Genomic DNA, 102,874 nt, shown 5'->3' with positions numbered 1-102,874 from the left:
ATATTACATGACTCCGATCAACAATACCATTGCATAAACCAGCAAAAATTCTTCATTGCTCACCTCTTTCTTTCTTCTTTTCTTCAATAACAGATTTATGGAAAATTACATTACGGCACTATTATGACCGTTAATAACAATAAAAATTAAATCTGCCAGTATGTACTCATCATCATAAACATTTCAGGCTCTCTTCATCGTTCAGCTTAATGACGAGTTGATGGAAATTTATACTTTCGATTCTATGACCATTCAATCTGCCAGTGAGTTATCAGACTCATCATCAAGACATTCCATATCCATTATAATATAATTATAATACAATATTATTATAATATGATAATAATAATGAGTGGAGGGTGAAGCAACTTTACCTAGACATTCTTCCAGTGCCCATTGGACTGACAATATTATACTTGAGATTTATACTCTCCCGTGTTAATTAAGTTTCACATGTTTGAAGTGCAGAATTAACAATTTAGTATTTCACTTGAATTATTAAAAGTAGTTTACTTACTGAATTATTTGATATCTTAATTAAATGAGGTAATATAGTTTTGTTTGCACGATATCGCTGGTTCCCATTTATATCATTCGCTGATTCCTGCTTCAGGTATGGGATTACAAATTGTTTTTTTTTATGGAGATTTTATATTATCCTTTTTTTTCAAACTATTAATTTGTATGATTACCTCCTGGTCCGTTCTTCAGGTAATTCATCCGTTAGTGCGTGTCTAACATTAATCGAGTTTTCATATTAGATTGACTACTTTTTCCGAACGCTCTTTTGTATTACGGCATTATGTAGCGGAAAAGCTTTTCTATGAATTTATGAACAATCAGCTACATTTCCAGCCTGCTCCAAAATACGATTATTATCCTTTCCTGTTTGTTATTTCTCACGAGTTGATTTAAAATTGTCTTCATTGAACAGTTAGAAGATTCATCCACACTAGATCACCCTACCGACTCGCCACTTTCAGAACTATAATAACCCTAATTGTAGGAAAGTTATCGATTATATCAAGTATGCTTTGAATTAATGAAAATTCGAACAATTTACGTTCCCTGAAATACAATTGATTATATTTCCTATTAATCAAATTACATGGAGAAAACTGAGGCCAATACTCTGGCTCGAAGGACCACCTTTGTTAACGATAGCGTTTTATACCGGAATTCACATTCCTTCGTTCGAATGTCGTTTATTATCGATTATGGGAAATTTTCCGGGAATATTTCTAGACGATATGGTGCAGAAATTTTCTATTTTTGATTTTTCCATTCGGAAATTTCAAGGATTGATCAATTGAGCATTTTGCTCGAAATAATCCTCATATTCATACATTTCTAGCCAAAGTTCCGTCGACTTCAGTTTTAATGCATTAATTTTCAGTATTTTTCCTGCAGAAAGTGTATCTAACGTTCTTGATATATATACATATATACATATGTAGATAAATATATATACCGTGTAACGATTTCATCAATTATCACGATAATGTCTTCTGCCGATACAGAGGTGCAACAAAGCGGTGCGTCCGTTCCAATCGGTGCGAAAACTGCGAAGAAATCCGAGAAAAAGACTGCGACCGCGAAACAGGCCAAACCCAACCATCCTCCGACTTCAGAGATGGTTAATAACGCCATCAAAGATTTGAAAGAAAGAAGTGGATCGTCATTGCAGGCCATCAAGAAATTTATAGCTTCCAACTATAAAGTAGATTCGGAAAAGTTGGCTCCTTTCATTAAGAAATACCTCAAATCAGCTGTGCAATCTGGATCTTTAGTTCAGACAAAAGGAAAAGGCGCATCTGGTTCGTTCAAATTGGCAGCTGGTGGTTCGACATCGGGATCCCAGAAGAAAGTGATTAAAAAAGCCACCTCCAAGTCCAAAGATGATCTTAAAAAATCCACTTCGGCATCAGCTGTGGTGACCGACAAGAAGAAAAAGAAGTCTACTGTTGCCAAAAAACAAGCCGCTGTAACGAAAACGAAGAAAGCAGTTGCAACAACCGAGAAGAAGAGCCCCAAAGCCGCCAAATCCCCTTCTAAAGCTAAGAAGATTGCGAAATCGCCAACTAAGAAACCGAAAGCTCCAAAACCCAAATCAGTCAAGTCTGTGGCAACTCCGAAAAAAGCAGCACCTTTGAAGAAGAAGAAGTGAATATAAAAATTACTGTTGTGATGAGAATGGTTCGTCTAACTAATCGGTCCTTCTCAGGACCTTCAGAAATTATCGATCAAATTTGAAATATTCATCTTGTTCTCCAATTTTTCTGATTCCCCATTTCTCTGTCCACCTTGAAACCGAAAGGCCTTACCGTATTGATTGTTGTCCTTCAATTTATTTTAGAATGAGACTACAAAAATTTTTTTTACAAATTTTGCCTTGAAAATGTTCTTCATTTCATTTCAGGGATCTTAGGGCTTGATGTGCTCTGAGGAAGATGAAAGACTCTGGCATTCTTGTATCGTCAAGTTCTGCGTGCCGACCAGATCTGTCCCCTATTAATTGTACTTGACTTCTCTCTTCGCCTGAACCACGGCACATTCATCTTTCCCCGGCTTCATTCCGATAGCCTCAAAGAACGCTACCACATTTCCCAATTGCTCGTCGTTAGCGGAGTAGAGCTTGAGGTCGTCGATGTATCTAACTGGCTTCTCAGTAGGTTTAGCGCCAAACAAAACCAGAAGAGACTCTGCGTGTCCCCCTGAAAAATATCTATCCTGATTTTGATTTCGACAGTTTTAACATAGATCTTGTTCTTATCCAAAAACATGTGGACAAGAGGTGGCGGGTCAGGTTTTTTTACCTTTAAAACAAAGTCAGTACTTACAATCAATCATTACCGAATACATATAGGTACTTCAAATAAATATATAATTCAAGCGGAATATCGAAAAAATGCCAATATTCACGTAACAATAAATCGGACAAATGCAGGTACCGAATGAATAATATAAGGCTGCTAATTTCACACATACTTTCTGAAGGACTAATTGATACGTAAGTATCTATCACTTTGCAATCACAAATAAACGTTTCAGAAACTATAATTGATCATTTCAATGAGCGATTAATATTTGTTATTCATATTTAATACCTATATATGTGTGCTCGTTAAATCGCTCTTTGAAATGATCAATTATAGTTTCTGAAAGGTTCTGTGTTTGCAAAATGAAAGGTACCTACGTGTTCATTAGTCCTTTAGGATGTCTGTGTAAAATTAGAAGGTTTTTTCTTATTCCTGCATTTCAAACAGCTGAAAATAGAAAACATGAAATTCGAGCGATTCTTGGGTGTTATTGGTGGTAATAACCTATTGATGGCGGAGCTTATCAGAGAGAAGCACTCTAGCTCAACGATAGAGTCAACCCAGCAAACACTGGGAGGTAACTGTGAAGTACCATGGAAGTAACTTTGCAACTAAAAGCTCGCATGCGATGTATTAAAAACATTGCCTCCCGCTCGCATTTGCAGCGAAATGTCCGCGACATCATGTACGCATTTCAAGTCGTTGTGTTGTTCAAATTGAGACATGAAAAAATATCCCCAAAAAAACATCCATTTGTTGTCACTTTTATGGAAGTTTTTGAGTCAATAAATCTCTTTTTAATAACCACATTGGGTCGTTTCATGCGAGGTCTCTTTGATATCTCTATATTCCATTCCCTTTTTTTCACCACACATAGAGAACATTATATCAATTTCAATAGGAAGTTCGATTATGATTTCATTATTAGACTTCTCAATTCTATTTTTTTTTTCACTACACATAGAGTACACATACTGACTTCCATATAAGATAAAATTTTGAACTTTATTAAATAAAACTTTTGGGACAGCGTGACGACTTGGTCGATGGTGGGGTTTATTCAGACCTTAATCTGCCTACTCCTGATTAACCTCGGGATAACTATAACGGGACATGCGCTAACTAGGTCTCAATCTGCCTACTCCTAGTTAACGGGAAAAATAAATGGTTATCTAACTAGGCCTCTATATGCCTACTCCTAGTTAGACGGTTATAAAACATTAAAAATAAAATATAGAACAGACACAAAATGCTCGGCTTATCTCCGTTTAAGATGCTTACTTCGAGGCTTAAGTAGATTGTTGCGCCCTCTGTTGGGGGAAGCGTTAACCTTGTTGGCAACGCCACCATGACCGTAACGCAGGAATCTGTAATCCCCACAAAACATTACTTTTGTGATATTCATAAAAAAGTCCCTTTGGCACTATACAGTGTGTTTCCAAATTGTATGTATGACTTTGTACAAGATATTCTACCCATTGAATAAATGATATTTGATATAGGTCAAATGCCTTGTATTGTTCAAATTCGGACAAGGATTCCTATATAGAATATCATTTATTTAATGTGTAGAATATCTTGTACAAAGTCATACATACAATTTGGAAACACACTGTATAGTGCCAAAGGGACTATTTTATGAATATCACAAAAGTAATCCTGTAGAAATTTGTACATACAATTTGGAAATGGGAAATGAAGTAATGAAACATCCATATAATAAATAATTATTCAATCAAATTTAAAAAAACAAACGTCACAAAAAAGTGAAATTATCTCTCATAAAATAATAAAATTAACAAACAGAGCCGGTCTTCATTTGACCACTTATAAAAAAATACTATATATATTTTAATTTATTGGTTTTTTGGTGATATAGCTATATCACCAGCCACATGGCAGACACCAACGCACAAATAAAACTGAAAAAACGGGAAGCCTATAGCTATTGTAGTTTTCGAAATATCGCTCGATCAGCCAGAAAACGGACCAAGTGAATACGTAATCTGTATTTTGTTGCAAAAATGCTTCTATTAGGATCACGTTCTGGTCTCACCGACGACCTCTCGGATTGCTCTGAATCGTTTGTTTTTGTTTATTACATCCAGATGAAGGAGAATAAATAAATATTCGTCGGACTCTTTGAGGGCTGGATATTTCAGTGCCACAGATGGATAATTGAAAATAATAATGTGCAAAGTATTACTATTACATTCACCAGAATAAACAGCCACATTGGGAACATAAAGTGACCCACTCAAAAAGGATTTGGAATATCATCCAATTCATGTTAACATTGTGTAGTTCTCAAAAAGACTTCGTTGCGAAGTCGCTCGATGGTAAACTTTTTAACTACTAATTTACCACTTTCTATGGGGATGGCATTGTGGTTATTTATTAATATCCTCAAATTATTATCACTGCATCTTCGAATTGTTGTTAACAAAGCAATGTCGCAAAATAAATATGTTTAGAACAAGTATGCGTAATCGCAATGAAGATATCTGTCAATGTGCAATTTGAGACTTCGCGAAACTGCCAAGTGATGTAACGTGTTTGCTGGGAAGGAGGCTCTCAGAAAGGTCCGGAATGATAGTTGGGAAGAGAAACTACTTTCTCTTTCCACAGAAGACAACAGTGTTTGGCGGATGGCCAAAGCACTGCACTCAGATAGGAAACCAACCCCGCCGATTCACGGTTTACGAGGAATGGTATACAGTCCAGAAGAAAAGTCTGAAGCTTTCGCAGATAACCTCCAACGCCAATGCAGCTGTAGTTACAACTATGCGGAATTGGACCACATTGAGGACGTCAACCGCAAAGTGAAAAATGAATCAACGGAAGCTATTGGTTTCGAACCGTTCAGGAAATCCAGAACACTATTATGTCGAGTAAAGTGAGAACGGCACCAGGACCGGACGGCATTACTAACTTGACGTTGCGGAACCTCCCTCGAAAAGCTTTAGTAGCACTGACGAATATAGTCAATGCTAAAGATTCAACACAATAACGAAAGAAAAGAATATCATACAGTAGGAACAGTTCGGTTTTTAAAGCCAACATTCCACTGTGCAACAAGTGCTCCGAGTAGTGGAACCAATCACGGATGGATATAACCGGAAACAAGTCACAGGAGCTGTGTTTTTGGATGTAGCCAAATCGTTTGATAAAGTACGGCCCAAAGGACTGCTATACAAACTGCTTACGGCAGGTTTCCCACTCTCCATGGTCCAACTTTTAGCTTCTTACCTGCATTCTCGCAAGTTTAGAGCCAGATTTGACGGAGTATTGTCTTCAGAGAGGTCTCTTTTAGCCGGAGTTCCGCAAGGATTTCTGCTGTCTCCAATATTTTTCACAATATATGTATCCGAAATGCCAAAAACGGTGAAAAACTCCATGGCACTTTACGCTGACGATACCGCCTTTCTTGCCAGTTCTTGGTGTCCCAAAATGGCAACGAAGTACCTACAAGAAACCCTGAGAAGATCAAAGCAGTTTTTTTTAGCCGAAAGAAAATAGATCCCATCGGACTCGTCGTAATGTTCGGTAGGAGGATTGTAATGGAAAAACGAGGCCAAGTATCTGGGAGTGATACTTGACAAAAAACTCACTTGGAACCAACACGTCACATCAGCTGTGACGAAGGGGAAAGACAACAGCGGCAGCGTTGCAACCGCTACTTTGCAAAAGCACAAAAATGTCTCTTTCCAACAAGCTTCTTCTTTATAAGTCCACCATCCGGCCGGTCATGTGTTACGCATGTTCGGCTCCTAGGAAACACAAACGACCGAAGATGGCACTTCTCTAGGAAGTGTGCATTAGAGCCAAACCCTTACTGGCACAGAGATTGTGTAATGATTACACAAACTTTGCCACCTGCTAGAGCAGATCAAAATAGCTCACCAGAGGTGAATTATATTGAGATGGAGCAGTAAAAGGCTAATTTATAGCCTGACTGCAAAAGAGAAAGAAGTTGTTAGCTCTTCACTGTATTTAATAAGTAGAGCGAGTATGGACTGTATTTTTATTATAGATGTTGCGATGGCAAAAACAATTCACAGATTTTCCGCTAATGAGAAACTGAATATAAAAGCTCTTACCAACTCCAAAAGGGCCGTGATGATTTTTGGGGCTTCCTTTTCTTTCGTAGGCCAGGAGGGATCCCTCAATGATGGCACACCAGTTGTCATGCACTTGATATTCTTGAACCTTATAACTAATTACTGTCTCTATCAGTTACTAACACTTGAATTAATTTGCCACACACAGCGAAGTTAATAAACTTATCGAAATTAGCGATAATGCGAATACTATTGTTTATAGCGACGAAATATGCGGAGAACAAGAAAGTAACATTAACAGTTCCAATTAATAATAATGTTTTTGCTGTTATAAAAAACCGCTCGTTCCATATTGGCTCATATTGCCAATATTTTCAAAGCATTTTATGAGTCAGCAACCCACAATACAGAAAAGTGCAATTGTGTGCTGCCGACACAACAGAAGTTGTAAGTTAAAAAAATTCATACTAACTTTTGTTCTCAAAAATAAAGGGGGAATTCATTTGTTTCAAATTTGATTCATAATGCATTGGGGAGAAGACACAGTAATAACACTAAGAAGTTTTAACACATGATTTATTACAATTTCGATAAGTATGACAGCTTCATAATTTTTCTTTTTGGGTTGAAGGAATCAATAAGGTCAATTGGCTTGAAAAACAATTATGTATGATAATCAAAAAAACAGTTCCTCTGTCCGAAATGATCAATGAGCCTCTCCTTCAACGGAATCGTTCTTCTAATTCTTTCTTTCTACTGATTACTGGTTTTGGAGTTATCTACTAAAAATCTACCATCATCGTTCAGAAATCTATCAAAAATCTACTGACATACTTTTTAGAAAAAATTCCACAGTTGGCACTGCATTACAATTTCACATTATTCAGATTACACTTCATTCTAGTGTCTCTTATGGTTAAATTTTACTTCATGAATAGGATAGATATTAGAGATGCGTATAGATTCGCACATAAAACAAGAAAATTTTTAGGAAATCGTTAAAGAATGGATCGAATTTTTTAGACGAGATATATTCTACGCCTATGGACTCAAAACGTGAACTTACCTATGATAGGTTAGGTTTTCATTTCCGGATGTTTTACACACTATACATGTTTTTCGAGGTTTTACCATGATTAAAATTAACAATATGTAACTTTAAATTCACAAACTTGTATAAAATAACGACGATTACAAACGTGAAATTAAAATGAACAGTTAACCCTTAACGTCCCTCTAGTTGTCACGTGCAATAACAACAACAGAACCGTGTTGCCAAATCCCCACAATATTCGCAAAACATCTATGCCACAGAACGGAGAAAAGTTTACTTCTTCCTCAGAATGGCAACGCAGTACATTATAAGTGTTTGTAAACAAAAATGTTATAGCGATGTCAACAAATGCTATAAGGCACCTCTATATTTTCTTTCCTCTGACGTATTCACCATAAAATCGTACTCAACTTATTATATTTTTCTGTTTATCAATAAGAATTTTCCTTTTATTTACTGTTTTGAACTTGTGACCAATAAATTTTATGTAATGTTGTCTTTGATTTATTGAAATTCAGATGCTTTTTGGTCAAATTTTATCCAGACTGATATATTGGTTGCTTTTGGTAACGATCAAATCATTCAATGATTCTTTGAAGGTGAAATCGTATTGCACAGATTTTCTTCCTCTAATAATCCAGGCTGTAATGACTTGCCTTCTTTTTTCAAACAGTACTGTGAGAAATACTCAAATAAACTAATCAATGTGTGTTTGAAATTGATACAACTTTTTAGTTTCAAAATTTCTTGGATCAAAACCAATAATACAAACAAACTGAATAATCTAACCTCCTGTCAATGACATTTCCAATGCCAACCCGAAATCTGCAATTCAAAATGTTACTGATCGAATGAGCCATTACCAACTTAATTTCGATTTTCCACCAGCCACCCGGGATGTCAATAATTCCTGAACGGACTATATTCTAAAACAAGTTGCAGAATGGGCTTCTATTCTAACACGAATGCGAAATTCGAACGCATGAGTGTTGGAATTGCCTTCTGCAACGAGTATTAGACGATATTTTCTCTATTTCAGTCAAGTTTTGTGAATTATTGTCGAAATTAAATGAAAAATTTAGATTGAATATCCTAGTGACATTTGTATTGTATCATTGCAGTTGGTGTGACTGTTACGAACATTGACAGATTACGGAATTTGGATATGAATCGTACGTTTAGAATTTTGAAATAATTTACAATTACTCATTAAATTCGTTAGTTATGTCTGACGAAATCGATTTAACACCACCAGAATTAAGAGAAATTGCGATTAATGTTGCAAATCATTTCACTATATCCGAATTACTGTCTCCAATGAGTAACGTCATAAAATTCGTACACTCGCTCATAGATGTCCCTAGCAGTATTAAAAATACGATATATCAAATATGATAATTAATGCAGTTAAGAGTTAACTCGTATTACTCGAAACACCACGGGAGCAAGATTTTTCGTTGAGTTACGTATAGTTCGACATAGGCGTAGTTCGAGTTATACAATTCATTCTTGATTAAATTCGACTTACGGGAGAGTTGGATAATACCGAGCCCCTAAGGACTTGGACCTATAATTAGGAAACTATTTGATATTGAAAGAAACAACATTGAGTAATTAGTAGGACATTTATTCAGGTACAATAACCGCATAACAAAAACTTCTGAAATTTAATCAAAAAGTATTTATTGTCAATTTATAAAAAAAAATAGAGGCGCGGTATTATCGAACTGATTCGATATTATCGTGCCCAGGTTTGACAAAATCGTGCCCACATTATTTGCTCGCGAATGGGTAAGTAACAAAAGTATCTAATAATAAAAAAATTGATATCTTTCTGAGTAATTTTCCTGCGTGAAGATAGGGAGAGCCGAATCTTCTTCTCAAAATTAAATCAGTATATAAAATATCACGCAATAAGTATTGATGGAAACTTAAAGTCTATATGACAACAAAACGTAAATATTTTTTTATAACATGAAGTCTAAGTAAATTTTCGTCTGAAGTTTCTAGCAGATGTCTTTATTTTATTTCCGTTTCGAATAGCCTCAAGTACAGACTTCATATTTTACGGATTGATAATATCGCGCCCCGGCGCGGAATAATCAAACTTGATAATTTTATTTTTTAAGCTCAAAATTTTATGGGAAATATTATAGTACGTAAAAAAGTATTCGGTCAATAATTCTACAGTGTACAAGCATTAGAAATTTATAGTATCAAAGTATTACAATATAAATACAGTATTACTTACCTCTTACTGAAAGTACGCGAAAAATTATAAGGAGTGACGAAAAAAACTTCTACAGGGCGTGCTATTTTCGTCGTTTCAGGGACCGTGATGGCATTGCGCGGAGAAGGATGTAGGCATGTCCAGCTTTGATGTATACACACTACATCAAAGAAAAAGTGAATAGTTTTTGAATAATACTGAAGCGCGGAATTATCAACCCCGCGGTATTATCCAACTCTCCCCTACAAGATGATATAGACCTAAACCGCTTTATAGAGGTAAAGAATAGTGATATTTATTCCCTATAATAGGAGTAGATCGTACATATTTGATGAATTTACTGAAAAATGAATTGACAGTGAAAAATTTTATAATGAGATAGACCAATATGTCTCTCTGTGTTGACAAATTCTGAACATTTTAAGAGTTTGTCTGATGGAGGAGTCTGATTTAGACTCTAAAACAAAGGTTAATTAATTCAAAGTGTAAGTATTCCATTTTTTCGTCAACATTTTTTTCAATCCAAGAGCGTAGAAATGGGGAGGTACTGGGTGTGATTACCCCACCCCAAGATTTTCAAAATATAAAATTCTAGAAATATCGCGAATACGAATAACGAAAATTTCTCCATCAAATGAACCAATAATAATAATCATTTTTCTTTCCTTTGAAATCGACACGTCAGTAAAAAATCGGACCCCTTTACCGTTTATGAGTTTATTATCGCTTTCAAAATGAGTACATTAATTGCATTTCAGCTCGTCTTTGTCCGAGGTTTATTATTTTCCTTCATCTATCCGTTTTCTCGGCATCGCCCCTTTTTTGTTACCTGTGATTTTTGCATTCGTCATCGGTATACACTTACCTACCCGTTGTTTTCAGTTTTTTGTATAATTTTCGTCACAATACTGTAGTTGTCAAAGAACTGAACTGAGTAATTCCCATCTGAAAATTGTCTGGGCTGTGTTATATAATTTATTGTGGATCATTCAAATTGCAATTTTTTTTGTGAATATATCAGTTTTGAATTGATTATATCTGAACGGTGTTCCTAAATTGGAGGTACAAATGAAAATGACAGATTTCTCGGATCCTTTTAGGAAAAAAAGTCCTAACACGATTACGCAAACGCTTTGTTTTTGAGATGCCGGTGTTAAAGTTCAAGTTTTTTTCTCATATCACCTATCCTTCACAAGATATTCAATTTTAATTGGCATAGATCTTCCGATTTAAAGTTTTCAGCTTGTGATATGCTTATTTTGTATGCAAATCTGCAGTGTGATATTTTTTGTGGAAGGGTACCTGCTTCTTTCCACCAGAACTATTTTTTGGTGAAGCACTGGTTCTATAGAAAAATGTGGAAAGAAACTCTTGTCTTGTACAACACTTTTTGTTTTGTTATAGTTTTGTCGTTTCTGCTATCGATTTCGAAAAAAAAATTCAAACAGCTCTCTGGTAATCCTCAGGAAAATCCAAATTATTATAAAAATCCAGTTAGTAAGCTGTGATGAATAAATTGATTATAACTTCTGGTACTTATCAACAAATTCTGTAGCGAAGATTAATAAAGATTCGATAAACTAATAAATATAAGCATCACTAAAAATTATGACTATACAAGAAACACCCTGTATCTCGAAAACAAAGCGTTTGCGGTCTCATGTTTATAGGACTTTTTTTTCTTAAAATTATCCTAAGGAATATTTTCCTTCGTAAATCCTTTTTAGGAAAACCCAGTATAAGGTGAGAACAATCGAATTGGTAATAAAAAAAAATATTGAGTAATTAAGATTCAACTTCGTTATCAAACTTTTTTCCCACATTACAGATATGAGTAAACGTTGTTGTAAAAAAAAATTTTGTTCGAGAATCCCCCCCCCCAAGAAAAAGAAAGATCTCCGTCCTTGGTTTCCAGATTCCTCGTCATTGCTCGTTGCGAGGCGTATACTTGAAAACCGAGTTGTGATCTTTCGAATTATTATGTGTGCTCCAATTATTTTTTCTCTTGATATTTTTGGGCGCCCCTGCAGACCTTGCGCCCGTGACAAGTGCACCTTTGCCACGCCCTAGATACGGCACTGGTATTGCCTATTACCCTAACTGAATCAGGGATGTAATGTATTTCACAAAGACGAAAAACAACACTTCGAATTACGTGTGTTAAAGTTGTTTACACATTTAACATATGGAAATTTCCTACGATTCTGCGTTCGAAACTAGTTACTGACAAAGGCTAAGTGTTTTCAGCGGAACAGATGTTTTTAATCTCATTTAGTTTTCGAAGCTTTGCATGCCTTACCGCCCTTTGTATCAAGGCACTTAAACATGAGCCCGCAAACGCTTTGGTTTCGAGATACAGGGTGTTTCTTGTAGTGCTACTTTTTGTGATGCTTAACCAGTTTATCGAATCTTTATTAATCTTCGCTACACAGTTGGTAAATAAGTATCAAAACTTATAATTAATTTATTCATCACAGCTACCTAACTGGATCTTTATAATCATTTGGATTTTCCTGAGAATTGCTATAGAGAGCTGTTTGAATTTTTTTCTCGAAATCGATTGCAAATACGACAAAACTATAACAAACCAAAGTGTAGTACTGAACAAGAGTTTCTTTTTATTTTTTTTAAACTTCCAGTGGTTCACAAAATAGCCTAATTTACATTTTCTTGATATCTCTTTTTGTTAAAAAGTTATTACCATCGGAACACCTTACCCCGGGAACTTCCAGCCCCACTCTCCCCTAATCTCATACCGCCAGTACGTGAAAAATGCAAATCGAATATGAATTCTAACATATGAGTTTAGCAATAAAGAGTTCTAATAATAATAACATAAGATTCTACGGATAGAAAATACATTCGGAAAGATGAGTATGATATGGGTTCTTTGGTTTTTTCAATGAAATAAATTCTACGAAAGTAAAAAAGATAATGGAAAATAAAAAATATATACCTGTATAGCTATAATGGGTTCATATACCTGTATACCTGTAATGGGTCTATGTAGATTGTAGTGTCCCAGCGCAGGTTTTACTGCGTCTACTTAAAGATCTATTGTATTTTGTACGTTGTCATGGAATAGAACTAATTGCTGGATTTTCCAAACGACAATTTGATTATAAAAATATAAGTAACCATTTTTTCGGTAAAACCAGGGTACTCTCGACTTTCCAAGAATAACGAACATTTTTACATTTATCCATCAGATAACAGTAAACTGTGTTCAGTATTACCTGTTCATTCAATAAATCTGTTGAATAATTATGCATATTTTTCTGCTATGGAAATTGATGTGACACGCGCAACAAAAACCGCGACTGTAAAAAGGGTTATTCTTACAAATGAGGGGTTTGGCAAAGTTACACGACAGCCTTTAGAGCAGGGGGGTGAAACCGCTAGTGCTAACACTGGCAACGGATGTGACGTCACAGTCACTCAGCATTACACGGTATACGTATCACGATGTAAAAATTTTATTCTCATAACAAGCCAATCAGCGTTCGAGGTTTCCAATAAATAGGTATTTGATTGAACAGCCAACAATTAATTGTGTTTGTAATGCATGTATGGTATTTCACTTTTATATGGGTATCTTCGATTCTGAGAAGCTACCAACTTTATCTATTCAAAATATCTGCTCATTAATAACGAATTTTCCTTCTGAAAGACAGGACCTACAAATCCTTTTGTTCGAGTAATAACCAGAGGGCCAAGGGCGTAGAAATGAGAGGATACTCGGGGTAATTACTTCCCCCCCCCAAGATTTACAAAATATAGAATTTCAGTTTATTATCGCTTTCAAGATGATTACTTTTATTGCACTGCGAGCACGTCTATGTCCGAAATTTATTATTTTCCTTTATCTACCCGCTTTCGTCGGCGTCCCCTCAGAGGAATATAAATGACTTATCATATTTCAAAATGAAAACAATCTTAACGCGTGACACCACATTTTGCTAAATTCACTATTTGAAGGAAACCTATAAATGTAAGCATTGAATTGAGTTTTACGATATCGCGCAAATACTACACCATAGACGAGATATATTCTATATGTAGAATTACAAGGAACACCCTGTATCTTGAAAACAAAGCGATTGCGGTACCTCCAATTTAGGAACACCCTGTATAAGGGTTGATGATCGAATCGGTAATCAAAAAATTGCTATTATTTTGAGTAATGTTTGCTTCGAACTTCGTTATCGAACCTTTCTTTCTCACATTACAGGTATGAGTAAACGTTGTCGTCAAAAAATGTTTTCGATTTTTTTTCGGTCTATCATATCAGTTCATTTACATATATGTATTATTTCGCGTTATGAACTATTTTGTGTTATCGTTCGAGAAAAACAGACAAATCTGCAACATAAAAATTCCTTTTTTTTTCATTTCGCAAGCTTATAATTATGATGATAATTTTGAGCAAATTTTTGTGATATAAATAAAAATTTTTTTTTATCAAACACGAAAAGCACGGAAGTTCGTTAGGAAAGATATACCTACAGGAGGTATATTTACCCCTAATATCCAGAGGGAAAGGTCATAAAAAAAGGTTATTTTTGAAAACATTTCTTCCCAGAAAAGGCGAGCGGCATTTTCAAAGAAGTGAATAACAACAATCGTAAAACCCACTAGAGTATTAGACCAGATGTAACCATTCACCAAATATTTTGCAGCAGAAAACGGTTCATTTCAATTATGTGCGTTGAGCTGATAAGTGAGTTTTAGGTGCGTCGTTATGTGAATATAATAATTCTTCATTCTACGCAGTGTTCGGAAAATAATACATAGGTTATTTTAATAAAACTGTATGAATCATTCGATGACGCTATTGAAGGTGAATAGGTAAGTCATGTAATCTGTATGTACCTATTTATCGATTAAATATTAATTTCATCAGATTTGTGGTCGATTCTAGATTTATAAAACTAGCAAACTAGAATTCTGTTCGAATCTGAAGGAATCGTTATAAGGATATAACGATCCCCCAAGATGACTCATCATTCGAAGCACTCATTGAAAAGTACATTGTTAGTGGATATCAGACGATTCATTAATAATGAAATTCCATAACATGAAGCAATATCTATATGACATATTTAATTATCAATTGCTCCACTGATCATATTTTTGTACAGTATCGTCACAGTTATTACATCAACCCATAGAAGTACAGTGACTGTCTCTGCAGTGTGCAAACAAATATGCTCCGATAACGTTTCTGATTATTTTTCATTCAAATTAATTCAATCGTCATATTTCAAGCGCCATAAATTTTTTCAATTTTGAATCCGTTTTCTCTTCTTCATATCGCCAAATTGTACATATAACAAACTTTTGATGATGACCTTTATTGTTATCTTCATTCACTTCTGAAGATGTATAATTATTTTCTCTACAAATCTATTTTAGGACCTCAAAGTATCAACTTAGGTACATGTGTGCTCTAGCTTAATATTCTAACAGTTATCAATCCATTTGATATCTGAAATTCATAAAAATTAACTTTCATATTGAATATTTGATATGATGCACCTCCAGCCCATAAACGTGTTGATGAACATCTAGAAGACAATACATATTTATTTTCTTTCCATAACAAACTATTCTCGTCATTTCAGGTAAAATGACGAGAAATTGAAGGCTCAATTTTAATTAATATTTCATATTGTAAACTATCAGATGAGTCATTTTAGCTATTATTAGCAGTTAGCTATAGCTTTCCGCGTGGTGATGTCGGTTGTTGCCCGAAAACACATTGGGTCTTCCTGCTGAAACCACAAATGGATTGCTGGCTTCTGTTGTTGACTCTGTTTGTTTGTTGTTTCTTTCAAGTGTTGCACATCCTAACACTTGTTCACCGTACTGATGAGGGCCGAAAGCCCGAAACACGTGTCTACGGTTGGTATTTCTCTGAGAGGGACTGTCCTTATCCTTATGATTTATTATATATATATATATATATATATATATATATATATATATATATATATATATATATATATATATATATATATATATATATATATATATATATATATATATATATATATATATATATATATATATATATATATATATATATATATATATATATATATATATATATATATATATATATATATATATATATATATATAATATATACTATATAAGGGATATCGATCAGCAATTAACGAGATATATTTACTCTTTATTCATGTAAAGCCTAGCTTTCGAAGCTTATTTTGCTTCTTCCTCAGGGCAACTGTAAAATACAACAAAACACATCATCAACAATAAAACAAAAAACAGAGTACAACAACTTACTGAATGCGAGGTTAATCTCTAAGTCTAAGAATTGTACAAAATCAGACACAAGCATCAAACAGGGTAATATCAAATGATTATCAATTAAGAAACGCAATATCATAATACGCAATAAACAAAGTTAGGTTAAATGTCATCCATCAACTGGACCATCGAAAAATGGTCTGTTAGAAAATTCTATGAGATATGCATATATTGGACTTAATCTCTGCGTGTCCGTTTTCTTGTTAATTTTACTTTTTTGAGTTTGTATGTGGATCATTTCTAGTATACATCTTTTTTTATAATTTACATTTACATCTAAAATTTTTACGTTATTAAAATCAACACTGTGTGAGTACTTATTAGCATGAACAGATAATGCACATCTCAGGTTATTTGTTCTAATATCACTTTTATGTAAGTTCATGCGATTTCTAAGCCACTGAGAGGTTTGACCTACGTAGGTTTCATGACAGTCAGTACATTCCAGTTCGTACACCACATTCGATCTTATTTCTTTTGGTATAGGGTCCTTCAGTTTTGAATATAAATTTGCCACTTTCTTTTTGCACTGTGCTACTATTTTCACTTTTTTATTATAATCTTTAAAACAATTTTTAATTTTGTAGGTAAGGTAAGGGATGTTAGGGATGCTTCTATACTTCACAACTTCTGTTTCTCCCACCATATCAGGTTGTGTCTGACTTTCAGTCGAAGGCAACATTGAAGTAGAATATAGAAGTTTTTTCAACATTGTTTTAGGATAGGCATTCTCAACTAAAAGATCAAACAGTCCTTTCATGCTTCCATCTCTGAATGTTGGATCACAGATTTTATAAATCCTGTTTTTTTGTTCTTTAATGAAATTTAATTTTATGCTCATTGGATGGTCAGATAAAAAATGTATAAACTTTCCTGCAGAAGTCGTCTTTCTATACCAATTTAATTTTACTTTATTATCCACTCGGTATACCTTGGTATCTAAGAACGGAACAGAGTTGTAACAATCTTCTGTTTCAATCGTGAACTTTAATTTAGGGTCGAAGCTGTTGAAAACTTGCAATATCTCCTCAGTTCCCGTTGATGGTAGGGATATTATTAGGTCGTCTACATATTTTTTTATAAATGCAAGTGTGAATGTTAATCTAGGTATACAGGAGTCGAGCACATAGTCCATCACATACAACGACAAAATCGGGCTAAGTTTGGATCCCATAATGCACCCAAACATCTGCAAATAGAAACTGCCATCGAACATGAAGTAACCTGATTCTAGGAGGAAGGTGATAATCTCCTTGAAGTATTCTTTTGATATGTTGCAGACTGCCTCAATCTTGTTCCAATGGAATTCCATTGCTCTCAGTACCAACTCCTTTGATATGTTGCCAAATAGGTTGACTACGTCAAGTGATATCACCACATAATCTGGGGGTAATTCAAAATTGTTAATCTTACTGGAAAAGTCAAACGAATCTTTCACATAATATGCATTATCCTGGTCATAGGCTTCTGTTAGGATTTGTGCAATATAATTTTTCACACAGTGTTGATTTTAATAACGTAAAAATTTTAGATGTAAATGTAAATTATAAAAAAAGATGTATACTAGAAATGATCCACATACAAACTCAAAAAAGTAAAATTAACAAGAAAACGGACACGCAGAGATTAAGTCCAATATATGCATATCTCATAGAATTTTCTAACAGACCATTTTTCGATGGTCCAGTTGATGGATGACATTTAACCTAACTTTGTTTATTGCGTATTATGATATTGCGTTTCTTAATTGATAATCATTTGATATTACCCTGTTTGATGCTTGTGTCTGATTTTGTACAATTCTTAGACTTAGAGATTAACCTCGCATTCAGTAAGTTGTTGTACTCTGTTTTTTGTTTTATTGTTGATGATGTGTTTTGTTGTATTTTACAGTTGCCCTGAGGAAGAAGCAAAATAAGCTTCGAAAGCTAGGCTTTACATGAATAAAGAGTAAATATATCTCGTTAATTGCTGATCGATATCCCTTATATAGTATATATTATCATTTTCAACGATCATTATCTTGAACATTAAATTAAGATGGGATTTTATCGGACGATGACATCACGTTATGGCATTCGAACATCAGATATCATGAAGGAATGGAGTAACAACAACCGAAAGATAGCGAACCTCTTGAACAGGAGGATATTCCTACTCGAATGTAAAAGACTGGGATTAACACCTAATCATATAGGAACAGGAGTCAAGAATGTTCTGAATTTGGTTGAATTTCACACAGGAAGTAGATTCAATAAAAAGATTAGTGGATTTAACAAAAACTTAGTTAATAGATTACTTTCCTTAGAGATTGAACACACTCACTTAAAGATTTCACACATTTGCAAGTACAATAGCACCATAAAAAGAGAGTTGAGGCAGACAATACCAACAGAGATACATAGAGAATTTTTCAGACGCCAGAAGACTACATACAACAAAATATTTCATAAAGTAAAAGCCACAAACCTCAGAAAAATTAAAGCACTACAAAGAAGAATACATAAAGCAGATTATAAAGTTCCAGAGAAATGGTTCAAGAATTTGTCCCAGACAACAGTACCTGAAGAGGTTAGAACAGTCCTTGGTTTGGGTTCTAAATTTAACGTCCCTTTAGACCACAAAGAAATAAACATCAAAGACCTAATAGCAGACGTTGAGAGCATTTTGGACTTGGTGGAGGAAGATAGAAGAGACACTTTGAGAGCTAAGATAGCAAGCATTATAACCGGTCATCTACATAAAGGTAAAAATAATATTTGTGCGACAGACAACATAAGAAAGCTATATAAAACAACGAAAAACTTTTTAAGAACTAATGATCACCTTGTAGTTCTCGACAGTGACAAAGGTTCAGTGACTGTACTTATGGATAGGGCGGATTATCTTCAGAAGATGTACTCAATTGTTGACACTGAAGATTTCAAAAAGATTTCTAGAGACCCAACTACCACTATCCAGAATAAAACCAACAAGATCATATCCACACTTGTAAACCAAAATATACTAAGTAAAGAAGCTGCAAGATCAATGAAATCATATAATTCAGTGAGCCCTAGAATGTACGGAAATCCCAAAATACATAAGGAAAATATCCCAATGCGACCAATCGTATCTGATGTACAGGGTCCCACATGTAAATTTTCAAATTATATTGCACAAATCCTAACAGAAGCCTATGACCAGGATAATGCATATTATGTGAAAGATTCGTTTGACTTTTCCAGTAAGATTAACAATTTTGAATTACCCCCAGATTATGTGGTGATATCACTTGACGTAGTCAACCTATTTGGCAACATATCAAAGGAGTTGGTACTGAGAGCAATGGAATTCCATTGGAACAAGATTGAGGCAGTCTGCAACATATCAAAAGAATACTTCAAGGAGATTATCACCTTCCTCCTAGAATCAGGTTACTTCATGTTCGATGGCAGTTTCTATTTGCAGATGTTTGGGTGCATTATGGGATCCAAACTTAGCCCGATTTTGTCGTTGTATGTGATGGACTATGTGCTCGACTCCTGTATACCTAGATTAACATTCACACTTGCATTTATAAAAAAATATGTAGACGACCTAATAATATCCCTACCATCAACGGGAACTGAGGAGATATTGCAAGTTTTCAACAGCTTCGACCCTAAATTAAAGTTCACGATTGAAACAGAAGATTGTTACAACTCTGTTCCGTTCTTAGATACCAAGGTATACCGAGTGGATAATAAAGTAAAATTAAATTGGTATAGAAAGACGACTTCTGCAGGAAAGTTTATACATTTTTTATCTGACCATCCAATGAGCATAAAATTAAATTTCATTAAAGAACAAAAAAACAGGATTTATAAAATCTGTGATCCAACATTCAGAGATGGAAGCATGAAAGGACTGTTTGATCTTTTAGTTGAGAATGCCTATCCTAAAACAATGTTGAAAAAACTTCTATATTCTACTTCAATGTTGCCTTCGACTGAAAGTCAGACACAACCTGATATGGTGGGAGAAACAGAAGTTGTGAAGTATAGAAGCATCCCTAACATCCCTTACCTTACCTACAAAATTAAAAATTGTTTTAAAGATTATAATAAAAAAGTGAAAATAGTAGCACAGTGCAAAAAGAAAGTGGCAAATTTATATTCAAAACTGAAGGACCCTATACCAAAAGAAATAAGATCGAATGTGGTGTACGAACTGGAATGTACTGACTGTCATGAAACCTACGTAGGTCAAACCTCTCAGTGGCTTAGAAATCGCATGAACTTACATAAAAGTGATATTAGAACAAATAACCTGAGATGTGCATTATCTGTTCATGCTAATAAGTACTCACACAGTGTTGATTTTAATAACGTAAAAAATTTTAGATGTAAATGTAAATTATAAAAAAAGATGTATACTAGAAATGATCCACATACAAACTCAAAAAAGTAAAATTAACAAGAAAACGGACACGCAGAGATTAAGTCCAATATATGCATATCTCATAGAATTTTCTAACAGACCATTTTTCGATGGTCCAGTTGATGGATGACATTTAACCTAACTTTGTTTATTGCGTATTATGATATTGCGTTTCTTAATTGATAATCATTTGATATTACCCTGTTTGATGCTTGTGTCTGATTTTGTACAATTCTTAGACTTAGAGATTAACCTCGCATTCAGTAAGTTGTTGTACTCTGTTTTTTGTTTTATTGTTGATGATGTGTTTTGTTGTATTTTACAGTTGCCCTGAGGAAGAAGCAAAATAAGCTTCGAAAGCTAGGCTTTACATGAATAAAGAGTAAATATATCTCGTTAATTGCTGATCGATATCCCTTATATAGTATATATTATCATTTTCAACGATCATTATCTTGAACATTATATATATATATATATATATATATATATATATATATATATATATATATATGATAGTTCTGGATCACGGATATGGTTATTGTTAAAATCATTAATATTTTCCATACAAGAAACATTTGGGGAAGTTCTGGAATCATAGGGATGATGATAATTAATTTGATATTTCAGTAAAGGCCGAGGAACAGAATTTAACTTAAATCCAGTTGATTTTGAAGGAATATTATAATCGCAAGTAAGAGGGCTTTCAGATATATTAGTACATTGAAATACGATATGAGGAAAAACCCAGTCTAATTATGTTCTAAATTTAGTTTCTCATGGATTACCTGAAACCTAAAACAGAACTTGTAATAAGCGACAATAAAAACTACTTGATCTGTTCATTGCTACCATACATGCATTACAAACACAATTAATTGTTGGCTGTTCAATCAAATACCTATTTATTGGAAACCTCGAACGCTGATTGGCTTGTTATGAGAATAAAATTTTTACATCGTGATACGTATACCGTGTAATGCTGAGTGACTGTGACGTCACATCCGTTGCCAGTGTTAGCACTAGCGGTTTCACCCCCCTGCTCTAAAGGCTGTCGTGTAACTTTGCCAAACCCCTCATTTGTAAGAATAACCCTTTTTACAGTCGCGGTTTTTGTTGCGCGTGTCACAGTATTGTTTCGCTATTTTGATCCACTCTGCTTGTGTAATTGAAAGATTTGCGCGAGAATAAGTTATTATGATTCGATTTTCTAACGTTTCCATATCACATTCATTCTCAATTTCAGAAGTTCATCGCACCTGCGCCAACTCAGGAGATGGCAATAATCAAAGCAACCTGTTTTAATATGCACTGAAGGAATTCAGAAGTTACCTCACTAGGGAGACATTCTACAGGAGCATCGTTCAGAAATTTTTATTGCTCCGGAAGGAACACTTGACTTATTCGCTTTGTATCCAACATTCTGCCTTTTCAAGTATCTATGCTCGCTATTTAGCATAATGCACTGGACTTATTTCATCTTCACTCGCACACCAGTTTATAAAAGCTTCGTACGCTTTTCGGATAGCTACTCGAAGTTCTGGTGGCGTGGATTCAAATTCACAGTCGAACATTATCCGTTGAAATCGGCGATAATTTAATTAATGACTCAACTGTCGTCAGTATTATCAAAACTTGATTATTGGTGTGATAGATCGTTAAAACTGTTCAAGTATTCTAATGAAAAGTGTTTTTGGCCACAATGGAACGTATGTTCAAAGGGAAAATTAACAATCCGCTGAAGTTTACGGTTCTTAGTGACAAATTGTAGTTTAGTTATAAGTAGATTATAACGATATACTGTGATTGGTAGGTGTTACGATTAACCTATAATGTGGTAGGTAGTGGAGGTAGTTTGAGCCCCCCTCCCCAGGGACATGTTTTGCTATATATAGTTAGTAGCCTAACGTTTCTGAAGATCACATCGTTGGCGAAACGATTCGAGTGTGGTTCTACATAATTCATCAATCGTGAAACATTTTCATCATTCTCTACCTCGTTGAATTTTTCATATCGGGATGATATAAAATCATCCCGCGTGCTTTCAATTCCCGGATCCCAATTAACCGTAAAAAAATTTCCTTTTGTAGGTAAGATATCATTCACTTTACGCATTTTCAATTAGGTGTTCATGTTGTTAAGTTACGACTTTTATTCCTAGATTGTCGAACTTGTCGGATTGTCGGATTCTTCAGCAAGTAGAATTTTTGCAGCTTTTCGTCGATACATTTTCCTTACTACAACACGAACCCTAGCATTTTTCAAACCACGGGAGCGTTATTGATAGGTGTAGCATTCCTACCTGTTTGTGTGAGTTCGAGGTATAGCGAAAGATGGTAAGTTCGCGAGTGAACAAGTGAACAATTGGTGGCTTCATTCGGAAACTCCCGCATTATTCGTCGATTTTATATTCGCTCGAACGCATTATGTTAGAGCTTTTCTACACCGCCCTTGAAAACCGAAAGTTGGAGCTGAAATACAGGGTGTTTCCTAAACATGCGGCAAAAATTCAGGGAACCTATTTGTTTCGAAGATATAGGGGAAACAAAATTTCAGATAATAACATTTTATTATGAAAAATTACATGAAAATTCAACTCAACCTACAAAAACTGTTGAAAATGACCACCTCTAGCCAGCATACAAGCATCCAATCTTCTCCTCATTGACTGTCGAACCCTTTCAAAAACACCAGGATCATTTCTTATTAAGTTACACCCAGCAATGATCCGATTTCGCAAGTCTTCCACATTTTCTACTGGAGTGGTATAAACTATAAGTCCACCATTCGGCCGGTCATGTCTTACGCATGCCCGGCTTGGGGATACGCCGCAAAGACGCATCTGCAGGGACTTCAAGTCGTGCAGAGTACGATCCTGAGATCATGCACCATGGTTTGTCAGCAACGTACGGATACATGAAGACCTGCATATACCATTCTTAGACGACCATTTAATAGATCTGAGCGTGAAGACCTTCAACAAAATGAAAAATCACGCAAACCCTCTTATAAGGAAGGCTTGCGACTATGATGAAAAAGCCCCTAGGAAACACAAAAGACCGAAGATGGCACTTCCCTAGGAAGTGTGTATAAGAGCCAAACCCTTACTGGCACAGAGATAATTACACAAACCTTCTGAAGTGGCATATTGCCACCTGCTAGAGCAGACCAAATTAGCTCACCAGAGGTAAATCATATTGAGACTGAGCAGTAAAAGGCTAATAGCCTGACTGCAAAAGAGAACGAAGTTCCAAGATTCGAGGAATTATCAAAGCCCAACAATCGTTTTACTCTCCGATATTCCCGTATTATATTACAATGTCTGGTCGCGGTAAAGGTGGAAAAGTTAAGGGTAAGGCAAAGTCTCGTTCCAACCGAGCTGGATTACAATTTCCAGTTGGTCGTATTCATCGTTTATTACGCAAAGGAAATTATGCTGAACGAGTTGGAGCTGGAGCACCCGTCTATCTAGCCGCTGTTATGGAATATCTAGCCGCCGAAGTTTTGGAATTGGCCGGTAACGCAGCACGTGACAACAAGAAAACCAGAATTATTCCCAGACATCTTCAGCTGGCAATCAGAAACGACGAGTAGTTGAACAAATTGCTATCGGGAGTAACTATCGCTCAAGGTGGTGTTTTACCGAATATCCAAGCCGTCCTCTTGCCAAAGAAGACAGAAAAGAAATCATAAATACAATCTGTATGTGAAACGGCCCTTTTCAGGGCCACAATATTTCCTCATTGAAAAGATTTTTTTATCATCTGATCACTTTGGGTATAATAAAATTGCGACAATTTCACGGTCCTACTGACATTCGTAAGTAGGGTAAATGCTCTGATTTTCGACCAAATTAACAAAAACATCGATTTCGGGTACGACTTTTTCACACATAAACTAATCAAATTTTAAAGGTGTTGATGTTCATCGATTCTTTGGCTAGTTTTAAATAATTTGTCATATAATTTTAAACGTTCTCTTCGCATTCAACCTTCGAAATGTGAAAACAGAGAAAATCTGAATAACATTCGGGTCACGACCATGCCGCAGAGTTCTCGACCATTTTTTTGTTTGTTTTCGACCACTAATAATAGTGGCTGCTCACTTCTCGTCTTCACTTAAAAATTTTATATTTATATCAATCAGATGGATTTCAGATGAGGTAATTGAGTAAGAAACACTGGGAACGTAAAAAAATTATTCTGCAAAAGTTTTCATTTTCTATAAGTATTTCAAAATAGGAACTCATATTAAATAATATTATTTGGTTATTTTGTTCTTAATATCTTTTCAGAAACTAATGAGTATATAAAACACCGACCACAAGTGGTCGAGAATTAAGTATAGTATATCCAAAGTCACTTGGAGGAAGCCAGAATATTTCAATTATATGTTCAAGGGTTGTCCAAGTTTCCAGAAATTCCTTTGGGGCCAGTGAATTTATTACCTAACAATACTTTCGAATAAACCCCCGGTATTTAGCGGATCGCGGTTTCCATTTCAAAGAGACATCTGGCCGAGCGTTTTTATGGACTAGTTCAAGTGGCTTTGTATATACTATACAATCAAATTGGTTCTCGACCGAGAATAAATGAAAGGTAGAATAAGTATGTTTCAACGTTAATTCAGTGGTCGCAAACTAATATTCAAAAAAAAAAACGAACATGATCCAACAGAAATATATCGGTTGAAATAAACAATTATTGAAATTACATATTGGTTGTCGACCACTTTGGTCGAGAAATAAAAGGTAAAAATTTTCCAATACCAGTTCGCGACTGTCGAATAATATACATTTTCCCACAACTGCTATGAAAAGTAGCGTATTCTTCATAGCTTACTCAATTTCAAAACTATGTATTGCTCATACTGTGGGAAATATTATTTCTCACAGCACTTTGCCCACACCTCGCTTGGTAGACCAATGTAATTGGGCTTTTGAGTCGTTTCTATGGAAACGCAATAAATTCGCGCATACTGTCAACGAAGGCCATTTTAATTTGAATCAAGTCCATTACTTGAATTATTGAAATTTGTGCAGTTGTAGGAAAAGTACAGTGTGCAACATGTGGAGAAAGTCCTTTTCTCGCTCGTGTGAACTCGCGAGAAAAGTTGGAATTTCCCCACTTGTTGCACAATATACTATTTCAGCGCGAAAACTTTGACCTATACCCCTACTATGCAAACTATCTTGAAAGGGTAGCAATGGTCGAGAAAACACGTACGGCGGAAATATTTTACACTACAAGATATATTTTATTATTATTTTATCTCAAATCACGGAATGGTCGAGTCGAGAGACACTGACGGTCGGCTAACCAGTGCATTTACCCTATATACAGTGGCTTAGGTAGCTATTAGACCCGGGTCGATCGCAACCCACCGACGAGATAATCGGGTCGAAAGACATAATATAATACAGTGGGAGATCAGGTAAGAAATTTACGAAATCGGTTGTTCTGAATAATGGTCTATTTTCGAATAAAAATGAACAAATTTGTAAAACAGTCCCCCACTATGAACAGTAGGAAAGGACTTATTCTAGTTAACTAGACCTTCAAACTTCGATTTATCGAATCGAATAAATTATCGTATAATTCGATAATTATCGTACCGGTGGCAACGATGGATTTCGGAGTTACTTTCGAGCTACAATTTATTTATTTTGTATTATTCAATAGTTATGTCAACTAATGGGGCTATGTTAATTGGTGCTTTTATCTTTTGAAAATGAAATAAAACAAAAGTAAAAGATAATGAAATCAAACTCAATAAAAAATAACTATACTACGAGGTTGCAACAGGTAAGTCGAGTCCGATTGTTCATTAAATTAGTGGAGAAATGGTGGACTGTATAAGCGACAGCGAAACATATGAAAATGATACTAAAGTCTAAAATTGTGGTTAACATTATAACTTACCTGATGGGCGTCAGGTTAGAAAACATAGCCTCTCCACAGGGCCCTTGGTGCGGGATATACAGGGTGTTTCCTAAACATACGGCAAAAATTCAGGGGGTTGTTCCTTGGACTATTTTAAGCATGTTTTGTCCTTGGATGATTTTTGAAAAACCTCTTTGTTTCGAAGATACAGGGCGAACAACATTTTTCATATTTTTAAAATTAATAATAGTTCAATAATTAATAATAATTTGGATTGGAAGAGGTGGACCTCATTTATGGCCTGCTCGTTCCCCGGACTTAAACCCCTTAGATTATTTCCTATGGGGCCATCTAAAATCATTAGTTTATACCACTCCAGTAGAAAATGTGGAAGACTTGCGAAATCGGATCATTGCTGGGTGTAACTTAATAAGAAATGATCCTGGTGTTTTTGAAAGGGTTCGACAGTCAATGAGGAGAAGATTGGATGCTTGTATGCTGGCTAGAGGTGGTCATTTTCAACAGTTTTTGTAGGTTGAGTTGAATTTTCATGTAATTTTTCATAATAAAATGTTATTATCTGAAATTTTGTTTCCCCTATATCTTCGAAACAAATAGGTTCCCTGAATTTTTGCCGCATGTTTAGGAAACACCCTGTATTTCAGCTCCAACTTTCGGTTTTCAAGGGCGGTGTAGAAAAGCTCTAACATAATGCGTTCGAGCGAATATAAAATCGACGAATAATGCGGGAGTTTCCGAATGAAGCCACCAATTGTTCACTTGTTCACTCGCGAACTTACCATCTTTCGCTATACCTCGAACTCACACAAACAGGTAGGAATGCTACACCTATCAATAACGCTCCCGTGGTTTGAAAAATGCTAGGGTTCGTGTTGTAGTAAGGAAAATGTATCGACGAAAAGCTGCAAAAATTCTACTTGCTGAAGAATCCGACAATCCGACAAGTTCGACAATCTAGGAATAAAAGTCGTAACTTAACAACATGAACACCTAATTGAAAATGCGTAAAGTGAATGATATCTTACCTACACAAGGAAATTTTTTTACGGTTAATTGGGATCCGGGAATTGAAAGCACGCGGGATGATTTTATATCATCCCGATATGAAAAATTCAACGAGGTAGAGAATGATGAAAATGTTTCACGATTGATGAATTATGTAGAACCACACTCGAATCGTTTCGCCAACGATGTGATCTTCAGAAACGTTAGGCTACTAACTATATATAGCAAAACATGTCCCTGGGGAGGGGGGCTCAAACTACCTCCACTACCTACCACATTATAGGTTAATCGTAACACCTACCAATCACAGTATATCGTTATAATCTACTTATAACTAAACTACAATTTGTCACTAAGAACCGTAAACTTCAGCGGATTGTTAATTTTCCCTTTGAACATACGTTCCATTGTGGCCAAAAACACTTTTCATTAGAATACTTGAACAGTTTTAACGATCTATCACACCAATAATCAAGTTTTGATAATACTGACGACAGTTGAGTCATTAATTAAATTATCGCCGATTTCAACGGATAATGTTCGACTGTGAATTTGAATCCACGCCACCAGAACTTCGAGTAGCTATCCGAAAAGCGTACGAAGCTTTTATAAACTGGTGTGCGAGTGAAGATGAAATAAGTCCAGTGCATTATGCTAAATAGCGAGCATAGATACTTGAAAAGGCAGAATGTTGGATACAAAACGAATAAGTCAAGTGTTCCTTCCGGAGCAATAAAAATTTCTGAACGATGCTCCTGTAGAATGTCTCCCTAGTGAGGTAACTTCTGAATTCCTTCAGTGCATATTAAAACAGGTTGCTTTGATTATTGCCATCTCCTGAGTTGGCGCAGGTGCGATGAACTTCTGAAATTGAGAATGAATGTGATATGGAAACGTTAGAAAATCGAATCATAATAACTTATTCTCGCGCAAATCTTTCAATTACACAAGCAGAGTGGATCAAAATAGCGAAACAATACTGTGACACGCGCAACAAAAACCGCGACTGTAAAAAGGGTTATTCTTACAAATGAGGGGTTTGGCAAAGTTACACGACAGCCTTTAGAGCAGGGGGGTGAAACCGCTAGTGCTAACACTGGCAACGGATGTGACGTCACAGTCACTCAGCATTACACGGTATACGTATCACGATGTAAAAATTTTATTCTCATAACAAGCCAATCAGCGTTCGAGGTTTCCAATAAATAGGTATTTGATTGAACAGCCAACAATTAATTGTGTTTGTAATGCATGTATGGTAGCAATGAACAGATCAAGTAGTTTTTATTGTCGCTTATTACAAGTTCTGTTTTAGGTTTCAGGTAATCCATGAGAAACTAAATTTAGAACATAATTAGACTGGGTTTTTCCTCATATCGTATTTCAATGTACTAATATATCTGAAAGCCCTCTTACTTGCGATTATAATATTCCTTCAAAATCAACTGGATTTAAGTTAAATTCTGTTCCTCGGCCTTTACTGAAATATCAAATTAATTATCATCATCCCTATGATTCCAGAACTTCCCCAAATGTTTCTTGTATGGAAAATATTAATGATTTTAACAATAACCATATCCGTGATCCAGAACTATCATATATATATATATATATATATAATAAATCATAAGGATAAGGACAGTCCCTCTCAGAGAAATACCAACCGTAGACACGTGTTTCGGGCTTTCGGCCCTCATCAGTACGGTGAACAAGTGTTAGGATGTGCAACACTTGAAAGAAACAACAAACAAACAGAGTCAACAACAGAAGCCAGCAATCCATTTGTGGTTTCAGCAGGAAGACCCAATGTGTTTTCGGGCAACAACCGACATCACCACGCGGAAAGCTATAGCTAACTGCTAATAATAGCTAAAATGACTCATCTGATAGTTTACAATATGAAATATTAATTAAAATTGAGCCTTCAATTTCTCGTCATTTTACCTGAAATGACGAGAATAGTTTGTTATGGAAAGAAAATAAATATGTATTGTCTTCTAGATGTTCATCAACACGTTTATGGGCATATCAAATATTCAATATGAAAGTTAATTTTTATGAATTTCAGATATCAAATGGATTGATAACTGTTAGAATATTAAGCTAGAGCACACATGTACCTAAGTTGATACTTTGAGGTCCTAAAATAGATTTGTAGAGAAAATAATTATACATCTTCAGAAGTGAATGAAGATAACAATAAAGGTCATCATCAAAAGTTTGTTATATGTACAATTTGGCGATATGAAGAAGAGAAAACGGATTCAAAATTGAAAAAATTTATGGCGCTTGAAATATGACGATTGAATTAATTTGAATGAAAAATAATCAGAAACGTTATCGGAGCATATTTGTTTGCACACTGCAGAGACAGTCACTGTACTTCTATGGGTTGATGTAATAACTGTGACGATACTGTACAAAAATATGATCAGTGGAGCAATTGATAATTAAATATGTCATATAGATATTGCTTCATGTTATGGAATTTCATTATTAATGAATCGTCTGATATCCACTAACAATGTACTTTTCAATGAGTGCTTCGAATGATGAGTCATCTTGGGGGATCGTTATATCCTTATAACGATTCCTTCAGATTCGAACAGAATTCTAGTTTGCTAGTTTTATAAATCTAGAATCGACCACAAATCTGATGAAATTAATATTTAATCGATAAATAGGTACATACAGATTACATGACTTACCTATTCACCTTCAATAGCGTCATCGAATGATTCATACAGTTTTATTAAAATAACCTATGTATTATTTTCCGAACACTGCGTAGAATGAAGAATTATTATATTCACATAACGACGCACCTAAAACTCACTTATCAGCTCAACGCACATAATTGAAATGAACCGTTTTCTGCTGCAAAATATTTGGTGAATGGTTACATCTGGTCTAATACTCTAGTGGGTTTTACGATTGTTGTTATTCACTTCTTTGAAAATGCCGCTCGCCTTTTCTGGGAAGAAATGTTTTCAAAAATAACCTTTTTTTATGACCTTTCCCTCTGGATATTAGGGGTAAATATACCTCCTGTAGGTATATCTTTCCTAACGAACTTCCGTGCTTTTCGTGTTTGATAAAAAAAAATTTTTATTTATATCACAAAAATTTGCTCAAAATTATCATCATAATTATAAGCTTGCGAAATGAAAAAAAAAGGAATTTTTATGTTGCAGATTTGTCTGTTTTTCTCGAACGATAACACAAAATAGTTCATAACGCGAAATAATACATATATGTAAATGAACTGATATGATAGACCGAAAAAAAATCGAAAACATTTTTTGACGACAACGTTTACTCATACCTGTAATGTGAGAAAGAAAGGTTCGATAACGAAGTTCGAAGCAAACATTACTCAAAATAATAGCAATTTTTTGATTACCGATTCGATCATCAACCCTTATACAGGGTGTTCCTAAATTGGAGGTACCGCAATCGCTTTGTTTTCAAGATACAGGGTGTTCCTTGTAATTCTACATATAGAATATATCTCGTCTATGGTGTAGTATTTGCGCGATATCGTAAAACTCAATTCAATGCTTACATTTATAGGTTTCCTTCAAATAGTGAATTTAGCAAAATGTGATGTCACGCGTTAAGATTGTTTTCATTTTGAAATATGATAAGTCATTTATATTCCTCTGAGGGGACGCCGACGAAAGCGGGTAGATAAAGGAAAATAATAAATTTCGGACATAGACGTGCTCGCAGTGCAATAAAAGTAATCATCTTGAAAGCGATAATAAACTGAAATTCTATATTTTGTAAATCTTGGGGGGGGGGAAGTAATTACCCCGAGTATCCTCTCATTTCTACGCCCTTGGCCCTCTGGTTATTACTCGAACAAAAGGATTTGTAGGTCCTGTCTTTCAGAAGGAAAATTCGTTATTAATGAGCAGATATTTTGAATAGATAAAGTTGGTAGCTTCTCAGAATCGAAGATACCCATATAAAAGTGAAATCAACCTTTCCTATGTATATAATAAAACATGTCTGAAATCCTTTGAATGCAATAATAAACGCTACCTATACAATAGCTAAATAACCATCTTTTTCTTTGAAAGTTGACATTAACAATATTACAAATAGTTCCCATAGAATTTCCGAGAAAAGGTCCTTTTTCACATAATCGAAAATCAGGGGTAGGAATATTAATAATGACTCAGATGTTCATTTTAGGTATAAGGACTGGAATTTTATTCCCTACGCCTCTACTTTAATTTCTCCGATTTCCTACTAATGTCTAATTGTGAGACTTTTCTCCCTAATATTAATACTGTTTGACAATCGGTTTTTAATTTATACCAACTTTGATACGAATCGTGAGAACGGTGTACGGAAGTATCATTATTATTTATCTATTGAGTAGGGGAGAACGGGGGAATTTCGCGCACCTAACGGAAAAGGTTTCAAAAATGTTTCCTATGTAAATGCAAACTTTCACAATTTAACTTCGAAATTTTGCATTTATTTGACGAATCGCTTTGAGAATATATTAAAAATCTGAAATAATAATGTCATTGCGCGAAATTCCCCATGTGCTGGGATAATATCGCGCATGGGATGGGGTAATTCTGCGCAAGTATATATTGAATGAAGCGGGTACTGTTCCAGCATTATTATGCTCCCAAATTCAATAATTTAAAAGTCATTCGAGATTTTATCAATCAATGTTATCTATTTATTTATACGTAGGGTTAATTCCATCTAATGTGTTTTTAGGGTGCGTTTCAAATAAATATTCTATAGCATAGAAATTAAACTATGTAATTTTTTCACAAGTGACAGGTGTATTCATTATTGAAAGTAGTGCAATATAATTTCACGAACTGAATCTCCGCTATTCAATTAATGAAATTTTGGATCTTGTCGAACATTTAATTAAAAATATCCACATTCAACTCCGATGAGGGAGAAGATATTTTGGAAGTATGTCGCAAACTTTCTAAGTTTTGGAACAGTTAAAGCATCTAGAAATTCTGAAAAGGATATATTTGAAGTTCTAGATAACCAGACAAATGTGCGTATCAAAAAAAAATTGTTGACGACGACGTTTACTCATATCTGTAATGTGAGAAAAAGTTCGATAATGAAGTTTGAAGCAAAAATTAAAATAGAATTTTTCTAATTCGATTGTTCATACCATTCGATTGTTCCTAAATTGGAGGTGCGAAGAAAAATGATAAATTCCCTGAATAATTTTAAGGAGCAAATGTACTATACATGGGCCCGCAAATGCTATGTTTTCTGGATACAGGGTACCTACGTTTCTTGTAGTCCTACTTTTTTGTGATGCATATAACATTTTATCGAATCTCTTATTGATCCTCTCTACAGATTGGATAAATAAATACCAAAAATTATAATTAATTATTTATCACTGGATCCTATAATAATTTGAATTTTCCTTGGGATTTCTGAAAATTTGTTTGACAAGAAACCGTTAAGTGTAGTTCTGGACCAGAGATTCTTTTCACATTTTTCTAAACAACCAGTGGTTCATCCAAAAGGTCTGGTGAAAAGAAGCGGGCACTCTTCCAGAAAAAATATCACAAAAACTTTAAATTGGAATATCTATGCCAAATTCAAGTTAAATATCTTGTGGGGAGAAGGTGCACCCTCGTTAAGCTAGCAGAAAGACTTTCGAATTTTTGATTTTTATTTTGATTTTGTAGGCTTATTTATTATTACCTTATTCAAAAATTTTTTTTTCTTGAATTGTCGGAGAAATCGCGGGTTCTGCGAGCTTTACGGTTGAGCTAGCGGAACCCAATCTTAACTATACTCCTCAGAATAATTTAAATAACATAATAATTTTAGGCTCTATTCAAACTAATTTATCACCCTATTCCGGCGTTTTGATAAGTAAATACACCTTTGACGACTTGGTATAATCGTTTTGGTGTTTCGCCTCCTGTCAGATTGTGATTATTTCCATAGTAACGTACTTGGACGTTCGCCCAAAAAAAAAAAGTCAAGCTCACTGAAATGTCATTGAATTTTTTAAAAGGCAGCGCTTTGGTTATAGGTCCATTAATAAATAAGAAATTGAAATTATTTTTCGTGATATAATCATAACGAATACCAGAGTGTAGACTATATATTTCGATTATGCGGACCTTTTCATCTCGTCGTATTTCGGGAAACACCACACGAGTTGCACTCTCGTGTCTCAGTGTTTAATCGAATATTATATATGCTCTTATGACATAATAACTGATCATTCAATGAATATTAAGTGAATATTCAATGATTATTTAGTTAATACTTATTCGAATATTCCAGATTCCACTCAAAAAACCTAGCCACCTATGACTGGAACTTTGTTGATATCTTTAAATAAATAAATATATTTCCGGTGGTTTAAAAAATAATGAGCATTTCACAATTGAAAAAAGATGGAATTGTCATAAATAATATTTTGCTATTAAAGTCATCTAGACTTTCTTCCTCCAATCCATGTTTGAATGCCATTAAAACTGGCACAGAATCTCCATCGATATCACGATATTCCAACATAGCCACCATGCCATCAATTTCCATAGCAGAAAAATATGCATAATTATTCAACAGATTTATTGAATGAACAGGTAATACTGAACACAGTTTACTGTTATCTGATGGATAAATGTAAAAATGTTCGTTATTCTTGGAAAGTCGAGAGTACCCTGGTTTTACCGAAAAAATGGTTACTTATATTTTTATAATCAAATTGTCGTTTGGAAAATCCAGCAATTAGTTCTATTCCATGACAACGTACAAAATACAATAGATCTTTAAGTAGACGCAGTAAAACCTGCGCTGGGACACTACAATCTACATAGACCCATTACAGGTATACAGGTATATGAACCCATTAGTTGATTTGAATGATCAATACTATTATTTAAGTCGATTCGTTTCCCGAGGCTAGTTCGCAAAAATTTCGTTCCTCAAAATTTTTTGAAGTCGAAGCGTCGCCAATTACGAATTTCGTGGGAAATTGTTTTGATTTATTTGAATTCGAGGTTTTCCAACGACCTCTATCATTTTGTTCATAATAATTCTTTTTATTCTGACTCGAATCTAATTGGGTTAATTCCTCAAATGTATAATTGGGAGTTTGTTCATTGGAATAAAATTTCTTATTTGGATTTGTTGGGAATTGCGTCGAATAATTTGGACGTTTTTGTGCAAAGTTTCTAGTTTGGACTGACATTTTTTCTGGTGGTGTATTAATTCGTTGGTTGGGATTTGGTTTAAAAACATTTTGATTGTTATATCGTTCCGTCTTTGGATATCCGAACACTTGTTTGTTTGTAGGATAATAATTATTATTTACTGCTCTCTGAGTATACTGAATAGGTTGTGAAGGAAAGTTAGGAACGGAGTTAGAATTATAATTATTTCTGTAACTATTATTTGAATAAAAATTTCTATAATTATTTGGAATATAGTTTCTTTTATTGTTATTATTATTTTGAAAATTATTTTTCGTCCTTCGCGATTGAAAATTATGTTTTCTACTTTTATCTAATAAATCATATTGCTCCATGTTTGACAAATAATCTTTAATTGCATTTATGGTTTGATCAAACGTTAAGGCATTATTCGCGATTAAATAAGTTCTAAGTTCCGTTGGTGCATTCGAAATTAACACCGTTTTACAAATTTTCAATATATTAGTCTTATACAATTGTTTTTCTTGAGCTGGCATCGTGTCAGCATCTATTCTGTAGTTAATTCTTATTTTCATCGAAATTATTTCATCTATAAAGCTAATCATATCTGATTTCTTTTCTAAGAATTGTAATTGGTGAATCAACACATCTAAATTGATTTGATCGCCAAATTTATTATTCAAAAATCTTTTCAGATGATCCCAATTATCGGGGATATCTGAGGTAGAAACTTCAGCAAGTGCTCTACCGACTAATTTTGATTTAACTGAAGCTAAACAGTATTTTTCAATAAGTTCATTTTCGTTACTGAACATACTTAAATAACTTTCTACGTTTTTAATAAAAGAATGGAGTTCGTTCTCCATTCCTGAAAATTTAGGAAGGAGTGATCCAAACTTTTCTGCAGTTGATAAATCCATTTTAACTCTAGCTACTTTCTTTTCTTTCTTACCGTGGAACTGTTTAAAGGAAGTAATATTGATGATTTTAATGATCGGTTTTTATAATAAGAAACCTAGGAAAAACTTTGTGATCGGTTTTTTTATGATAAGAAACCTAGGAAAAACTTTATGATCGGTTTTTTTATAAGAAACCTAGAAAAAACTTTTATACAAGTTTTACGCTCAAAACTTGGGAAAAGGTTGACTATTTTTGGGCCAGAATAGGTAAACTGGGAGTCAGTTAGAAAGGATTGCTCACCTCGTTGATATTCCTTGTTTGAAGTTGAAACTGTCCTGGGCGCTACTCCAGTGATCGAGCCTCTGGTTTTCTTCTTAGGGGTTGCTTCTCACCTTAACAGTTGAAACTGATAGTCGAAAGAAAGTTTTTATTTTTCACTTCTACGACTGGCACAATATTTCAGATAATACGTCGCGAGATTCTCGTCGCGCTATTATTTCCGAAATATTTAAAGAGATCCCATCCTCGTCGCCAATTATGTTTTTCGTTGAGAAAACCACGTTTTTAAAAACGAATTTATTTACAAGGAAATATGGAAATGAACAATAGGATGAATCTAAGATGATTCTAAAGCTGATTATCTATCTGACTGACTGACTGACAATAACATATTGTCTCCTATTTATAACATTATATTTTCTTATCTTAATTGACGCCACGTGTCGAACCACCTGCATTATGCTGGTGTAAGCAAAATGCAGCACATTGATATGTGAATCTAAATGAACAATACAATATTACGTCAATTGATCAGAACGGGATGGAATCCTGTAATTATATATATATATATATATATATATATATAGTAACAATTGAAAAGCAGGTAAATAACATTGAACCGAATATATATACATATATATAATTATGTTTTTGTGGTGGAAAACCTCGTTTTTAAAAACAAAACGATTTATTTCGAATACAACAGTTCTTAGTGAGTTCACAATCAATTCTTAAAGAATGACCAATCAGTTCTTAATGAGTACACAGATTCAGTCCCCTTTATAGATTTTCTTATCTAAATTCCTAGGTGAATAACAATTCAATAACAAGTGAAACAAAGGGCTATTCATAAAGATGAAATGCTGAATCTGCAATTAGATACATTGTAATATTTAGTTCTTATGGGATTGAAGGAAAGGATCTATTTATTTAGTAAGGGTTCATATTATGTAATTCCTCCCCTTCTTGGAAAAAGGTATCACCTGGCTGAGGTGTAGCTTTTAAAAATACATTTCTTTTGAAATATCTAAAAGCAAAAGCAATAATAATTATTATTATAAATATTATTAAAATAAATGTAAAAGTTATTCCTATGGGTTGAAGATTCCACTGGTCTAAGTCTTCTAAGACGATGTCTGGAATATCTTCATTCTCGATATTTTCTTCTTTGGAATTATTCTTCATAAAATGGGTCTGCTTGGGTAGAATAATGTATTTTTCTTCATTTATGGTGGTTAGAGGGAAAATCTCTTTCTGTAGGTTGCTTATTTCACATTTTGAATGGAGGAGTGCCATCGAAGGAGTAAAATAATATTTAATTTGTTGAGGGCATTTCTCTTGAACTTTCACGTTGTCTATCGATAGAATACTTCCATCTTCTAACAATCTGATGTCTGAATGTGAAGTAGTTTTAATTCTAGGACAATTTTCTGTATGATTTTTCAATATGTTCCTGAGACATTCTGGGGGTTTATTTAATGATTCTTGATCACATAAAAAATCTTCTTCCACGGGATGACAATTATTTGTTGAAGTTGACCATTCCAATAATTCTTCTTGAGAGAGCATATAGGGATTGGTATGGGAAATGGTTAAATTATTCTGAGGTAGGAAGTAAAACTTGTATAGATCATAGCCTTTCTGATAAACAGTGGGAATTGAAATCAAAAAGAGTAATATTTTGTTTTGAAAAATAATCTTAGTATGACATAATTGATAATAATCTTTAAGGTGATGAACAGGTATTATTGTGACATTCTTGATTAATTCGACAAATTTAGCATAAGGTAAAATAGATTCGTGTAAAAGGTGTAATCTTGCAAAACTTATAGCTGTTTGAATTTCATCAAGGGTATTTTTAATATCTTTAATTTCAAATGTCATGAGATGCATTTGCTCTACCTCACGTAACTCTGGAACAATTTGTAATAGTTTCAGATTTTCATTCATATTTTTGAATTTAGTGATATACTTATTTTTCAGATCGTTTACAACAGTAGCTATTTGCTTCTGATTTTTCATGAGCGTTTTCTCATTTTTCTGTATGCTATTAAAATAGTTTCGATATAATTCTTCATCGTCTGAATCTAACGTTCCGAATAATATTTTTGAAATTTTACCACCAAGATTAACTAATCCTCTTTTAGTTTTAATACTCTTATTAAGAATCTCTTCAAGGGCTTTAAAGTTTATATCATTTGAATGTTGTAAATATTTATAATTTGCTGTCTGAGCAAAACCTAATTTTTGGTCTTTCAGATTTTCAATTTCCTTTTGATATTTGAAAATTATTTCCTCTATCCTATTCAAATCAATGTGATAAATCAATTGTAGATTCTTATTCGTAACATAGGCTTTTCCTAATAAAACGGGTAATATATTATTTTCTAAGGGAATGATTTCGAGTGCGTTTATTATGATACTTATTTTTGTCCATAGGATTATCATTATTAGAGTAAGTAGTATACCATTTGTTTGGTCCATTTTTGAATCTGCAAATAAAATTTAAAACTTATTTTTTTCGTTGTTTCAATATTTTTTTATGATAAATATGTTTATTTTTATCGTCTTGAATACGATGAGAATCAATTTCTTTCGCATCTATCTTTTTGAATGCAGGATCAAGTTTTCGTGTGATTGGGGCTTTGATATAAGTCGGGTTTTTATTAAGAGGGTGATCTTCTTTCGCACGTCTCTTATAATTCGTTTTTTCTAATCGATTTAATTGTTTATCTCGTTGTTTTTCTATTTGTTTCGTGATGTCATTCAAATTTTCAATATAATTTTCTACATAATTTTGAACTTGTTCGTTATGCGTACGTTCAATAGGTAATGAGTAATTTAAGTCTGCCTTAATAATTTGCATGGGGGTCATTTCTAAACTTGAGTGATTTGAATTATTATAGCTTAATAAAGCTTGAGCTAATTTATTTTGAAAAGTACTGTTTTTACCTTCAATAGTTCGTAATTGTTCTATAAGTGTTGAATGAAATCGTTCCACTAAAGCATTCGAATTTGGGTTGTAATTTGTAATGTAATGAATTTCGATTTTATGCACTTTACAAAGATCTTGTACAACATTATTTTTAAATTTAATTCCGTTGTCACATGTTATTCTATTAGGTATACCATAATGGCTGAAATAAATTATTAATTTGTCTACAATTTCTAATCCGTTCTTTTGAAGTAATGGATAACATTGTCCAAATCTAGAAAATGAATCTATTATACTTAAACAGTATGTTTGACCAAATCGTATTGTATCACAATAAAGATGAGAAAAGGGTTTAGAACCAACAGGATTAGGTTTATATTGTAATTGAATTGGAGTTCTTTCATATTTGCTTTTCTGGCAATATTCACACGAATTTATATAATTCTGAACATCTTTATTCATATTCGGCCAATAAAATTTCCGTTTCAAACTAATAAGATTTTCTCTTAATCCTCGATGTATCGTTTTAGTTTCATGATACTGAGTGATTCTAAGTTGTCTTTCATCTATGTCTTCAACGTCTTCTAACAGGATTCTTGAAATTTTTAAATCAAAACTCTTATAGTCGAATTTCTCTTGCAAAATTCGTATAAGCGGTTTTTCTAATTCTGGTGATTTAAAAAATAATGTATAGGAACTTTTTGGTCTAATATATTCTTTAATAAATTTATATAAATCGCTTTCAATTGAATTTATGGAAACAATAAATCTGAGTTTTTCTCCGAATAGTTTAATTTTTATAACATTATAATTAGATGCAGTTTTGAATATTATTTGTAAATTAGATGAGTTAATACTTCTTTCTGTATAAGGTATTTCGAAAATTGGATTTTCAATATTGCTATGAATAGTTATATTGTCGTGAACAATAACATTTTGAGTTTCGAAGTCAATTATATCATCTTCAATTTCATTAGTAAATTCATTATTATCATTATTTTCGTATTCACTCGCATTTAATAATTCTAAGCATTCATCAAGTTCTTCGTCAGTAACTTGATTAATCACTGAAACTAAATCATCTTCAATACCATTTAAATCTTCAATACCATTAAAATCATTCATTTGGGAATTCAATGTTTCAATTTGATTTATTTCATTATTATCTTCTCTGGGTAAATAATATACAATCACTTTCATATTTGAATTGAAAAAAATATACTTTATCATATTGAATATCGTTGACCATTTTAATCGGTCCAAGCCGCTGGCAATGCGCGGTAATGCTAAACATTTTTCATTATTTTGTGTACATAATCTTTCGAGATTCAAAATCGCTTGAAATACATCTTCATACTTAGGTTTATCATAGTAAAATTCTTTTGTGATTAAATAGTAAATATTCCGATTATTTTTTCGGATCGCGACAACTTCGCCTATAGATTTATTTTGAGATTTTAAATTTTCAATTTCGCCATATTTATTTTTGAAACTTAAAGCTATTCCTTTATTCATATGGAAATTCTGTGAAACACAATGTGCTAATGCAAAATTCTTTTGAGAATTGAATAAATTTCCTTCCTTTCCTTTAATGTTCGGTGAATCTTTTATATCGTTATTTTCTTGCGCCTTTATAAAATTTTCGTAAGTTAGGTCATCTTCCATAACTATTCTACTTAATGCATCTGCATTGTTCTGCGAGCCTTTTCTATATTTTATTTCATAATCAAATTCTTCAAGTTTTATTCGCCATCTCATTAGTCTCGAATTAGGTTCTTTTAGAGAAAATAGCCAAATTAAAGGTTTATGATCTGTATAAATTGTAAATTTTCTTCCGTATAAATATGGCCTGAAATGTTTACACGACCATACAATCGATAATAATTCTTTTTCGATCACACTGTATCGAGATTCAGCTTCATTTAAAGTTCTACTCGCGAAAGCAATCGGAAGATCATTGGGCGGTTGACCTTGAGATAATACTGAACCTACTGCATATCCGGATGCATCTGTAGTTAAAACAAAGGGTTCTTTGAAATCAGGATATCGCAATATAGGATGGTTTAATAAATTTTGTTTACATACTTCAAAGGCTTCAACATATTTTGGATCATTTATATTGATTTTAGAATTTTTCTTCAAGCAATTTGTAAGGGGTTTGGTAATTTTTGCAAAGTTAGGTATAAATTTCCTATAATATCCGACTAAACCAAGAAATGATTTGATTTCTTTTTGAGTTTTTGGAATTGGGAATTTATTCACAGCAGTTAATTTATTAGGGTTAGGTTTAATTCCTTCTGGAGTTATAATATGACCTAGAAATTCTATTTCAGTTTTGAAAAAATGTCATTTGTCCAATTGTATTCTCAAATTATCTTCTTTAAATACTTCAAGAATACTATGGATGTCTGCTAAGTGTTGTTCTATTGAATCTGAGAAAATAACAACATCATCCATATAAACATAACAATTTTTTCCAATATAATTTCTCAATACTATATTCATTAATCTTTGAAAAGAAGCAGGGGCATTTTTCAATCCGAATGGCATTCGCAAAAATTCATAATGACCATTTTCAATTGTAAAGGGGCGGTCTTTTCTATAGAGTCACTATCTAATTCAATTTGATGGAAATCGAGCGTTGTAAAATATTTCTTTTTTCCTAACTTATCTAAAATTGCATCTATTTGCGGTAAAGGGTATTTATCATCAATAGTTTTTTCATTTAATTTTCTGTAGTCAATTGCTATACGCCATTTTTGTTTTTGTGATAAATCTTGTTTCTTTGGAACTACAACAACAGGAAAAGACCATGGTGAAATACTTGGTCTAATAATTTTCTTTTCTAACATTTCATCGATTTGTTTCTTAATTTCCTCTCTATGTACTTCTGGGTATCGATAAATTTTACAATGAACGGGAACTTCATCTATCGTTCGAATTCTATGTTTAATTTTATTAGAAAAATTCAAGGGTTGACCCGGCAATTGAATTGCATCCTTGTTAGTTTGTAAAATTTTCATTAATTGATTACTTATTTTGGATTCCAGATGGCTAAGGTCCACTGGTATTTTGATAGGATTTTGACAAACTTGTTGATATTCAAAAGGAACTTGACAAAATTCATTTTTTAAAATTTGATTTTTGAAATCTAACATTAATCCATACTTATTCAAGAAATCTGCTCCTATAAGTCCGTCATAATTCTTATGAAATTTATAAAGAATGAAAGGATGAAAATCGTTTATTCTAAATTCAGAAAACAATGGTAACGATACTTTTTCATTCGAAGTTTCTTGTCTCATGCAAGCAGTTAATGTAGTTGATTCATTGAAAATATTTTCAGGGAAATAATTGTATGCAAATTTAGGATCAATCAAACAAACTGAGCAACCACTATCAATTAATAACTTACATCTAGGGTTTTTAAATTCAATAAATGGTAGCTGATTAGTATTATCTAAAGTAGAATTTGAGTCAATTCGTTTTCTAAGGTTGTTTCTTGAAAATTTTGTTTATTTGAGAAGTTACTTTTCGATGTAGAAGGTTGTGAGAAAGAATTTCTCCTATTAGGATTTATATCAATATTAGTTAATTCTTCTACGAGAAAATCAGGGCTTCGATCATTATTATTATAGAATTTTCTCTGGGGATTATTTTGATATTGGGTTGAATAATTAGGTCTTTTTTGTGGATAAACTCGTGTCTGTACTGACATTCTTTCAGGTGGGGTAGTTATTCTTTGATTTGGATTCGGTTTAAAAACGTTTTGATTTCTCGACGTACTTGGAACACCAAACGTTTCACGTTGCGTAGGATAATGAGTATTTACTTGACTTTGCGTAAATTGTATCGGTCTCGAAGGGAATCTATGCTGCGTTTCATAATGCTGCGTTCGATAATTATTATTTGAAAAATGATTGTATTTGTTTGTATTATTGCGATGATCGGAATAATTATTTCTCGATACATTTTTATGTATAGGATTTTTATTTCGACTTCTGTCTAATAATTCATACTGAGCCATATTACATAAATAATCTTTCACGGCGTTTACGGTATTATCAAAGTTGAATGCATTGTTAGTAATCAAATAAGTTCGTAATTCTGTTGGGGAATTCGATATCAATACTGTTTTACATATTTTTAAAATATTCGATTTATAAATTAATTTCTCTGGATCAGGCATAGGATCTGAATCTATTCTATAATTAATTCGAATTTTCAACGATATTATTTTATCAATGAAATTTAACATGTCTTCATGTGGCTTCTTTGCTAAAAATTGCAATTGATGAATTAATACATCTAAATTTATTTGATCTCCGAATTTCGTATTTAAGAATCGTTTAAGAACGTCCCAATTGTTAGGTTGTAACGCCCTTTTTGGCGTCACTGGCGCCTCTGCCAATTGCCCTTCAGCACTTTGCAGTAGTATCTCGAGCGCCAGCCAATTTTAGGGAGAAATTGACAAACCTTACCAGGGCAGCTTAGTGAAGACAGGATTCGGTGTCACCTAGGATGGTAGCGGTGACCAAGTAACAAACAACGCAACAAAATTAATAGGTTTATTGATTCAATTCTACAATACAGACAATCTCAGCAAAAACGGGAAATCAGAAAAAGCATAAATTATATCAATCTGTATACTTTAATTCGGTTACTGAGATAATTTGTACTGTCTACAACTACTGTGTCCTTACCTCACCAATTTATTGTCAGTCAGAACCGTTGAACAAGTTAGTCGGATCCGGGAGCCGGGAAATTATGATATTTGGAGATTGAGAATCGTGGATTTTGTAGAGTCGGGAAGGAATGAAAACTAATCCTAGCGCGTTGAAAAACTCCACCGGTACACCACCCTCTCGTTGTCTCTATCAAATGAAACCCTTGAATATTCACTCGTAAGAAAGTCACAAGTAAAAATTAGCAAACTCCCCAGAAAAAGACTAACAAGTAAGTTTACTGATGAAAATGGCGATTTTCGACCTCAGAAACGGATTTGTAATTATTGGCGTTCAATTACCAATTTTACTATTTTCCGGTCACCTGGTAACCACTTAACCAAAATGTCTTTTCTAAAACTAAAACTACTGCCTAAACTTCTAAATCTAACTAACTAACTACTGAACTATCTACTACCTAAATCTATCTGAATAACTAACTTTACTATACTACTGAATCTGAAAATCTCTACTATCTAAACTACTGAAAACTAACTATCTGAATGCCTGAACATCAATTCCCGATTTTGGGTCGGTTACCCCCTTTTATAACTTCGGTGCGGGACGGTGAAGGAATTCGGCCCACGTGACTCTTCATGTCGACAAAAACCTCGTTTTTCGAGAAAATTCTCTTGGCGGAACGTAATCTGACATATGGAAAAAAATATATCAGCGGTAAAAACGCCGAAATAAATAATTTCTTATATTATTTCCCTCGGATTATTCGAGGCCCTGGTCGGTTGAAAAACATGAAGCATGGACTTTTTCATCATCGCGGTGAACAATTAATAAATTATTTCCAATATTTACGGAATATATCAGAATGATTAATTTGAACGGAAAACAATAAAAATATTCTTTAGACGGAGCCTGATCATTCCTATGGGAATAATCAGACTTCGTTACATCCCCCCTGGTTCGGAAAAATTCAAGTTACGGTGAAACAGAAATTTGAATTCTAAAAACAAACAAAAAATAACCGAATACTATCCTGTCTTATTACGCGGGATATATGGGAAGTACGGGTCTGACTGTTACGTTACGCTATCAAAGACTATAATGTTGTTGTAGACAGTATGACATATAAAAATAAAACTTTGCTCTATGAATCGATGTCAATTCAAACGTCGTCTTCTTTCTTCTGTCATCCGGGGTGATTTGAATGTTTGGAAATTTCTTCATCTCGGGGTTGTGGAGTAGAACTCATTCCCATTTCCATGAAGTTTCCAAGTGTCGGTGAAAAATTCAAACGCCGTCTTCCTTCTTCGGTCATCCGGGGTGATTTGAATGTGTACATGTTTGGGGAATTTCTTCATCTCGGGGTTGTGGAGTAGAACTCATTCCCATTTCCATGAAGTTTCCAAGTGTCGGTGAAAAATTCTGATGTCAGGTGTGGATTATCCCATTCTCCGGTGAGTAGTTCTGTTATTTCCATATCTCGATGAATCATGCCATATTATTTCAGAGGGACGTCGAAGTTCCCAGTCAGATGAGTCGAAACCATTCCAAACCCATTGAATATATGGAATATACTGGTTGATTTACCTGTGGATATTACAAAGAATCAGTGACTGTATGGTGAAATTTTCAGAACGGTGAAAATTCTTCCAGTTATACAGTTTAAATTGTCTATATGAAAATTGAAATAGGATCCAAATATCCACCAGAGTAATAATTGACAGGTCATGATGTCCAATTCTTCAAGTACTTCTTTCTTGGATGATGACATGAATAAATCTTCAGGAATCATGTCTTCGGTGGAATTGGGCCTACAGCTGATCATCCGATGAAAGGTGTGTTGCCTATCTCCAGCATTCATTCTCATCGGTGAGTATCTAGCCTCTTAGAAAACTTCATCTGTAACACTGCGGAATATTTCAGTAATTTATCAGAACAGTAAGAGATTAGAAATGGCATTCTTCAAATAGATTACACAGTGAAACTACTAATTTATATCTGATGGCCTTTGAAATTCGGGGCAAGTGACTGGAATTGTTTTTATTGTATAATATTCACTGACTTATTATGTACTATTCAGTTTCATCAACATTTACAGATTAAAAATCAGTCTACTAGTCTTGAATATAATGTTATCAGATATTGGGTTAGGCCCTATATGGTTTTATACAGTTTTACAGGATTATGGAACAAAAACAACAGTATCTTCTTTGCAATTCTATTTTTTTCCATCATTCTTTTTGTTCTATCTCATCTTCCGCTGCATGGCCTCCCTTTCTGTGCATCTTGCACATGGATGTCTGGCTGGTTGTTCCGACCTAGTTGCTGGCGGTCGTGGGGCCAGTTTCCTGGGTACGCACTCGCAGTACCTGGTCTGCGTACCTATCAAACCACATCTGCTGCAAAATAGGAGTGGTGGACCTCGACACTCCTGCCGCGAGGGGCATGTCTTGCCGCACTTCCAGCACGTGTTGGATCTCACCTCCAGATAAACCTTAGATCCTGTCGTACCGACTGTACGAACACTCTTGGGGGCCGGTGTGGTTTGATCTGAAACATATGGTTTAGTTATACCGGTGTTGTCTTCCACACTCGTCCTGAATGGAATTTTAGAACCGGTATCTTGCTTACTGGCACGCAGCTGGCACAAAGGGGGGGTCTGTGTGGACTGCGTAGTGGTCCTCTTCATCACTCTCTCTACTCCGGCTAGGTAATTTCTCCCTCTAACGGACGACACCGAGCTCTGGGGGGCTCTAGACATCCTCACCTCTGTCACCGTTCTTCTCCTCAACACCGGTACTTCCTTGAGCGGCGCATCCACCATCTTTCGAGGTTGCATCTTTCCTGCCAGTTGCTGTTGGGGTACTTTGAACTTTTGGCACAAAGTGCAGTTCCGGACATATTTCGCAATGTCCCTAAACATACCTGGCCAGTAATAATTCCGCGAGATCTTCGCAATCATCTTAGCTATTCCCAGATGTCCAGCCAAGGCAGAGTCGTGGTTTTCTTTCAGTACTTTGGTCCTCTGTTCGGTGGGTATACACAACTTCCAGGGATGGCCTGTTCCAGCTTCCCTGACGTCTGATGAATCCCAAAAGTGTCGGTGCAATCTTCCATTGATGATGGAATACTCGGGGCAGTGCTCTGGTCCTTTCTCTACTTCCTGAAACTTATTTTTGTACCACTTACATTGCATACCTGTTTCTTTCAGTTGTACACAGTTGAGTGTCGGCAATGGATTTCTTGACAGGCTGTCAGCAAGTCTGTTGTGGGATCCTCTTCGATTCTGGAGGTGTTTTTCGGGAGTCTGCACCTCTATGACCTCTTGGCAAACCTGTTTAGCTCTGGGGATCCGTCGTCCTTCTAGATAACATTCTGTATTCTTGATATCCAGGGAGAAGTTGTATGTCTTCAGCATCTCTATTCCCAGGATTAAGTCGACTGGTAAGTTGGGTACAAGTAAGAATTCTATGTTCTTCAGGGCATAATCGGCTATCACCATTCCAAGGTGATACATCTTCGGTATGGCTGTAGTTTGTCCATTTGCTACCATGACAGCTTCAGTCGTTGATTTTTCTCCCTTGATTCCATTTCTTTCACACAGCTGGGCCACCCTCTGACTACAGCAGCTCTTTGCCGCGCCAGTGTCTATCAATGCATGGAATAACTTTCCCTCAATGTGCACTTCTACCAGAGGCCAGCTGTCGTTGCTAACGATAGGAATTACTGTAGTTAGGAGTCCCGCTGAAGTTGACGGTGTCGTTCCTCTCCGGTTTTGAGGACATGGGCAGTCTCGTGAGAGGATATTTTCTCGTTGACATCGGGAGCAAAACATTTTCGGTGTCCCTCGGCAGTCTCGACGTAGGTGGCCATATCCCCCGCATCTGAAGCATTGTGTCTGGGAGGACACTCTTCGCTCCGGTGGTGATCCATTCCGATCCTGGGCGGTGTTGGCATTTCCTGTTCTGTTGGTCGAGTATTCCGGTGGCCTCGAGGGCAGATGGGGACGATCTGGTCCAGGGGATACTGAGCAATTCCAGTCTTCTATCCTTCTGGCGGTGGTTAGCGGTCTTGACGGGCCTTTCTTCGGAGATGGAGCGGGAGCTTCCTGACGAGTACTGTGGTTTCGTTGTCTAGTATTCTCCGAAATTGCAGAGAGGTTGGCCGGGTAGTCCTGTTGACGACGTTGATGATATGTTAGATGTGGTTCATCGATGAGGCTGGGTTTAACCGGTGGTTTGGTATAATGTCCCATCTGCCATTGAACCATTTCAAAAACTTTTCCCTTTTTCAGGAGTTCATCATACGTGGTGGTCTCTTGAAAGGCCAAAGCCTGTTGCAGTGATGGCAATAACCTCTGTCTTATCAGTCGAATCTGTTCACTCTCAGTGGGACGATTGCAAGTCAGCTTCTGGAACAGATTTTGCATCCGGGTGACATACAGTAGTAACTTCTCATCAGGACCTTGCATCCTCTTCTTGATTTCATCCAGTAGGTTCTCTTCATAGTTGACTGGTAAGAATGCCTCTTTTAATTGAGTCTTGAAGTCGTCCCAGTTTCTGAAGAGTCCCCTCCGGGGGATGAACCAATCTTTGGCATCCTTTCGCAGAAGTTCGTAAATCGATTCGAACACATGTTCTAAGGATGTCTTTCGGGATTCAGCAAGTCTTTCTATCTCTTCTATAAATCCAATCACACTATCAGTCCCATCAAAGTAAATATTCCATTTATGGATGGGTATAGTCGAGGTTGGCATCGGTCGTGGTTCAGATTCTTGTTGGGCAGCAGTCGGTGTCATCAGCTGGTTCAGATTCATCATGGGTTCATTCAAATCGGGAAATGACACCTTTCTCATAGAGCTGGTCCATCGACTATGAGTTGGTGCCTCTGGTTGATTCATATTCGGCTGTTGTGGTTGAGGAATAGGCATCGTTGGTAAATTCTGTAATAACTTCTCACATTCCTGTCTTGTTTCATTCAAAACTTGAACTAATCTTGACTTATTTGCAGGTGTTGCAGTATGGGAGACCTGGGCAGTTGGCATTGGGTGTTCATCATCTTCCAAATCTATCAGTGATGTCTTCAGTTGCGCAACCTTGGTTGGTTGAATGGGAGACATCTCAGGCGACTGTGGAATCTCTGCCTCCAAAAGCGATCCATCCGGTCGGGTTGATGGTTGCTGTCTGTCAGCAGTCAACGTTGCCTCCAATGAACTCAAGGCCCGAGCTGCAGTCTCCTTTAAGTGTTCTATCATCTGTGACTCGGTTTCATTTTTAGTGATAATAAAATTCAGTCTTCTCTGAATGTGTATTAATCTTGTTGAAATCCGAGTATATTCATTTGTGGTGTTCCCAGTGTCAAAGTGTTTAATGGCTTCCAGCAAGTCGGTGAGTTTGTTCTGACATGACTCCATGTCCAGTGTCGGGTTCATTCCTGTCGGCTGTAGAGGCAAATTCAATTTCAATACCTGTCGTAATAAACTCCTCTTTAGCATTACTGTGCTGGGTATTAATTGTCCTCTCAGCTGTAACTCATAAGTCAGCTCATCATTCAATAGTCGATTCACATCCATGTTGAGGTTAAGTGATGGAATCGTTGAAGTCCAAACTCAAACAATCGATTTGAAATCTATCGAAGTTATTCGACACTGTCCTCTTCTTATTAATCTTTGAAGTCCGAACACTTTCCCCAACTTCACTATTCCCGGTAACAGTCCTTATTTTTCCCTTATCCCTCGCACAAAAATAACACTAATAGACAATAATGCTGAAAAATTACAAGTTGACAACAGAATTTATTCAAGTTTGAATTATTGTTTGATACAGTCAAAGAAAATCAAAAATGAGAAAACCTTCAGAAAACAAGTTGGTTTAAATTTATTATGATTCTCAAAAAATTTTCAATGTCAGACAGTTGACAATTTCCAAAAGAAAAAAAAAATATTCAATGTCAAACGCAGTTGACAACTTCAAAATAATTCACAAACCCAGAAAAGAAAAGTAGGGTTAACCGAGTAGTTCAAATAATGTTCACTGTCAAACACAGTTGACAGTTCTAGCAATCAGATAATCTCAAAAATAACAAATTGTCAATTTTATTCACAGTCAAAATATATTTCAAATAAATCAAAAACAATTCAGCAATCCTGGAATATCAGACAAAGAAAATCAATGCAAGTCTTTATTCAAATCAATAACGATAATCACTTGTTTCAAAAATTCTTCAGCAATTCAACACAAAATAAAAATGTTTCAGGCAATCAGTAAACTCAGAAATAAGGAACACACAGCAACAAAAACTTATATTCACTGTTGCAGCAATAATAAAAACAAGTCAACTTTATTTATCAGAAATCAGCTATTATGGTTCAAAAGCAAATAAAATCACAGTAAATATCTCCAAGTCCTTATGACTTTTATATCCCTACCTTGTTTCAACCTGGAATAAAGTTGCTCAGGATAATAGTGTGTAAGGGAAAAAAAATAACAAATCTTTCTTTATTCAAACGATGATCAGTAAATAGTAGCAGTGAACAATACCCTATTATATGAAGGCGGTATGATATCACTATATTAGCTGCAGTGATTGTACAATGAAACAATCGGTAGCAGTATCTCAATTATACTCACTGGTTTTCTGTCCGAGTTGAACCAACCACTCAACGTTAAACAGTATTCAACGCGCACAAAGATAGTCACTGAGTGTCACCCCAAAGTCACTTTCCGTAACCCTTCACGTAACCGAAAAAGTCACAAAGAAATCCGGCGGTCGATTGTTCTAGTCCTGCAATACACAAAACAAAAAAAAGTTATTCAGATTTAAATGTCCACACTGTCAATGCTATGTCGGTTTCCTGCTAATAAAGGAAATTATTGTCAAACGCGGAAATGTTTATAGCACTTTAATATAGTCCACTGATACTTAGGTACCAGTAACAAATCAATTCAATATACGGATCTTCCTCCAACAGGAGAAGATAATCTCTTCCACTCAGAAAGAAAAAAAAATGGTTGCACTGACCTTCGGTTCCTCTTCAGTCCTTACACCCTTAAGCGTCGTTTTCTGAAGATCGGGAGCTATTCTGTCCTTTTGTAGCGTTGTCTTCTCAAGTCCCTCGCTAGGGCGCTATTTGTCACGTCCTTTTTGCGTCACTGGCGCCTCTGCCAATTGCCCTTCAGCACTTTGCAGTAGTATCTCGAGCGCCAGCCAATTTTAGGGAGAAATTGACAAACCTTACCAGGGCAGCTTAGTGAAGACAGGATTCGGTGTCACCTAGGATGGTAGCGGTGACCAAGTAACAAACAACGCAACAAAATTAATAGGTTTATTGATTCAATTCTACAATACAGACAATCTCAGCAAAAACGGGAAATCAGAAAAAGCATAAATTATATCAATCTGTATACTTTAATTCGGTTACTGAGATAATTTGTACTGTCTACAACTACTGTGTCCTTACCTCACCAATTTATTGTCAGTCAGAACCGTTGAACAAGTTAGTCGGATCCGGGAGCCGGGAAATTATGATATTTGGAGATTGAGAATCGTGGATTTTGTAGAGTCGGGAAGGAATGAAAACTAATCCTAGCGCGTTGAAAAACTCCACCGGTACACCACCCTCTCGTTGTCTCTATCAAATGAAACCCTTGAATATTCACTCGTAAGAAAGTCACAAGTAAAAATTAGCAAACTCCCCAGAAAAAGACTAACAAGTAAGTTTACTGATGAAAATGGCGATTTTCGACCTCAGAAACGGATTTGTAATTATTGGCGTTCAATTACCAATTTTACTATTTTCCGGTCACCTGGTAACCACTTAACCAAAATGTCTTTTCTAAAACTAAAACTACTGCCTAAACTTCTAAATCTAACTAACTAACTACTGAACTATCTACTACCTAAATCTATCTGAATAACTAACTTTACTATACTACTGAATCTGAAAATCTCTACTATCTAAACTACTGAAAACTAACTATCTGAATGCCTGAACATCAATTCCCGATTTTGGGTCGGTTACCCCCTTTTATAACTTCGGTGCGGGACGGTGAAGGAATTCGGCCCACGTGACTCTTCATGTCGACAAAAACCTCGTTTTTCGAGAAAATTCTCTTGGCGGAACGTAATCTGACATATGGAAAAAATATATCAGCGGTAAAAACGCCGAAATAAATAATTTCTTATATTATTTCCCTCGGATTATTCGAGGCCCTGGTCGGTTGAAAAACATGAAGCATGGACTTTTTCATCATCGCGGTGAACAATTAATAAATTATTTCCAATATTTACGGAATATATCAGAATGATTAATTTGAACGGAAAACAATAAAAATATTCTTTAGACGGAGCCTGATCATTCCTATGGGAATAATCAGACTTCGTTACAAGGTATATCAGAAGTAGATACCTCTGCTAATGCACGATCAGTAAGTTTCGATTTTACAACTGCGAAACAATAATCTTTAATTATTTGGGCTTCATTTGTAAACATGAATAAAAATTGTTCTGCGCTACGTAAGAACGAATGCAACTCATTTTCTTTTCCTGAAAATCTAGGTAATAACATTCCAAATTTTTCTGGCAATGTTAAATCTATTCTTTCTTGAGCCATATTTTTATTTTCTTTACGCTCTTTTTTACCTTTAAAATGCTTTACTGACGTAATCTTGATTAATTATTAATACAATAAAGTAAAATATAGTAATCGGTTTTTTAAATGAGTAACCTAGGGAAAACTCTTATGTCGGTTTTTTAAAGAAACCTAGGAAAAACTATGATACAGTTTTACACACAAAACTATTAAAAAGGATGACTCTTTTTGTCCAGAATAAGTAAACTGGGAAGAAAGGATTGGAAAGGATTTTGCTCACCAAATTGTATTCTGTGAAGTCGTCACGGGGCGCTACTCAGGTGATCAGGGCTTCTGGGTGGTTTTCTACTCTCTGTCCGGTTCTGCTGAACGGTTGAAACCGACGTCCTGGGAAGATCGATGTTGATTGAGTTGGATTCTTGGATCACTGCAGGAACTTCTTCTTCTGGCAGGAAAGAATGGCACAATCAATGTCACCAAATTTTCTTCTTTAATAGGAACGGCACAATCCCATCCTCGTCGCCAATTATGTTTTTGTGGTGGAAAACCTCGTTTTTAAAAACAAAACGATTTATTTCGAATACAAAGCGAGACAATCTTTTCTTAATGGATACACAATCAATTCTTAAAGAATGACCAATCAATTCTTAATGAGTACACAGATTCAGTCCCCTTTATAGATTTTCTTATCTAAATTCCTAGGTGAATAACAATTCAATAACAAGTGAAACAAAGGGCTATTCATAAAGATGAAATGCTGAATCTGCAATTAGATACATTGTAATATGTAGTTCTTATGGGATTGAAGGAAAGGATCTATTTATTTAGTAAGGGTTCATATTATGTAATTATATATATATATGATATTGGTGTGCAAAATTATCAGACATGGTATAGGAAGTTGACGAACATATTCGAATTATATTAGTATGGATTATTTCAAATTGATAAATCTACATGTCGTTAACGGTGAAATTAGAGATCAGACTATAATTATGAGTTTTAAAAATTTGTGGTTCTGAAAAGAACCGTTTGATATGCAACAACAATTCCTGCTTTATTTGGAACTGGTGTATTTTGTTACTGCTTTAGTTCCTTCGCTGACGGCGTGTTTTGCCAACTCACCGGGCAAGAGAAGGCGCACTGCTGTTTGAATTTCCCTGCTGGTTATTGTCGAACGTTTGTTGTAGTGAGCAAGTCTACTCGCCTCGGCGGCGATGCGTTCGAAAATATCATTAACGAAACTGTTCATGATGCTCATAGCCTTGCTTGAAATACCCGTATCCGGATGGACTTGTTTCAATACTTTATAAATGTAGATAGCGTAACTTTCCTTCCTCTTGCGTTTCTTCTTCTTGTCGCTTTTAGAAATGTTTTTTTGGGCCTTGCCAGCTTTCTTGGCAGCTTTTCCGCTAGTTTTAGGAGGCATCTTCAATCGATCAATCTGACGATAAGTGAAAACTAAAAAATTGGCTTCTCAGTGTAAACTTTTTATTTGAGATCGTACCACCTAAATTGACTCCACCTATTTAAGTTCGGGTATATACCCGAACCTACAAACTTCAAAAGAAAATAGAAGTTGGTCCCGGGTCATCTCCGACAAAACCATTTAGGAACCATAGCACTGCCTTTCACAACACTGCTGACGCATCACCTGAATAATCAACTGATGGACATTTCATCAAACCCGAAGAATTAAAGCTTAGCACAGAGTTCGATGGACTCTAGCAATGGTGAGTGTCTGCAAAAACTACCGCCATCTCATCGTCTATGGTATTCCAAACATGTCGCAAGCTAGATTGTTGTACATTAACCCTTACTGGTGATGGGATGTTATTTACAACTTGTATGCTCATTATCCTCTTCAAAATGTTATGAAACAGTCGGTGGAATGCTGATTAGAGAAGAGCGATATTTCACGAACTGTGATTTAATCACTGAGATCAGAATGTCACAGGTAGTCACGGTTCCGAAAAACGAATACAGAGCGTGACGGGATCACAGTTTGAACATTTCACAGATCTTTTCAGGGCATATCATCGTCCGTTGCAATCGTAAATTATGAAGGCAGCCTGATGTTTTTATTGCTTCGGAACCTTTTTCGACTAACATAATTGCATATTTTTATGACAATCCCAGCATCGTAGGCAACTTTGCATGCTGTAGGAAGTATTTTTGTAGAACTAGTTAAACAATAAATACTTGCTGCAAACTAATAACTACTGCATTACTGCATAATTGGTGGTGGCAATAAAATTCTAATTTTATGCTTATCTTTGATAAACAACCCCAAAGAAATTCTTTCTATATTGAAGTTGTCGACCGAAGCAATAAATGGTACTCTGTATTATAAAAAATAAACGAAAACACGTCAGCGACATAATAATAATAGGCGAAAGAATAATAACAGGCGAAAGACCAGCAATCTTTGGGCTTTCTTCACAAAAGTTGATGTAAATTATGCTACTTGTAATTTATGCAAGTTGAAATTATCTTTCAAAATCACCTCTTCAAATTTGAGGAAACATTTGAAAAGTCGATATCCTTCTGTTACGTTCCTAACTAAATCTGAAATAAGGAAAAGAGTTGAATATGTAAGAAAAATGGATGTTTTCATAACAATTTTGCTTTGAATGAGTGACCAATTCGAGTTGCAAATATAATCGAACCCAGGTTTGGGTGATTCATACAAATATTATTAACAAGCAACCTAAACAGTGATCACGTCACGCTTTAATTTCACTGATATCATAAAGTAACGTTCACGTTTCACAACGTGATCTAGAAATCACGGTATCGCTTCTCTCTAATGCTGGTCATCAGAATCTTTTGCAGTTGAATGATCGAATTGGAAATAAGACGGCATAATTTGCTTCCAGCTTAAAATAAGCTATTGCGCCAAGATATAGAGGATATCAAAAGACTGATATCCATAATCAAAATTGAAATTCGTAACGCATTTTGTTGGAAGAAATTAAGTAAGGTTATATTGCACTATTGATATCGGATCTTTAATTTGGGATACCTTATAAGAAAGCAATCAATTGTATAAATGTAAAAAAAAAGTTGTGGTTCTGAAAAGAACCGATTTTAAACTTTGTGAAAAAGATGCTTAAGCACGTTCGCCACGGATACGTCGAGCAAGTTGAATGTCCTTCGGCATAATGGTTACTCTCTTGGCGTGAATGGCACATAAATTTGTATCTTCGAATAGACCGACCAGATAAGCTTCGCTAGCTTCTTGAAGGGCCATCACGGCGGAGCTCTGGAAACGGAGATCGGTCTTGAAGTCTTGGGCAATTTCGCGCACTAACCTTTGGAAAGGAAGTTTGCGAATCAACAGCTCGGTACTTTTCTGATAACGACGGATCTCACGAAGAGCTACGGTACCTGGACGGTAACGATGAGGTTTTTTTACGCCACCAGTAGCGGGTGCACTTTTACGTGCCGCTTTTGTGGCAAGTTGCTTACGCGGTGCCTTTCCGCCAGTGGATTTTCTTGCCGTTTGCTTCGTACGGGCCATTTCGAGTATGGGTATAAACTAGTTGAGGTAAATCTTAGATTCATCTATTTATAGCGGAATAGGTAGGCGGTTCCACTGCACATTCTCGCAATATCATTGGTTGGTCGTGTAGATCTAGTGGTGGGGAAAACTGTGATGGTATAAAAGCCGTATTTTACGGTAAAACCTTTAGTAAATTCTTGTTATTGTAATCGTTAACAGAAAAATGACTGGCAGAGGCAAAGGTGGTAAGGGTTTGGGAAAAGGTGGCGCTAAGCGTCACAGGAAAGTTCTACGAGACAATATCCAAGGAATCACAAAGCCCGCTATCAGAAGATTGGCCCGCCGCGGAGGGGTGAAACGTATCTCTGGTTAGATTTACGAAGAAACTAGAGGTGTACTTAAGGTATTCCTAGAAAACGTTATTAGAGACGCTGTAACTTACACCGAACACGCAAAAAGGAAGACTGTAACAGCAATGGACGTCGTATATGCTTTGAAACGCCAAGGTCGTACGTTGTACGGTTTCGGAGGTTAAATTTCACCATCGAAATATTGCTATCGGTCCTTTTCAGGACCACAAAGTCTTCGTTTCTTCGTTTTTTCCATTACACAAATATCATACAATCCGAAAGCAAACAAAATTCCCACAAAGGCTAAACCTGTCCGTGAGATGGGCAACCAAATTACAATGACGAGATAATTCTTTTGGAATTCACCGTTAAGGGTAAACAGCTAACATTTTCATTCACCCAACTATAAATATTATTTATTAATTTTTTTTTACTTGGAATTGCTGTGACCATACGATCACAAAATATATAAATATTCCGAGGACAAACAAAAGTGTTGTCTATTCAAGTTTATAAGCATTTAGTTAGTAGTGCTCTAGGAGGAACATTTCTTATCCAAATTTTATTGCCACCTTATTTTATCAATTTGAACAAATTAAGAAATGGGCATATATAAATTATTCCATAAAATATTTTCACAGAATCGATGACGGTAGGCGGCGATAAGATATATAATTATTTCTTCTGCGCGTTCCGTTCATCAACTTTACATCGACAACAGAATGGTAGAGAGTCGAAACAATTTCGTACCTCGGCATGGGATCATTCAAGGGAAATCCGCTGTAGGATTGAAAAGGCAAGAGCAGCTTTCATTAAAATGAAAAAACTTTTCACGATTCACGACCTGAACAAGAAGACCAAAATACGACTTCTTATTAAATATATTCATGTACTAGTACAATACATGTTTTTCCTATGATAACACTTTTCGTTTATTATTATTGTTATGGCAATCAAAAAAAACTTGCAACCTGGTGTGGACATTTTTATTATGGTCCTTAATTTCAGAAGAAAGATTATAGTTTATACCTGTATTTAAATTAAGATAATATTCAGAAAATTTTAAGATTCCTTGTAGGTACTAAAAATACACGTGATGTTGAGGAGGGGGAGGGGGGGGTGGTCTTAAACCTCACTACGTATCACCAATGGGTGAGGGGGGTTTAAAAAATGCTAAAAAAAGATCACGTGATTAATGGACAACCCCTAATACAGCAGGCATGGTTGGGGGAAGGAGAGGTCCCGGCAGGAGGAGAATTTCGTGGCTCTGAAATTTGAGAGTCTGGTTCTGGGAAACAACAATTGGACTGTTTCGTGCAGCAGTGAATAAGGTCACAATAGCCAGAATGGTCTCCAATATCCGATAACGGATTGGCACTATCAAGAAGAAGAAGTTCCGTTCATCCCACCCGTTTGAGTTGATAATTCTCGCTAAGTTAATCCCCTCCGCGTATAACGAGATCACACATTTTCTAATCGAGAAGCCAATTTTCTCATTCCTATCCCGCATTGCACAATATTTCACACACGGTACAATCCATATTATATTTACAAAGAAAAAACATATATATCAACCGTTGAACTTATCTCTCATAAGGGTGTCAAATATGAACCGCTGGGTTCATATATATATATATATATATATATATATATATATATATATATATATATATATATATATATATATATATATATATATATATATATATATATATATATATATATATATATATATATATATATATATATATATATATATATATATATATATATATATATATATATATATATATATATATATATATATATATATATATATATATATATATATATATATATATATATATATATATATATATATATATATATATATATATATATATATATATATATATATATATATATTAGGCCATTAAATATGCTGATGATGTCAGTGGTGCCGGTATTAATCATATTAATTGCTTTCACTTAAATATAACATCATTAGTAGTGAATCTTACAATAGAGCGTCTGCCAAAAATATTACATGCAAACTGCTCACCAAAACCTCTCAGCGTGTTCATATGTTCATTTCTGTTCTATATTGTTAACAAGTGTCGGGGACGTGGCACATCCTTGTATTAATGCTTTTTGAACAATATTCCTTATTCTTCATATAGGGATCTTGTTTTCGCTGTATATTACATGACTCCGATCAACAATACCATTGCATAAACCAGCAAAAATTCTTCATTGCTCACCTCTTTCTTTCTTCTTTTCTTCAATAACAGATTTATGGAAAATTACATTACGGCACTATTATGACCGTTAATAACAATAAAAATTAAATCTGCCAGTATGTACTCATCATCATAAACATTTCAGGCTCTCTTCATCGTTCAGCTTAATGACGAGTTGATGGAAATTTATACTTTCGATTCTATGACCATTCAATCTGCCAGTGAGTTATCAGACTCATCATCAAGACATTCCATATCCATTATAATATAATTATAATACAATATTATTATAATATGATAATAATAATGAGTGGAGGGTGAAGCAACTTTACCTAGACATTCTTCCAGTGCCCATTGGACTGACAATATTATACTTGAGATTTATACTCTCCCGTGTTACTTAAGTTTCACATGTTTGAAGTGCAGAATTAACAATTTAGTATTTCACTTGAATTATTAAAAGTAGTTTACTTACTGAATTATTTGATATCTTAATTAAATGAGGTAATATAGTTTTGTTTGCACGATATCGCTGGTTCCCATTTATATCATTCGCTGATTCCTGCTTCCAGTATGGGATTACAAATTGTTTTTTTTTATGGAGATTTTATATTATCCTTTTTTTTTTCAAACTATTAATTTGTATGATTACCTCCTGGTCCGTTCTTCAGGTAATTCATCCGTTAGTGCGTGTCTAACATTAATCGAGTTTTCATTTTAGATTGACTACTTTTTCCGAACGCTCTTTTGTATTACGGCATTATGTAGCGGAAAAGCTTTTCTATGAATTTATGAACAATCAGCTACATTTCCAGCCTGCTCCAAAATACGATTATTATCCTTTCCTGTCTTTTATTTCTCACGAGTTGATTTAAAATTGTCTTCATTGAACAGTTAGAAGATTCATCCACACTAGATCACCCTACCGACTCGCCACTTTCAGAACTATAATAACCCTAATTGTAGGAAAGTTATCGATTATATCAAGTATGCTTTGAATTAATGAAAATTCGAACAATTTACGTTCCCTGAAATACAATTGATTATATTTCCTATTAATCAAATTACATGGAGAAAACTGAGGCCAATACTCTGGCTCGAAGGACCACCTTTGTTAACGATAGCGTTTTATACCGGAATTCACATTCCTTCGTTCGAATGTCGTTTATTATCGATTATGGGAAATTTTCCGGGAATATTTCTAGACGATATGGTGCAGAAATTTTCTATTTTTGATTTTTCCATTCGGAAATTTCAAGGATTGATCAATTGAGCATTTTGCTCGAAATAATCCTCATATTCATACATTTCTAGCCAAAGTTCCGTCGACTTCAGTTTTAATGCATTAATTTTCAGTATTTTTCCTGCAGAAAGTGTATCTAACGTTCTTGATACATATATATATACATATATACATATATAGATAAATATATATACCGTGTAACGATTTCATCAATTATCACGATAATGTCTTCTGCCGATACAGAGGTGCAACAAAGCGGTGCGTCCGTTCCAATCGGTGCGAAAACTGCGAAGAAATCCGAGAAAAAGACTGCGACCGCGAAACAGGCCAAACCCAACCATCCTCCGACTTCAGAGATGGTTAATAACGCCATCAAAGATTTGAAAGAAAGAAGTGGATCGTCATTGCAGGCCATCAAGAAATTTATAGCTTCCAACTATAAAGTAGATTCGGAAAAGTTGGCTCCTTTCATTAAGAAATACCTCAAATCAGCTGTGCAATCTGGATCTTTAGTTCAGACAAAAGGAAAAGGCGCATCTGGTTCGTTCAAATTGGCAGCTGGTGGTTCGACATCGGGATCCCAGAAGAAAGTGATTAAAAAAGCCACCTCCAAGTCCAAAGATGATCTTAAAAAATCCACTTCGGCATCAGCTGTGGTGACCGACAAGAAGAAAAAGAAGTCTACTGTTGCCAAAAAACAAGCCGCTGTAACGAAAACGAAGAAAGCAGTTGCAACAACCGAGAAGAAGAGCCCCAAAGCCGCCAAATCCCCTTCTAAAGCTAAGAAGATTGCGAAATCGCCAACTAAGAAACCGAAAGCTCCAAAACCCAAATCAGTCAAGTCTGTGGCAACTCCGAAAAAAGCAGCACCTTTGAAGAAGAAGAAGTGAATATAAAAATTACTGTTGTGATGAGAATGGTTCGTCTAACTAATCGGTCCTTCTCAGGACCTTCAGAAATTATCGATCAAATTTGAAATATTCATCTTGTTCTCCAATTTTTCTGATTCCCCATTTCTCTGTCCACCTTGAAACCGAAAGGCCTTACCGTATTGATTGTTGTCCTTCAATTTATTTTAGAATGAGACTACAAAAATTTTTTTTACAAATTTTGCCTTGAAAATGTTCTTCATTTCATTTCAGGGATCTTAGGGCTTGATGTGCTCTGAGGAAGATGAAAGACTCTGGCATTCTTGTATCGTCAAGTTCTGCGTGCCGACCAGATCTGTCCCCTATTAATTGTACTTGACTTCTCTCTTCGCCTGAACCACGGCACATTCATCTTTCCCCGGCTTCATTCCGATAGCCTCAAAGAACGCTACCACATTTCCCAATTGCTCGTCGTTAGCGGAGTAGAGCTTGAGGTCGTCGATGTATCTAACTGGCTTCTCAGTAGGTTTAGCGCCAAACAAAACCAGAAGAGACTCTGCGTGTCCCCCTGAAAAATATCTATCCTGATTTTGATTTCGACAGTTTTAACATAGATCTTGTTCTTATCCAAAAACATGTGGACAAGAGGTGGCGGGTCAGGTTTTTTTACCTTTAAAACAAAGTCAGTACTTGCAATCAATCATTACCGAATACATATAGGTACTTCAAATAAATATATAATTCAAGCGGAATATCGAAAAAATGCCAATATTCACGTAACAATAAATCGGACAAATGCAGGTACCGAATGAATAATATAAGGCTGCTAATTACACAAATTATTTCCTAAGGACTAATTGATACGTAAGTATCTATCACTTTGCAATCACAAATAAACGTTTCAGAAACTATAATTGATCATTTCAATGAGCGATTAATATTTGTTATTCATATTTAATACCTATATATGTGTGCTCGTTAAATCGCTCTTTGAAATGATCAATTATAGTTTCTGAAAGGTTCTGTGTTTGCAAAATGAAAGGTACCTACGTGTTCATTAGTCCTTTAGGATGTCTGTGTAAAATTAGAAGGTTTTTTCTTATTCCTGCATTTCAAACAGCTGAAAATAGAAAACATGAAATTCGAGCGATTCTTGGGTGTTATTGGTGGTAATAACCTATTGATGGCGGAGCTTATCAGAGAGAAGCACTCTAGCTCAACGATAGAGTCAAGGAGGCTCTCAGAAAGGTCCGGAATGATAGTTGGGAAGAGAAACTACTTTCTCTTTCCACAGAAGACACCAGTGTTTGGCGGATGGCCAAAGCACTGCACTCAGATAGGAAACCAACCCCGCCGATTCACGGTTTACGAGGAATGGTATACAGTCCAGAAGAAAAGTCTGAAGCTTTCGCAGATAACCTCCAACGCCAATGCAGCTGTAGTTACAACTATGCGGAATTGGACCACATTGAGGACGTCAACCGCAAAGTGAAAAATGAATCAACGGAAGCTATTGGTTTCGAACCGTTCAGGAAATCCAGAACACTATTATGTCGAGTAAAGTGAGAACGGCACCAGGACCGGACGGCATTACTAACTTGACGTTGCGGAACCTCCCTCGAAAAGCTTTAGTAGCACTGACGAATATAGTCAATGCTAAAGATTCAACACAATAACGAAAGAAAAGAATATCATACAGTAGGAACAGTTCGGTTTTTAAAGCCAACATTCCACTGTGCAACAAGTGCTCCGAGTAGTGGAACCAATCAAGGATGGATATAACCGGAAACAAGTCACAGGAGCTGTGTTTTTGGATGTAGCCAAATCGTTTGATAAAGTACGGCCCAAAGGACTGCTATACAAACTGCTTACGGCAGGTTTCCCACTCTCCATGGTCCAACTTTTAGCTTCTTACCTGCATTCTCGCAAGTTTAGAGCCAGATTTGACGGAGTATTGTCTTCAGAGAGGTCTCTTTTAGCCGGAGTTCCGCAAGGATTTCTGCTGTCTCCAATATTTTTCACAATATATGTATCCGAAATGCCAAAAACGGTGAAAAACTCCATGGCACTTTACGCTGACGATACCGCCTTTCTTGCCAGTTCTTGGTGTCCCAAAATGGCAACGAAGTACCTACAAGAAACCCTGAGAAGATCAAAGCAGTTTTTTTTAGCCGAAAGAAAATAGATCCCATCGGACTCGTCGTAATGTTCGGTAGGAGGATTGTAATGGAAAAACGAGGCCAAGTATCTGGGAGGGATACTTGACAAAAAGCTCACTTGGAACCAACACGTCACATCAGCTGTGACGAAGGGGAAAGACAACAGCGGCAGCGTTGCAACCGCTACTTTGCAAAAGCACAAAAATGTCTCTTTCCAACAAGCTTCTTCTTTATAAGTCCACCATCCGGCCGGTCATGTGTTACGCATGTTCGGCTCCTAGGAAACACAAACGACCGAAGATGGCACTTCTCTAGGAAGTGTGTATTAGAGCCAAACCCTTACTGGCACAGAGATTGTGTAATGATTACACAAACTTTGCCACCTGCTAGAGCAGATCAAAATAGCTCACCAGAGGTGAATTATATTGAGATGGAGCAGTAAAAGGCTAATTTATAGCCTGACTGCAAAAGAGAAAGAAGTTGTTAGCTCTTCACTGTATTTAATAAGTAGAGCGAGTATGGACTGTATTTTTATTATAGATGTTGCGATGGCAAAAACAATTCACAGATTTTCCGCTAATGAGAAACTGAATATAAAAGCTCTTACCAACTCCAAATGGGCCGTGATGATTTTGGGGGCTTCCTTTTCTTTCGTAGGCCTGGAGGGACCCCTCAATGATGGCACACCAGTTGTCATGCACTTGATATTCTTGAACCTTATAACTAATTACTGTCTCTATCAGTTACTAACACTTGAATTAATTTGCCACACACAGCGAAGTTAATAAACTTATCGAAATTAGCGATAATGCGAATACTATTGTTTATAGCGACGAAATATGCGGAGAACAAGAAAGTAACATTAACAGTTCCAATTAATAATAATGTTTTTGCTGTTATAAAAAACCGCTCGTTCCATATTGGCTCATATTGCCAATATTTTCAAAGCATTTTATGAGTCAGCAACCCACAATACAGAAAAGTGCAATTGTGTGCTGCCGACACAACAGAAGTTGTAAGTTAAAAAAATTCATACTAACTTTTTTTCTCAAAAATAAAGGGGGAATTCATTTGTTTCAAATTTGATTCATAATGCATTGGGGAGAAGACACAGTAATAACACTAAGAAGTTTTAACACATGATTTATTACAATTTCGATAAGTATGACAGCTTCATAATTTTTCTTTTTGGGTTGAAGGAATCAATAAGGTCAATTGGCTTGAAAAACAATTATGTATGATAATCAAAAAAACAGTTCCTCTGTCCGAAATGATCAATGAGCCTCTCCTTCAACGGAATCGTTCTTCTAATTCTTTCTTTCTACTGATTACTGGTTTTGGAGTTATCTACTAAAAATCTACCATCATCGTTCAGAAATCTATCAAAAATCTACTGACATACTTTTTAGAAAAAATTCCACAGTTGGCACTGCATTACAATTTCACATTATTCAGATTACACTTCATTCTAGTGTCTCTTATGGTTAAATTTTACTTCATGAATAGGATAGATATTAGAGATGCGTATAGATTCGCACATAAAACAAGAAAATTTGTAGGAAATCGTTAAAGAATGGATCGAATTTTTTAGACGAGATATATTCTACGCCTATGGACTCAAAACGTGAACTTACCTATGATAGGTTAGGTTTTCATTTCCGGATGTTTTACACACTATACATGTTTTTCGAGGTTTTACCATGATTAAAATTAACAATATGTAACTTTAAATTCACAAACTTGTATAAAATAACGACGATTACAAACGTGAAATTAAAATGAACAGTTAACCCTTAACGTCCCTCTAGTTGTCACGTGCAATAACAACAACAGAACCGTGTTGCCAAATCCCCACAATATTCGCAAAACATCTATGCCACAGAACGGAGAAAAGTTTACTTCTTCCTCAGAATGGCAACGCAGTACATTATAAGTGTTTGTAAACAAAAATGTTATAGCGATGTCAACAAATGCTATAAGGCACCTCTATATTTTCTTTCCTCTGACGTATTCACCATAAAATCGTACTCAACTTATTATATTTTTCTGTTTATCAATAAGAATTTTCCTTTTATTTACTGTTTTGAACTTGTGACCAATAAATTTTATGTAATGTTGTCTTTGATTTATTGAAATTCAGATGCTTTTTGGTCAAATTTTATCCAGACTGATATATTGGTTGCTTTTGGTAACGATCAAATCATTCAATGATTCTTTGAAGGTGAAATCGTATTGCACAGATTTTCTTCCTCTAATAATCCAGGCTGTAATGACTTGCCTTCTTTTTTCAAACAGTACTGTGAGAAATACTCAAATAAACTAATCAATGTGTGTTTGAAATTGATACAACTTTTTAGTTTCAAAATTTCTTGGATCAAAACCAATAATACAAACAAACTGAATAATCTAACCTCCTGTCAATGACATTTCCAATGCCAACCCGAAATCTGCAATTCAAAATGTTACTGATCGAATGAGCCATTACCAACTTAATTTCGATTTTCCACCAGCCACCCGGGATGTCAATAATTCCTGAACGGACTATATTCTAAAACAAGTTGCAGAATGGGCTTCTATTCTAACACGAATGCGAAATTCGAACGCATGAGTGTTGGAATTGCCTTCTGCAACGAGTATTAGACGATATTTTCTCTATTTCAGTCAAGTTTTGTGAATTATTGTCGAAATTAAATGAAAAATTTAGATTGAATATCCTAGTGACATTCGTATTGTATCATTGCAGTTGGTGTGACTGTTACGAACATTGACAGATTACGGAATTTGGATATGAATCGTACGTTTAGAATTTTGAAATAATTTACAATTACTCATTAAATTCGTTAGTTATGTCTGACGAAATCGATTTAACACCACCAGAATTAAGAGAAATTGCGATTAATGTTGCAAATCATTTCACTATATCCGAATTACTGTCTCCAATGAGTAACGTCATAAAATTCGTACACTCGCTCATAGATGTCCCTAGCAGTATTAAAAATACGATATATCAAATATGATAATTAATGCAGTTAAGAGTTAACTCGTATTACTCGAAACACCACGGGAGCAAGATTTTTCGTTGAGTTACGTATAGTTCGACATAGGCGTAGTTCGAGTTATACAATTCATTCTTGATTAAATTCGACTTACGGGAGAGTTGGATAATACCGAGCCCCTAAGGACTTGGACCTATAATTAGGAAACTATTTGATATTGAAAGAAACAACATTGAGTAATTAGTAGGACATTTATTCAGGTACAATAACCGCATAACAAAAACTTCTGAAATTTAATCAAAAAGTATTTATTGTCAATTTATAAAAAAAATAGAGGCGCGGTATTATCGAACTGATTCGATATTATCGTGCCCAGGTTTGACAAAATCGTGCCCACATTATTTGCTCGCGAATGGGTAAGTAACAAAAGTATCTAATAATAAAAAAATTGATATCTTTCTGAGTAATTTTCCTGCGTGAAGATAGGGAGAGCCGAATCTTCTTCTCAAAATTAAATCAGTATATAAAATATCACGCAATAAGTATTGATGGAAACTTAAAGTCTATATGACAACAAAACGTAAATATTTTTTTATAACATGAAGTCTAAGTAAATTTTCGTCTGAAGTTTCTAGCAGATGTCTTTATTTTATTTCCGTTTCGAATAGCCTCAAGTACAGACTTCATATTTTACGGATTGATAATATCGCGCCCCGGCGCGGAATAATCAAACTTGATAATTTTATTTTTTAAGCTCAAAATTTTATGGGAAATATTATAGTACGTAAAAAAGTATTCGGTCAATAATTCTACAGTGTACAAGCATTAGAAATTTATAGTATCAAAGTATTACAATATAAATACAGTATTACTTACCTCTTACTGAAAGTACGCGAAAAATTATAAGGAGTGACGAAAAAAACTTCTACAGGGCGTGCTATTTTCGTCGTTTCAGGGACCGTGATGGCATTGCGCGGAGAAGGATGTAGGCATGTCCAGCTTTGATGTATACACACTACATCAAAGAAAAAGTGAATAGTTTTTGAATAATACTGAAGCGCGGAATTATCAACCCCGCGGTATTATCCAACTCTCCCCTACAAGATAATATAGACCTAAACCGCTTTATAGAGGTAAAGAATAGTGATATTTATTCCCTATAATAGGAGTAGATCGTACATATTTGATGAATTTACTGAAAAATGAATTGACAGTGAAAAATTTTATAATGAGATAGACCAATATGTCTGTCTGTGTTGACAAATTCTGAACATTTTAAGAGTTTGTCTGATGGAGGAGTCTGATGTAGACTCTTAAACAAAGGTTAATTAATTCAAAGTGTAAGTATTCCATTTTTTCGTCAACATTTTTTTCAATCCAAGAGCGTAGAAATGGGGAGGTACTGGGTGTGATTACCCCACCCCAAGATTTTCAAAATATAAAATTCTAGAAATATCGCGAATACGAATAACGAAAATTTCTCCATCAAATGAACCAATAATAATAATCATTTTTCTTTCCTTTGAAATCGACACGTCAGTAAAAAATCGGACCCCTTTACCGTTTATGAGTTTATTATCGCTTTCAAAATGAGTACATTAATTGCATTTCAGCTCGTCTTTGTCCGAGGTTTATTATTTTCCTTCATCTATCCGTTTTCTCGGCACACTTCGAATTACGTGGAAGTTGTTTACACATTTAACATATGGAAATTTCCTACGATTCTGCGTTCGAAACTAGTTACTGACAAAGGCTAAGTGTTTTCAGCGGAACAGATGTTTTTAATCTCATTTAGTTTTCGAAGCTTTGCATGCCTTACCGCCCTTTGTATCAAGGCACTTAAACATGAGCCCGCAAACGCTTTGGTTTCGAGATACAGGGTGTTTCTTGTAGTGCTACTTTTTGTGATGCTTAACCAGTTTATCGAATCTTTATTAATCTTCGCTACACAGTTGGTAAATAAGTATCAAAACTTATAATTAATTTATTCATCACAGCTACCTAACTGGATCTTTATAATCATTTGGATTTTCCTGAGAATTGCTATAGAGAGCTGTTTGAATTTTTTTCTCGAAATCGATTGCAAATACGACAAAACTATAACAAACCAAAGTGTAGTACTGAACAAGAGTTTCTTTTTATTTTTTTTAAACTTCCAGTTGTTCACAAAATAGCCTAATTTACATTTTCTTGATATCTCTTTTTGTTAAAAAGTTATTACCATCGGAACACCTTACCCCGGGAACTTCCAGCCCCACTCTCCCCTAATCTCATACCGCCAGTACGTGAAAAATGCAAATCGAATATGAATTCTAACATATGAGTTTAGCAATAAAGAGTTCTAATAATAATAACATAAGATTCTACGGATAGAAAATACATTCGGAAAGATGAGTATGATATGGGTTCTTTGGTTTTTTCAATGAAATAAATTCTACGAAAGTAAAAAAGATAATGGAAAATAAAAAAAATATACCTGTATAGCTATAATGGGTTCATATACCTGTATACCTGTAATGGGTCTATGTAGATTGTAGTGTCCCAGCGCAGGTTTTACTGCGTCTACTTAAAGATCTATTGTATTTTGTACGTTGTCATGGAATAGAACTAATTGCTGGATTTTCCAAACGACAATTTGATTATAAAAATATAAGTAACCATTTTTTCGGTAAAACCAGGGTACTCTCGACTTTCCAAGAATAACGAACATTTTTACATTTATCCATCAGATAACAGTAAACTGTGTTCAGTATTACCTGTTCATTCAATAAATCTGTTGAATAATTATGCATATTTTTCTGCTATGGAAATTGATGGCATGGTGGCTATGTTGGAATATCGTGATATTGATGGAGATTCTGTGCCAGTTTTAATGGCATTCAAACATGGATTGGAGGAAGAAAGTCTAGATGACTTTAATAGCAAAATATTATTTATGACAATTCCATCTTTTTTCAATTGTGAAATGCTCATTATTTTTTAAACCACCGGAAATATATTTATTTATTTAAAGATATCAACAAAGTTCCAGTCATAGGTGGCTAGGTTTTTTGAGTGGAATCTGGAATATTCGAATAAGTATTAACTAAATAATCATTGAATATTCACTTAATATTCCTTGAATGATCAGTTATTATGTCATAAGAGCATATATAATATTCGATTAAACACTGAGACACGAGAGTGCAACTCGTGTGGTGTTTCCCGAAATACGACGAGATGAAAAGGTCCGCATAATCGAAATATATAGTCTACACTCTGGTATTCGTTATGATTATATCACGAAAAATAATTTCAATTTCTTATTTATTAATGGACCTATAACCAAAGCGCTGCCTTTTAAAAAATTCAATGACATTTCAGTGAGCTTGACTTTTTTTTTTTGGGCGAACGTCCAAGTACGTTACTATGGAAATAATCACAATCTGACAGGAGGCGAAACACCAAAACGATTATACCAAGTCGTCAAAGGTGTATTTACTTATCAAAACGCCGGAATAGGGTGATAAATTAGTTTGAATAGAGCCTAAAATTATTATGTTATTTAAATTATTCTGAGGAGTATAGTTACGATTGGGTTCCGCTAGCTCAACCGTAAAGCTCGCAGAACCCGCGATTTCTCCGACAATTCAAGAAAAAAAAATTTTTGAATAAGGTAATAATAAATAAGCCTACAAAATCAAAATAAAAATCAAAAATTCGAAAGTCTTTCTGCTAGCTTAACGAGGGTGCACCTTCTCCCCACAAGATATTTAACTTGAATTTGGCATAGATATTCCAATTTAAAGTTTTTGTGATATTTTTTCTGGAAGAGTGCCCGCTTCTTTTCACCAGACCTTTTGGATGAACCACTGGTTGTTTAGAAAAATGTGAAAAGAATCTCTGGTCCAGAACTACACTTAACGGTTTCTTGTCAAACAAATTTTCAGAAATCCCAAGGAAAATTCAAATTATTATAGGATCCAGTGATAAATAATTAATTATAATTTTTGGTATTTATTTATCCAATCTGTAGAGAGGATCAATAAGAGATTCGATAAAATGTTATATGCATCACAAAAAAGTAGGACTACAAGAAACGTAGGTACCCTGTATCCAGAAAACATAGCATTTGCGGGCCCATGTATAGTACATTTGCTCCTTAAAATTATTCAGGGAATTTATCATTTTTCTTCGCACCTCCAATTTAGGAACAATCGAATGGTATGAACAATCGAATTAGAAAAATTCTATTTTAATTTTTGCTTCAAACTTCATTATCGAACTTTTTCTCACATTACAGATATGAGTAAACGTCGTCGTCAACAATTTTTTTTTGATACGCACATTTGTCTGGTTATCTAGAACTTCAAATATATCCTTTTCAGAATTTCTAGATGCTTTAACTGTTCCAAAACTTAGAAAGTTTGCGACATACTTCCAAAATATCTTCTCCCTCATCGGAGTTGAATGTGGATATTTTTAATTGAATGTTCGACAAGATCCAAAATTTCATTAATTGAATAGCGGAGATTCAGTTCGTGAAATTATATTGCACTACTTTCAATAATGAATACACCTGTCACTTGTGAAAAAATTACATAGTTTAATTTCTATGCTATAGAATATTTATTTGAAACGCACCCTAAAAACACATTAGATGGAATTAACCCTACGTATAAATAAATAGATAACATTGATTGATAAAATCTCGAATGACTTTTAAATTATTGAATTTGGGAGCATAATAATGCTGGAACAGTACCCGCTTCATTCAATATATACTTGCGCAGAATTACCCCATCCCATGCGCGATATTATCCCAGCACATGGGGAATTTCGCGCAATGACATTATTATTTCAGATTTTTAATATATTCTCAAAGCGATTCGTCAAATAAATGCAAAATTTCGAAGTTAAATTGTGAAAGTTTGCATTTACATAGGAAACATTTTTGAAACCTTTTCCGTTAGGTGCGCGAAATTCCCCCGTTCTCCCCTACTCAATAGATAAATAATAATGATACTTCCGTACACCGTTCTCTGAAACGATTCGTATCAAAGTTGGTATAAATTAAAAACCGATTGTCAAACAGTATTAATATTAGGGAGAAAAGTCTCACAATTAGACATTAGTAGGAAATCGGAGAAATTAAAGTAGAGGCGTAGGGAATAAAATTCCAGTCCTTATACCTAAAATGAACATCTGAGTCATTATTAATATTCCTACCCCTGATTTTCGATTATGTGAAAAAGGACCTTTTCTCGGAAATTCTATGGGAACTATTTGTAATATTGTTAATGTCAACTTTCAAAGAAAAAGATGGTTATTTAGCTATTGTATAGGTAGCGTTTATTATTGCATTCAAAGGATTTCAGACATGTTTTATTATATACATAGGAAAGGTTGATTTCACTTTTATATGGGTATCTTCGATTCTGAGAAGCTACCAACTTTATCTATTCAAAATATCTGCTCATTAATAACGAATTTTCCTTCTGAAAGACAGGACCTACAAATCCTTTTGTTCGAGTAATAACCAGAGGGCCAAGGGCGTAGAAATGAGAGGATACTCGGGGTAATTACTTCCCCCCCCCCCAAGATTTACAAAATATAGAATTTCAGTTTATTATCGCTTTCAAGATGATTACTTTTATTGCACTGCGAGCACGTCTATGTCCGAAATTTATTATTTTCCTTTATCTACCCGCTTTCGTCGGCGTCCCCTCAGAGGAATATAAATGACTTATCATATTTCAAAATGAAAACAATCTTAACGCGTGACACCACATTTTGCTAAATTCACTATTTGAAGGAAACCTATAAATGTAAGCATTGAATTGAGTTTTACGATATCGCGCAAATACTACACCATAGACGAGATATATTCTATATGTAGAATTACAAGGAACACCCTGTATCTTGAAAACAAAGCGATTGCGGTACCTCCAATTTAGGAACACCCTGTATAAGGGTTGATGATCGAATCGGTAATCAAAAAATTGCTATTATTTTGAGTAATGTTTGCTTCGAACTTCGTTATCGAACCTTTCTTTCTCACATTACAGGTATGAGTAAACGTTGTCGTCAAAAAATGTTTTCGATTTTTTTTCGGTCTATCATATCAGTTCATTTACATATATGTATTATTTCGCGTTATGAACTATTTTGTGTTATCGTTCGAGAAAAACAGACAAATCTGCAACATAAAAATTCCTTTTTTTTTCATTTCGCAAGCTTATAATTATGATGATAATTTTGAGCAAATTTTTGTGATATAAATAAAAATTTTTTTTTATCAAACACGAAAAGCACGGAAGTTCGTTAGGAAAGATATACCTACAGGAGGTATATTTACCCCTAATATCCAGAGGGAAAGGTCATAAAAAAAGGTTATTTTTGAAAACATTTCTTCCCAGAAAAGGCGAGCGGCATTTTCAAAGAAGTGAATAACAACAATCGTAAAACCCACTAGAGTATTAGACCAGATGTAACCATTCACCAAATATTTTGCAGCAGAAAACGGTTCATTTCAATTATGTGCGTTGAGCTGATAAGTGAGTTTTAGGTGCGTCGTTATGTGAATATAATAATTCTTCATTCTACGCAGTGTTCGGAAAATAATACATAGGTTATTTTAATAAAACTGTATGAATCATTCGATGACGCTATTGAAGGTGAATAGGTAAGTCATGTAATCTGTATGTACCTATTTATCGATTAAATATTAATTTCATCAGATTTGTGGTCGATTCTAGATTTATAAAACTAGCAAACTAGAATTCTGTTCGAATCTGAAGGAATCGTTATAAGGATATAACGATCCCCCAAGATGACTCATCATTCGAAGCACTCATTGAAAAGTACATTGTTAGTGGATATCAGACGATTCATTAATAATGAAATTCCATAACATGAAGCAATATCTATATGACATATTTAATTATCAATTGCTCCACTGATCATATTTTTGTACAGTATCGTCACAGTTATTACATCAACCCATAGAAGTACAGTGACTGTCTCTGCAGTGTGCAAACAAATATGCTCCGATAACGTTTCTGATTATTTTTCATTCAAATTAATTCAATCGTCATATTTCAAGCGCCATAAATTTTTTCAATTTTGAATCCGTTTTCTCTTCTTCATATCGCCAAATTGTACATATAACAAACTTTTGATGATGACCTTTATTGTTATCTTCATTTACTTCTGAAGATGTATAATTATTTTCTCTACAAATCTATTTTAGGACCTCAAAGTATCAACTTAGGTACATGTGTGCTCTAGCTTAATATTCTAACAGTTATCAATCCATTTGATATCTGAAATTCATAAAAATTAACTTTCATATTGAATATTTGATATGATGCACCTCCAGCCCATAAACGTGTTGATGAACATCTAGAAGACAATACATATTTATTTTCTTTCCATAACATACTATTCTCGTCATTTCAGGTAAAATGACGAGAAATTGAAGGCTCAATTTTAATTAATATTTCATATTGTAAACTATCAGATGAGTCATTTTAGCTATTATTAGCAGTTAGCTATAGCTTTCCGCGTGGTGATGTCGGTTGTTGCCCGAAAACACATTGGGTCTTCCTGCTGAAACCACAAATGGATTGCTGGCTTCTGTTGTTGACTCTGTTTGTTTGTTGTTTCTTTCAAGTGTTGCACATCCTAACACTTGTTCACCGTACTGATGAGGGCCGAAGGAGCGAAACACGTGTCTACGGTTGGTATTTCTCTGAGAGGGACTGTCCTTATCCTTATGATTTATATATATATATATATATATATATATATATATATATATATATATATATATATATATACCAACCCTATAAGGTGGAAGAAAGGAGAATATATATATATATATATATATATATATATATATATATATATATATATATATATATATATATATGATAGTTCTGGATCACGGATATGGTTATTGTTAAAATCATTAATATTTTCCATACAAGAAACATTTGGGGAAGTTCTGGAATCATAGGGATGATGATAATTAATTTGATATTTCAGTAAAGGCCGAGGAACAGAATTTAACTTAAATCCAGTTGATTTTGAAGGAATATTATAATCGCAAGTAAGAGGGCTTTCAGATATATTAGTACATTGAAATACGATATGAGGAAAAACCCAGTCTAATTATGTTCTAAATTTAGTTTCTCATGGATTACCTGAAACCTAAAACAGAACTTGTAATAAGCGACAATAAAAACTACTTGATCTGTTCATTGCTACCATACATGCATTACAAACACAATTAAGTGTTGGCAATCAAATACCTATTTATTGGAAACCTCGAACGCTGATTGGCTTGTTATGAGAATAAAATTTTTACATCGTGATACGTATACCGTGTAATGCTGAGTGACTGTGACGTCACATCCGTTGCCAGTGTTAGCACTAGCGGTTTCACCCCCCTGCTCTAAAGGCTGTCGTGTAACTTTGCCAAACCCCTCATTTGTAAGAATAACCCTTTTTACAGTCGCAGTTTTTGTTGCGCGTGTCACAGTATTGTTTCGCTATTTTGATCCACTCTGCTTATGTAATTGAAAGATTTGCGCGAGAATAAGTTATTATGATTCGATTTTCTAACGTTTCCATATCACATTCATTCTCAATTTCAGAAGTTCATCGCACCTGCGCCAACTCAGGAGATGGCAATAATCAAAGCAACCTGTTTTAATATGCACTGAAGGAATTCAGAAGTTACCTCACTAGGGAGACATTCTACAGGAGCATCGTTCAGAAATTTTTATTGCTCCGGAAGGAACACTTGACTTATTCGCTTTGTATCCAACATTCTGCCTTTTCAAGTATCTATGCTCGCTATTTAGCATAATGCACTGGACTTATTTCATCTTCACTCGCACACCAGTTTATAAAAGCTTCGTACGCTTTTCGGATAGCTACTCGAAGTTCTGGTGGCGTGGATTCAAATTCACAGTCGAACATTATCCGTTGAAATCGGCGATAATTTAATTAATGACTCAACTGTCGTCAGTATTATCAAAACTTGATTATTGGTGTGATAGATCGTTAAAACTGTTCAAGTATTCTAATGAAAAGTGTTTTTGGCCACAATGAAACGTATGTTCAAAGGGAAAATTAACAATCCGGTGAAGTTTACGGTTCTTAGTGACAAATTGTAGTTTAGTTATAAGTAGATTATAACGATATACTGTGATTGACACACGTGTCTAAGGAAACAACTTTGGTATAAGGGACTGTTCTTATTCCCTTTTTTTGTTTAATCAACAATTATCCAAGTAGGCCATTCCACATTGTTGATTTTCTTGGACTCGGATGTCACGCAGGTAGCTATAATGTCCCACGTGGTAAGGTCAATTGCTGCTGTAACCACAAATGCACGACTGACTTCTGTTGTTGATTTCATTCGTTTGTTATTTCCTTCAATGTTTCTCATTCTAACACTTTTCATCGTATTGCACAGGGACGAAAGCTTGACACACGTGTCTAAGGAAACCACTTTGGTATGAGGAACTGTTCTTATTCCCTTCTTTTTGTTTAATGAACAATTATCCAAGTAAGCCATTCCACATTGTTGATTTTCTTAAACTCGGATGTCACGCAGGTAGCTATAATCTCCCACGTGGTAAGGTCAATTGCTGCTGTAACCACAAATGCACGACTGACTTCTGTTGTTGATTTCATTTGTTTGTTATTTCCTTCAATGTTTCTCATTCTAACACTTCTCATCTTATTGCACAGGGACGAAAGCTTGACACACGTGTCTAAGGAAATCACATTGGTAAAGGGGACTGTTCTTATTCCCTTCTTTTTGTTTAATTAACAATTATCCAAGTAAGCCATTCCACATTGTTGATTTTCTTGGACTCGGATGACACGCGGGTAGTTATAATCTCCCACGTGGTAAGGTCAATTGCTGCTGTAACCACAATTGGACGGCTGACTTCTGTTGTTGATTTTATTTGTGTGTTATTTCCTTCAATGTTTCTCATTCTAACACTTCTCATCGTATTGCACAGGGACGAAAGCTTGACACACGTGTCTATGGAAACCACATTGGTATAAGGGACTGTTCTTATTCCTTTCTTACTCCCCTTTTTTTGTTTAATCAACAATTATCCAAGTAGGCCATTCCACATTGTTGATTTTCTTGGACTCGGATGTCACGCAGGTAGCTATAATCTCCCACGTGGTAAGGTCAATTGCTGCTGTAACCACAAATGCACGACTGACTTCTGTTGTTGATTTCATTCGTTTGTTATTTCCTTCAATGTTTCTCATTCTAACACTTTTCATCGTATTGCACAGGGACGAAAGCTTGACACACGTGTCTAAGGAAATCACATTGGTAAAGGGACTGTTCTCATTCCCTTCTTTTTGTTTAATTAACAATTATCCAAGTAAGCCATTCCACATTGTTGATTTTCTTAGACTCGGATGTCACGCAGGTAGCTATAATCTCCCACGTGGTAAGGTCAATTGCTGCTGTAACCACAAATGCACGACTGACTTCTGTTGTTGATTTCATTTGTTTATTTCCTTCAATGTTTCTCATTCTAACACTTCTCATCGTATTGCACAAGGACGAAAGCTTGACACACGTGTCTAAGGAAATCACATTGGTAAAGGGACTGTTCTTATTCCCTTCTTTCTGTATAATGATCAATTATCCAAGTAAGCCATTCCACATTGTTGATTTTCTTAGACTCGGATGTCACGCAGGTAGCTATAATCTCCCACGTGGTAAGGTCAATTGCTGCTGTAACCACAAATGCACGACTGACTTCTGTTGTTGATTTCATTTGTTTGTTATTTCCTTCAATGTATCTCATTCTAACACTTCTCATCGTATTGCACAGGGACGAAAGCTTGACACACGTGTCTATGGAAACCACATTGGTATGAGGGACTGTTTTTATTCCCTTCTTTCTGTATAATGATCAATTATCCAAGTAAGCCATTCCACATTGTTGATTTTCTTGGACTCGGATGACACACGGGTAGCTATAATTTCCCACGTGGTAAGGTCAATTGCTTCTGTAACCACAATTGGACGGCTGACTTCTGTTGTTGATTTAATTTTTTTGTTATTTCCTTCAATGTTTCTCATTCTAACACTTCTCATCGTATTGCACAGGGATGAAAGCTTGACACACGTGTCTATGGAAACCACATTGGTATAAGGGATTGTGCTTATTCCCTTCTTTCTGTATAATGATCAATTATCCAAGTAAGCCATTCCACATTGTTGATTTTCTTAGACTCGGATGTCACGCAGGTAGCTTTAACCTCCCACGTGGTAAGGTCAATTGCTGCTGTTAACACAAATGCACGACTGACTTCTGTTGTTGATTTCATTTGTTTGTTATTTCCTTCAATGTTTCTCATTCTAACACTTTTCATCGTATTGCACAGGGACGAAAGCTTGACACACATGTCTAAGGAAATCACATTGGTAAAAGGGACTGTTCTCATTCCCTTTTTTTTGTTTAATTAACAATTATCCAAGTAAGCCATTCCACATTGTTGATTTTCTTGGACTCGGATGACACGCGGGTAGCTATAATCTCCCACGTGGTAAGGTCAATTGCTGCTGTAACCACAATTGGACGGCTGACTTCTGATGTTGATTTCATTTGTTTGTTATTTCCCTCAATGTTTCTCATTCTAACACTTCTCATCGTATTGCACAGGGACGAAAGCTTGACACACGTGTCTATGGAAACCACATTGGTATGAGTGACTGTTCTTATTCCTTTCTTTCTGTATAATGATCAATTATCCAAATAAGCCATTCCACATTGTTGATTTTCTTGGACTCGGATGACACGCAGGTAGCTATAATCTCCCACGTGGTAAGGTCAATTGCTGCTGTAACCACAAATGCACGACTGACTTCTGTTGTTGATTTCATTTGTTTGTTATTTCCGTCAATGTTCCTCATTCTAACTCTTTTCATCGTATTACACAGGGACGAAAGCTTGACACACGTGTCTAAGGAAACCACTTTGGTATAAGGTACTGTTCTTATTCCCTTCTTTTTGTTTAATGAACAAGTATCCAAGTAAGCCATTCCACATTGTTGATTTTCTTGGACTCGGATGTCACGCAGGTAGCTATAATCTCCCACGTGGAAAGGTCAATTGCTGCTGTAAACACAAATGCACGACTGACTTCTGTTGTTGATTTCATTTGTTTGTTATTTCCTTCAATGTTCCTCATTCTAACTCTTTTCATCGTATTACACAGGGACGAAAGCTTAACACACGTGTCTATGGAAACCACATTGGTATAAGTGACTGTTCTTATTCCTTTCTTTCTGTATAATGATCAATTATCCAAGTAAGCAATTCCACATTGTTGATTTTCTTGGACTCGGATGACACGCAGGTAGCTATAATTTCCGACGTGGTAAGGTCAATTGCTGCTGTAACCACAAATGCACGACTGACTTCTGTTGTTGATTTCATTTGTTTGTTATTTCCTTCAATGTTTCTCATTCTAACACTTCTCATCGTATTGCACAGGGACGAAAGCTTGACACACGTGTCTATGGAAACCACATTGGTATAAGGGACTGTTCTTATTCCCTTCTTTCTGTATAATGATCAATTATCCAAGTAAGCCATTCCACATTGTTGATTTTCTTGGACTCGGATGACACGCAGGTAGCTATAATCTCCCACGTGGTAAGGTCAATTGCTGCTGTAAACACAAATGCACGACTGACTCCTGTTGTTGATTTCATTTGTTTGCTATTTCCTTCAATGTTCCTCATTCTAACTCTTTTCATCGTATTACACAGGGACGAAAGCTTGACCCACGTGTCTAAGGAAATCACATTGGTAAAGGGACTGTTCTTATTCCCTTCTTTTTGTTTAATTGACAATTATCCAAGTAAGCCATTCCACATTGTTGATTTTCTTGGACTCGGATGACACACGGGTAGCTATAATTTCCCACGTGGTAAGGTCAATTGCTTCTGTAACCACAATTGGACGGCTGACTTCTGTTGTTGATTTAATTTTTTTGTTATTTCCTTCAATGTTTCTCATTCTAACACTTCTCATCGTATTGCACAGGGATGAAAGCTTGACACACGTGTCTATGGAAACCACATTGGTATAAGGGATTGTGCTTATTCCCTTCTTTCTGTATAATGATCAATTATCCAAGTAAGCCATTCCACATTGTTGATTTTCTTAGACTCGGATGTCACGCAGGTAGCTTTAACCTCCCACGTGGTAAGGTCAATTGCTGCTGTTACCAGAAATGCACGACTGACTTCTGTTGTTGATTTCATTTGTTTGTTATTTCCTTCAATGTTTCTCATTCTAACACTTTTCATCGTATTGCACAGGGACGAAAGCTTGACACACATGTCTAAGGAAATCACATTGGTAAAAGGGACTGTTCTCATTCCCTTTTTTTTGTTTAATTAACAATTATCCAAGTAAGCCATTCCACATTGTTGATTTTCTTGGACTCGGATGACACGCGGGTAGCTATAATCTCCCACGTGATAAGGTCAATTGCTGCTGTAACCACAATTGGACGGCTGACTTCTGATGTTGATTTCATTTGTTTGTTATTTCCCTCAATGTTTCTCATTCTAACACTTCTCATCGTATTGCACAGGGACGAAAGCTTGACACACGTGTCTATGGAAACCACATTGGTATGAGTGACTGTTCTTATTCCTTTCTTTCTGTATAATGATCAATTATCCAAGTAAGCCATTCCACATTGTTGATTTTCTTGGACTCGGATGACACGCAGGTAGCTATAATCTCCCACGTGGTAAGGTCAATTGCTGCTGTAACCACAAATGCACGACTGACTTCTGTTGTTGATTTCATTTGTTTGTTATTTCCGTCAATGTTCCTCATTCTAACTCTTTTCATCGTATTACACAGGGACGAAAGCTTGACACACGTGTCTAAGGAAACCACTTTGGTATAAGGTACTGTTCTTATTCCCTTCTTTTTGTTTAATGAACAAGTATCCAAGTAAGCCATTCCACATTGTTGATTTTCTTGGACTCGGATGTCACGCAGGTAGCTATAATCTCCCACGTGGAAAGGTCAATTGCTGCTGTAAACACAAATGCACGACTGACTTCTGTTGTTGATTTCATTTGTTTGTTATTTCCTTCAATGTTCCTCATTCTAACTCTTTTCATCGTATTACACAGGGACGAAAGCTTAACACACGTGTCTATGGAAACCACATTGGTATAAGTGACTGTTCTTATTCCTTTCTTTCTGTATAATGATCAATTATCCAAGTAAGCAATTCCACATTGTTGATTTTCTTGGACTCGGATGACACGCAGGTAGCTATAATTTCCCACGTGGTAAGGTCAATTGCTGCTGTAACCACAAATGCACGACTGACTTCTGTTGTTGATTTCATTTGTTTGTTATTTCCTTCAATGTTTCTCATTCTAACACTTCTCATCGTATTGCACAGGGACGAAAGCTTGACACACGTGTCTATGGAAACCACATTGGTATAAGGGACTGTTCTTATTCCCTTCTTTCTGTATAATGATCAATTATCCAAGTAAGCCATTCCACATTGTTGATTTTCTTGGACTCGGATGACACGCAGGTAGCTATAATCTCCCACGTGGTAAGGTCAATTGCTGCTGTAAACACAAATGCACGACTGACTTCTGTTGTTGATTTCATTTGTTTGTTATTTCCTTCAATGTTCCTCATTCTAACTCTTTTCATCGTATTACACAGGGACGAAAGCTTGACCCACGTGTCTAAGGAAATCACATTGGTAAAGGGACTGTTCTTATTCCCTTCTTTTTGTTTAATTGACAATTATCCAAGTAAGCCATTCCACATTGTTGATTTTCTTGGACTCGGATGACACGCAGGTAGCTATAATCTCACACGTGGTAAGGTCAATTGCTGCTGTTACCACAAATGCTTCTGTTGTTGATTTCATTTGTTTGTTATTTCCTTCAATGTTCCTCATTCTAACTCTTTTCATCGTATTACACGGGGACGAAAGCTTGACACACGTGTCTAAGGAAACCACTTTGGTATAAGGGACTGTTCTTATTCCCTTCTTTTTGTTTAATGATCAATTATCCAAGTAAGCCATTCCACATTGTTGATTTTCTTGGACTCGGATGACACGCAGGTAGCTATAATCTCCCACGTGGTAAGGTCAATTGCTGCTGTAACCACAAATGCACGACTGACTTCTGTTGTTGATTTCATTTGTTTGTTATTTCCTTCAATGTTCCTCATTCTTACTCTTTTCATCGTATTACACAGGGACGAAAGCTTGACACACGTGTCTAAGGAAACCACTTTGGTATAAGGGACTGTTCTTATTCCCTTCTTTCTGTTTAATGAACAAGTATCCAAGTAAGCCATTCCACATTGTTGATTTTCTTGGACTCGGATGTCACGCAGGTAGCTATAATCTCCCACGTGGTAAAATCAATTGCTGCTGTAACCACAATTGGACGGCTGACTTCTGTTGTTGATTTCATTTGTTTGTTATTTCCTTCAATGTTTCCCATTCTAACACTTTTCATCGTATTGCTGAGGAACGAAAGCTTGACACACGTGTCTAAGGAAACCACTTTGGTATAAGGGACTGTTCTTATTCCCTTCTTTTTGTTTAATGATCAATTATCCAAGTAAGCCATTCCACATTGTTGATTTTCTTGGACTCGGATGACACGCAGGTAGCTATAATCTCCCACGTGGTAAGGTCAATTGCTGCTGTAACCACAAATGCACGACTGACTTCTGTTGTTGATTTCATTTGTTTGTTATTTCCTTCAATGTTCCTCATTCTTACTCTTTTCATCGTATTACACAGGGACGAAAGCTTGACACACGTGTCTAAGGAAACCACTTTGGTATAAGGTACTGTTCTTATTCCCTTCTTTCTGTTTAATGAACAAGTATCCAAGTAAGCCATTCCACATTGTTGATTTTCTTGGACTCGGATGTCACGCAGGTAGCTATAATCTCCCACGTGGTAAAATCAATTGCTGCTGTAACCACAATTGGACGGCTGACTTCTGTTGTTGATTTCATTTGTTTGTTATTTCCTTCAATGTTTCCCATTCTAACACTTTTCATCGTATTGCTGAGGAACGAAAGCTTGACACACGTGTCTATGGAAACCACTTTGGTATAAGGGACTGTTTTTATTCCCTTCTTTTTTTTAATGAACAATTATCCAAGTAAGCCATTCCACATTGTTGATTTTCTTCGACTCGGATGTCACGCAGGTAGCTATAATTTCCCACGTGGTAAGGTCAATTGCTGCTGTAACCACAAATGCACGACTGACTTCTGTTGTTGATTTCATTTGTTTGTTATTTCCTTCAATGTTTCTCATTCTAACACTTCTCATCGTATTGCACAGGGACGAAAGCTTGACACACTTGTCTATGGAAACCACATTGGTATAAGGGACTGTTCTTATTCCCTTCTTTCTGTATAATGATCAATTATCCAAGTAAGCCATTCCACATTGTTGATTTTCTTGGACTCGGATGACACGCAGGTAGCTATAATCTCCCACGTGGTAAGGTCAATTGCTGCTGTAACCACAAATGCACGACTGACTTCTGTTGTTGATTTCATTTGTTTGTTATTTCCTTCAATGTTCCTCATTCTTACTCTTTTCATCGTATTACACAGGGACGAAAGCTTGACACACGTGTCTAAGGAAACCACTTTGGTATAAGGGACTGTTTTTATTCCCTTCTTTTTGTTTAATGAACAATTATCCAAGTAAGCCATTCCACATTGTTGATTTTCTTAGACTCGGATGTCACGCAGGTAGCTATAATCCCCACGTGGTAAGGTCAATTGCTTCTGTAACCACAAATGCACGACTGACTTCTGTTGTTGATTTCATTTGTTTATTTCCTTCAATGTTTCTCATTCTAACAGTTCTCATCGTATTGCACAGGGACGAAAGCTTGACACACGTGTCAAAGGAAATCACATTGGTAAAGGGACTGTTCTTATTCCCTTCTTTTTGTTTAATTAACAATTATCCAAGTAAGCCATTCCACATTGTTGATTTTCTTAGACTCGGATGTCACGCAGGTAGCTTTAATCTCCCTCGTGGTAAGGTCAATTGCTGCTGTTACCACAAATGCTTCTGTTGTTGATTTCATTTGTTTGTTATTTCCTTCAATGTTTCTCATTCTAACACTTCTCATCGTATTGCACAGGGACGAAAGCTTGACACACGTGTCTAAGGAAATCACATTGGTAAAAGGGACTGTTCTCATTCCTTTTTTTTTGTTTAATTAACAATTATCCAAGTGAGCCATTCCACATTGTTGATTTTCTTGGACTCGGATGACACGCGGGTAGCTATAATCTCCCACGTGGTAAGGTCAATTGCTGCTGTAACCACAATTGGACGGCTGACTTCTGTTGTTGATTTTATTTGTGTGTTATTTCCTTCAATGTTTCTCATTCTAACACTTCTCATCGTATTGCACAGGGACGAAAGCTTGACACACGTGTCTATGGAAACCACATTGGTATAAGGGACTGTTCTTATTCCTTTCTTACTCCCCTTTTTTTGTTTAATCAACAATTATCCAAGTAGGCCATTCCACATTGTTGATTTTCTTGGACTCGGATGTCACGCAGGTAGCTATAATCTCCCACGTGGTTAGGTCAATTGCTGCTGTAACCACAAATGCACGACTGACTTCTGTTGTTGATTTCATTCGTTTGTTATTTCCTTCAATGTTTCTCATTCTAACACTTTTCATCGTATTGCACAGGGACGAAAGCTTGACACACGTGTCTAAGGAAATCACATTGGTAAAGGGACTGTTCTCATTCCCTTCTTTTTGTTTAATTAACAATTATCCAAGTAAGCCATTCCACATTGTTGATTTTCTTAGACTCGGATGTCACGCAGGTAGCTATAATCTCCCACGTGGTAAGGTCAATTGCTGCTGTAACCACAAATGCACGACTGACTTCTGTTGTTGATTTCATTTGTTTATTTCCTTCAATGTTTCTCATTCTAACACTTCTCATCGTATTGCACAGGGACGAAAGCTTGACACACGTGTCTAAGGAAATCACATTGGTAAAGGGACTGTTCTTATTCCCTTCTTTCTGTATAATGATCAATTATCCAAGTAAGCCATTCCACATTGTTGATTTTCTTAGACTCGGATGTCACGTAGGTAGCTATAATCTCCCACGTGGTAAGGTCAATTGCTGCTGTAACCACAAATGCATGACTGACTTCTGTTGTTGATTTCATTTGTTTGTTATTTCCTTCAATGTATCCCATTCTAACACTTCTCATCGTATTGCACAGGGACGAAAGCTTGACACACGTGTCTATGGAAACCACATTGGTATAAGGGACTGTTTTTATTCCCTTCTTTCTGTATAATGATCAATTATCCAAGTAAGCCATTCCACATTGTTGATTTTCTTCGACTCGGATGACACACGGGTAGCTATAATTTCCCACGTGGTAAGGTCAATTGCTTCTGTAACCACAATTGGACGGCTGACTTCTGTTGTTGATTTAATTTGTTTGTTATTTCCTTCAATGTTTCTCATTCTAACACTTCTCATCGTATTGCACAGGGACGAAAGCTTGACACACGTGTCTATGGAAACCACATTGGTATAAGGGATTGTGCTTATTCCCTTCTTTCTGTATAATGATCAATTATCCAAGTAAGCCATTCCACATTGTTGATTTTCTTAGACTCGGATGTCACGCAGGTAGCTTTAACCTCCCACGTATTAAGGTCAATTGCTGCTGTTACCACAAATGCACGACTGACTTCTGTTGTTGATTTCATTTGTTTGTTATTTCCTTCAATGTTTCTCATTCTAACACTTTTCATCGTATTGCACAGGGACGAAAGCTTGACACACGTGTCTAAGGAAATCACATTGGTAAAAGGGACTGTTCTCATTCCCTTTTTTTTGTTTAATTAACAATTATCCAAGTAAGCCATTCCACATTGTTGATTTTCTTGGACTCGGATGACACGCGGGTAGCTATAATCTCCCACGTGGTAAGGTCAATTGCTGCTGTAACCACAATTGGACGGCTGACTTCTGTTGTTGATTTAATTTGTTTGTTATTTCCTTCAATGTTTCTCATTCTAACACTTCTCATCGTATTGCATAGGGATGAAAGCTTGACACACGTGTCTATGGAAACCACATTGGTATAAGGGATTGTGCTTATTCCCTTCTTTCTGTATAATGATCAATTATCCAAGTAAGCCATTCCACATTGTTGATTTTCTTAGACTCGGATGTCACGCAGGTAGCTTTAACCTCCCACGTGGTAAGGTCAATTGCTGCTGTTACCACAAATGCACGACTGACTTCTGTTGTTGATTTCATTTGTTTGTTATTTACTTCAATGTTTCTCATTCTAACACTTTTCATCGTATTGCACAGGGACGAAAGCTTGACACACATGTCTAAGGAAATCACATTGGTAAAAGGGACTGTTCTCATTCCCTTTTTTTTGTTTAATTAACAATTATCCAAGTAAGCCATTCCACATTGTTGATTTTCTTGGACTCGGATGACACGCGGGTAGCTATAATCTCCCACGTGGTAAGGTCAATTGCTGCTGTAACCACAATTGGACGGCTGACTTCTGATGTTGATTTCATTTGTTTGTTATTTCCCTCAATGTTTTTCTTTCTAACACTTCTCATCGTATTGCACAGGGACGAAAGCTTGACACACGTGTCTATGGAAACCACATTGGTATAAGTGACTGTTCTTATTCCTTTCTTTCTGTATAATGATCAATTATCCAAGTAAGCAATTCCACAACCCGTGTGTCATCCGAGTCCAAGAAAATCAACAATGTGGAATGGCTTACTTCGATAATTGTTAATTAAACAAAAAGAAGGGAATAAGAACAGTCCCTCTACCAATGTGATTTCCATAGACACGTGTGTCAAGCTTTCGTCCCTGTGTAATACGATGAAAAGAGTTAGAATGAGGAACATTGACGGAAATAACAAACAAATGAAATCAACAACAGAAGTCAGTCGTGCATTTGTGGTTACAGCAGCAATTGACCTTACCACGTGGGAGATTATAGCTACCTGCGTGTCATCCGAGTCCAAACAAATGAAATCAACAACAGGAGCATTTGTGGTAACAGCAGCAATTGACCTTACCACGTGGGAGATTAAAGCTACCTGCGTGACATCCGAGTCTAAGAAAATCAACAATGTGGAATGGCTTACTTGGATAATTGATCATTATACAGAAAGACGGGAATAAGAACAGTCCCTTATACCAATGTGGTTTCCATAGACACGTGTGTCAAGCTTTCGTCCCTGTGCAATACGATGAGAAGTGTTAGAATGAGAAACATTGAAGGAAATAACAAACAAATGAAATCAACAACAGAAGTCAGTCGTGCATTTGTGTTTACAGCAGCAATTGACCTTACCACGTGGGAGATTATAGCTACCTGTGTGTCATCCGAGTCCAAGAAAATCAACAATGTGGAATGGCTTACTTGGATAATTGATCATTATACAGAAAGAAGGGAATAAGAACAGTCCCTTATACCAATGTGGTTTCCATAGACACGTGTGTCAAGCTTTCGTCCCTGTGCAATACGATGAGAAGTGTTAGAATGAGAAACATTGAAGGAAATAACAAACAAATGAAATCAACAACAGAAGTCAGTCGTGCATTTGTGGTTACAGCAGCAATTGACCTTACCACGTGGGAGATTATAGCTACCTGCGTGTCATCCGAGTCCAAGGAAATCAACAATGTGGAATTGCTTACTTGGATAATTGATCATTATACAGAAAGAAAGGAATAAGAACAGTCACTTATACCAATGTGGTTTCCATAGACACGTGTGTTAAGCTTTCGTCCCTGTGTAATACGATGAAAAGTGTTAGAATGAGGAACATTGAAGGAAATAACAAACAAATGAAATCAACAACAGAAGTCAGTCGTGCATTCGTGTTTACAGCAGCAATTGACCTTTCCACGTGGGAGATTATAGCTACCTGCGTGACATCCGAGTCCAAGAAAATCAACAATGTGGAATGGCTTACTTGGATACTTGTTCATTAAACAAAAAGAAGGGAATAAGAACAGTACCTTATACCAATGTGGTTTCCATAGACACGTGTGTTAAGCTTTCGTCCCTGTGTAATACGATGAAAAGTGTTAGAATGAGGAACATTGAAGGAAATAACAAACAAATGAAATCAACAACAGAAGTCAGTCGTGCATTTGTGGTTACAGCAGCAATCGACCTTACCACGTGGGAGATTATAGCTACCTGCGTGACATCCGAGTCCAAGAAAATCAACAATGTGGAATGGCTTACTTGGATACTTGTTCATTAAACAAAAAGAAGGGAATAAGAACAGTACCTTATACCAAAGTGGTTTCCTTAGACACGTGTGTCAAGCTTTCGTCCCTGTGCAATACGATGAAAAGTGTTAGAATGAGAAACATTGAAGGAAATAACAAACGAATGAAATCAATAACAGAAGTCAGTCGTGCATTTGTGGTTACAGCAGCAATTGACCTTACCACGTGGGAGATTATAGCTACCTGCGTGAAATCCGAGTCCAAGAAAATCAACAATGTGGAATGGCCTACTTGGATAATTGTTGATTAAACAAAAAAAGGGAATAAGAACAGTCCCTTATACCAAAGTTGTTTCCTAAGACACGTGTGTCAAGCTTTCGTCCCTGTGCAATACGATGAATAGTGTTAGAATGAGAAACATACAAGGAAATTACAAACAAATGAAATCAACAACAGAAGTCAGTCGTGCATTTGTGGTTACAGCAGCAATTGACCTTACCACGTGGGAGATTATAGCTACCCGCGTGTCATCCGAGTCCAAGAAAATCAACAATGTGGAATGGCTTACTTGGATAATTTGTAATTAAACAAAAAAAAAGGAATGAGAACAGTCCCTTTTACCAATGTGATTTCCTTAGACACGTGTGTCAAGCTTTCGTCCCTGCGTGTCATCCGAGTCCAAGAAAATCAACAATGTGGAATGGCTTACTTAGATAATTGATCATTATACAGAAAGAAGGGAATAAGAACAGTCCCTTATACCAATGTGGTTTCCATAGACACGTGGGTCAAGCTTTCGTCCCTGCGTAATACGATGAAAAGAGATAGAATGAGGAACATTGACGGAAATAACAAACAAATGAAATCAACAACAGAAGTCAGTCGTGCATTTGTGGTTACAGCAGCAATTGACCTTACCACGTGGGAGATTATAGCTACCTGCGTGTCATCCTAGTCCAAACAAATGAAATCAACAACAGAAGCATTTGTGGTAACAGCAGCAATTGACCTTACCACGTGGGAGATTAAAGCTACCTGCGTGACATCCGAGTCTAAGAAAATCAACAATGTGGAATGGCTTACTTGGATAATTGATCATTATACAGAAAGAAGGGAATAAGAACAGTCCCTTATACCAATGTGGTTTCCATAGACACGTGTATCAAGCTTTCGTCCCTGTGCAATACGATGAGAAGTGTTAGAATGAGAAACATTGAAGGAAATAACAAACAAATGAAATCAACAACAGAAGTCAGTCGTGCATTTGTGTTTACAGCAGCAATTGACCTTACCACGTGGGAGATTATAGCTACCTGCGTGACATCCGAGTCCAAGAAAATCAACAATGTGGAATGGCTTACTTGGATACTTGTTCATTAAACAAAAAGAAGGGAATAAGAACAGTACCTTATACCAAAGTGGTTTCCTTAGACACGTGTGTCAAGCTTTCGTCCCTGTGTAATACGATGAAAAGAGTTAGAATGAGGAACATTGACGGAAATAACAAACAAATGAAATCAACAACAGAAGTCAGTCGTGCATTTGTGGTTACAGCAGCAATTGACCTTACCACGTGGGAGATTATAACTACCTGCGTGACATCCGAGTCTAAGAAAATCAACAATGTGGAATGGCTTACTTGGATATTCGTTAATTAAACAAAAAGAAGGGAATGAGAACAGTCCCTTTACCAATGTGATTTCCTTAGACACGTGTGTCAAGCTTTCGTCCCTGTGCAATACGATGAAAAGTGTTAGAATGAGAAACATTGAAGGAAATAACAAACGAATGAAATCAATAACAGAAGTCAGTCGTGCATTTGTGGTTACAGCAGCAATTGACCTTACCACGTGGGAGATTATAGCTACCTGCGTGACATCCGAGTCCAAGAAAATCAACAATGTGGAATGGCCTACTTGGATAATTGTTGATTAAACAAAAAAAGGGAATAAGAACAGTCCCTTATACCAAAGTTGTTTCCTAAGACACGTGTGTCATGCTTTCGTCCCTGTGCAATACGATGAATGGTGTTAGAATGAGAAATATAGAAGGAAATTACAAACAAATGAAATCAACAACAGAAGTCAGTCGTGCATTTGTGGTTACAGCAGCAATTGACCTTACCACGTGGAAGATTATAGCTACCCGCGTGTCATCCGAGTCCAAGAAAATCAACAATGTGGAATGGCTTACTTGGATAATTGTTAATTAAACAAAAAAAAAGGCATGAGAATAGTCCCTTTTACCAATGTGATTTCCTTAGACACGTGTGTCAAGCTTTCGTCCCTGTGCAATACGATGAGAAGTGTTAGAATGAGAAACATTGAAGGAAATAACAAACAAATGAAATCAACAACAGAAGCATTTGTGGTAACAGCAGCAATTGACCTTACCACGTGGGAGATTAAAGCTACCTGCGTGACATCCGAGTCTAAGAAAATCAACAATGTGGAATGGCTTACTTGGATAATTGATCATTATACAGAAAGAAGGGAATAAGAACAGTCCCTTATACCAATGTGGTTTCCATAGACACGTGTGTCAAGCTTTCGTCCCTGTGCAATACGATGAAAAGTGTTAGAATGAGAAACATCGAAGGAAATAACAAACAAATGAAATCAACAACAGAAGTCAGTCGTGCATTTGTGTTTACAGCAGCAATTGACCTTACCACGTGGGAGATTATAGCTACCTGCGTGTCATCCGAGTCCAAGAAAATCAACAATGTGGAATGGCTCACTTGGATAATTGATCATTATACAGAAAGAAGGGAATAAGAACAGTCCCTTATACCAATGTGGTTTCCATAGACACGTGTGTCAAGCTTTCGTCCCTGTGCAATACGATGAGAAGTGTTAGAATGAGAAACATTGAAGGAAATAACAAACAAATGAAATCAACAACAGAAGTCAGTCGTGCATTTGTGGTTACAGCAGCAATTGACCTTACCACGTGGGAAATTATAGCTACCTGCGTGTCATCCGAGTCCAAGAAAATCAACAATGTGGAATTGCTTACTTGGATAATTGATCATTATACAGAAAGAAAGGAATAAGAACAGTCACTTATACCAATGTGGTTTCCATAGACACGTGTGTTAAGCTTTCGTCCCTGTGTAATACGATGAAAAGAGTTAGAATGAGGAACATTGAAGGAAATAACAAACAAATGAAATCAACAACAGAAGTCAGTCGTGCATTTGTGTTTACAGCAGCAATTGACCTTTCCACGTGGGAGATTATAGCTACCTGCGTGACATCCGAGTCCAAGAAAATCAACAATGTGGAATGGCTTACTTGGATACTTGTTCATTAAACAAAAAGAAGGGAATAAGAACAGTACCTTATACCAAAGTGGTTTCCTTAGACACGTGTGTCAAGCTTTCGTCCCTGTGTAATACGATGAAAAGAGTTAGAATGAGGAACATTGACGGAAATAACAAACAAATGAAATCAACAACAGAAGTCAGTCGTGCATTTGTGGTTACAGCAGCAATTGACCTTACCACGTGGGAGATTATAGCTACCTGCGTGTCATCCGAGTCCAAGAAAATCAACAATGTGGAATGGCTTACTTGGATAATTGTTAATTAAACAAAAAGAAGGGAATGAGAACAGTCCCTTTTACCAATGTGATTTCCTTAGACACGTGTGTCAAGCTTTCGTCCCTGTGCAATACGATGAGAAGTGTTAGAATGAGAAACATTGAAGGAAATAAACAAATGAAATCAACAACAGAAGTCAGTCGTGCATTTGTGGTTACAGCAGCAATTGACCTTACCACGTGGGAAATTATAGCTACCTGCGTGTCATCCGAGTCCAAGAAAATCAACAATGTGGAATGGCTTACTTGGATAATTGAACATTATACAGAAAGAAAGGAATAAGAACAGTCACTTATACCAATGTGGTTTCCATAGACACGTGTGTCAAGCTTTCGTCCCTGTGCAATACGATGAGAAGTGTTAGAATGAGGAACATTGAAGGAAATAACAAACAAATGAAATATCAACAACAGAAGTCAGTCGTGCATTTGTGGTTACAGCAGCAATTGACCTTACCACGTGGGAAATTATAGCTACCTGCGTGTCATCCGAGTCTAAGAAAATCAACAATGTGGAATGGCTTACTTGGATAATTGATCATTATACAGAAAGAAGGGAATAAGAACAGTCCCTTATACCAATGTGGTTTCCATAGACACGTGTGTCAAGCTTTCGTCCCTGTGCAATACGATGAAAAGTGTTAGAATGAGAAACATCGAAGGAAATAACAAACAAATGAAATCAACAACAGAAGTCAGTCGTGCATTTGTGTTTACAGCAGCAATTGACCTTACCACGTGGGAGATTATAGCTACCTGCGTGTCATCCGAGTCCAAGAAAATCAACAATGTGGAATGGCTCACTTGGATAATTGATCATTATACAGAAAGAAGGGAATAAGAACAGTCCCTTATACCAATGTGGTTTCCATAGACACGTGTGTCAAGCTTTCGTCCCTGTGCAATACGATGAGAAGTGTAAGAATGAGAAACATTGAAGGAAATAACAAACAAATGAAATCAACAACAGAAGTCAGTCGTGCATTTGTGGTTACAGCAGCAATTGACCTTACCACGTGGGAAATTATAGCTACCTGCGTGTCATCCGAGTCCAAGAAAATCAACAATGTGGAATTGCTTACTTGGATAATTGATCATTATACAGAAAGAAAGGAATAAGAACAGTCACTTATACCAATGTGGTTTCCATAGACACGTGTGTTAAGCTTTCGTCCCTGTGTAATACGATGAAAAGAGTTAGAATGAGGAACATTGAAGGAAATAACAAACAAATGAAATCAACAACAGAAGTCAGTCGTGCATTTGTGTTTACAGCAGCAATTGACCTTTCCACGTGGGAGATTATAGCTACCTGCGTGACATCCGAGTCCAAGAAAATCAACAATGTGGAATGGCTTACTTGGATACTTGTTCATTAAACAAAAAGAAGGGAATAAGAACAGTACCTTATACCAAAGTGGTTTCCTTAGACACGTGTGTCAAGCTTTCGTCCCTGTGTAATACGATGAAAAGAGTTAGAATGAGGAACATTGACGGAAATAACAAACAAATGAAATCAACAACAGAAGTCAGTCGTGCATTTGTGGTTACAGCAGCAATTGACCTTACCACGTGGGAGATTATAGCTACCTGCGTGTCATCCGAGTCCAAGAAAATCAACAATGTGGAATGGCTTACTTGGATAATTGTTAATTAAACAAAAAAAAGGGAATGAGAACAGTCCCTTTTACCAATGTGATTTCCTTAGACACGTGTGTCAAGCTTTCGTCCCTGTGCAATACGATGAGAAGTGTTAGAATGAGAAACATTGAAGGAAATAAACAAATGAAATCAACAACAGAAGTCAGTCGTGCATTTGTGGTTACAGCAGCAATTGACCTTACCACGTGGGAAATTATAGCTACCTGCGTGTCATCCGAGTCCAAGAAAATCAACAATGTGGAATGGCTTACTTGGATAATTGAACATTATACAGAAAGAAAGGAATAAGAACAGTCACTTATACCAATGTGGTTTCCATAGACACGTGTGTCAAGCTTTCGTCCCTGTGCAATACGATGAGAAGTGTTAGAATGAGGAACATTGAAGGAAATAACAAACAAATGAAATATCAACAACAGAAGTCAGTCGTGCATTTGTGGTTACAGCAGCAATTGACCTTACCACGTGGGAAATTATAGCTACCTGCGTGTCATCCGAGTCCAAGAAAATCAACAATGTGGAATTGCTTACTTGGATAATTGATCATTATACAGAAAGAAAGGAATAAGAACAGTCCCTTTACCAATGTGATTTCCTTAGACACGTGTGTCAAGCTTTCGTCCCTGTGCAATACGATGAGAAGTGTTAGAATGAGAAACATAGAAAAAATAACAAAAAAATGAAATCAACAACAGAAGTCAGCTGTGCATTTGTGGTTACAGCAGCAATTGACCTTACCACGTGGGAAATTATAGCTACCTGCGTGACATCCGAGTCCAAGAAAATCAACAATGTGGAATGGCTTATTTGGATAATTGTTCATCAAAAAGAAAAAAGGGAATAAGAACAGTCCCTCATACCAATGTGGTTTCCTTAGACACGTGTGTCAAGCTTTCGTCCCTGTGCAATACGCAGAAAAGTGTTAGAATGAGAAACATAGAAAAAATAACAAAAAAATGAAATCAACAACAGAAGTCAGTCGTGCATTTGTGGTTACAGCAGCAATTGACCTTACCACGTGGGAGATTATAGCTACCTGCGTGACATCCGAGTCCAAGAAAATCAACAATGTGGAATGGCCTACTTGGATAATTGTTGATTAAACAAAAAAAAGGGAATAAGAACAGTCCCTTATATCAAAGAGGTTTCCTTAGACACGTGTGTCAAGCTTACGTCCCTGTGCAATACGATGAAAAGTGTTAGAATGAGAAACATTGAAGGAAATAACAAACGAATGAAATCAACAACAGAAGTCAGTCGTGCATTTGTGGTTACAGCAGCAAGTGACCTTACCACGTGGGAGATTATAGCTACCTGCGTGACATCCGAGTCCAAGAAACTCAACAATGTGGAATGGCCTACTTGGATAATTGTTGATTAAACAAAAAAAGGGAATAAGAACAGTCCCTTCCTTGACACACAACTTTGGTATAAACCAAAGTTGTTTCCTTAGACACGTGTGTCAAGCTTTCGTCCCTGTGCAATACGATGAATAGTGTTAGAATGAGAAACATAGAAGGAAATAACAAACAAATGAAATCAACAACAGAAGTCAGTCGTGCATTTGTGGTTACAGCAGCAATTGACCTTACCACGTGGGAGATTATAGCTACCTGCGTGACATCCGAGTCCAAGAAAATCAACAATGTGGAATGGCTTACTTGGATACTTGTTCATTAAACAAAAAGAAGGGAATAAGAACAGTCCCTTATACCAAAGTGGTTTCCTTAAACACGTGTGTCAAGCTCTCGTCCCTGTGTAATACGATGAAAAGAGTAAGAATGAGAAACATTGAAGGAAATAACAAACAAATGAAATCAACAACAGAAGTCAGCCGTCCAATTGTGGTTACAGAAGCAATTGACCTTACCACGTGGGAGATTAGAGCTACCCGTGTGTCATCCGAGTCCAAGAAAATCAACAATGTGGAATGGCTTACTTCGATAATTGTTAATTAAACAAAAAGAAGGGAATAAGAACAGTCCCTTTACCAATGTGATTTCCATAGACACGTGTGTCAAGCTTTCGTCCCTGTGTAATACGATGAAAAGAGTTAGAATGAGGAACATTGACGGAAATAACAAACAAATGAAATCAACAACAGAAGTCAGTCGTGCATTTGTGGTTACAGCAGCAATTGACCTTACCACGTGGGAGATTATAGCTACCTGCGTGTCATCCGAGTCCAAACAAATGAAATCAACAACAGGAGCATTTGTGGTAACAGCAGCAATTGACCTTACCACGTGGGAGATTAAAGCTACCTGCGTGACATCCGAGTCTAAGAAAATCAACAATGTGGAATGGCTTACTTGGATAATTGATCATTATACAGAAAGACGGGAATAAGAACAGTCCCTTATACCAATGTGGTTTCCATAGACACGTGTGTCAAGCTTTCGTCCCTGTGCAATACGATGAGAAGTGTTAGAATGAGAAACATTGAAGGAAATAACAAACAAATGAAATCAACAACAGAAGTCAGTCGTGCATTTGTGTTTACAGCAGCAATTGACCTTACCACGTGGGAGATTATAGCTACCTGTGTGTCATCCGAGTCCAAGAAAATCAACAATGTGGAATGGCTTACTTGGATAATTGATCATTATACAGAAAGAAGGGAATAAGAACAGTCCCTTATACCAATGTGGTTTCCATAGACACGTGTGTCAAGCTTTCGTCCCTGTGCAATACGATGAGAAGTGTTAGAATGAGAAACATTGAAGGAAATAACAAACAAATGAAATCAACAACAGAAGTCAGTCGTGCATTTGTGGTTATAGCAGCAATTGACCTTACCACGTGGGAGATTATAGCTACCTGCGTGTCATCCGAGTCCAAGAAAATCAACAATGTGGAATTGCTTACTTGGATAATTGATCATTATACAGAAAGAAAGGAATAAGAACAGTCACTTATACCAATGTGGTTTCCATAGACACGTGTGTTAAGCTTTCGTCCCTGTGTAATACGATGAAAAGTGTTAGAATGAGGAACATTGAAGGAAATAACAAACAAATGAAATCAACAACAGAAGTCAGTCGTGCATTTGTGTTTACAGCAGCAATTGACCTTTCCACGTGGGAGATTATAACTACCTGCGTGACATCCGAGTCCAAGAAAATCAACAATGTGGAATGGCTTACTTGGATACTTGTTCATTAAACAAAAAGAAGGGAATAAGAACAGTACCTTATACCAATGTGGTTTCCATAGACACGTGTGTTAAGCTTTCGTCCCTGTGTAATACGATGAAAAGTGTTAGAATGAGGAACATTGAAGGAAATAACAAACAAATGAAATCAACAACAGAAGTCAGTCGTGCATTTGTGGTTACAGCAGCAATTGACCTTACCACGTGGGAGATTATAGCTACCTGCGTGACATCCGAGTCCAAGAAAATCAACAATGTGGAATGGCTTACTTGGATACTTGTTCATTAAACAAAAAGAAGGGAATAAGAACAGTACCTTATACCGAAGTGGTTTCCTTAGACACGTGTGTCAAGCTTTCGTCCCTGTGCAATACGATGAGAAGTGTTAGAATGAGAAACATAGAAAAAATAACAAAAAAATGAAATCAACAACAGAAGTCAGCTGTGCATTTGTGGTTACAGCAGCAATTGACCTTACCACGTGGGAAATTATAGCTACCTGCGTGACATCCGAGTCCAAGAAAATCAACAATGTGGAATGGCTTATTTGGATAATTGTTCATCAAAAAGAAAAAAGGGAATAAGAACAGTCCCTCATACCAATGTGGTTTCCTTAGACACGTGTGTCAAGCTTTCGTCCCTGTGCAATACGCAGAAAAGTGTTAGAATGAGAAACATAGAAAAAATAACAAAAAAATGAAATCAACAACAGAAGTCAGTCGTGCATTTGTGGTTACAGCAGCAATTGACCTTACCACGTGGGAGATTATAGCTACCTGCGTGACATCCGAGTCCAAGAAAATCAACAATGTGGAATGGCCTACTTGGATAATTGTTGATTAAACAAAAAAAAGGGAATAAGAACAGTCCCTTATATCAAAGAGGTTTCCTTAGACACGTGTGTCAAGCTTACGTCCCTGTGCAATACGATGAAAAGTGTTAGAATGAGAAACATTGAAGGAAATAACAAACGAATGAAATCAACAACAGAAGTCAGTCGTGCATTTGTGGTTACAGCAGCAAGTGACCTTACCACGTGGGAGATTATAGCTACCTGCGTGACATCCGAGTCCAAGAAACTCAACAATGTGGAATGGCCTACTTGGATAATTGTTGATTAAACAAAAAAAGGAATAAGAACAGTCCCTTCCTTGACACACAACTTTGGTATAAACCAAAGTTGTTTCCTTAGACACGTGTGTCAAGCTTTCGTCCCTGTGCAATACGATGAATAGTGTTAGAATGAGAAACATAGAAGGAAATAACAAACAAATGAAATCAACAACAGAAGTCAGTCGTGCATTTGTGGTTACAGCAGCAATTGACCTTACCACGTGGGAGATTATAGCTACCTGCGTGACATCCGAGTCCAAGAAAATCAACAATGTGGAATGGCTTACTTGGATACTTGTTCATTAAACAAAAAGAAGGGAATAAGAACAGTCCCTTATACCAAAGTGGTTTCCTTAAACACGTGTGTCAAGCTCTCGTCCCTGTGTAATACGATGAAAAGAGTTAGAATGAGGAACATTGAAGGAAATAACAAACAAATGAAATCAACAACAGAAAGCAGTCGTGCATTTGTGGTTACAGCAGCAATTGACCTTACCACGTGAGAGATTATAGCTACCCGCGTGTCATCCGAGTCCAAGAAAATCAACAATGTGGAATGGCTTACTTGGATAATTGTTGATTAAACAAAAAAAAAAGAATGAGAACAGTCCCTTTTACCAATGTGATATCCTTAGACACGTGTGTCAAGCTTTCGTCCCTGTGCAATACGATGAGAAGTGTTAGAATGAGAAACATTGAAGGAAATAACAAAAAAATGAAATCAACAACAGAAACATTTGTGGTAATAGCAGCAATTGACCTTACCAGGTGGGAGATTAAAGCTACCTGCGTGACATCCGAGTCTAAGAAAATCAACAATGTGGAATGGCTTACTTGGATAATTGATCATTATACAGAAAGAAGGAAATAAGAACAGTCCCTTATACCAATGTGGTTTCCATAGACACGTGTGTCAAGCTTTCGTCCCTGTGCAATACGATGAGAAGTGTTAGAATGAGAAACATTGAAGGAAATAACAAACAAATGAAATCAACAACAGAAGTCAGCCGTCCAATTGTGGTTACAGAAGCAATTGACCTTACCACGTGGGAGATTAGAGCTACCCGTGTGTCATCCGAGTCCAAGAAAATCAACAATGTGGAATGGCTTACTTCGATAATTGTTAATTAAACAAAAAGAAGGGAATAAGAACAGTCCCTTTAACAATGTGATTTCCATAGACACGTGTGTCAAGCTTTCGTCCCTGTGTAATACGATGAAAAGAGTTAGAATGAGGAACATTGACGGAAATAACAAACAAATGAAATCAACAACAGAAGTCAGTCGTGCATTTGTGGTTACAGCAGCAATTGACCTTACCACGTGGGAGATTATAGCTACCTGCGTGTCATCCGAGTCCAAACAAATGAAATCAACAACAGGAGCATTTGTGGTAACAGCAGCAATTGACCTTACCACGTGGGAGATTAAAGCTACCTGCGTGACATCCGAGTCTAAGAAAATCAACAATGTGGAATGGCTTACTTGGATAATTGATCATTATACAGAAAGACGGGAATAAGAACAGTCCCTTATACCAATGTGGTTTCCATAGACACGTGTGTCAAGCTTTCGTCCCTGTGCAATACGATGAGAAGTGTTAGAATGAGAAACATTGAAGGAAATAACAAACAAATGAAATCAACAACAGAAGTCAGTCGTGCATTTGTGTTTACAGCAGCAATTGACCTTACCACGTGGGAGATTATAGCTACCTGTGTGTCATCCGAGTCCAAGAAAATCAACAATGTGGAATGGCTTACTTGGATAATTGATCATTATACAGAAAGAAGGGAATAAGAACAGTCCCTTATACCAATGTGGTTTCCATAGACACGTGTGTCAAGCTTTCGTCCCTGTGCAATACGATGAGAAGTGTTAGAATGAGAAACATTGAAGGAAATAACAAACAAATGAAATCAACAACAGAAGTCAGTCGTGCATTTGTGGTTACAGCAGCAATTGACCTTACCACGTGGGAGATTATAGCTACCTGCGTGTCATCCGAGTCCAAGAAAATCAACAATGTGGAATTGCTTACTTGGATAATTGATCATTATAAAGAAAGAAAGGAATAAGAACAGTCACTTATACCAATGTGGTTTCCATAGACACGTGTGTTAAGCTTTCGTCCCTGTGTAATACGATGAAAAGTGTTAGAATGAGGAACATTGAAGGAAATAACAAACAAATGAAATCAACAACAGAAGTCAGTCGTGCATTTGTGTTTACAGCAGCAATTGACCTTTCCACGTGGGAGATTATAGCTACCTGCGTGACATCCGAGTCCAAGAAAATCAACAATGTGGAATGGCTTACTTGGATACTTGTTCATTAAACAAAAAGAAGGGAATAAGAACAGTACCTTATACCAATGTGGTTTCCATAGACACGTGTGTTAAGCTTTCGTCCCTGTGTAATACGATGAAAAGTGTTAGAATGAGGAACATTGAAGGAAATAACAAACAAATGAAATCAACAACAGAAGTCAGTCGTGCATTTGTGGTTACAGCAGCAATTGACCTTACCACGTGGGAGATTATAGCTACCTGCGTGACATCCGAGTCCAAGAAAATAAACAATGTGAAATGGCTTACTTGGATAATTGATCATTATACAGAAAGAAGGAAATAAGAACAGTCCCTTATACCAATGTGGTTTCCATAGACACGTGTGTCAAGCTTTCGTCCCTGTGCAATACGATGAGAAGTGTTAGAATGAGAAACATTGAAGGAAATAACAAACAAATGAAATCAACAACAGAAGTCAGCCGTCCAATTGTGGTTACAGAAGCAATTGACCTTACCACGTGGGAGATTAGAGCTACCCGTGTGTCATCCGAGTCCAAGAAAATCAACAATGTGGAATGGCTTACTTCGATAATTGTTAATTAAACAAAAAGAAGGGAATAAGAACAGTCCCTTTACCAATGTGATTTCCATAGACACGTGTGTCAAGCTTTCGTCCCTGTGTAATACGATGAAAAGAGTTAGAATGAGGAACATTGACGGAAATAACAAACAAATGAAATCAACAACAGAAGTCAGTCGTGCATTTGTGGTTACAGCAGCAATTGACCTTACCACGTGGGAGATTATAGCTACCTGCGTGTCATCCGAGTCCAAACAAATGAAATCAACAACAGGAGCATTTGTGGTAACAGCAGCAATTGACCTTACCACGTGGGAGATTAAAGCTACCTGCGTGACATCCGAGTCTAAGAAAATCAACAATGTGGAATGGCTTACTTGGATAATTGATCATTATACAGAAAGACGGGAATAAGAACAGTCCCTTATACCAATGTGGTTTCCATAGACACGTGTGTCAAGCTTTCGTCCCTGTGCAATACGATGAGAAGTGTTAGAATGAGAAACATTGAAGGAAATAACAAACAAATGAAATCAACAACAGAAGTCAGTCGTGCATTTGTGTTTACAGCAGCAATTGACCTTACCACGTGGGAGATTATAGCTACCTGTGTGTCATCCGAGTCCAAGAAAATCAACAATGTGGAATGGCTTACTTGGATAATTGATCATTATACAGAAAGAAGGGAATAAGAACAGTCCCTTATACCAATGTGGTTTCCATAGACACGTGTGTCAAGCTTTCGTCCCTGTGCAATACGATGAGAAGTGTTAGAATGAGAAACATTGAAGGAAATAACAAACAAATGAAATCAACAACAGAAGTCAGTCGTGCATTTGTGGTTACAGCAGCAATTGACCTTACCACGTGGGAGATTATAGCTACCTGCGTGTCATCCGAGTCCAAGAAAATCAACAATGTGGAATTGCTTACTTGGATAATTGATCATTATAAAGAAAGAAAGGAATAAGAACAGTCACTTATACCAATGTGGTTTCCATAGACACGTGTGTTAAGCTTTCGTCCCTGTGTAATACGATGAAAAGTGTTAGAATGAGGAACATTGAAGGAAATAACAAACAAATGAAATCAACAACAGAAGTCAGTCGTGCATTTGTGTTTACAGCAGCAATTGACCTTTCCACGTGGGAGATTATAGCTACCTGCGTGACATCCGAGTCCAAGAAAATCAACAATGTGGAATGGCTTACTTGGATACTTGTTCATTAAACAAAAAGAAGGGAATAAGAACAGTACCTTATACCAATGTGGTTTCCATAGACACGTGTGTTAAGCTTTCGTCCCTGTGTAATACGATGAAAAGTGTTAGAATGAGGAACATTGAAGGAAATAACAAACAAATGAAATCAACAACAGAAGTCAGTCGTGCATTTGTGGTTACAGCAGCAATTGACCTTACCACGTGGGAGATTATAGCTACCTGCGTGACATCCGAGTCCAAGAAAATAAACAATGTGAAATGGCTTACTTGGATACTTGTTCATTAAACAAAAAGAAGGGAATAAGAACAGTACCTTATACCAAAGTGGTTTCCTTAGACACGTGTGTCAAGCTTTCGTCCCTGTGCAATACGATGAAAAGTGTTAGAATGAGAAACATTGAAGGAAATAACAAACGAATGAAATCAATAACAGAAGTCAGTCGTGCATTTGTGGTTACAGCAGCAATTGACCTTACCACGTGGGAGATTATAGCTACCTGCGTGAAATCCGAGTCCAAGAAAATCAACAATGTGGAATGGCCTACTTGGATAATTGTTGATTAAACAAAAAAAGGGAATAAGAACAGTCCCTTATACCAAAGTTGTTTCCTAAGACACGTGTGTCAAGCTTTCGTCCCTGTGCAATACGATGAATAGTGTTAGAATGAGAAACATACAAGGAAATTACAAACAAATGAAATCAACAACAGAAGTCAGTCGTGCATTTGTGGTTACAGCAGCAATTGACCTTACCACGTGGGAGATTATAGCTACCCGCGTGTCATCCGAGTCCAAGAAAATCAACAATGTGGAATGGCTTACTTGGATAATTTGTAATTAAACAAAAAAAAAGGAATGAGAACAGTCCCTTTTACCAATGTGATTTCCTTAGACACGTGTGTCAAGCTTTCGTCCCTGCGTGTCATCCGAGTCCAAGAAAATCAACAATGTGGAATGGCTTACTTGGATAATTGATCATTATACAGAAAGAAGGGAATAAGAACAGTCCCTTATACCAATGTGGTTTCCATAGACACGTGGGTCAAGCTTTCGTCCCTGCGTAATACGATGAAAAGAGATAGAATGAGGAACATTGACGGAAATAACAAACAAATGAAATCAACAACAGAAGTCAGTCGTGCATTTGTGGTTACAGCAGCAATTGACCTTACCACGTGGGAGATTATAGCTACCTGTGTGTCATCCTAGTCCAAACAAATGAAATCAACAACAGAAGCATTTGTGGTAACAGCAGCAATTGACCTTACCACGTGGGAGATTAAAGCTACCTGCGTGACATCCGAGTCTAAGAAAATCAACAATGTGGAATGGCTTACTTGGATAATTGATCATTATACAGAAAGAAGGGAATAAGAACAGTCCCTTATACCAATGTGGTTTCCATAGACACGTGTATCAAGCTTTCGTCCCTGTGCAATACGATGAGAAGTGTTAGAATGAGAAACATTGAAGGAAATAACAAACAAATGAAATCAACAACAGAAGTCAGTCGTGCATTTGTGTTTACAGCAGCAATTGACCTTACCACGTGGGAGATTATAGCTACCTGTGTGTCATCCGAGTCCAAGAAAATCAACAATGTGGAATTGCTTACTTGGATAATCGATCATTATACAGAAAGAAAGGAATAAGAACAGTCACTTATACCAATGTGGTTTCCATAGACACGTGTGTTAAGCTTTCGTCCCTGTGTAATACGATGAAAAGTGTTAGAATGAGGAACATTGAAGGAAATAACAAACAAATGAAATCAACAACAGAAGTCAGTCGTGCATTTGTGTTTACAGCAGCAATTGACCTTTCCACGTGGGAGATTATAGCTACCTGCGTGACATCCGAGTCCAAGAAAATCAACAATGTGGAATGGCTTACTTTGATACTTGTTCATTAAACAAAAAGAAGGGAATAAGAACAGTACCTTATACCAAAGTGGTTTCCTTAGACACGTGTGTCAAGCTTTCGTCCCTGTGTAATACGATGAAAAGAGTTAGAATGAGGAACATTGACGGAAATAACAAACAAATGAAATCAACAACAGAAGTCAGTCGTGCATTTGTGGTTACAGCAGCAATTGACCTTACCACGTGGGAGATTATAGCTACCTGCGTGACATCCGAGTCTAAGAAAATCAACAATGTGGAAT

At 36.0% G+C, this 102,874-nt stretch overlaps 7 protein-coding genes, 1 long non-coding RNA gene and 1 pseudogene across 8 annotated transcripts; 6 read left to right on the top strand and 3 right to left on the bottom strand.

Moving 5' to 3' along the window:
- The first annotated feature begins 1,545 nt into the window (after positions 1 to 1,545).
- Positions 1,546 to 13,911, top strand: LOC123675386 (histone H1B-like). The gene is made up of 2 exons (XM_045610738.1): positions 1,546 to 2,138; positions 13,835 to 13,911. The coding sequence occupies exons 1-2, from the start codon at positions 1,634 to 1,636 to the stop codon at positions 13,909 to 13,911; spliced, it is 582 nt and encodes a 193-aa protein (XP_045466694.1). The 5' UTR covers positions 1,546 to 1,633.
- Positions 13,912 to 18,004: 4,093 nt separating this feature from the next.
- Positions 18,005 to 20,383, top strand: LOC123675385. Its single transcript, XM_045610737.1, has 3 exons — positions 18,005 to 18,331; positions 18,394 to 20,208; positions 20,327 to 20,383. The coding sequence occupies exons 2-3, from the start codon at positions 18,541 to 18,543 to the stop codon at positions 20,381 to 20,383; spliced, it is 1,725 nt and encodes a 574-aa protein (XP_045466693.1). The 5' UTR covers positions 18,005 to 18,331; positions 18,394 to 18,540.
- A 476-nt stretch (positions 20,384 to 20,859) lies between these two features.
- On the top strand, positions 20,860 to 21,308 carry LOC123675066. Its single transcript, XR_006746751.1, has 2 exons — positions 20,860 to 21,164; positions 21,227 to 21,308. It is a non-coding gene; the product is annotated as an uncharacterized LOC123675066 (long non-coding RNA).
- Positions 21,309 to 24,219: 2,911 nt separating this feature from the next.
- On the top strand, positions 24,220 to 24,688 carry LOC123675063 (annotated as a pseudogene).
- A 19,998-nt stretch (positions 24,689 to 44,686) lies between these two features.
- LOC123675383 lies at positions 44,687 to 49,358 on the bottom strand. The gene is made up of 2 exons (XM_045610736.1): positions 46,418 to 49,358; positions 44,687 to 46,336 (listed from the first exon to the last, which is right to left on the bottom strand). Exons 1-2 carry the CDS (start codon positions 49,356 to 49,358, stop codon positions 46,032 to 46,034), a joined length of 3,246 nt encoding a protein of 1,081 aa, XP_045466692.1. The 3' UTR covers positions 44,687 to 46,031.
- Positions 49,359 to 53,385: 4,027 nt separating this feature from the next.
- Positions 53,386 to 53,842, bottom strand: LOC123675065 (histone H2B-like). Its single transcript, XM_045610309.1, has one exon. The coding sequence runs from the start codon at positions 53,803 to 53,805 to the stop codon at positions 53,434 to 53,436; it is 372 nt and encodes a 123-aa protein (XP_045466265.1). The 5' UTR covers positions 53,806 to 53,842; the 3' UTR covers positions 53,386 to 53,433.
- A 1,646-nt stretch (positions 53,843 to 55,488) lies between these two features.
- LOC123675382 (histone H3) lies at positions 55,489 to 55,899 on the bottom strand. Its single transcript, XM_045610735.1, has one exon. It carries the CDS (start codon positions 55,897 to 55,899, stop codon positions 55,489 to 55,491), a length of 411 nt encoding a protein of 136 aa, XP_045466691.1.
- A 205-nt stretch (positions 55,900 to 56,104) lies between these two features.
- On the top strand, positions 56,105 to 56,416 carry LOC123675381 (histone H4-like). The gene is made up of 2 exons (XM_045610734.1): positions 56,105 to 56,249; positions 56,295 to 56,416. Exons 1-2 carry the CDS (start codon positions 56,105 to 56,107, stop codon positions 56,414 to 56,416), a joined length of 267 nt encoding a protein of 88 aa, XP_045466690.1.
- A 3,545-nt stretch (positions 56,417 to 59,961) lies between these two features.
- LOC123675380 (histone H1B-like) lies at positions 59,962 to 70,182 on the top strand. The gene is made up of 2 exons (XM_045610733.1): positions 59,962 to 60,554; positions 70,085 to 70,182. The coding sequence occupies exons 1-2, from the start codon at positions 60,050 to 60,052 to the stop codon at positions 70,180 to 70,182; spliced, it is 603 nt and encodes a 200-aa protein (XP_045466689.1). The 5' UTR covers positions 59,962 to 60,049.
- Positions 70,183 to 102,874: the final 32,692 nt, after the last annotated feature.

This window comes from Harmonia axyridis, chromosome 3, assembly GCF_914767665.1.
Source record: "Harmonia axyridis chromosome 3, icHarAxyr1.1, whole genome shotgun sequence".
NCBI classification, from domain to species: domain Eukaryota; kingdom Metazoa; phylum Arthropoda; class Insecta; order Coleoptera; family Coccinellidae; genus Harmonia; species Harmonia axyridis.
Note: the sequence above shows the minus strand (reverse complement) of the source record. Positions and strands in the feature narration are given on the sequence as shown.

What these genes read in the sequence shown, in the direction of transcription:
- LOC123675386 (XM_045610738.1), top strand. Translation starts at nt 1,634, where the DNA reads ATGGTTAATAACGCCATCAAAGATTTGAAAGAAAGAAGTGGATCGTCA. An exon ending in GTCTGTGGCAACTCCGAAAA is followed by an intron (nt 2,139 to 13,834) that starts AAGCAGCACCTT and finishes TCCTTCTGAAAG; the next exon opens with ACAGGACCTACAAATCCTTT.
- LOC123675385 (XM_045610737.1), top strand. Translation starts at nt 18,541, where the DNA reads ATGGGATTTTATCGGACGATGACATCACGTTATGGCATTCGAACATCA. An exon ending in TTCCGTTCTTAGATACCAAG is followed by an intron (nt 20,209 to 20,326) that starts GTATACCGAGTG and finishes ATTTCATTAAAG; the next exon opens with AACAAAAAAACAGGATTTAT.
- LOC123675383 (XM_045610736.1), bottom strand. Translation starts at nt 49,358, where the DNA reads ATGGATGTGAATCGACTATTGAATGATGAGCTGACTTATGAGTTACAG. An exon ending in TTTGTGCCAGCTGCGTGCCA is followed by an intron (nt 46,337 to 46,417) that starts GTAAGCAAGATA and finishes CATATGTTTCAG; the next exon opens with ATCAAACCACACCGGCCCCC.
- LOC123675065 (XM_045610309.1), bottom strand. Translation starts at nt 53,805, where the DNA reads ATGCCTCCTAAAACTAGCGGAAAAGCTGCCAAGAAAGCTGGCAAGGCC.
- LOC123675382 (XM_045610735.1), bottom strand. Translation starts at nt 55,899, where the DNA reads ATGGCCCGTACGAAGCAAACGGCAAGAAAATCCACTGGCGGAAAGGCA.
- LOC123675381 (XM_045610734.1), top strand. Translation starts at nt 56,105, where the DNA reads ATGACTGGCAGAGGCAAAGGTGGTAAGGGTTTGGGAAAAGGTGGCGCT. An exon ending in AGGGGTGAAACGTATCTCTG is followed by an intron (nt 56,250 to 56,294) that starts GTTAGATTTACG and finishes AGGTATTCCTAG; the next exon opens with AAAACGTTATTAGAGACGCT.
- LOC123675380 (XM_045610733.1), top strand. Translation starts at nt 60,050, where the DNA reads ATGGTTAATAACGCCATCAAAGATTTGAAAGAAAGAAGTGGATCGTCA. An exon ending in GTCTGTGGCAACTCCGAAAA is followed by an intron (nt 60,555 to 70,084) that starts AAGCAGCACCTT and finishes TATCCTTTTCAG; the next exon opens with AATTTCTAGATGCTTTAACT.